Source organism: Pelobates fuscus, chromosome 7 (assembly GCF_036172605.1).
Source record: "Pelobates fuscus isolate aPelFus1 chromosome 7, aPelFus1.pri, whole genome shotgun sequence".
NCBI classification, from domain to species: Eukaryota; Metazoa; Chordata; class Amphibia; order Anura; family Pelobatidae; genus Pelobates; species Pelobates fuscus.
In genome coordinates this window covers 31,174,233-31,296,128 of record NC_086323.1, presented here as the reverse complement: position 1 = coordinate 31,296,128, position 121,896 = coordinate 31,174,233, and the positions used below count along the sequence as shown (strand labels likewise).

General features: G+C 42.6%; 2 protein-coding genes across 2 annotated transcripts; one reads left to right on the top strand and one right to left on the bottom strand.

Annotated features, from left to right (window-relative positions):
* Positions 1-328: 328 nt before the first annotated feature.
* Positions 329-92,964, bottom strand: LEPR (leptin receptor). Its single transcript, XM_063428029.1, has 19 exons — positions 92,720-92,964; positions 61,842-61,902; positions 58,101-58,427; positions 57,000-57,117; positions 46,686-46,861; positions 30,940-31,085; positions 27,718-27,862; positions 25,476-25,769; positions 20,693-20,810; positions 19,601-19,800; positions 15,647-15,795; positions 14,474-14,627; positions 14,286-14,368; positions 12,573-12,789; positions 8,627-8,809; positions 6,294-6,389; positions 3,401-3,506; positions 1,967-2,042; positions 329-1,253 (listed from the first exon to the last, which is right to left on the bottom strand). The coding sequence occupies exons 2-19, from the start codon at positions 61,900-61,902 to the stop codon at positions 462-464; spliced, it is 3,441 nt and encodes a 1,146-aa protein (XP_063284099.1). The 5' UTR covers positions 92,720-92,964; the 3' UTR covers positions 329-461.
* On the top strand, positions 47,566-52,016 carry LOC134569050 (zinc finger BED domain-containing protein 4-like). The gene is made up of 2 exons (XM_063427886.1): positions 47,566-47,636; positions 47,738-52,016. The coding sequence occupies exons 1-2, from the start codon at positions 47,607-47,609 to the stop codon at positions 50,210-50,212; spliced, it is 2,505 nt and encodes an 834-aa protein (XP_063283956.1). The 5' UTR covers positions 47,566-47,606; the 3' UTR covers positions 50,213-52,016.
* Positions 92,965-121,896: the final 28,932 nt, after the last annotated feature.

Genomic DNA, 121,896 nt, shown 5'->3' with positions numbered 1-121,896 from the left:
CCTACCTTCCAGTCCCAATATTTGTATCAGGTTTGAAATGTATCCTTGTCTGTTAAAGGTTAGCAGGCGATGCACTTCTTAACATGTTATTAATACTGCTGATCACGTACTTATCACATTTCCAACAGATATGATGCATGTCCGCAAAATATTGCTCTCTCTCATTGCTGCCCTGGATCAACCAGCACTGAAGACTCACCACACGGCAGCAATATTTAAGTATGTTTTGCTAATGAAAACATTATGACTATAACATGCAAATGATTTCACAGTTAAGAACGTAGACTTGTGCCTTTTTTTCACACTGGGAGATACTTTTTCCCACAAATGGCGTTCGATTCCTAGCCATCTGCCATTCGACACTTATGAAGGAACATAATCCTCTATGATGCAATTTAATGCATAATAACTTGGCAGCCATTGAGCTGGGATGTATTCTACAAGCCTAGATGATAAATATCTCATTCACTCATTCCTTGTAGCTTGGTAGGGTGCACTTGAAACTGCGGCATGTATGAGATGACATTCTTAACAGACCCTCTGTTATCATATGAGTTAGTGATGAACTCAGAAGATTTGTCTTTTATGAAGTCCATCTGTTTATAAGGAAGGTTTTCCTGGAAAGGATAGGTCTCCAAGGGATTTTCTGAAAAATAGTTTTCGGCCTCGCTTTGCTGTGACGAGTCAAGTCCGATGTAATAGAGGCTCCTCTCTATGGTGCAAAAATCGGCAAAACTTTCGTCGTGATCTGAAGGTTCCGAGAAGCCTTCAGATGATACAGTGGAGTTGGAAGACTGCTTGCTAGGCTGCTTTGGTTGTAATCCCGATAATATAATAAAAGATTGTTGCTCGTCTTCGAGATTTCCAATAACTAAAGTCTTGTTTTCCAAGAAACAGCCGTCAAAAGAACTAGCGCTCACTTTCCTCTCGTTAATAACGTTCTCTCTTTGCTGTGGATTATTAATTATTGATGCATACTTGACACTGGATTGGCATATGACACCAGTGTAGACGGTCTCCTCTCCACCATCTTCGTAAACACAACTGCTACTCGTGGCACAGGCCGAGTCGTGGTCAGGATCATCAATTACCGTGAACAGGCCATTAACTATTGATATGTCGTCTACATGTTCTTTCTGGAATGCTTTGTCAATACTCAAGTTCTCGAAGGACGTTTCTGGCTCTAAGAGATAGACAGAGCTGGGAGCCAGATGTTCATGGTGCTTAATGAATAGGTTTTCTAGAGTATCTGGCTGGACAAAACAGCAACAAATTATGCTTAGTAGGTTTGTTAGCGTCAGGAAGCGAATAGTTTAGATGTAAAAGTTGCACAATATACATATTACATATGCAGCAACTGCTGCAGTGAATTACAACTAATGAAGACACATAAGGCTATTTCATTCAACAGTAGCCATAACAGATCAAACTTATATGCAGGAGCTCAAATTATAAAGTAAAAATAGCGGGGACCGAGAAGCTTTGGTAGAGTATGTTGAAGACAAAGTGTGTTGCACTAAGGTTAGGTCTAAGCAATTTTTTCAAAAAAATGGCAGGAAATCATACTTTAGCAGAGCGAGTGAAGAGGACATTGCTAAATATTACTTCACCCTCAAGGAAATAAAGAAATTCTTTTGAGGCCAAATTTAGAGATGGAGGATTCTGAACCACAGGGATAACGTCAGAGAGTTCTGCCCTATATTTATTAACACAAAATATTTATCAGCAATAGCACAAAGAGTTATTCAATAAAATGTGAATTGTTGGAGGTGCAAAATGAATTTATACCAAAGTAGTGAAGTGAAGAGGTTCTAAAATCAGCCATACTTCCACTCTTACTATTTTGGCCTACAATTTTTAATTCACTTTTCTTTGAATTCTCAGCTCTTCCCACTTCGATGAATAATCCTGAGACGAAAACCATAAGCTAAACACAAATAAGAACAGGTTCTGTTTAGACGCTAACCTTTTGAAAATTCACTCCTTGAGCCCACGAGCAGTACTTGGGGTTCGGAACATCTTTCCAGAACATCTGTTTCATCCTGTAAGAAAGAAATGTAAAAAGCTGTTCATGTTTGCCTTCATATAACTCAGGCTAAGAACTGGCAAGCAATAAAACGGAAAGGAATTTCGAACATTTATCTTTTAAAGTAGAAAGAAAAATCTTAATGTTTCACAGCCTATACAACTAATTTGACCAGTTCGTTATAACCAACAGTCAAAGAAAGCACATGCTTTAGTTTTTTTTAATGAATCCAAGAGAAGAACAGTTAGGAGATTAAATATATATTTCACTAATAGAGAAATACGGAATACATAAAATTGAGTAGATAGTAAATAAAAATAGAACTAAAATTTTAATTAGCACCTTTTAAAGGACAGTCATTTATTTATAAAGTTATAAAAATATATACATGATTTAGTTCTACCAAGTGGTAAAACCAAATGTGTATTTAAAAAAATAAATACTATATATTTTTTATTTACTACATATAATTGATCTCACTTAAAATGATTAAAGACACAGTTCTCCAGGAAAACTCAAGCACCAATCGTTCTCTGTTAGCCTACAAACACGGCATGAATGATGGGAGCTGCACTTTAAAGGGACACTCCGAACACCTAAAACACTATAATTTTCTGAAATGCTCTATGTGTGAAGAATGTTTCCTCTGTCTTTCATTTTACAAAAAGTTTAAATTTCAATACAAATTGTCACTTTTATAATTAAACCTTGTTATGCCCACCTGGCTGTCAATCAGACAACAGGCCCTGTTACTTACTGGTTTGGTTAGCTCATTGGAGATAAACTCAAAAGCACCTGCCTTGGGTATACCTACTAAACAGTGATTTTTCTTCTTTGTATTTTGGTAGTGGAGTATCCCTACCCCTTAAGGACCAAACTTCTGGAATAAAAGGGAATCATGACATGTCACACATGTCATGTGTCCTTAAGGGGTTAAAAACAGCTGGGAGTGACCAATTCAACATCCATGAACATCACAAAAAATCATATAAATGTGTCCAGAGAAAGACAGCAAAAGAGGCAGACAGAGACAAATATAACGAGAGACACTGACAGAGAGACAGATGTGGGGAGACATGTATTCACAGGAAGAAAATGTATTGATAGAGATACAGGAAAAGATAGGGTGTTAAACATGAGAGAGGGATACAGACAGACATAAAGATTGCTAGAGAGACAGGGAGAAAGATTGTGATAGATTCAGACAGAGGCAGAGTTGACTGAGAAATAAAAAAGTGAAAGAGACATACAGATAGTGAAAGAGACAGACAGAAATAGAAAATGACAGAGGGATAGGGACACAGACAGGCAGTATAAGACATAATGTGATAGACAGACAGAGATAGTGAAAGAGACATACAGATTGAGGTGTACCTCTGATGTGATACCATTAATGTCCCAGCCAGGAGAAGAGATGATAAGATTATAATCGGTAAAATGACATATAATCCAGTATCATTCGGCGGTTCTGTTAAATCCACTGCATTAAACAGAGAGGATTATCACAATCAGGTTAAAACAACATATAGTTAATACGACATTAATATGACTGATTCATTTCAGGAGATTTACCTCTCTGCTTTGGGATAGATGACACATCCCCCATTAACACTACCTGACAGACGTAATTATTATCACAGAACGCATAATGTATGTCAACACCAGGACAACAAGGTACTCCGAGTATTTACCTCCTACTCCGATTGCTCCGAGTTACTTTGTCACTAAGCAGCAACATTAATATTTTCTTTGGGTGCGAATGCATTTAATATTGAGCATATGAAGTATAGCTTTTATATAGTTACATAGTTACATAGCTGAAAAGAGACTTGCGTCCATCAAGTTCAGCCTTCCTCACATATGCTTTTGCTGTTGATCCAAAAGAAGGCAAAAAACCCAGTCTGAAGCGCTTCCAATTTTGCAACAAACTAGGAAAAAATTCCTTCTTGACCCCAAAATAGCAGTCAGATGTCTCCTTGGATCAAGCAGCTATTACCCCACTAATTAGAAATTATATCCCTGTATGTTATATTTTTGCAAGTATTTATCCAATTGCAGTTTAAACATCTGTATGGACTCTGACAAAACCACCTCTTCAGGCAAAGAATTCCATGTCCTTATTGCTCTTACTGTAAAAAAACCTTTTCTTTGCCTTAGATGAAATCTCCTTTCTTCAAGCCTAAATGTGTGACCTCGTGTCCTATGTATAGCCCTGTTTATGAATAGATTTCCAGATAATGGTTTGTACTGGCCCCGGATATATTTGTATAATGTTATCATATCCCCTCTCTGGTGCCGATTTATCAAACTAAAGAGATTTACATTTTTAACCTTTCTTCATAACTAAAATGCTCCATTCCTTTTATCAATTTTTTAACTCGTCTCTGCACTTTTTCTAGTGCCATGATATCTTTCTTTAGAACAGGTGCCCAAAATTGCACATCATATTCAAGGTGTGGTCTTACCAGCGATTTATAAAGAGGCAAAATTATATTTTCATCTCGAGAATTTATGCCCCTATTTATACATGACAAAACCTTACTGGCCTTAGCAACGGCAGATTGACATTGCATATTGCTACCTAAATTGTTGTCTATAACAATTCCCAAATCCTTCTCGTGTGTGGTTATCCCTAGTTCACTACCATTTAGGGTGTAAATTGCTTGTGCATTCTTAACCCCAAAGTGCATAACTTTGCATTTTTCTACCTTAAATTTCAATTGCCATTTTAGTGCCCAGTCCCCCAATCTATCTAAATCCCTCTGCAGCAAGGCAATATCCTGCTCACATTTTATTACTTTACAAAGTTTTGTGTCATCTGCAAACACCGATACATGGCTTTCAATGCCCATTTCAAGATCATTTATAAATATGTTAAATAGAAGCGGTCCCAAAACAGAACCCTGAGGGACACCACTTACCACTTTTGTCCAGATTGAAAATTTACCATTTATGACAACTCGTTGTACTCTATCCTTAAGCCAATGTTCTACCCAAGAACAAGAATATTCATCTAGACCAATTTATTTTAGTTTGCAGACTAACCTATTGTGAGGAACCGTATCAAATGCCTTGGTAAAATCCAAGTAGATCACATCCACTGCAACACCCTGATCTATATTTCTACTTACTGGTTCGTAGAATGCAATTAGGTTAGTTTGACATGACCTATGTTTCATAAAACCATGCTTTTATAAGGACTTTTATAAGTCAGTCCTTATTTTATTAGTTCTTTCTACTCCTAATTATCTATCCATTGGTCTTTACTTACATTACCAAGGTAGACTGTCATTTTGAACTGATATGGGCACGTGAACATGTAGCAAATGAGATGCTTTGTATTGAAATTTTGTTCTAGAATCCTAAGAAGGGTGGATACTACAATAATTAAAGGGGCACTTACATCACCTTTGTAACAGCCTATTCTAGCACTAGTTATGATGATTTGAGGCTGTGCGTGCTCTCCCAGATCCAAAAAAAAAACAACTCCGTATTAAAAGGAGCACGTCTATCCACTTTGCACGGCAGTGCTTGGTCGATGTTCCAATTCAATGTATCTGGTTCAGTAAACAGTGTTTCCAACTGAAGAATACTGGTCGGATTATTTACTATAGCGAGAACTGTTGTGAATTTAAAGTGAATTTCAGATTTAAGGCCAAAGTAGCCACACTAGAACCATAGCTGGCTTGGAGAAATTTTTCCAGTTCGGCTACTTTGGCCTTAAATGGAAAATTAACTTTTAATTCACTACGATTTCCCCCAAATTCTCATGTTAGTAAATAACCCTGACACCAGTTCTCACAGAAAGAGGGTAACTCAGGAGAGTTACAGAATTCTGTTATTCACTTTCATGTAAGCATTATATAATAGCACCGTGCCTATATTATGTGCATTATTTTATTTTCCACGAATTGTTTTTAAAAATGACAAATTTCCATTATTTTTTTCTCAATTATAATGTCACCTTATAAGCAGAACTGAGTAACATAAGGACTATATAGAGATATTTCTCTCACTTTTCACTCGTTATTGATTTTGCCATTATGCCATCGATTTCATTTGTCTGAATCAGGATCTGAAAAATATTATTCTGTTGGAAACATTTCTTCAAATGATTTATTTACAGAAGTCATCATTGAAATGTAAGGGAGTTTTTCTTTTCAGATTCTGATTCAAACAAATAAAATCAAGGCCTGTGTTCTACAATAATTCCCGGGTCACGTAACAATAAATATCTGTATATTCACTGTACATCACACTGACTTACCGTTAGTAAATCTATAGGCAAACTTGGGGCTGCCGACTCCTTCGGCGAAGATGGGGTTCAGGCTGAACACATATTTCTCAATGATGAAAAAAACATCTGCAAAATGGAATCATAACAGAGAATAACAAAGAAACATCATTCGGTTGCAAGAATTAAGTGGTAATTGTGTTTGGTGTTTGTTTAAATATTGTTTTATGAGTAATTATTTAGCACGTATTAATATATCAACTTGCAATACAATTTTGTAGCCTACATTGTGCAATTCCTACTTAGGCCTCAATTTAATAAACTTTCCAGAATACGCAATACTGTTGGAAAAATTTCCAAATTATTTATCTACAGAAATTCCCATACACTTTAAAGGGACACTGTCGGCACCCAGATCACTTCAGCTCGTTGAAGCTCCACCTCTGTGTGGCTGTGTACCAGACAACGCTCTGCATGGGGACATGCAGCGTCAGCTAAAACGCCATATGCTTTCCTATGGGGCTGTCCTAATGCAATCGTCAAGCATGTGCATTAGGTCCCTGACGTCAACTGACGGCGAGGGACGAGAAAACGCAGAGCCTGACCCAGTGCCGAGGGACATTGGCTCTGGAATCAGGTAAGTCAATTAAAGTTTTTTTTAAAACCCTTTCAGCGGAGAGGGGGGGAGGAGGGTAGGCACGAGCGAAGGGGAGATATAGAGTACTATAGTGCTAGGAATAGAATTTTGTATTCCTGGCCTGTAGTTTCCCTTTAATGGTGACTTTGTGGATAAATTATTTGGAATATTTTTCAAGCAGATTGAATCATTTAAAAAAAAAAAAAAGCTTTTTAACCCCTTAAGGACCAAACTTCTGGAATAAAAGGGAATCATGACATGTCACACATGTCATGTGTCCTTAAGGGGTTAAATCGAGCTCTAAAATTCAGAGCTTAGTGAATTACCTAGTGTGATACATTTTCCCTAAGCAAGTTTTGACCCTGAAACAGCAATTCACTGCACTGAGAATTCAACGTGAATTTCAAATTTAAGGCCAAAATAGCTGAACAGTTCGGCTATTTTGCCCTTAAATTAAAAAATGTACTTTGAATCCTCACTTTAGTAAATAACCCTTTGAGCTGTTAGGGATTTTCTCCAGTCCAATCAGGAGCAGGTCACTTAGCCTTAAAGGACCACTATAGGGACCCAGACCATTTCAGCTTAATGAAGTGGTCTGGGTGCCTGGTCCATCTAGGATTAACCCTGCCTGCTGTAAACATAGGGTTAATCCAGCCTCTAGTGGACGTCTCATTGACAGCCGCTAGAGGTGCTTCCACGCTTCTCACTGTGATTTTCACAGTGAGAAGACGCCAGCGTCCATAGGAGAGATTGAGAATGCTTTCCTATAGACTGACTGAATGCGCATTCAGCCGATGACATCCAAAGGAGGAGGAGAGTCCCCAGCGCTGAGGGAGCCCGGCGCTGGAGAAAGGTAAGTGTTTAACCCCTTCCTCCCCCTTCAGCCCGGCGGGTCCCCCATTAATACTATAGTGCCAGGAAAACGAGTTTGTTTTCCTGGCACTATAGTGGTCCTTTAACTGCTTCATATTTCACACTTACTACATATGGTCTTCATGGACTGCGGCACATTTAATATTTTGAAAAATCTCTGAATTAGCCCATTTGTTTTAAGATATGACTGATGTTACCAGTGGTAGAATTATTCTGCAGGGCCAGACTTTGCGGTGTGAGTGGAAGCAACGACTTGTCTCTTTTTATAGGTCCACATGTGCCGTAAGGATTCTGCTATAAACGCAATACTTTTGTTTTTGCCCCCATTTTTCATAAGCTAAACTCAAAGATCTAAGACTTTAGGTGGATGGATTATCTCAGCAAAGGAGAAGTGCTCACTAACACAGATTTAAGCAGATTTCTGAATATTTGAGCGAAATAGGCCTTTTGTGTACATAGAAAAAATCTTAGTTCTTTGAGTTCAGCTCATGAAAAAGGGGGGCAAAAACAAAAGTGTTGTGTTTATAATTTTGTTCAATATATATATATATATATATATGTCTGTAGAGGCAAGCTACAACGCTGTCCTTGATTGCATGGTCAGAATAGAATATGTTAACGAATGCAACAAAATAATTGTTTATCTTAAACTTCAGGAATGCAACAATATTGACCAACCACACTGAGACAGATAGCAGTTGCTACTGATAAGTTTTCTCTCTTTTGATTAGTCCAGTCTTCCCTCCAGGGGACACTAAATCTTAGTGACCTTTCTGTGTGATTAATATTTTCATTGTGGGACACTGAGAGTAATAGAGCTTAAGGTGGAGAAAAAAGTTCCCAGAAATTGATTTACCTTCAATGTAATATCTGGTAACGTTCGCTGGGATAAACGTCCACCGCACATCATCTTCTTTACGAAGGTTTCTCCATTCAACTACGAATTCTGAAGGAGTGTAAAGGGATGGTAACAGCGTCCACATAGCGACCACACAACTGGAGTTTATCAGGTACACACTGAATGACCGAACGGCGCTTACTGCAAGAAAACCAATAATACAGGATGAAATGTCTTAAACGTCTGTAGTACAGCACAATATATTGTTTACATGCTACATTAGAACAATTCCTTAAAATACATACCAAAAACAAAGTCAATGTCTACTGCAACATTTGTAGCAATGGGACAAACATTTCATCTTGTTGTAACATTATATATATATCTTTAACTGCCCCTTAGCTAGATTACTGCAGTGTGTTGCTTAGTACTCAGTCATAGGTTGTCAATTACGGGTATCATAAAAGTGGGAATCTAATTCATATCCTGGATTTACAAAAAAAGCAATCTTTGAGTCCATCATCTCCTGAAGCAATGCTTCAGTATTGTGGAGTTAAGCCAGTAATGTAATTTAATGTAATCTCAATTTCTCTAAAGGGTACTTGTCACGACTATAACAACTAATGTTCTTTTTAAAGAGCAAAACATTCTATCTCTACATTGTGCTAGACGATTTGCTAGGAAATGTATCATTTGGGAGAGAACCCTATTAAAAAAAAAAAAAGGTCTTTCTCCCACCTGTCAGTCAATTATTCGGCATAGACGACGGACCTTCTGCCCTACGGACATAGCAACCACAGCGCATGCAAGGAAGCCAGCGTGTCAGAGTCACACAGGAGCTTTGCCCTGTTTAGGGAAGCGTCCTCAAGCAGGACAAATCACAGACAGAGCGAGGGATGGACCAAGGTGGGGGTTCCAAGAAGAGTAACACCCGCAAAGCTGAGGACATGGAGGCAGGGCCGGCCTTAGGGGTGTGCGGGCTGTGCGGCTGCACAGGGCGCCATGGAGCAGGGGGCGCCCTGCGGCCGACACAGCTCACACATGGTCGGCCGGAATTTAAAAAAATTAATAATAATAAAAAAAATGTGTGGCGTGGGCTGAGCTTACAGTGTGACGGGGCGGAGCTAAAAGCGCCGGATAACTGCTGCAGGGGAAGCAGGCACGAGTCCCTGCTTCCCCACCAGTCTCCAGGAGCTGCACTGCCTCCACAATGAACTCCACAGGTAACTGTGTGATTGTCAGTGTGAGTGTGACTGCCTGCCTGTGTGTCTGTGTCTCTGTGTGACTGTCTGCCTGTGTGTGTGTTTCTGTGTGTATGACTGCCTGTGTGTGTCTGTGTGTGTCTGTGTGTGTGACTGTCTGCGTGTGTGTGTGTGTGACTGTCTGCCTGTGTGTGCATGACTGCCTGTGTGTGTATGACTGCCTGTGTGTATGACTGCCTGCCTGTGTGTGTCTGTGTGTATGACGACCTGTGTGTGTCTGTGTGTATGACTGTCTGCCTGTGTGTATGTGTCTGTGTGTATGACTGTCTGCCTGTGTGTATGAGTCTGTGTGTGTGTGTGTGTGTGTGTGTCTGTGTGTATGACTGTCTGCCTGTGTGTGTGTATGTGTGTATAACTGTGTGTGTGTGTGTGTCTGTGTGTATGACTGTCTGCCTGTGTCTGTGTGTGTGCATGACTGCCTGTGTGTGTGTGTGTATGACTGTCTGCCTGTGTCTGTGTGTGTGCATGACTGCCTGTGTGTGTGTATGTGTGTATGACTGTCTGCCTGTGTGTGTATGTCTGTCTGCCTGTGTCTGTGTGTGTAACTGTCTGCATGTGTGTCTGTATGTATGTATGACTGTCTGCATGTGTGTGTGTGAGACTGTCTGCCTGTGTGTGTTTGTTTGGCTGTCTGTCTGTGTGTGTGACTGCCTATGTGTGTTTATGGCCGTCTGACTGTGTGTGTGTGGGGGGGGGGGCTGTCTGCATGTGTGTGGCTGTCTGTGTGTGTGTGGGGGGGGGCTGTCTGCATGTGTGTGGCTGTCTGTGTGTGTGGGGGGGGGCTGTCTGCATGTGTGTGGCTGTCTGTGTGTGTGTGTGTGGCTGTCTGCCTGTGTGTGTGTGAATGTGGCTGTCTGCCTGTGTATGTGTGGCTATCTGCATTTAAGTATGTGTGTGTAAGACTGTGTGTGTGTGTGTGTGTGTGTGTGTGTGTATGTGTGTGTAAAGCTGTATGTGTGGCTGCCTGTGTGTGTGTGTGTGTGTGTCTGTCTGTCTGTCTGTAATTGTGTGTGAGTGTGTTTATCTACCTGTAACTGTGTATGTGTGTTACTGCCTGTACCTGTGTGTTTCTGCATGATCATGTGTATGTGACTATCTGCCTGCGACTGTGTGCATGTGGTGGATTTGACAGTGTATATGTATAACTGTGTGCATCTGAATGTGTGTACATAACTCTGCAAAAATATACACCTGCATTCACACACAGGCGTAAATGCATGTTTTTATCTAAATTAAATAACCATCACACACAGCCAATAAACCCAGCACAAATATCATATACAACCAATACACGCATATCACACACTGTTAATACTCCCATTACAAATATCACACACAGCCAACACATAGCATACATATCACACACAGTCCTCACACCTACTATCACATACACATGCAACATAAACATTACATCCTACATGGATGACGGGGGCGCTGTGAAGATTTTTCGCACAGGGCGCCTAAAGCCGGCCTGGATCGGAGGAAAGTTGATTATATCTCAATATTTTACACTGAATACATTATGTATCTCTATGATATAGAATGTATTCAATATATTTTGCCGTGATTTAGGCAAACATTCTAAATACATGACAGGCCAGTATAAAGTGATGAGTTCTAAGAGGCTCCTTAAAGTGAACCTGTCGTCTCTCTGGGTCATCTTCGTTCCATAAATCTTTCTGCCGTGTTCCTTCTAACATAATTAGTGGCTCAACAGCTCATTTCACTCTCACACCTTTCCGTCACAATTCTTCACACTTCTATTAGTTTGCTATATATTGGCTGCATGTTCATTCATTGGCTACCTAGTGTTCTCACTCCCCCTCTTATTAATTCATCTGAATATCTCACTTACTCTGCATTATAAGCTCGTTCATTTCTCAACATTCTAAGTTTGGTAATATCTTCTACATTGTAGGCTTGTTAACCTCGTATCTATTTGAAGATTTGTAATAATTTGTCTTATTTGCTGTCACATAAACTTTGCAAAATTGTAAAGCACAATATGTTGGTAATGACACTATACACAGGCTAATAATAACAATAATGTCAACGCTAACTGTAATTATATTAGTATTTATTTGTCATTAGGATTTTTACTATATATATATTAAGGAGAACTGGATATTCATAAAACAATAATAAGTTATTGAGAGGATTAACTTAAAGCATTAAACGGTTTAAAATGCATTTGGTCTGTCCCCATTTCCTGGACAGACCAAACACAAATTCGTTTTTAAGGGGAAAAGTTACTCAACAACAACTGGCTCTCTGTGAAAAAAAAACATTGCCATTTAGATACTCAGAGTCTGCAATATTGCTGGTTTGCCTAAATTTTGCACAAAAACAAAAGATGGGTCAAAACACCTCCGTAGTGACATGAAGGACTGATCTGAAACTAAATGACACCGATCATTGCAGTTTTTACTTACTAATTTATTTATTTATTATTTATAAACATGGCATTATTTTTACTGCTCCAGTCTCGCTGAGACTGCCACTCCGCCCCTTGTGTATGATCATAATTAGAGATGACCTCAGCCAATCCAATGCCTCTACAAGGAAGCACTGGGGGACTCAATGCATCTCTATGGGTAGAGTTAAACTTCCTAAGAGTCAAAAGCCAAATAATCATTGTGATTATGGTCATTTGATGTCTGAAACAAAAACATGATGTCTTTATAAGCTATCACTCATATTACCTGCACTTATTTCATGGGAAAATGTTAAATTTCTGTTCATGGAAGAATGTCCAAGAGAGTTGATTGCAAGAACAGTCACCGTTTGCACTTCGTCCATCATGGTAAATGTGTATGTCGTGGTGTCTTCTATGTCCTCCGACCAGCTGACATTTTTAGGAGTCTGATGATAGACTTTGTATCTTCTGATGCTACATAATGAATATTCCTTTGCTAGTGGCTAAAATAATGAAAAAAAATGAACATATACATAAAAACATTACAGGTGTTCTAGAAAAAAAAAACAAAAAAAAAAACCAACTCTTCGCACCTCTCATAAACCTGTCTACTTGTTTGCTTACGATTTTGTGATTCAGAATGTATAAATAATAAGCTTCAGCAAACCTACCAATTAACTCATCGTAAATTTGGGCATAAGCTTTATCCTCAACCTAGTTCAAGCTTTTGACATCAGCTGTAAAAGAATTTGCAAGAGACTTAACAAGAAAATGAATATTCAACCAAGAGAGGGCTGAGGTTCATTTTGGGGAAAGTGCTATAAATAGATAAGGTATAAGCTAAAACATATTATAATATATTGAAAAAAAATGTTAACGCAAATTGTTGACAGCTTCAAGTAGAATAACGGTGCAAAATGTAGTTACTTTAATGGTTCAGGTTACTTTCCTTGATCTTTGATGAAGATCGCAAAATGTAATTGGAGATTGACGACCAACTAAACTTTCCACTTTCAATACGTTGATGTAATTGTTATTATTATTATCTAAAAACTGATATATATCAGCTGATATTACATAGGCGTATACTGTAAATAATGTATTACGCAAGCAAAATCTATTTCAGTGTTAATGTACTTATTACATTTTTATTAATATTGTCTAAGTAAATAAATAAATACATATATATGTTTGTCTAAATAAAAAATAAGTGGTTTTAGCATACACAGTACAATTCCGTATATTATTACATGCAAAGGCAAGCAGTACATAAGCATCAATGAACAATTACAAGTGAGAAGCACAATGATATAACATCCTATCAGTACACAACTAGAATAACATACTATGAAAATTAAAGTGGAACATAAAAAAAAAACGCAGATTGGAAAAATCAAATTAAGAACAGCCAGCAGACATAAACAGGGGTGTTGGTGTTGGTAAGCTACTTGGAAGGTGACAAAATAGGGATAAAAATTGTCCCTTAGCGGTCTCAGAGGGATACGACTATATCTTGGTTTGGAAACTAATCCAGGGGTTTAGACCTAGTTCAAATCCGTATAAGGGTCCAGAAGGGAGGATCTGTTTTCTTTTATGGAGCAGATAGTATCCACTCTAGAGAACCATTCTAACATAGAATGAGAATATGTTTGACGTCAATATTTTGTTATCAACGTTTTAGCAGTGGTAAGAAGAGGGAACTAGTTTCTTAGGCTTAGGTGATAGGTGACAAAAAGTTTCAGGAAATGTTTTTGGAGGGGGAATCTTCGTGATTTCCATCATGTAATATATGAGAGTTACCCCTTGCAGAGTAGGATTACCCATTAGGTGACCCTAGGCAGGTTTGGATAGGGGCTCCGGTACCATGAATTCGCTTGGCTCCATTAACCATCCCAATGTAAAGAATAAGGGGGGGGGGCCTTTCTATTCAATATTTGGATGTTAAATGTGGCATTAAATGGTTTAACATGCACGTTAAAACAAAATGAATCGATTTTACCTGCCATAGCAGAGTGACATTTTCTCCTTTTTGAATAGGATTATTCTGTAAAATTCTCCAAAAATCTGGTCCCTTTAAAGGAGCTGAAAAAGTATAGTTTTAATTTCCTTTAAAAAAAAAAAAAAAAAAAAACGCAGATTTTGAATAAATGCAAAGCTATCATACGAGAATTTGGCGTCATGTCATACCTCGAATGTCCTTTAATACAGTGTGAACAGGCCCGCTCCAGTCACTCCAATATCCACTGCCGTCTGATCTTCTACAGCGAATCTGAACGGTGTACGAAGCACAGATTTCCTTCACTTGTACAGTTATGGATTCATTTCTAGAAATATCAATCATCTAAAAAAAAGAGAAACTTTAGTTAGATCAGACTGAATGCTCGCTTAATAGACAACTAAAGGTCTTTAGTTTTACCCTTGCAGTTTTTAGTAGATATGGCATTGTTACAATTGCAGGATTAAAAACACACTTCTAGTGGCTTTCTTCAGCATATCTCTACTGTAACGATTAACCCAACACACAGTGTGAAAACCCACCTGTAGAAACAAAGACAGAGAGAAAGTCCCTAAACCAGTCCTTAGAGTGGCCGGGATATAGAAAGGCACTGTGCCTTGGGCAAACTGAGTTTTTATATGATTGGGGGCGTGGTTAGCATAACCATGCCCCCAAAAGGTGCGAGCGTGCTGAGCTCTATTGATTAGAACACTCATGACTTCATGACGTCGGCACACGTGCGCCACATCATAAAATGGGTCGGGGGCACAGCGGCCGGCGTTCAAGAGGCTGACTTAAGCCTCTGACAGCGTGGAAGCAGCAGCAGATCGGCGGACCACCAAGGTGAGTACCGGAGATCTTACATCTACTCTACATCTGTTTTAAATGAAATGTGATTTATCTGAATTTTGTGTAATCAGCCTTTCGTCCATAACCCCAAACTCTTAAACATTATACGAACAAAAACAAACAAAAAGTGGGCAACGGGCCTAACTCTTCTATTTGTTTTGTGGCGCCAAAAAATATTAATGAATATGGCAGAGCCACTAAATGTTTATTGTATTCAGAAATTAAATGAAAAGTGACCAACAGAGTTGACAAAACGGAGGAGCAGTGAAAAGATATTACACATTTATACATTATATATTTAGTATATACATATAGATTTTTTTATAGCTTCTTCTTTTCAGAGATAAGGTATGTGGGTGCTTGGGTTTGGGCAGAGGCCACAGAAGCATATCAGTTATTACATTTACGGATATTCTAAATTGTGTGCATCAATTGCTAGAGGATAACTAAAAACGTAAAAAAAAAATTTTTTAATTGTCAAATGCACTGGATGACAGATACATATTGGGACATACCTTCCACTGAGTTTCTTTTCCATGTACTCCATATTGTATTTGATATTGAAGCTCGTAGGCTGGGAGCGCCGGCCTTTTCCAGCTCACATACAAGTCTCCATTGCCCTCCATAATCAGAGCTTCAACTCTTGACGGAGCGAGAGGTTTAACTAAATATCAAGAAATAACAAAAGAAAGGTAAAGCCCTCAGATCACGTGTTCTCTACTTTGTTGTTTAATATTGTCACATGTCAAGATACGCTACGGAATCTGATGGCGCTATATAAATAATAAAATAATAATAATAATAATAATAATAATATCCAAGTCTATAGAACAGGTATACTACAAATCAATAATCTAGTCCAATACATAAGGAAGTATATTTCAAACAAGACTCGCTTTTATCTGTCACATGTTTTATTTTGCTTATGTGTTTGCTTTGATACTTTTATATAGGGGAGGGGAGAGAGCTAGAAGACAGAGAGAAAGATAAGGTCAAGTAGAAGTGATAAGGAGAAACAATGAACGACAAGTAGAAAAGGAAAGGGGTGAGAGGCAGGGAGAGAGGAAACAGAGGACGTGCGGAAAAGAGAGGGAGAGAAAATGCAGATACAGGGAGAAAAAAGAAAGAATGTGAGAAAAGACAGGTAGAAAGAGAAAAGACAGGTAGAGTGTGAACGCTGAAATGAAAGATAGAAAGATAAAGAAGGGCAGGTAAAAGAAGGATAGAGGGAGAGAGATATAGAGAGATAGGGGTAGCTAGAAGTTGGAGAAAGAGAGATCAGATGATAGAAGAGAGAGAGATAGAAGAGAGAGAGGCGATGAGACAGAGAAATGTCCTACTTTGCCTTACTTAATAAGCCCATAAAGGTTTATTAAAGGGACACTCCAGGCACCCAGACCACTTCTGCCCATTGGAGTGGTCTGGGTGCCAACTCCCACTACTCTTAACCCTGCAAGTGTAATTATTGCAGTTTTTTTTATAAACTGCAATAATTACCTTGCAGGGTTAACTCCACCTCTAGTGGCTGTCTACTAGACAGCTACTAGACAGCCACTAGAGGGAACTTCCTGGATTATAGCAAAGATTTCCTTTGCTAGAGCGTCGCTGGACATCCTCACGCTGTGTGAGGACCTCCAGCGTCGCTCATTTCCCCAAAGGAAAGCATTAAAATTATTTTTCAATGCTTTCCTATGGGGAGCGCTAATGCGCATGCGCGGCATTAGGTCTCCCCGGCCGGTGGGCGGGATTAGTCTTGCCCACTGGCCGACGGAGACAGTAGGAGGAGCGGCGCGGAGGAGGAGACAGCGACGAGGGACATCGTCGCTGCCTCAGGTAAGTGACTGAAGGGGTTTTCACCCCTTCAGTAACCGGGGATTGGGGGTGGAAGGGAGAGGGACCCTTTAATGTATCACCTCATCTGCCTAATAATAAATGTTATTTTGTGCACATTACGGAGGAGACTGTCACTGCATTCTAAATGCTTCTTTGAGAAATCTGATACTGGTGACTATTTACTCAAATTACTCGGAGCATCTTCTTTAATAGGAAACCAACCTCAACGTTCGCGTCTCCAAAATTGGCTCATTTTTCATCACAGAGTCCCAGAACATGTAATGAATTTGAGAACAGATCATTCTGGTGACAAATAATTCTAGAATGTACATGATTTCTTAGTTTTAAATTTGCAATCTGTACAAATATTCAAGGTCGTATCTGAAAGATAACATGGTTTACCATCCTGGCTTATACTCTGCAAACTCATTATTAGTTCAGAGGTATTAAAGGGAATCTCCAGTGCCAGGAAAACACTCTGTTAGCGCTCCCCATAGGAAAGCATTGAAAAAGAATTTCAATGCTTTCCTATAGGGGAAATAGCGACGCTGGAGTTCCTCACACAGCGTGAGGACGTCCAGCGACGCTCTAGCACAGGTTTCCTGTGCTATGAAGGAGGAAGTTCACTCTAGTGGCTGTCTAGTAGACAGCCACTAGAGGTGGAGTTAACCCTGCAAGGTAATTATTGCAGTTTATAAAAAACTGCAATAATTACACTTGCAGGGTTAGGAGTAATGGGGGTAGGCACCCAGTCCACTCCAATGGGCAGAAGTGGTCTGGGTGCCTGGAGTGTCCCTTTAATTGTTCCAAGCTGAATCCCCACTGACTTCAAGTAGGACACAGCCAGGCAACTGTCTTATATGTCTCCTCAACTGAACTACTAGGTCAAGCCGCTCAACTTTGCTTTCATGTTGACCTTAGATGGTCCAAAGGAACCCAGATTATCCAAGAGATATATCTTGAATGGACAATACTGACCAGCTAACATGGAATATAATGAATTTGCCCTGAAATTAAATATTTATTGGCAATTGTAAGTAATGATTATGATGCATTTTAATCATTAAGCATCAAACTACCACCTTTTGTTAATTTAAGAAAGTACTTTATTTGCCAGTTTTTCCCTAATATCTTAGAAAAAAGAGAAATACAATCAGTTACATAGTGTACTCGTTTTTGGTGTCTTTGAGAAGGTAAACAGCTGCTGTGTCGCCATCTACAGACTGATGCCATCATTACACATAGTTTTCAACAATTTCATGTCTTACAATTTACTAAAATGTCGAGAATAAAACCGTTTACAGAAAAATGCTACACGGAGAACAAATTTTTGTTCAAAATGTGCACACAAAAAAATAATCAGTATCCCTTTTATATTTACATTGTGCTATACAAACTTATATAACTATACGCAGTCATAGTTATCCACTAAGGGTTGTATTTGCAATTTCTTTGTCAATTTATGACTTATTGGGCTAGTTCACAAAAAATCTATAAAACTGAAATTCAAACAGCAAAAAGTAGGGAAAATAGACGATCAGGAAAAATATTCAGATATTGTCACAGCTTGCTTTGAAATACAGATTCCAGTTTCTAAGAAAAAAATCCTTGCATCATGAATTGACAAAGTAATTGCAAATCATAGACCAAAGTTGCTGAACTGAACATTTTCCTGACTTGGAGCCAAATTTTGATGGCCTAAGCCAGGGATAGGCAACCTTCGGCTCTCCAGATGTTGTGGACTACATCCCCCATAATGCTCTTACACACATAATGCTGGCAAAGCATCATGGGAGGTGTAGTCCAAAACATCTGGAGAGCCGAAGGTTGCCTATCCCTGGCCTAAGCCCTTATCTATGCCAAAAAAAAAAAAAAAAATGTAAGTTCATTGAACCCATAAAAAAAAAAAATCAGGCTCTGACAATAGACGAGTTAAAAGATGTTGCGTAGATATTGCCATTTGATTGTTGGCTCCAATGCAGTGAATAGCCCTGGGAAATATCAGCAAAATATATATGTATACCCAGGTTTCTTTCCGTGCAAAACAATGGAGGAAGGCAACAGAGGAAAGTGGGATAATATTATCCACACGAAAAGAAATTTGATAACACAATTTAATATTATCTACTTTTTGGAAATCTGACCTCCAAGAGCTATTTTTTTTTAATTATTTTATTATTAATGTAATCCAAGTGTAGCCTATATTAGTATATATTATTATTAATTTTTATTTATTAAATGTTTTCATTAATTAAATTCTAGACAACGGGGAAGGGGAAATAAACCATTTCTAATTTGTCCTTCTGATAATAGGGAAAAAAAAATCTAAAAAAGAATGGAAAAGAGGAGGGGACGGTAATTGTGGAGAGAAGAGAATCGGGGAAGACTAGTTGTGAACTCCTACACCAAGTGGGCAATAACGCACATAGCAGACTAAAACAATGTACCCTTTCTAATGTGACTAGATACAATGACAATCCAATAAATCATTGTATGACAGATCTAAACCGCATGGTCAAATACATGAGTCACGGGTACCATAATTCCAAACATTTAGCAGATCTTTCCTATAGAGAGGCAGTGAGTGTTTTCTTTAATAGTAATAGTATATACATTAATATGACTAGGTTACCTACCAACATCTATAGGCATAACACACACTGGTGGGGAATGAAGAATTCCAAGAGGATGCTTTATCTCAATCCACATGGTGTAGCCAGACAGAATATATACCGACTGGAAAATACATTCATAGAATCCGTCTCGCTGCAGCAGGCAGTCTGCCAAACTGGACGCGTTGGGATCTCGGTGTGTCTCTGAACAATACACTTTGTTCCTTTAAAACAGAAAGGGAGAGCATGATTAGTCGACCCTGGTAAACCAGTTACTGTAGGCCAGACATTTAGCTTACTTTTGCTAATCTCTGGCAAAAAAGTTTGGTGCTTTACATTTTAGGGAAACCGTTAGGAGGGGGTGAAAATATGGATGGACCGGAATATGGAGTTGAGTGTGGAGAGCATAGCGGTGGGAGTGTGAGTATGGTCATTAATTGTGGATGTAAGAGTGTTCTGTGAATGCAAAGGGTTTAATACGTTTATGGGTGTCAGGGTATGGCTGTTCAGGATGATATATCTATGGAGAGGTAGATATGTCTGTAATATGAGAATAATGACTCGGGCAGGGCGCCCATAGTATGGGAAGAATATAGCTTAGAAGGTTAAATCATTAAAGAAACGCTATAGCGTTAGGAATATAAAACTGTATTCCTAACGCTATAGTGCTATAGTGTTTCTCTGGAATTTACAATAGGTTTGCCACCCACCCAGTGATTTATTTACCTCTTTCCAGTGCTCAGGTAGTCGGCCCTGTCTTTGTCTCCTCCTTCTCCGTAACAGCGATGGGGCAAGTGCTGTGGCACATTAGGCCTTTGCCATAGGCAAGCATCGAATCAATGCTTTCCTATGGAGATTTTGAAGATGTTGGACATCCTCGTGAGAAGCGTGAAAACAATGTTGTTTCATGGAGTTAAGCTACGTGAAAATTCAGGAAGCACCTCTGGTAGACAGCCTCTAGAGGCAGTCTTAACCCTGCAATGTAACAATGAGTTGAAATGCTCTGGGTGCCTATAGCGTCCCTTTAAGGGATCCTCACTAATGTATAGTCATCAATACAATGGTTCCAGGGGCAAAGCTGGCTGGAATCAATTTATGAAGAACACACTGACTCACCGATAATATTTAAGCTCCAAAGAAATGTTATCTCGTATTGGAATTTGTTTAGCGTCCCAGCGGCAGGTCATGGCAGTTTGACGTCCCTCAGTTTGGCATGAAATGTTGATATTGGTATCTTAAAAAAAATAAAAAAAATATTTATCTAACACCAGACATTTCCAGTTATCATAACACTGTCTGAAACTAAATTCCATATTGGCTACCTTAGATGCACAAAATAAGCAAATAAAAAACAAAAAATATCATATATTATTACTGTCATTTACATTAATTTACAAATTACTAGTATTGATGGAACTCTTGTGGGAAGTGGGGGTTGAATTAGGTTTATGATGCAGTTAATAGCTGAATATTGTTTTATCTTGTGTTTGAGGTATAATCTGGTCAAACGATGCTAGCCCGGACACTACAGATGTTTGAGGAATACATTTCCCATGATTTTATGCCACTCTAAAACCTGGACCTTATGGGACATTTTACCCACAGTGCAGTGCAGTGCCAACTATCGCCACCCTTGAAATAAACTGTTGTAGAATATATTTTTGAAACAGAACTATAACACGTGTGGTTAGAGCATATTGCGATAGTTCAATATAAATTCATATTGTGCCTATTTATTTATTAAAGAACACCATTTAAGTTTGTATCAAAAAAGCTTCTGCGAAATTGCATGGAAGTCTTCACTGCAATTCTCTGCGTACCACGTTCGCACGGTTCCCAGTGTACAGCTTGCGTGTACGTTCACTCAAAGAATCATGGGAAAAGGACTCCAAGTGTTTGCATATTCAGCGGGCGACGGGTGAATATTGTAATTCACTGCGATTGGGTAATTCCGGTAATCTTTTGTAATGAAAGAAGTGCAATTATTTATTATTATTATTGATCACCTTACTGGCCCTGTACAAAGAGGGCACACCCGTCTGCATTACTGGCATGTCAGTCAAGCAGGCCAGCCCACTAAGGGCAAGGCATGCAGGGTACACTGCTTCAGCTCTCTCTGCAGGGTTTAGAGCCCAGAGTGTAGCGCAAGCGCATCTAATGATGAACACACACTATGCTTTTTTGGTACGGTAACCCGGTGTCCTCAAAAGTGGGATGGTGGGACAGGACTTGAAAATCAGGACTGTCCCGTCAAAATTGGGATAGTTGGGAGGTTTGTGCAAAAGCAATTTAACTGCAGAAGCTAAAAAAAAAAAAGTCCTTTTGTGGCGAAACCAACCTCACCACTATGAACTGGAGAAGCCTGGTTGCCTGCCTGCTGCCTTTGGACTATGGCCCTGGGAGATTGGGCCCTTTAAAAAATGTATTCAGCCCTAACAGAGTGCATGTCACTCATTCTGGCCCTTTAAATACAGTGGGGTCATTCGGTACTTGCCCTGTGTGAGCGGTGATACCCCAGATAGCTATGCCATGGAGCCTATTCATATAATGAAAGACTATGGGAAAGACTTTAGCTGCATGGCAATTGAACTGTGTGAATAGGATCGGAGCGCTATTCGGTAGTTTAGATCCCAGCTATCTGGGGATATGTGAAATGTCTGTGTGTTATGTGTAAAAGGTGACTTTATGTATTTTAAAGTGTTTTACTGTCTTTGTGTCCCCATGTGCATAATGGAGTCTTGTCCTGGGAGGTAATTGGATTACTTCTCCATTGTCTCCAGGAGAGAGGGCTCTGTAAAACCGGTCTGAGCCGGAAAGCCATGCTGGCAGGGTTTTTTTGTTTTTTTTAATTCTTTATTTTAGCGTGCATAAGGGTGACAAACATGTCGGCACTGCCACAACAGCAAGTACCGGCCATTAATCGACATAGGTTACATCTGCACATTTTTTGTTATAAGTGTCATGCTTAGGTCAGGGTAAACTGCAGCTTATGTCAGTATAATAGGCAACATAAAACATTGAAGATCTGGGTATATGCTGACATTAAGATTAGGTAATAAAACAATACTAGTACTGGAATGATCAGGCTAGCGTTCAGTGTTAAGATTAACAAGAGTGAGTTAAATGTGTAATTCGCTTAACGTAGACTGCACATATAGTATAAATGGTTGATACATTAGCAGGTAAAAGTATGTTTGCAGTGGCTTTCAGCTTTACCATATATGCGCCGGTGAATCTGCTTACAATTATATGCCTGTCTCTGTAGCTGGATCACCTGGCATGTGTAAATTTTGGGAAAAGACATTAGCTGGCAACATACTAGAGGTAGATGTCTGTCACTGTAACTGAATCGCCTGGCATGTGTGAGTTTTGGGAAAAGACATTAGCTGTTAACATATTAAAAGGTAAATGTCTGTCCCTGTAACTGGATCACCTGGCATGTGTAAATTTTGGAAAAATACATTAGCTGGCAACATGCTAGAGGTAAGTGCTTTCCAGCATGTTAACATGCAGGTAGACCAACAGCCACCTAGTGACTGGCAAGCACGCATAGGGTGCCATATTAGATTGAGTCAGCTAGCGTGTATAATAATGCTTATGGTTCACTTAGCAAGGGGTTAATGATCGCTTGAGAGATAATAACAAAAGGAAAATCATACTATAAAATTAAAAAGAAAAAAGTCAATGCGTGGTACTTAAGGAATATCGATTGTTCATCTAGTTGTCAGAGAGGTGGTTGGTCAGATGGCAGTCCCTAGGGAAAGTTCAGCCAACCCCTGTCAGCGGCAAAGCCGTTACCCCGCCGGGTATCACCTTGATGGCGTCTCCGCATTGGGAACTGGCTGTGTCCGTAGGTTGTGTGGTGTGGTCTTGTTTTGTGATCCGGCTGGAGGCTGTAATCCCACTGGGCATAGGTGCGCCTTGCTGGTGTCCGAGGCTTTGGTCCTGTGGGTTGCTTGTGCGTGTAGCTTGCTCTAGGCTCCAGCGTGTGTGGGTGTTCATATCTGAGCCTCCTGGCGCCATTTCTCGGTTTGTCGGTCTCTTGTCACTGAGAGGCTTGGAGATCGTTCTGGGGGCCTGCGGCCGGGGGTCGTAGTAGCGGCGCCGGGTGTCTGGGCGGATCAGCTTTGCCACCGCTCTCACCGCTTGGCTGTATGTCATTCCCTTGGAGCAGAGTGTCGTCCAGAAGCTTTGGCATATTTTATCAAACTGCTCCAGGCTCTGCGTGGGCGAATGGGCGTTTGGGTCGCTTGGTCTGGCTGGGCCTTTGCTGAGTCTGGCAGGGGGTTTTAAAAGATACTTTACTAACTTTTGAACCCCTGGTCTGATTCATGCCATTTTTTAATATGTTGTTCCCCTGAATTGATTGATCGTGGATATATATTTTTTATGTGAATGTGATGTATGGTTTTAGAGTTATGAAAGTTGGGTAGAAAGTATGTTTTAACTGTATGTGTAATTGAGTTTCCTCTCAGGATAAGGGGAGGGAATATGTGGGATGTAACTGTGATGTGATTGGTTGTTTTATACCTCCCTGTGGGCGGACCTGTATTTGCAACAACTGTAATAAAAAACAGGCTGGGTGTGCCAGCACCTCAGATTCTGCTTGACCCTCAAACCGATGTGTCGCTCGTTTTTGGGGGCATTGGATTGTATGCTGACTGCCAGGAGTGTAAGCGGATTGTATGCTTTTCCTGTTCGGCTGATTCCAGTGTTCGTGTGTTTCCAGTTCGGGAGTTGGTGAATTCGTACAGTTTGCAGTTCAGGAGTTTGGTGCTTGCAGTAGCTGCTGGTCTATGGGAAAGGGGATTATCACCTAAACGGGTTTTTATCCCCTTCTGAGCGAAACGGTCCGTTACACCTTTATTCTAGCTGGTCTCCAAAAAATAAAAATACAATGTCTAATACCATTGTCAAGGTTATTATAATGGGGGGTTAGAGGCTGTAATGGGGGATTGGAGCTGTACTGGATGGATATGGGCTGTAGTGGAGTGATATGGGCTGCAGTGGGGGTAGGGACTGAGGGGAAATTATTAAAAAATAGGGGATTTAGTGGTGAAATGGGGCTGTAGTGGATAGGCAAAGTTTCAAACGGGACAGAGGAGCTGCAATGTGGTAATAGGGGTTGTAGTGCTGGGGTAGGAGCTGCAGTGTGGGGGGTGTGGGGGGGGAGGGGGGGTGAGGGCTGTAATGAAAATCCAGAAAGCACCTCTTGTAGACAGCCACTAGAAACGTGCTGTCCTCTCTAGACTGTAAGCTTGTTTGAGCAGGGCACTCTTCAACCTATTGTTCCAGTAAGTTTTTGTAATCATCTCATTTATAGGTATATCTCCCGCTACTTTAATATTGTAAAGCGCTACAGAATATGCTGGCGCTATAAAAATACTACTACTAATAATAATAATAATAATAATAATGGGGCAAGAGGAGCTATAGTGCAGGAATCAGGGATGTAGTGTAGGAATAGGGGATGTAGTGGTGGTGTATGCCAATATCTGTCCTACTAAATTGAGCAGTTCTTGATTAAAGAGTCACTCCTAGCACCAATGTTGGTAGGTTTTGGCATCATAATACGTTTTGTTTTTGGTTTTTCCATGTTCAAATCTTTATAGTTTTTGCAGAAACAAATACATATCCATGACCCTAAAATGACAGATCTGCTTTAAGAATTTGTATGCATAGTCTGTTTACGCATTCGAGTTTGATTGAGGAGTAAAAAAAATTGTAAAAATGTGCAGCTTCCTCATCTATTCTTCACTGTATCCTATGCTTACATTATTAAGTGACATTAATTCAGTTCAATTATTTTTTTTAGCCATCCCCAACTTTAATAATCACCATTTAAATATGGATATTGCAAACTGCACCAGAACCAAAGGGTAGTTGCATATCATAGTACCTAGAACGTGAATTTCAGCGTACCGGTGATGGCATTTGTTACTCTGGATACAGCAATGTAACACGTCGTAGTTAAACTTCCCCTTTGGTTTTGTGGTGTTGAGGTTCGTTATTGATACTTTGCCGGCATATTCACTGACGACGGAATACTGGAGATCAGATATCTTCTCAGCTAAATTAAACCACCATCTAATCTCCTTCGATGGGACCGCTCTACCTCCGTCACAGTAAATACAATGGACCGATACATTGGATCCACTACTAGCCAGAACTTTCTGGGGGAAATAGAAAACATCTGTAAGAGAAAACAAGAAAGGGAGATAAGACGCACAAAAGGATTTCATGGATTCACGATCAGTATCTGGACTGTTATAATGAACAGGAAAACACGAGGACATATTAAAGCAAGGGTTTACAAGCCGTCTCCTTGAAGATGCTTATTAGACAGGGATTTGGAGGTAATAGACGTTAAAAGGTATGCTGTGCTTGGTGAAATAAAAAGCAAAATAGCATCCTATTAATTAGTGACATAACAGCGCAGGGATTTAATGCCTCTAACGTAGAATCTGTTAAGGATATCTCCACTTCATCATTAGAACATCTAAAAAAACAGAATTGGTAATTAAATGACACGATAACAAGCTGGCTATGATAATCCATCATTTAATAGATAAAAATATAGTAAGGAATGCTAATCTGGCCATGCTTTAGTTTATTGAATAGGTCACTTTTTCCCTTGTGTTAGTTTGTTCCCCCCTCCCAAGGTTTTTTCCGATTACACTGTGCCCAAGGGGATGTTAGCCAAAAACATAATGATTTGAGGAATAGTAAAACAGCATCTAAAACGCAATGTATTTTGTTTTTGGGAGGAAAAAGACACAAAAACAAACTTATAGGGAAAGTCTAACATGAAATATACAAACACGTCTTAATGCTAGAAATAGGTGTTTCTCCACCTCTCCCCTCTTCCCCCCCCCCCCCCCCGTCCGTAAATAAGATACACATGCATTTCAGCCCTTGTTACACCAGTCTTGCCCCAGCTGCCACGCCAGCCCTATCTGAGATAAGTAGTAGAGAATCAGTGAAGTGTCTATCGCGCATGCGTGGCAGTTGTTGTTTTGCACCAATTTGCATCTCGTCATAGAGATGGATTATACCATCTCTATGAGGAACATTCGGTGGTTTCATGCTGAGGATGCTGGAATTTTTTTATGCTAGTCACACGGCTGAATAAAGAGCCCAGTGGGCCTGCTGCTCACAATTATGATGGGCCTAATTACAGTATCTTATTGATAGAAAATACTAAAACAGCCGTCCTCCCAAGTGTCATGTATCTGGGGGAGGTGGTGCTGGAGGAAACTCACAGGATGCATATATAAGGATACCCATACCCTATGCTAATCTCTCGCTTTTATCTCTCGCCCAAACCCACTTTCCCCAACATCAGCATCCTGTGAAGCAGGACATTAGTAGGCAGGGTATAAGGAGGTGGGCCTGTGACGCGAATCACATCACTGGCACTGCCCAATTGCATGGACCACCGAGGAAGGGGGAATGCCTGCCAAAAAGAATTGGAACGTCAGCCTGACGTGGATGCATACCAGGGTGCCCGCCAATCACTCAGTTTGGACAACTAAGGGCGAACTATGCAAACAGCGCTGTTTCAACTTTCCATAAGCACGGGCCTCCAGTTAGAGCTCCATTAGCCTCTATATAAATCCAGCCCTGGCTAGTCCAATAATGTAAGTATTATTGCATAATGCAAGATTTGTTTATTTTTATTTGCATCAAGGTTTAGCACAGATATCTAAAGCTATGTGTCTCTCATAGATACTGATCAGCCTCAACATTAACACCATCTGCCGAATATTGTGTAGGTCCTCCTTGTGCTGCCAAAACAATGTGTCCAGGCATGGACTCCACAAGACCTCTGTATGTGTCCTGTGGTATCTGGCACCAAGACATTATCAGCAGACCCTTTAAGTCCTGCAAGTTGCGAAGTGGGGCCTCCATGAAGTGGATTTGATGTTCCAGCACATCCCACAGATGCTGAATGGGATTGAGAACTGGGGAATTTAGAGGAGAAGGGAATACCTTGAACTCTTTGCCATGTTCCTCAAACCAATCCTGAATAATTTTAGCAGTGTAGCAGGATTCATTCATTTATCCTGCTGAAAGAGGCTGTTGTGCTTCTAGCCTTCAAAAAAAGCTGAAAATAAGACAATACAGATTCAAGCACAAACCTTGTGGATTGAAGACAGCAGGACTGCTCCAGTCACTCCAAATGCTGGTGTTATGTAGGCTTTTACAACGCACCTCAACTAGATGCGTAGAACATGGCACAACGTTCTCAATGATCAACGATGTTTCATTAACAAGATGGAAAACCTAGAAAATAGTTTGGTTTCATGTTTACAATGTGATAAAATCCAGTCACACAAAAGCATGCATGCTACGTTATATGAAAGCGTGCATCCACAGAAAAATACCCTATACATTTTATTTTAAAAATGCTAATTTAAAAAAATGAGATTTGCACTAGTGAACAGGTTTGTCCTAAGACTGTAATTACATTTTATTTTTTTAAGAGACCTGGCTGGGTTTGAACTCACAGCTTCAGCATCCTAGTCAGGTTCTCTGCAATGACATCCACCAGGATTTCAAGCTCTCCTAAGCTCACTTGAAAATGCAGACGGGGCTATAAGAGGGACAATGAGGTCGATTTAGCCTTGCTTTAGAGTGTTCCTGGGAACACCCAGATAAGAACAATTCGGCCCATCTAGTCTGTCCAATTTTCTAAATACTCTCATTAGTCCCTGGCCTTATCTTATAGCTAGGTTAGCCTCATGCCTATCCCACGCGTGCTTAGACTCCTTCACTGTATTAACCTCAACCACTTCAGCTGGAAGGCTATTCCATGCATCCACTACCCTCTCAGTAAAGTAATACTTCCTGATATTATTTTTAAACCTTTGCCCCTCTAATTTAAGACTATGTCCTCTTGTTGTGGTAGTTTTTCTTCTTTTAAATATAGTCTCCTCCTTTACTGTGTTGATTCCCTTTATGTATTTAAATGTTTCTATCATTTCTCTCCTGTCTTGTCTTTCCTCCAAGCTATACATGTTAAGATCCTTTCCTGGTAAGTTTTATCCTGCAATCCATGAACCAGTTTAGTAGCCCTTCTTTGAACTCTCTCTAAGGTATCAATATCCTTCTGAAGATAGGGTCTCCAGTACTGCGTAAAATACTCCAAGTGTGGTCTCACCAGTGTTCTGTACAATGGCATGAGCACTTCCATCTTTCTACTGCTAATACCTCTCCCTATACAACCCAGCATTCTGCTAGCATTTCCTGCTGCTCTATTACATTGTCAGCCTACCTTTAAGTCCTCAGAAATCCCCAAATCCTTTTCCTCAGATGTTGAGGTTAGGACTCTGCCCTTGGGTTTATACGTTTAAGATGCATTATCTTGCACTTATCCACATTAAATGTCAGTTGCCACAACTCTGACCATTTTTCTAGTTTACCTAAATCATTTGCCATTTGGCTTATCCCTCCTGGAACATCAACCCTGTTACATATCTTAGTATCATCCGCAAAAAGACACACCTTACCATCAAGACCTTCTGCAATATCACTAATAAAAATATTAAAGAGAATGGGTCCAAGTGCAGATCCCTGAGGTACCCCACTGGTGACAAGCCCAAGCTTCGAATATACTCCATTGACTACAACCCTCTGTTGCCTGTCACTCAGCCACTGCCTCACCCATTCAACAATATTGGAATCCAAACTCAAAGATTGCAGTTTATTGATAAGCCTTCTATGTGCAACAGTGTCAAAAGCCTTAGTGAAATCTAGGTAAGCAATGTCTACTGCACCACCCTGATCTATAATTTTAGTTACCCAATCAAAGAAAACTAGAATAAAAAAAACTAGAAATCAATAAAATAATGATTTGCTATCTTGGCCTAATATTTGAAGTTCCTCTGACAATTCATGGAAATTTGGATAATTTATGGTCATTTGTGGTTTAATGAATAACTATTTGGTGTTATTTACTAGAAAATGAAAAAAGATGAATTGAAATTTAGGCCAAAGTGTCAATTGTAAAAACCTTTTAGAGAATATATCCAATTAAGTGGACAGAATGTATACATTCTAGCCTATATTTTTGCAGTTACATTTGCAATTTAACTGCATTCCTAATGCTATATTGTTACTTTTAGAAATCTTTGGTCTGACCAAAAACTCTGCATGTCATAGTACAGAGTGAGTGCACAGTCATGAATCCTGCCATCATAAGGCATTGGGCATCTCAAACATGTGCTCTGAGACAGTTTGGCATGTGTTGCTCCTGGTCCATAGTAAATTGTGCTTTCTACCAAAGACCAGTTAAAGATGCCACCCCCGCAGAGCAAGGTTAGCGTGGAGATGCTCTAATGTAAATGTACGCATTGCAAAATGAACAGAGATGGCTAGTATCACATGAAGTACAATTGTCTTTGTTTTGTTTTGTTTTTTAAATATTTTTAGAACAGCTTTTGTTTACTTCAAAGTGATGGTTGTGCCGCTGAGCAGTCATTTTTGCTGTAAATTCAAACCGCTGTACAATGGAAAAGACATCTATCTGAAATGGTGACTTTCCGTGTCTGTGTAAATTCAGTTAACCACTATACGTGTAGGACTAGTAAGGCTAATTAATATATATATATATTAGCCTTACTAGTCCTACACGTAAAAATGACTGCTCAGCGGCACAACCATCACTTTGAAGTAATTAATAATATAATAATATAAAGAGACTGGCATGGCGATGGATTAAAGGGGCTTGTAACCTAAATAGTTAGGTAAACACTATAGTGACAGGAATACGTGTTTGTTATCCTGACACTATAGTGTTCCTTCAAGCAAATTTCATGACTGACTGAATTCATTGATTCCTGGTCAAAGAAGAGTTCACTGGAGAAGATGCAAGCCTGGGCATTTGCAACAAATTAAGGCACATAAAATATAAGTTTTATTTTGTAATATTTGAAATCTATTATTTTTGCATATTAATATTTAATCCAGTAACTGTTTAATACACTCAGTACGGAAAGCGTTAATTGACTCCAACCTTTTTGTCCTTTTTAACTACTTTTACAGAAAATGTCAACATTTCAACATCATTAAAATGATAAAAACAAAAATAATGTGTTCTTTCATCTTTCTTTTCCTTACCGTGTGTGTTGCCATATTTAATTAGTACAATTTAACAGTGAGCATAATCGTACATGTTACCGAGGGCCTGGGTAATTGCGCTGCCATGCGTCATAGACAATGCCCCTTATCGTACAGCGGCACACAGTTTGAAACGAGTCCACTGATTAGCAGGTCATTTTCAGACACAGATTAACGGTCTCAATTAAATATTTTCGTAAGCTTGTAATGGATCGTCATTAGAGCGTGAAAGACTGCCTTACCTGGGTCCTGTTTGCCGATGTATTCGTGTAATGTTTCACTAGATATTGAAGGTCAGTCGGTGAAAACTTCGGCTTTGACCAGAGAACCTTTAATGTTCCTTGTTCTGTGATTTCCATTTTCAAATCATCTGGTGGATTGGGTTTGACTGTAGAAGAAAAAAAAACATTCTGAGATGTTAAACTCATTTGGGCAGTGCTCTCTTCGCCTACTCTTCCAGCATGTCATACATGTTTAATTTTAATTATATTTAGTGGGAGAATTTAGAAGTATTGTAAGGTATACCTTGTACCTGTAGGACTTAAATGATCTGCAGCTATGTTCAGATATCATAGGACGCATTCAGAGGTCTTGTGAAGTTCATGCCTCGACTGCAGCATGAGAAGGACCTACACAATATTAGGCATGTAGTTTTATTGTTGTGGTTGATCAGTCTATCTATCTATATTTATACAGTGTCGATTGGAATAGCTGTATTAGTCCAGTAGGCAAGATGCCAAATACCAGAGTATTGCAGTATTGCAATGATAAAAATTTTATTGGACTAACATAATATTTCAAAGACAAACTTTCAATAGTTTTCCTCTCTTCCTCAGGTCTGGAGCAATACTGATCAATGTGATTGAGGTTAACACTTAAAACAACAGAGGAGAGTCAATAAGCTAGTTTAAATTTTTTTTTTAAATAAATAAATTTAAAAACAGCAGAGCAGGACATGCAAATATATGTATGTATATACACTGCTCAAAAAAATAAAGGGAACACTTAAACAACACAATGTAACTCCAAGTCAATCGCACTTCTGTGAAATCAAACTGTCCATTTAGGAAGCAACACTGAGTGACAATCAATTTCACATGCTGTTGTGCAAATGGGATAGACAACAGGTGGAAATTATAGGCAATTAGCAAGACACCCCCAATAAAGGAGTGGTTCTGCAGGTGGTGACCACAGACCACTAGTGTTGTCGCGAACCCGGAATTTTCGGTTCGCGAACGGCGAACGCGAACTTCCGCAAATGTTCGCGAACCGGCGAACCGCCATTGACTTCAATGGGCAGGCGAATTTTAAAAACAACAGGGACTCTTTCTGGCCACAATAGTGATGGAAAAGTTGTTTCAAGGGGACTAACACCTGGACTGTGGCATGCCAGAGGGGGATCCATGGCAAAACTCCCATGGAAAATTGCACAATTGATGCAGAGTCTGCTTTTAATCCATAAAGGGCAGACATCACCTAACATTGACACCTGTCCTCAAAGCCCAGCCCTGATACACACTGACACAGAGCAGAATAGAGACTGTTCCCCCTACATAGGGTCACTTGGCAGATATGGATTGACACCTGTCCTCAAAACCCCTGATACACACTGACACAGAGCAGAATAGAGACTGTTCCCCCTACATAGGGTCACTTGGCAGATATGGATTGACACCTGTCCTCAAAACCCCTGATACACACTGACACAGAGCAGAATAGAGACTGTTCCTTGTCCACAGAGACCATGATACACACTGACACAGAGCAGAATAGGGACTGTTCCCCCTACATAGGGTCACTTGGCAGATATGGATTGACACCTATCCTAATGATCCCTGATACACACTGACACAGAGCAGAATAGAGACTGTTCCCCCTACATAGGGTCACTTGGCAGATATGGATTGACACCTATCCTAATGATCCCTGATACACACTGACACAGAGCAGAATAGGGACTGTTCCTCCTACATAGGGTCACTTGGCAGATATGCATTGACACCTATCCTAATGATCCCTGATACACACTGACGCAGAGCAGAATAGAGACTGTTCCCCCTACATAGGGTCACTTGGCAGATATGGATTGACACCTGTCCTAATGATCCCTGATACACACTGACACAGAGCAGAATAGGGACTGTTCCTCCTACATAGGGTCACTTGGCAGATATGGATTGACACCTGTCCTAATGATCCCTGATACACACTGACACAGAGCAGAATAGAGACTGTTCCCCCTACATAGGGTCACTTGGCAGATATGGATTGACACCTGTCCTAATGATCCCTGATACACACTGACACAGAGCAGAATAGGGACTGTTCCTCCTACATAGGGTCACTTGGCAGATATGGATTGACACCTGTCCTAATGATCCCTGATACACACTGACACAGAGCAGAATAGAGACTGTTCCTCCTACATAGGGTCACTTGGCAGATATGGATTGACACCTGTCCTAATGATCCCTGATACACACTGACACAGAGCAGAATAGAGACTGTTCCTCCTACATAGGGTCACTTGGCAGATATGGATTGACACCTGTCCTCAAAACCCCTGATACACACTGACACAGAGCAGAATAGAGACTGTCCCTTGTCCACAGAGACCATGATACACACTGACACAGAGCAGAATAGGGACTGTTCCCCCTACATAGGGTCACTTGGCAGATATGGATTGACAAATCCCTGACAAACAGCTACCACATGCAAGGAAGGCAGCAGGGGCGCAAATGACCCACTCTCGACGCGGGAAGGTAGTGACGACAAATAACAATACAGGACTCTTTAGAGGCCCTGTGATTGTAATCAGTCCACTTGAAATCCTTTTACTTTGATCAATTGGAGGGAAGTCTGGTGCAGAGCCACTGACCCATGCACAGGGCCAGCCTTAGGCCTTTGGGCGCCCTGTGCAAGAAATCTTCCCGACGCGGGAAGGTAGTGACGACAAATAACAATACAGTACTCTTTAGAGGCCCTGTGATTGTAATCAGTCCACTTGAAATCCTTTAACTTTGATCAATTGGAGGGAAGTCTGGTGCAGAGCCACTGACCCATGCGCAGGGCCAGCCTTAGGCCTTTGGGCGCCCTGTGCAAGAAATCTTCCCGACGCGGGAAGGTAGTGACGACAAATAACAATACAGGACTCTTTAGAGGCCCTGTGATTGTAATCAGTCCACTTGAAATCCTTTAACTTTGATCAATTGGAGGGAAGTCTGGTGCAGAGCCACTGACCCATGCGCAGGGCCAGCCTTAGGCCTTTGGGCGCCCTGTGCAAGAAATCTTCCCGACGCGGGAAGGTAGTGACGACAAATAACAATACAGGACTCTTTAGAGGCCCTGTGATTGTAATCAGTCCACTTGAAATCCTTTAACTTTGATCAATTGGAGGGAAGTCTGGTGCAGAGCCACTGACCCATGCGCAGGGCCAGCCTTAAGCCTTTGGGCGCCCTGTGCAAGAAATCTTCCCGACGCGGGAAGGTAGTGACGACAAATAACAATACAGGACTCTTTAGATTTTCCAGACCCTGGGGTTGACATTAGTCCAGATTTACATCTTGTGACCCATGAGGATGTTCCAGGCACTACTTGTGAAATAAAGACAGATAATAAAGTGAATGATCCTTCTCCTTGGGACTTGCACCCTGTCGTTGAAGGTGGAGTAGGCAATGGCAAGAGCATGCTGTGGGTAGTCAGTGCAAACACTCTCTTCCCGGTGAATAATGAGGAGACTAACTATGATGACGTTATTTGCGTTGAAAGTAATGATGCCAGAGATCTTTTGAAACCATATGGAAGGAACGAATTGGTTAAAAGAAAGGCAAGAGACCACCTGCATATAGACAAGAATACGCATAAGAGAAAGAAGAGAACAGGTGAAAAAGAGAAGCTGCAGACTGCCTATCTGCAAATAGTTGAGTTATGTCCTGAAGATGTCCGTGTTACCACAGTGCAGACTCTGTTTGATACACTACTGAGGAGAGTCAGAGAAACCCCAGATCTTCACGTATTGGATGAGTCGGTGCGTGGAGTTGCAGAGAACGTAGAACAAGAAATATTTAAACTTTTCCTGTGTACTGACAGCAGATATACATAGGGTCACTTGGCAGATATGGATTGACACCTGTCCTCAAAACCCCTGATACACACTGACACAGAGCAGAATAGAGACTGTTCCTTGTCCACAGAGACCATGATACACACTGACACAGAGCAGAATAGGGACTGTTACCCCTACATAGGGTCACTTGGCAGATATGGATTGACAAATCCCTGACAAACAGCTACCACATGCAAGGAAGGCAGCAGGGGCGCAAATGACCCACTCCCGACGCGGGAAGGTAGTGACGACAAATAACAATACAGGACTCTTTAGAGGCCCTGTAATTGTAATCAGTCCACTTGCACCAGTGGGCCTAAAAAATAGGCATGTACACATGCCTGAAAAATTTGGTATTGTTGCAGCCGCTGCTGTAGCAGCGTCCAGAAAAATTGATGTTTGTTTCACAGGCAGAAAGTGCCCTAAAACATGGCGGCTTGAACCCTAGTTGGTGGCGGATAAGTCACGCAAGTCAAACGTCATTCAGAGCTAAAATACAGCAGCGTGTGGACAATTTTTAGCCCAAGGCAGCTCATCTCATCAGGCCTTTTTTAATCGAATGTATCGCCCAGTGTCAGTCCCTTCGGGATCCATCCCTCATTCATCTTAATAAAGGTGAGGTAATCTAGACATTTTTTGACCTAGGCGACTTCTCTTCTCAGTGACAATACCTCCTGCTGCACTGAAGGTCCTTTCTGACAGGACACTTGAAGCGGGGCAGGCCAGAAGTTCTATCGCAAATTGGGATAGCTCAGGCCACAGGTCAAGCCTGCACACCCAGTAGTCAAGTGGTTCATCGCTCCTCAGAGTGTCGATATCTGCAGTTAAGGTGAGGTAGTCTGCTACCTGTCGGTCGAGTCGCTCTCTGAGGGTGGATCCCGATGGGCTGTGGCGATGCATAGGACTTAAAAAGGTCCGCATGTCCTCCATCAACAACACGTCTTTAAAGCGTCCTGTCCTTGCCGGCGTGGTCGTGGGAGGAGGAGGAGGAGGATGACTTCCACCTCTCCCCCTGTTAGATTCCCGTTGTGCTGTGACATCACCCTTATACGCTGTGTAAAGCATACTTTTTAATTTATTTTGCAAATGCTGCATCCTTTCCGACTTGTTGTAATTCGGTAACATTTCCGCCACTTTCTGCTTATACCGGGGGTCTAGTAGCGTGGACACCCAGTACAGGTCGTTCTCCTTCAGCCTTTTTATACGAGGGTCCCTCAACAGGCAGGACAGCATGAAAGACCCCATTTGCACAAGGTTGGATGCCGAGCTACTCATTTCCCGTTCCTCCTCCTCACTGATGTCATTGAAGGTATGTTCTTCCCCCCAGCCACGTACAACACCACGGGTACCAGATAGGTGACAACGAGCACCCTGGGATGCCTGTTGTGTTTGGTCTTGCTCCTCCTCCTCCTCCTCAAAGCTACAATCCTCCTCTGACTCCTCTTCCTCACAATCCTCTTCCAGCGTTGCGGCAGGTCCAGCAAGCGATGCTGATAAGGCTGTTTCTGGTGGTGATGGTGACCACAACTCTTCCTCTTCCTCTTCACGCTCATCTACAGCCTGATCCAGCACTCTTCGCAGGGCACGCTCCATGAAGAAAACAAATGGTATGATGTCGCTGATGGTGCCTTCGGTGCGACTGACTAGGTTTGTCACCTCCTCAAAAGGACGCATGAGCCTACAGGCATTGCGCATGAGCGTCCAGTAACGTGGCAAAAAAATTCCCAGCTCCCCAGAGGCTGTCCTAGCACCCCGGTCATACAAATATTCATTAACAGCTTTTTCTTGTTGGAGCAGGCGGTCGAACATTAGGAGTGTTGAATTCCAACGTGTAGGGCTGTCGCAAATCAAGCGCCTCACTGGCATGTTGTTTCGCCGCTGGATATCGGCAAAGTGAGCCATGGCCGTGTAGGAACGCCTGAAATGGCCACACACCTTCCTGGCCTGCTTCAGGACGTCCTGTAAGCCTGTGTACTTATGCACAAAGCGTTGTACGATCAGATTACACACATGTGCCATGCACGGCACATGTGTCAACTTGCCCAACTTCAATGCCGCTATCAAATTTTTTCCGTTGTCACACACCACTTTGCCGATATCCAGTTGCTGCGGAGTCAGCCACTTTTCCACCTGTGCGTTCAGGGCGGACAGGAGTGCTTGTCCGGTGTGACTCTCTGCTTTCAAGCAAGTCAAACCCAAGACGGCGTGACACTGCCGTATCCGGGATTTGGAATAGTACCTGGGGAGCTGGGGGGGTGCCGTTGATGTGGAGCAAGACGCAGCAGCACAAGAGGACTCAGCCAAGGAGGTTATGGAAGAGGATGGAGTAGGAGGAGTAGAGGAGGTGGCAGCAGGACTGCCTGCAATTCGTGGCGGTGTCACCAACTCCTCTGCAATGCCACGCATTCCTTGCTTGTCAGCCGTCAGCAGGTTTACCCAATGCGCAGTGTAGGTGATATACCTGCCCTGACCATACTTTGCAGACCAGGTATCAGTGGTCAGATGGACCCTTGCCCCAACACTGTGTGCCAGACATGCCATGACTTCCTTTTGCACAATCGAGTTCAAGTTGGGGATTGCCTTTTGTGAAAAGAAATTCCGGCCGGGTGCCTTCCACTGCGGTGTCCCAATAGCTACAAATTTTTTGAACGCCTCAGACTCAACCAGATTGTATGGTAAAAGCTGGCGGGCTAATAGTTCGGACAAGCCAGCTGTCAGACGCTGGGCAAGGGGGTGACTTGGTGACATTGGCTTCTTACGTTCAAACATGTCCTTGACAGACACATGACTGTGGGCAGATGAGCGGGAACTGCTCAAGGCGGGAGACGGAGTGGCGGATGGTTGAGAGGGGGCAAGAAGGACAGCAGTGGTTGACGTGGCTAAAGATGCTGGACCAGGAGGAGGATGGCGGCTTAGAGTAGGCGTGCTGCTTGTACTCATGTGTTGATCCCATAGGCGTTTGTGATGTGAGATCATGTGCCTACGCAAAGCAGTTGTACCTAGGTGGGTGTTGGACCTCCCACGACTCAGTTTCCTTTGGCACAGGTTGCAAATGGCATCGCTGTTGTCAGAGGCAGACACACAAAAAAAATGCCACACTGCTGAGCTCTGCAATGACGGCATTCTGGTGGTGGACACAGCATGCGTTGATTGGCGTGCTGTCGGGCTGACCCCGGGTGCCGATGCATGCTGTCTGACTGTGCCACTAGCTCCTTGCGACGACCCCCCCTGCTTCCAACTCGTCTCCTCCTCCTCCTCTCTGTCTCCCCATCTGAACTTTCGCCCTGTTCTTCTTCTCTTCTAGCGGGCACCCACGTGACATCCATGGACGCATCGTCATCATCAACCGCTTCGCTTGTATCTGACAATTCAGAAAAGGAAGCAGCAGCGGGTACAACATCATCATCATCACACCGTACCTCCATGTGTTTAATGTTGCCTGCCTGAGACATATCCCTGTTATCTACATCCTCTAGCAATAATGGTTGCGCATCACTCATTTCTTCAAACGGGTGTGTGAATAACTCCTCTGACATACCAAGTAAAGCGGCTGTGGTGCTAGTTTTGGTGGTGGCGGCAGGCGGGTGAGTGCTATCTTGAGAGGTGCCTGAAGCTAAGCTGGAGGAGGATGGTGCGTCAAGGTTCCGAGCGGAGGCTGTACAAGATTGGGTGTCCTGTGTTAGCCAGTCAACTATGTCCTCAGAACTTTTCAAGTTCAGGGTACGTGGCTTCTGAAAACTGGGCATTATTCTAGGGCAAAAGGGAATCACAGCACCACGACCACGACGGCCCCTGCGGGGTGGCCTGCCTCTGTCTGTCATTTTTTGGGGGATTAGTGGTACTATGCGTGCAAGCTACTGTGAGACCAGATATGATTGGCAATGTGAACTGTAACAGTTCTGCAGAGCACACACTGTAGGCCTGAGACACCCGCTTGAAGACAAGTAACTGCTATTCAATCTATAACAGTGAAAAACAAATTTTGGTTGTAAAAGCACGCTATAGAGACACAAGATATGAGTGGCAACTGTCAAAGCACACTGGCACAGGTCTGCAGAGCACACGCTGAAGTAGGCCTGAGACACCCGCTTGAAGACAAGTAACTGCTATTCAATCTATAACAGTGAAAAACAAATTTTGTTTTTAAAAGCACGCTATAGAGACACCAGATATGATTGGCAATGTGCACTGGAACAGTGCTGCAGAGCACACGCTGAAGTAGGCCTGACAGAGCCGCTTGAAGGACACTGACTGGCTGCTATTAACTTACACTGGAAACCTTTTTTCTTTGTAAAAGCACGCTAAAGAGACACCAGATATGATTGGCAACTGTCAAAGCACGCTGGCAGTGTTGTGCAGGGCACACGCTGAAGGAAGGCCTGACAGAGCCGCTTGAAGGACACTGACTGGCTGCTATTAGCTTACACTGGAAACCTTTTTTCTTTGTAAAAGCACACTAAAGAGACACCAGATATGATTGGCAACTGTCAAAGCACGCTGGCAGTGTTGTGCAGGGCACACGCTGAAGGAAGGCCTGACAGAGCCGCTTGAAGGACACTGACTGGCTGCTATTAGCTTACACTGGAAACCTTTTTTCTTTGTAAAAGCACGCTAAAGAGACACCAGATATGATTGCCAACTGTCAAAGCACGCTGGCAGTGTTGTGCAGGGCACACGCTGAAGGAAGGCCTGACAGAGCCGCTTGAAGGACACTGACTGGCTGCTATTAGCTTACACTGGAAACCTTTTTTCTTTGTAAAAGCACGCTAAAGAGACAGCAGATATGATTGGCAACTGTCAAAGCACGCTGGCAGGGTTGTGCAGGGCACACGCTGAAGGAAGGCCTGACAGAGCCGCTTGAAGGACACTGACTGGCTGCTATTAGCTTACACTGGAAACCTTTTTTCTTTGTAAAAGCACGCTAAAGAGACACCAGATATGATTGCCAACTGTCAAAGCACGCTGGCACAGGTCTGCAGAGCACACGCTGAAGTAGGCCTGACACCCAGACGCTTGCAGACAACTAACTGCTCTTTTATTACAGTGAAAAAAATTATTTATTTAAAATCTAAAGCTTAAGCTATTGTAAAAACAGATATGAGTGGTGGCACTGGGCAAGAGGGCACAGTATCCACTGTGAAACTCACACAGAAGCTGGCAGGCAGGCAACTGCTCTTCTATTACAGTGGAAACAAAGTTTTGGTTTTAAAAGCACGCTATAGAGACACCAGATATGAGTGGCAACTGTCAAAGTACGCTGGCAGGGTTGTGCAGGGCACACGCTGAAGGAAGGCCTGACAGAGCCGCTTGAAGGACACTGACTGGCTGCTATTAGCTTACACTGGAAACCTTTTTTCTTTGTAAAAGCACGCTAAAGAGACACCAGATATGATTGGCAACTGTCAAAGCACGCTGGCAGTGTTGTGCAGGGCACACGCTGAAGGAAGGCCTGACAGAGCCGCTTGAAGGACACTGACTGGCTGCTATTAGCTTACACTGGAAACCTTTTTTCTTTGTAAAAGCATGCTAAAGAGACACCAGATATGATTGGCAACTGTCAAAGCACGCTGGCAGGGTTGTGCAGGGCACACGCTGAAGGAAGGCCTGACAGAGCCGCTTGAAGGACACTGACTGGCTGCTATTAGCTTACACTGGAAACCTTTTTTCTTTGTAAAAGCACGCTAAAGAGACACCAGATATGATTGGCAACTGTCAAAGCACGCTGGCAGGGTTGTGCAGGGCACACGCTGAAGGAAGGCCTGACAGAGCCGCTTGAAGGACACTGACTGGCTGCTATTAGCTTACACTGGAAACCTTTTTTCTTTGTAAAAGCACGCTAAAGAGACACCAGATATGATTGGCAACTGTCAAATCACGCTGGCAGGGTTGTGCAGGGCACACGCTGAAGGAAGGCCTGACAGAGCCGCTTGAAGGACACTGACTGGCTGCTATTAGCTTACACTGGAAACCTTTTTTCTTTGTAAAAGCACGCTAAAGAGACACCAGATATGATTGGCAACTGTCAAAGCACGCTGGCAGGGTTGTGCAGGGCACACGCTGAAGGAAGGCCTGACAGAGCCGCTTGAAGGACACTGACTGGCTGCTATTAGCTTACACTGGAAACCTTTTTTCTTTGTAAAAGCACGCTAAAGAGACACCAGATATGATTGGCAACTGTCAAAGCACGCTGGCAGGGTTGTGCAGGGCACACGCTGAAGGAAGGCCTGACAGAGCCACTTGAAGGACACTGACTGGCTGCTATTAGCTTACACTGGAAACCTTTTTTCTTTGTAAAAGCACGCTAAAGAGACACCAGATATGATTGGCAACTGTCAAAGCACGCTGGCAGTGTTGTGCAGGGCACACGCTGAAGGAAGGCCTGACAGAGCCGCTTGAAGGACACTGACTGGCTGCTATTAGCTTACACTGGAAACCTTTTTTCTTTGTAAAAGCACGCTATAGAGACACCAGATATGATTGGCAACTGTCAAAGTACGCTGGCAGGGTTGTGCAGGGCACACGCTGAAGGAAGGCCTGACAGAGCCGCTTGAAGGACACTGACTGGCTGCTATTAGCTTACACTGGAAACCTTTTTTCTTTGTAAAAGCACGCTAAAGAGACAGCAGATATGATTGGCAACTGTCAAAGCACGCTGGCAGGGTTGTGCAGGGCACACGCTGAAGTAGGCCTGACACCCAGATGCTTGCAGACAACTAACTGCTCTTCTATTACAGTGAAAAAAAAATATTTATTTTAAATCTAAAGCTTATCCGATTGTTAAAACAGATATGAGTGGTGGCACTGACTGTGCAAATGGGCAAGGCATCCAACCTCACACAGAAGCTGGCAGGCAGGCAACTGCTCTTCTATTACAGTGAAAAAAAAATATTTATTTTAAATGTAAAGCTTAACCGATTGTTAAAACAGATATGAGTGGTGGCACTGGGCAAGTGGGCACAGTATATGCTGTGAGCCTGACACACAGGCTGGCAGGCACCTGCAATTACATTACACAGGAAAAAAAAAAAAAAAAAAAAGCAGCCTGATGTTCTAGCCCTAAAAAGGGCTTTTTGGGGTGCTGTCCTTACAGCAGAGATCAGATGAGTCCTTCAGGATTGTAGTGGACACTGAATACCCTAGCCTAGCTATCAATTTCCCTATGTAATCAGCAGCAGCTAAACTTTCCCTCCTCTCACTAAGCATGCATCTTCCGAATGAATCGAAAATGGATGCTGGGAGGGAGGTTGGAGGGTGTGGAAGGGAGGGAGTGCTGCTGATTGGCTGTAATGTGTCTGCTGACCGAGAGGCACAGGGTCAAAGTTTGCCCAATGATGACGAATAGGGGGCGGATCGAACTGCGCATGTGTCCGCCCGCCGCGGCGAACGCGAACAAGCTAATTTCGCCGGGAACTGTCCGCCGGCGGACAGTTCGGTACATCACTACAGACCACTTCTCAGTTCCTATGCTTCCTGGCTGATGTTTTGGTCACTTTTGAATGCTGGCGGTGCTTTGACTCTAGTGGTAGCATGAGACGGAGTCTACAACCCACACAAGTGGCTCAGGTAGTGCAGCTCATCCAGGATGGCACATCAATGCGAGCTGTGGCAAGAAGGTTTGCTGTGTCTGTCAGCGTAGTGTCCAGAGCATGGAGGCGCTACCAGGACACTGGCCAGTACATCAGGGGACATGGAAGAGGCCGTAGGAGGGCCACAACCCAGCAGCAGGACCGCTACCTCCGCCTTTGTGCAAGGAGGAACAGGAGGAGCACTGCCAGAGCCCTGCAAAATGACCTCCAGCAGACCACAAATGTGCATGTGTCAGAAATGGTCAGAAACAGACTCCATGAGGGTGGTATGAGGGCCTGACATCCACAGGTGGGGGTTGTGCTTACAGCCCAACACCGTGCAGGACGTTTGGCATTTGCCAGAGAACACCAAGATTGGCAAATTCGGCACTGGCGCTCTGTGCTCTTCACAGATGAAAGCAGGTTCACAGTCATTGATGCTATGGACTGGCCCGCCCGTTCCCCAGACCTGAATCCAATTGAGCACATCTGGGAGATCATGTCTCACTCCATCCACCAACGTCTCGTTGCACCACAGACTGTCCAGGAGTTGGCAGATGCTTTAGTTCAGGTGTGGGAGGAGATCCCTCAGGAGACCATCTGCCACCTTATCAGGAGCATGCACAGGTGTTGTAGGGAGGTCATACAGGCACGTGGAGGCCACACACACTACTGAGCCTCATTTTGACTTGTTTTAAGGACATTACATCAAAGCTGGATCAGCCTGCAGTGTGTTTTTCCACTTTAATTGTGAGTGTGACTCCAAATCCAGACCTCCATGGGTTGAAAAAAGAACAAAGTATTTCAGAAGAATATTTAATTCATTCAGATCTAGGATGTTATTTTTGTGTTCCCTTTATCTTTTTTAGCGGTGTATAATATATATATCTTAATGATAGGAACACCACACAAATTGTATTTCTCGTAAATGGAATATTTTTTTTATTTTTATTATTTTATTAAGAGGTCTGGCAATTTAAACAAAAAGAAAACAAAAAGAAAAGTCTTGCCCTTCTGAGCGCTAACTCACAGTTTTTCCTCTAACTGCTGTTGGGCGGCTTACCTGCTTCCAACAATACAAAAACACACATTTGAGCACAGACCTTTTGCAAATAAATGTTCCCTTTCGCCTTTAGAACATGAAGGCTCTTGTAGCCAGATGTGCAGTCTCACACACTGCTTGTCCTGCTCCCTGTGAATCCCTGACAGGGAAATTTTATAGCAGTCCTGTGCTAATCATTGCCAACAGGTGAGCACCTACCTGGGTAATCCAGAACTCCTGGACTGGATAGCTCACCTGCTGTGCTGTATGTAAACGTTCCCTCCCTTCACTCCAAATGCTGCACCCCAGGAACCCATATTGAATTGCAAAATAGCTCTGATTAAAACAGACTGACCTTCTTCCTGGGGCTATTAATTCACATATTCCAATACTTTTGGAGAAATATACACTCCATCCATAACAATGCATTGCACTATGTCACAATATATACTGAAATGTGGTCTTCCCCAGTCTGTTGGTGCCTGGGCACTTACTCCCCCTTACCCCCCTCCCAATCAATGTATATGGCTAGCTAGTCAGCTGGTGATCAGCTGTGTCTGTGTGTCTGTGAATTTCTTTTAACCCTTTCAGGCACTTCAGGCTGCAGCTCAATTGTGAGTCTGCAGTCAAAACAACAGAACTATTTGCATCCACAGACCTCACAGAGACATTCAAAATACCACCATATATCAGGATGTTACAATATATCAAATATATGAGACGATATTTTCTATATAGCAGTACCTCTTTATAATCGTATACCTTTCTCCTTTTAATTTTCGCTACGGAAAATTAACTCAGAAAAACTTGTGTTAACCTTTTTTCACAAGGCGCTCTGCTTTCTTTTTTTTTTTTTTTTAATTCTTTATTTTGGTTGTGCAGGTGGTTACAGATAATTAACAGCGCCACAACAGCGTATTGCAAGGTTACAGTAGTTATGCAGTGGCAGAGAAATTGCACATTTTTTTTTTTATGTGATGGATAGCAAGATGTAGGACGAAACGTGGTCAACTGTGTCCGTGTAGCTATAACAGCCGTAACAGACGTATTCTTGTGGAACATATTAAAACATTTTCATGGCATAAGTTAGCTTAGTACGTTTTTGCTATTTAGCGAACAGAAAAGACAATCTTAAGCGGCGTACAGGTCAACACATGTGTGAGCAAAGGTGTGTAAGTGGCTAAGTGGCATGTTGGTGTACGCCTTATGTGCCGTATACAGTATTGCATTTTGGCAGTAGTTGTGGGTGTCGGTGCTTATGTATCGCTCGGGGCCTATGTACTAAGCAGTAGCGTAAAGATATTGCGCAAAACAAAGCCGTCTAAAGTATAACATTGGCAAAATTTTGGGCTGATCTTGTGTGTATAAGTAAATATTAAGCCGGATCAGACGTTAGCTGAGGTATATGTTAGGGCTCCTACCTAGCTGATCGTATGGAGCTCCAGCAAGATGTGTGGGTATGGGAGAATATATTTCGCCTAGGGCCTATCCGCTAAGCAGCTGCTTATAAACATGGCAAAGCTAAATTTTCTTTAGGTATATAGGTAGCTTAAATCCTGGCTAATCTTAGGTAGTTTACTCATATTTTACAATTGAACAACTTTTTAGATAAGGAGGGCCTGGGTCTCCAAAATACGGGCAAAAGGAAAATTGTGTAACTGCAACATATAAACAATAAGAATTAACGATTGGGTATAGGTAGGATAACGTTCCTTGCTGCATAGTTACATGCTAAGTCCCTTGGATATAGTGGGTGTCCCTGGGGTCATCGTAGTGGGGACTGCTTAGCCAATGCCCGCCTGATGGTGCACAGAGTCCCGTGGCCATGTGGCATACAGCAGGCTGGCCCATCCTGTGGTGGATCGGCAGGTAGGAGTCTCCTCTGGGGTTCTCCGCAGCACCGTCGGTAAGTCCTGTCGGCTTGCCCCGTTGGTAGGAGTGGGAGGTTGTGCTGCATCCGAGCGCCCCATGGTGTCTCCGCCGGCTGGCCCGCCTTCTTGTGGAGTTGTGGAGGTCGGAGTTAGGGGTGGTAGTGTGCGGTTTTGGCTGGGCCCACTTCCCGGTCTGCAGGCCAGAGCAGGTCCTTTGCGGCTGCTTTGTGCCTGTGAGCAGCGTTGTGGTTCTTGACCCTGTCTTCCGGGTGCTTTGGGTAAGTGAGGTCGGTCCTTGCCGGGTAGTCGTCTGGTTGGGAGGGCTCGATTGCGTTGTCGTCCTGCTTGGGCGGTCCTGGGTGTTACGTGTTGGCGCGGACACCGGGATGCTTGAGGGGGTTCGCTAGGCAGTGCATGCTTCGAGGAACCAGGGGACCAAGATAGGGCAGATCGGTTTAGCCTACTCTCCAGCTTCCTCCAGAATTCCTCGAAGTGATGGTCGAGTCGCGTGAGTATATCTGGTTTGGTGTCTGTCGATTCAACGGCATATGTCTCGCCCGCCATTTTAGGTGGGCCTCCGCTTGTTTGTGTGGGCGATTTGCCGCTTCTCAGCCTGTCCGAGGTAGTCCTCCTTGGGTGGACCGGGATCACCCCCACCGGTCCAGGGGGGGGGTAGCAGGGCTTGCTTGCGTGGCTTGTGGCTCCAGGGCGCCCCCAGCTCAGGGGAGCGGCCGCCTCCCCCGCCCGGCGGGCACTAGGCCGCAACGCCGTTCTAGGTTCCATCTGGTCCCAGTCAGGTAGCGAGTCGTTCCGCTGTGGGCCCCTGGTATTGGGTGGCCAGTGAGTGTTCGGAACTGATGGCTGTGTGACCTTTTTGGGCCGAATTTCGCCTGATTTGCCGAGATTGTGCTGGAGCTCGTGGAGAATGCGTCTCTCCGCCATGATGGTCAGGCCCCGCCCCGCGCTCTGCTTTCTTTTAAATGTATAAAGATTTAGGAATTTACATTAGAATCCAGTAAAGACAAGACAAAGTCGTTAGACATCGCAAATAAAGAGGAGAAATGGACACATTGTTTAATTGTCTCTTCTTATTGTCTCTGTATGGTGCACAGAACAGAGCTTATACCGAAGATTGACAGGGAGCTAAGATGCAGGATAACAAAGTATGGATTCTATATTTAACCTTAATTTTCGCGCTTACAACTACATATTTGCTAAATATAGGGATTTGTAAACATCATATTAAAACACTTGGGTAGTGACAGTCCCCATTTAAAATTGTATTTATTGTAAAAGGCAAATAATTATCAATTAATAAAAATGCACATTTCTGAAATAAAATTAGATTAATAGAGGTAAATTTTGGTTAAACTGACAAATCAATTTTTGACGGATAACTCACCCATATTGGAAGGAGAGACAGCAATTCCGGGAGACACGAACTCTGTGGTGTCATTAAAAATATGCAGCCATAGGACATAGCCTTCACTGGCATTCACAAACGGCAGAAAACACACACATCTGGGGTAACTAAGGCAATTACACGGAACAGATTCTCTGCTGTCATTCTGTGCCAATCTGTATTGTGACAAAAAAACAAAAACCCTCAGTAATACATACAGCGAGTGACTAGAACACAATCACAATGTATATTATTTGCACAGACTAATTTCATATCAGATTATTTGTTATCGAACAATTTTAGAAAAAAAATACATTATGAGCAATGTACAACATATAATAGAACACATAGCATAATAGTAAATAAAAACAATAAAAATTAAATTAAACAAAAGGTAAAAGGGAAAGGGGGTCACATCCACAAATCATAATATTTGATGCAGACTAATTTCTAAGCACATTTATTGTAGCTTAATATTACTGTATCATTGCTGTGGAGCTGTGTTGTACACTCAGACACACCAACAATCTGGAATTCTCGTATGTCAAACATGTTTTGTTAGAATTGTTTGTCTTTTTTATACCTATTGTACAGCACTACAGAATATGTTGGCGCTATATAAATAATTTTTATTGATATTTTAGTTTCTAGAAAAGATATTTGTACACAAAATTGGGACTGTCCCTCCTAATTAGGGATTCTTGGGAGGCATGCATTTATTGTTGCAGCGTTTGTTCAGTGGGGAGGGGACTTTGTGTACGCTGACAGTCACCCCCAGGAGAGCTATGCACAATGTGTAGTTTGACCTCAATCAGCTCCTGTAGTAAGACATGCTGGGATAGGCACACCTCCAGATTCCCTCCCTCTTCCCAGTGTGTGTATGAGATTCAGCCATGTTAGGTGGACGCTGCAGGGACGTGGATGTTAGAATTGGAAACAAACATGCCTAAGGTTTGAGCTGTGAATAATAATTCTTTGCTGATTAAGGGACTGTATTGTCCTGTAACCCAGCTATCATCAGGCACAATAATAAATGTTTTTTTCTGACCTAGGAGGAACTCGACTATGAACTAATGGAATTAAAAGAGGAGAGGAGAGAGAGCTGTCCACTGTTTTATCCGGCTAGTGATCCCTCTGCTCCTGTATCTTCACCATCTTCTCAAAGTCCATCTCTGTCGGCCTATGAGTTGCCTCAGTTCATGGAAACACTTGGAGCATCATCTAGTGCCAGGAGTGGCTCGTCCGGCGAAATCATGATTATTAACCCCACCACCTCCCTTCCCATTAGCATCAGTCAGCCGAGCGCTAGTGTGGAAGCTAGTGTTGCGCCGGTTTCGACTGCCACCAATGAAAAAACACCCGCATCCTCAGCAGCCGCAAGGCGAAGGATCGAGGCTAACATGCTGCGCCGAGGCAAAGTTTGGGACCACTTTAAGTGCCTCCACGAAGGGCGAATTGCAAAGTGCAAATTATGCGGCAAGGAAGTGAGTAGGGGGAGAGTGGTGGGTCATTTCACTAGTGCCGGTATGAACCTACATCTGAAAAGACACCACAAGTCTATATTTCTCAAGGATGAAGCAGAAAAAGAAAGTAATAGGGCAGGCAACAAGTCCACGGGTACTGTAACAGATTCTGCGCAGTTCTCACCGCCTTCCAGCAGCGTCACCACTACCACCGCTAGGCAGAACAGGGGGAATGTGGAGAACATTGCCTATAGTCGTCAGAGGCAGGGGAGACAGGGACGTGTGCACCAGCCTAGTCTTAGTAATTTAGTTGGATTTCATTTCAGGGACATGTCAAAACAGCAGTCTAACAAAATTACCCACCTGATTGCTCAGTTGATCGCTGTAGGGGGAGTTTCTTTTTCCACGATAGAAGGGGAGCCCTTTAAGCATCTGATACAGGCCCTTGTTCCGCAATATGTCATTCCCACGCGATCTAATTTCAGCAGGATCATAATCCCATCACTATACCGTTCCTATGTGGTAATAGTGAAGATGGAGCTGGCTAAGGCAGTAGGTCAGACGATACACTTCACCACAGATTTATGGAGTGCTCCATCTATCCAATATGCCTTCCTCTCCTTGACGGCACACTGGTGGCAACCCTCGGTACCTGGGTATGGGGGTAGTGGAGTAAATCCATCTTTAGCAGCATGCCAGGCTGGGAGTGGATCTGTAGGAAAGCAGGGCTATCGATCTCTCCTGCTACATGCTGAAGTCATGGATGAAGACCACAGCTCAGAAAACATCTTGCAGGCAGTCAGACGAATGGTAGCAAATTGGTTGGGAGAGCAGGAAGGCATCAATGTGCACATTGGGTTCATGGTCAACAACGGAGCTCATAACATGGTCAAAGCTCTGCAAGATGGTTCCTTTGTAGATGTGCGCTGTTCTGCACACATTCTACATCTTGTAGTGAAGGGTGCAATTCCTGATGGCAACACAAGAGTGGCAACAATACTTGATCGTTGCAGGAGGATAGCCGGGCATTTCCACCGTAGTGTGAAGGATAGCCAACTATTGAGGCATGAACAAGAAAAAACAGGGCTTCCTACACACTGTCTGCGACAGGATGTCAGCACGCAGTGGAACTCCATTTTAGACATGCTGGAAAGAATTTTGGAACAGCAGATGGTAATCCATAGTCTATCTTCTGACCAGTACATTGGTATTGAGTCCCCACTGGGGCGTGAGGATTGGACAATAATAGGACAGTTAGTGGCAGTCCTGAAACCATTTAGGGATGTCACAGATAATTTGTGCCACAGTACTGCTAGTTTAGGACAGGTCATCCCCATGTTCACCCACCTCATGAACAAGATGGATGCTCTCCTGGAAAACAATGAACTTGTTGCTGGTGACACACTCCAGTCCGATGTAGCAGCAGTAGTCAGGAGGCTGAAAGTTCTCCTCAAAGCTCGTCTGAGCGAACGAGTTGCCAATTGCCCTGAACTGATGCTAGCTTCCCTTTGTGATCCTAGGATTAAGGGGAAACTGGCACTCCAATCCAACAGTCTGACGTACTGGAAGGACAGACTTATTGACAGGATTCGTGATTTACAACGAGAGAGAGGCATGCTGGATGAGGGAGATATGAAGATTGAACCTGAAGTGTCTGACACTCCAAGCTGTACAAACCCAGAACAGCAGAGTGGGGCATCTGCGTTTTGGGCAGAGGCTCTTGGCAGTTTGGTGGGAGCAAGTGAAGCACTGAGCAACCAAAAGGAGAGTAGTGCCTCCGAAATGGTAAGAGCGTACCTGTATGAACATCCTTTGCCCCATACTGCGGACCCTCTGAGCTACTGGGATGAGAAGAAGAGTGTGTGGCCAGCGCTCTGTCTGGTTGCCCAGCAGCTATTATCATGTCCACCAGCCACTGTCCAAAATGAACAAGTATTTTCTGTTACAGGGAACATTCTGAATCCACAAGGCTTACAAATGTCCCCACAACTGATGGAGCAAATAGCCTTTCTCAAGTACAACCTCCCCAAGTTAGGTTACCCTGCTCTTCAGTTTAATAATTAAGGTGTCATCAATTTCTGAAAAGTTGATAAAATCCAATTACCCACATACTTCTCCATTCAAAAATGTTTCAAAATTTGTAAAAGTATTCTAAAATTTAGTAGGGAATTTTTTTTACAAAATAATTTTTTTTCCCCAAGTAAAATTCCTGCCGCTGCCTTACATTTGTTTAAAAATGCCTTTTATTGTAGTGGTTTCACAAGGCCTGGCTGAACCTTGCGGTGGGACTACGCCTGTTACCTGCAGATGCAGTTGGTATAAGCTGACAGGGCACCTTTTTTCCCCGCTCTGATAGACGGTCATTCACACTACAGATAAAATGTGTGGGAAAGCTTTGGGTATCTTATGGTGGAAAGGGGTGAATTAGTTGTCAATTGCTCATGCATGTTTTCCTTTTTTTTTTTATTCTAAAAATCACCTCTCTTTCAAATTCGCATTTTGTAAATGACTTCCATTGTAGTGGTTTGGCCCTACCTGGCTGATACTTGCAGTGTGACTCTGACTGCTATCTCCACAGACGCAGTCGGTGTTAACTGAAAGGCACTGTTTTCCATGCTGAAGGATGCTCACTTATTTTTCTTAGGAAAAAGTAAGTGGACAATCGATCAACCACTCATCCTTTCAGCTCTCAAGAAGAATCAAGGTGTCCCACAAATCCAGTCTGTAGTGTGAGTGACCATCCTTACGTTAGGAAAGAACAGTGCCTATCATCTTATACCAACTCCTTCTTCCGTGGTAGCAGCCACTACAAAGGAAGGCATTTAAAAACTGGATGAGCATCAGGAGGAGTAATTTAATTTAAAAAAAGGAGATTTTTCTGAATTTGAATGAAAAAAGCGAGTGGGCAATCGACTCAACAAATGTTCACCACACAACCAGTCTGTAGCATGAGTGACTGACTGTCCTTCCTTGTGCAACAAAAAAATCAGTTCCCCGTCAACTTATACGTTCCAATTGAAATCCTATCTCTAAATTTCTAGAAGTGTTCTACAATGTGGTGGTGGTGCTGGTTGTAATGCTTCCAAATGCCTTTCAATATAGTGGTTTCCCAATGCCTTGCCATGTGACTACACCTGCTACATCCTCAGGCACAGTTGGTAGAAGTAGATTGGGCACATTTGTCTTCACACTAGGATGGTCACTCGCGCTACTAACTGAATATTTGGGAAAGTAATGTTTCTCTCAGGATGGAAGGGGTGGATCTTAAATTGCCAACTCAGTTTTTTCCTTTTATTTTATTTTTTAAATCACCTTTTTTTCAACTTCAAATTACCCCTGCGGCTGCCGATTCCCATTTTTAATATACGGTATTTGTTTTGAATATAGATGTAATAATATAAATTTGGCATTTTCAAATTGGCATTGCAAACATGCTTGCTATTGCGTAGGCTAGGCAACATTGAAGCCATTTTTGCATTGCAGAACTCTAATAAGTTTTGGACAAACCACATTTTTTTTGCTGTAAGCAAGTTTACTAAACAGCAAGTTGTGGTAACAGACAATTTAAAAATGTAGATTATAATAACCAGCTTGGAATAAAAAACTAAATCACTAGCACATCTTAGCTACCTCGTGCTAACTTTTGACAGCCTGTTCCTACCTCCCTTCACTGTTTAGTAGATGAACCCCTATGTGTTAAGAATGTACAGTCCATAGTAGGTTTTGTGTGGGGAGTTCTGTTGTGGTTGTTAGCCAGTCTGCTACACATATGTTCTTGCAGAGGACATGCTGGCCCTGTGGAGGGATTTTTCTTGGAAAAGCGTGTTTGATGTTTTTTGAGGACCATATTAAAGTTTATTTCCTAAAACATTGTGTCAGCTCTCATGTTCTTTTCTCATTCTTTCTCAATCCTAACATCGAACAAGAAAGTTAAGTTTGGCTTCCCCTCTATTTTCTCTTGATATATTTCACATATTGAAGCAATTTTATTCATGGCTCAACTCTGTCATCATAAAAAAAAATGAATATTCATTGATTTTAGACCATCGTTCTATGTTCTCTTTCTACTGGGAAATAAATCATTTGCAATTTTTGTTTAGTTTTCTCAAACTGATAATATTTCTATACCAGCACAGAGGCGCATCTAGGTTATTTGGCACATGGGGTGGGACAATATGATGGCAAGCCCCCCTTGAATTTTAAAACAATTTCGGTATTGAGCACTCCCTGTTCTCTGTGTCTGCATCCTGTTGCCTCTTTGTGTGCGTCTCCTGACCTCTCTTACTCTGTTGTATTTCTCTCCTTACCCCTAGTGTATATATTATTCTCCTTAACCTATTGCAACCTCAAAAATGCCCTCTTATCTCCTTATCCCATAATGTGTTTCCTAACCCCTCTTACCTTATTGTGTCTTTTAACCCTCAACCTATGGTGCCTTATGGTGTACAACTTAACCCCTCTCTTTACCCCTTGTGTTGTGTGACCCTTGCCCCCATTTTTCCCTTGTGTACATCCTAACCCCACTTGCACTGTGTATATCATCCTCCTATTTCATGCCCTAGGTGCCTATTGCCATCCTTTTTGCCCCTTCTGTGTATCTTAACCCCTGATGTGCCTATTAATCTCCTTTTATTACCCTATGTGTGCTTCTTAATCCCCCATTTTCATCCCTTGTTTGACTCCTAATCCTCCTTTTACCCCATTGTGTGTCGCTTATCCCCTCTTTTACCCTTTATGCAGTGGTGGGATTAAGCCGGTTTGCGCAAACCTGGTGAGGAGGCAGAGGACAATCCATGCCCTTGCCATTTAATGCGTCTTCCGTTTAATGCGGATTCACGATCAGTATTGGGTGCAGGTTTGGTGTCAAACAATTCACCTGGGTGTCCCTGACTTATCTATTGCCCTCTAGAGGGTGGACGCGCAGATTTTCCGGGGTTTTCCCTGTGAATGTGCGACATTTGTCAGGCACTTATTCTCGGCACATTCATTCAGCCTGGAAGCTAGACCCCGCCCCCCTAAATTCCATTTTATTTGCACAAATTATTATTAGTAAGTCACGTAAAATTGTTAGACAGCATCGCCCCTGGCCACTTCCTTAAAATAAAAGTGTTCCTATCTCTCTGTTACAATAAGTAAGAAAGCCTCATCTATGTATTTAGCAAAAATAACCTCCTTTGTGTCTGAAGCAGCCAACACGCCTTCACATATTCCACAACATCATTATCAGGACTGTTTGTTTATCTAGACTGCTTGTTAACTGATTTGTTTACAGGGCCGCCATCAGGGGGTGACAACCGTGACAGTTGTCACGGGCCCGGCGGCCCTGGGGGGCCCGGACTGCTCTGGCAGTCCTGGGCCCCACTTTCCCTCCCTGCACACATAGATAGCGAATATCGCTATCTATGTGTGCAGCCCCGGGCCCCCGGCTTCCCAGTTACCGCTGAGGGGGCCCAGGCAGCACACAGCCTCTTCTCTTCTCCTCCCTGCTAATAACTCTCGCGAGACCCGGTTGCCATGGCAACGCTCCGCGGGTCTCGCGAGAGTTATTGGAGGAGAAAAGAGGAGAGGCTGTGTGCTGCCTGGGCCCCATCAGCGGTAACTGGGAAGCCGGGGGGCCCCACCATGCCACCGGACCACCAGGGATGGAATCTCCCCCCTCCCTAGACACAGGTAAGCAGGGAGGGGGGAGAAACAATTTAATTAATTACATTATTATTATTTTTTTTAATAATGTTAAAATGCCCCCCCCCTCCCCCTCCTCATTGGACATTTACACACACACACACTACATACACTGACACAACACACACACACACACTACATACACTGACACAACACACACACACACACACTACATACACTGACACAACACACACACTATATACACTAACACAACACACACACACACTACATACACTGACAAAACACATACACTGACACAACACACACACACACTACATACACTAACACAACACACACACACACACTACATACACTGACAAAACACACACACTACATACACTGACAAAACACACACACTGCATACACTGACACAAAACACACACACACTACACACACTGACACAACACACACTACATACACTGACACAACACACACACACACACTGCATACACTGACACAACACACACACACTACATACACTGACACAACACACACACACTACATACACTAACACAACACACACTGCATATACCAACACAACACACACTGCATACACTAACACAACACACACTCTGCATACACTGACACAACACACTCTGCATACACTGACACAACACACTCTGCATACACTGACACAACACGCACACTGCATACACTAACACAACACGCACACTGCATACACTAACACAACACACACTCTGCATACACTAACACAACACACACTCTGCATACACTGACACAACACACACACTGCATACACTAACACAACACACACACACTGCATACACTAACACAACACACACACACTGCATACACTAACACAACACACACACACTGCATACACTAACACACACAGTGCATACACTAATACAATACACACACTGCATTCACTAATACAACATGCACTCTGCATACACTACACACTAACACACTCACTGCATCCACTATACTGTTACACACTCTGCATTCGCTACACATTACCACACTCTGCATTCACTACACTAACACACACTCTGCATCCGCTACACACTAACACACTCTGCATTCACTACACTAACACACACTCTGCATCCGCTACACACTAACACACTCTCTGCATTCACTACACTAACACAGACTCTGCATCCGCTACACACTAACACACTCTCTGCATTCACTACACATTAACACACTCTCTGCATTCACTACACTAACACACTCTCTGCATTCACTACACTAAGACACTCTCTGCATTCACTACACATTGACACACTCTCTGCATTCACTACACATTAACACACACTCTACATTCACTACAAATTTACACACACACTACATTCATTACACTGACACACTCTGCATTCACTACACCCTAACACACACTCTGCATTTATTACACACTAACACACACTCTGCATTCACTAAACTATGCACACACTCTGGATTCACTATACTGACACACACTCTGCATTCACTACACTAACATACACTCTGCATCACCTGTACACACAGCATCCACTACACAAACATCCTCTATTCACAGTACACACACTACATCCACCACAAATTGAAACATTCTGCATTCACTATACACATACACTGTGTCTAATACACACACTACATCCACTACAGACACTGCATCCACTAAACACATTTCATCTAGTACATACAAACACTACATTCACTACACAAACACACACTACATCACTGTACACACACTACATCCACTACTCAAACACTCTCTGCATTCACTACACATTAACACTCTGCATTCACTACACTAACACACACTCTGCATCCGCTACACACTAACACACCCTCTGCATTCACTACACATTAACACACCCTCTGCATTCACTACACATTTACAAACACTCTGCATTCACTGCACTAACACACACACTACATTCATTACACTGACACACTCTGCATTCACTACACACTAACACACTCTGCATTCATTACACTATGCACACACTCTGGATTCACTATACTGACACACACTCTGCATTAACTGTACACACAGCATCCACTACACAAACATCCTGTATTCACAGTACACACACTACATCCACCACAAATTGAAACACTCTGCATTCCCTATACACAGACACTGCGTCAAATACACACACTACATAAACTACAGACACTGCATCCACTAAACACATTTCATCTAGTACATACAAACACTACATCCACTACACAAACACACACTACATCACTGTACACACACTACATCCACTACTCAAACACACTCTGCGTTCACTATACACACTGCATCCGCTACACTAACACACTCTGCATTCACTGCACAAACAGTATCTAATACACACAAACACTACATCCATTACACACATTCTAATTCACTTCCACTATACACACCACATTCAGTCCCGCATCATTGTCAGCGGACTAGGTAGGGCGTGGGCGGGCCCGGGAGGGAGGGGTCGGGGGGGGGGGGGCAGACCTTGTGCTTTGTCAGGGGCCCCAAAATTTCTGATGGCAGCCCTGTTTGTTTATGTTCCATTTTAGTTTAGTGCTAAGTTGTAGTATTTAGTATAATTTGCACTATTTCATTTAGATATTGGCTCCCACCCATTTGTAGCCTCAGCTGCTAATTTGTCTTCAGATGCCAATAACATAACTATCAGGACTGTGTGTGTTTGTCTGAACTGTTTGAAAAAGTTACTCCAACCAAAAATTTAACCCTTAGTATATGGTTCCCATCAAAACCTTCAAACCTTGTTCCAGTGCTGAGACCAAGTTCTCCCTGCAGCCAGATCTTCCTCTGCTAACTTCACTTACCCTCCATGGAAGGGGAGAAATGTCAGGGAGGGTGGGCTTAGGGGAGAACATGGACAGGGGGGCTAAACGCTGCCTGGTGCCAACATTGTGTGTGTTGGCATCAGACACCAATTTGTCACAGAATTCACATTAGCTACCAGGAACTTGTGTACTTGGTTGGCTACGGACGTCTGGAAGACACTGCAGAAGTTGGATTTACACTTCAAACTGCAGAGTAGACTCTAGAGTTTCACAGTGTGGAAGCAGAATATACTTAATAAGGTGTACTGTGCAATGCAAGGATCATGCTCCAATGAAGAGGTTGTATTAGTTACATCAGGATGATACACTGAGTTTCACCATTGCTTTAGGGCTGTGACACAGTGAATAGTTCATCCACACTTACAGTGAATAATGAAGTTCATACATCTTTGGCACAGGAGTTGTAGTTGATAATAGTGTTATCTCACAAGTAAGTTGGTCTGTTGCCGCTTGGGTCCAGCATTGTATTTTCCAGATACCACCTGAAAAAGAAGTCAAATTTACACAGTCAGCAGAAGGTCATCCATACATGTCCAGTTTATATACACAAATATTTGTCAACCCCTCTTGGTCTTCAGATTCAAACATAACGATACCTTTCCGTTATCCCAATCCCCAATGTAATCTTTTAAAATACAGAGGTTTTAGTATATTACTGGCCACAAAATGTCAGCTCAACTGACAACATCAAATTTGTGAAGACAACCCTCTTAATGAATTGTTTGCTAAAACATCACCTCACTGCTTTCAATTTAAAGGCAATGGGTATTCCTATAAAACTCTACAAACAAACTACCCCTAAATAGGAAACCTATGAGTGTTGGCGTTAAAAAACGATAAAGACCACACTGGTCGAAATGTTGTTTTGCACATTCTGGTGACAATAAATTGCTTGAAATTGAACCATTGGAGTGCCCTTATCCTTTCGTTTGAAGTATTACATTTGGGATTTGGTGCTGAACCCGGATCTGGTTGCACCCTGGTTCTAAGGTTGGAAGATTGAGTGCAGTTCTTGTGTTACATTCAAGATATTTGTTACGTCATAATGGGAACCTCCACTGATTTAGATTTTATGAGATATCCAATTCTGCAGAAAAGTGTTTGATAATGATAAAAATGAATCATAGGTTTCAGATCCTCTAGATCAGGCATATTCAACCTTCGGCACTGCAGATGTTTTGAACTACACCTCCCATGATGCTTTGCCAGCATTATGTGTGTTAGAACATTATGGGGGATGTAATCCACAACATCTGGAGTGCCAAAGGTTGCCTATCCCTGCTCTAGATTATTCCTTTCTCTACACATCCATTTGGCCTTTAGAGGTAAAAATGAGAATATTTGTATTCAATTTAATGGCAGTACAATAACACAGGAAATCGTAAGAATAGGTTGCGGACATAGTAAATGCCCTAGAAATCCCAGTGATTTTATTAGTATGTTTAGGTATATAGAGATCACACACCCAGGAGCTGTATATCTGAAGAAAAATCTGCCACAATGTTATCTTTTGTTCTGTCAAATTCATTATCTCTGGAGTAATCGGAGTAAATATCATCCCACACGCAGCAGGAGAAATGTTCTTGTGTATTCACATTCGGAATGTCTTGACAGCGAAAAGTCCAACTGGAATTTAGAAAATCATAGTGCGCAGAGATATGGGTAGCATTTTGTGAAAATCTCCCCAGAGTCGAGTTGTTATACGATGTATTTGTCAACATGCAAGTCATGATCAAGCCTGAGGGAGGAAGGCGATAGATCTCGGTGTGCAATGCTGCTATTCGAATGAATTCTGAAATTAAAAAACAAATACTTTATAATATTATTATTATTATTTTATTATTTATATAGCGCCAGCAAATTCTGTAGCGTTGTACTATTGATAGTGAATGGTGAAAATGAAGAACTATTTCAAGATAAGAGCTTTCCGGGTTTGGAAATCCGAAAAGTTACAATGTCGTATAGAATTTGTTCTGTAGGACAGGCTGCAAACACATACAACACCTGAGGCAGCTATCCCACATATGCAAACACTCTTTACTAGTCCTGTCTCATTTTGTCCTCTGTCATTCCACTTGTAGGCACACCAGAGAAAGTTTCTAGCAAACGTAGAGCAATTCAATTCACTTGCGCTGTGCAGAACAATCACAGTGGATTTTACCCGTCCAAGAGTACTTAAGTAGGGCTCTGCGCATGCGGTAACTATTTTTCCCTTAATTCTCTTGAAATCGGTATAACTGTTGAGTATGAGCACTTATCTCTTGACCAGTTGAGCTCTGAAATCTTAAACAGGTCTTGTCCTAAAACATCCTTCTTCACGCTCTCACCGCCCCTGTTATTGTAAGACGTAACTCCCGAGCCACCAGTGCCAGCCGTAGCCATTTGTAATAATAAAATAAAGATTGATTGCAATGTTAACTGCAGAATATTATAGAAACAACTTTCTTAATTGTATTAGTACTTGCTTGTCCACAAAAACAAACAAACAGTTTAGTAGGTAAAAATGGTGAGCATTGGTGATTTAAATTTCAATAAACGTACCCCTTAACAGTGCAGACTATTACAGTAAATAGGTATCTATCTAATAATTATAAAGAAAAAAGAAACCTTTGCTCTTCCCAAATCCCTATGCATATATAAATAAATGAAGGCTGGCCATTAGGTGTAAGCCCACCTGCCACGTCAAGGCAAACCTCTTAGGTGGGTCCTACACTGACTATTTACCTTGCTTCCTTGAGCTTCAGGCAAAGATATCTCTAATGAGACAGAAAGGGGTATTTTTCTAAACCCCTTCATACTTATTAACCCATAATAGGAAACACGTGGGGTGGGAGGCAGCATTGTAACAATGCTGTGTGATACAAAAGTGAATAGAAATACATAAAATAAGTCCAGTGCTCAAACTCCAACTACTCTTGAGCAGCAGCAACGACCATAGTACACATCAGCCCCCCACCCCATTTGTTCCCTTTTATGGGTTAATAAGTATGTAGGGGTTTATAAAAAAAAAATACCCCTCTCTGTCTCATTAGAGATATCTTTGCCTGAAGCTCAAGGAAGCAAGGTAAATAGTCAGTGTAGGACCCACCTAAGATGTTTGCCTTGACGTGGCTGGTGGCATCCCTCTCATGGCCATTGGAGTAACTAAATAAACTCAATTTATTTAAACATGCATAGGGATTTGGGAAGAGCGCAGGTAACTTTTTTCTTTGGTTTTTACAGTATGTATTGGGGCTGATGTGTACTGTGGCCGTTGCTGCTGCCCAAGAGTAGTGGGAGTTTGAGCGCAGGACTTATTTTTGTGTATCTAATAATTCAAGTTTAGGGAGCAAGATCCTAAAAAAAAGAATGTTGCAAACTTTCGGAACCGTCCACGACTAATGACTGCCTTTGGGAAACCTGTCTCTGTTAATGACTTGCTTGAAAAATCACACGGCATGAATCTATTAAATAGACTGGCGCAGTTAAGATGATCCCTTGTAAATTCTCCTTGTCCAAGTAAAATATATATTATTAGCCGTTTCAAAGTTTGATAGATCTTTACTGATAGATCACTTGATTAGTTGTGGGGGCGACGGAGATAAATGTAGAAAGAAATCAATCTATAGCTTAGCGGAGAAAAGATCAGCAGAATCTAACTCTCATTCTTTATTGTCATAATTACACACTAATAGGTCTGATAAAGTGCCCACACCAAGGCCAGCCAAGTACATGTATGACGAGTGGATGAAAAATATACGTAATTGGAAGCGAGCATTGGGAAATAGAGATTAAAATGAAAGAGTTTTTTATTACAAAACCTGGAAGCCAGACTTAGTGGGAAGAAGACTGTCCTTTGTACTGGAATGTGTTCACCAGCGCTAAACATTACCACATTATGCTGGAATAGGTCCCAAAATGTGCTTCTCTGATTCTCTTATTTCTCCCTGTGAAACATTGAGTGATAATGATAATCTCACACAGGAGGCTGCTGGCAGTGGGTAAGGAAGTTGTGTGATTGCCAACAAGGGGAGGTGTGGTTAAGGCTGCAGACATAATGGGGCGAGACTTCAGGGGCATACTCTATGTATCAAAACCACTTAGACCATCCTTAAAGCACACTTTACTTTCTTATTTTTGTTCAACAGTTCGGCAATAGTACATGCCCCCATTGCATTTAATATTTTAACAAGCAACACTTTATTATAACTGACACGAAGGGCCTGATTTACTTTTTGTAAAGTCATTTTCTAATCTAATATCCCTGTGTCCAGAAAGTGCTGAATTGTTTAAGTTGACTTGAGGCTTTTCACATTCTCAGATGTGTGAGGATAACGTGTCATTTTCATGGAAAAATAATCAAGTTATAAAAATGCACTCTACTGGAGTGCAATAGAGCATGCATACCAATGTCACTCTGTGGATTTTCCACTATGACATGCTCTAAAAGTGTTCCACAAATGACTCAACATAGCAGTTTAAATACAAAGAAAAGTATCTGTCATTTGCAGAAAATTGCTGTGGCGTTTTCTGGTGCATTAACATGCTTACCAACCATCCCAATTTAAGCGGGACCGTCCAGAGGGACTTATCCTCAATAGGTGTAGAGCAAGCGCATCATTAGACACGCTCACACTGTACTCAGGACACTGGGACCCTGCAGAGAACACTGCTCCCTACATGTCCTGTTCTCAGTGGGTCAGCCTGGATGATTGACAGACATCCTTGCATTAATTTTCAGCAGGCTGACTTGCCAGTAATTCGGGCAGACAGACTCCATTTCAGGATGGTCTACCACCCTTTAGGAGGAGCCAGTAATGGAATCGCATTACTGGCCCCGTCCCCTTTACCCACTAGCGTCCCGCCAGTGATGAGGGATATGCACTAACTGTGGATTTTATTTCTATGGAGCTCTGAGGGTCTTATATGTATTGAAGATTAACTGTGGTTTGTTTTATTGCTGTTAGACTCAGAGACATTCATACGTAGTGCACAAGAATCACATATCCTGCTTTAGAGTTCTGTGCTACATTCACACACACCATCTCTCTGTGAGTTTTACTGCTGTGGAGCTCTGTGATAGCACGTGGCCTGCTAAGCTTGTTAATTATACACTAACATACTGAACAGAAAAGTAGGACAGGAGGATTATACTATATTGGAGAGGGGTCAGTATGTCCTAAATAGTCTACATTCAGGTTGGTAGATAAACAGTAATGGTACTTACCCCATTGCAGGAAGGCTGACAATAGCTTGTTCCAAAACATGTCTTCTATCAAACTGCGCATCTGAAAATGAAAAGACCATGTTGACACATCAGTCTTTTAATTCATTAATATTTCTGGCATTCTATATCTAACTTATATGATAGAAAGTGTTAGATAACAGGAAGAGAATGAAGTACAAAAGACTGTTATTATAAATCGACAATTTTTAATTACCGTATTATTAAAATTGTTTTTTTTAAAGAAACACTGTAGCTAAAGAAACCAACGCTATAGTTTTTGGGAAGTAAGAGCCTCTAGTGGCGGTCAGTGACAGTCACAAGAGGTTGTGCATTTACAGTTCTGCTTTTTCTGCCTCAGTTTTGCAATTTCCTGGTAAATAACTGAAAACTCACCACTTAGTGAATATCTCTTAATTTTCTATCACATTGACTTGCCTGAGCGTAAAGAAATAGCTCACTTCCGGATTATTCACTAGAGTCAAATAAAATCCAGATTAGCAGAATTTGCTTAAAATATGTAGATCGCGGGTGAATTTGCAATCCTTATATTTATTAAAGGCCAATCCAGTTTAAATAAGATTGTAACAACCATTAGAGCGTCCTATTAAGACCAATCTAGTTTCTGCTTTAAAATCAGTGATTCTCACAAGTGATAATATGTCTTTAACATTATTTGTTTATAGCAGACACTCTTTGTTAAATATCCGCACTGTATAATTGTAAAGAACTTCAGAAATGTTAGCACTATATAAATTCTAACAATTATAATAATTCTAATAATAATAATAATATTAATGCAAAATATAGGATTCACATATTTCCCAGACATCAAATTTCAATGGGATTTGCGTTGAATAGAACCAATAGAAAGGCAAATGTGCACACACAAAAAAAATGTATAGTGTTTGTTTAATAAAATTATATAATAAAGTATCTAAAAATAATAATGCAAGCTGATTAGCTGGAATAAATATCTTTTCGCTATTGGGATATATTGTACCTATTCATTTGACCTTTTCTTCCACAAAGTTAAATATCAAAAAGTTATTGTTGACAGCTCTATGCAATTATAACTACGGTTAGATATGCCAGGTATCTGCATGCAAATTCACTCCAACTGAATTGTAGAGGTTTGGTTGGCTCAAGTTGCCTGATGGATTTTTACTTGAGCTGCCGCAGACTGAAATGCTGGGGATCGTGTGCACAGAGTGTAGCCAAGGACCACAGATATCTTCCATGGCTGGTCTGGCATCATGGGACGCACCTTACATGAATCCTAAACTGCAAAAGGTATCTGTATATTTAAAGGCATTGTATATTTTAATCTGTATCTGATCTGTGTCCTGGTTAACTGGATAGGTACAAATATGCACTATGCTCAGTGTACGTAGGAGTGACCTGCCTCCTCTCCACATGTATTGCACACAAACCTTCTAATGACCTATTACCTGTAGGATGGATTCGCTGTGCCCCATGACCCATAGGATGCATTCCAGGTGCCCCATTACCCATAAGATATATTGTCTGTCCCCCATTACTCATAGGATGGATTCCCTGTGCCCCATTACCTATAGGATGGATTCCCTGTGCCCCATTACTCATAGGATGGATTCCCTGAGCCCCATTACTAATAGGATAGATTCATTGTGTCCCATTATCCATAGGATGGATTCCCTGTGCCCCATTACCCATAGGATGGATTCCCTGTGCCTCATTACCCATAGGATGGATTCTCTGTGCCCCATGACCATAGGACATATTGCCTGTGCCCCATGACCATAGGATGGATTCCCTATGTCCCATTACTAATAGAATAGATTGCCTGTGCCCCATTGCCCATAGGATAGATTGCCTGTGCCCCATTGCCCATAGGATAGATTGCCTGTGCCCCATTACCCATAGGATGGATTCACATTTCGGATTTAAACCCAGCATAATTTTTTTAATTCCATTGAAATTGGCATGTCCATCAATTTGGCATTATCAGGGTTACTCAGTAAAGTGAGAATTGCCAGGAATTTAAAGTGAATTTCAGTTTAAAGGCCACAGTAACCTCACTGAACGCATAGATGGCTTTTCTTTTACCATAAATTTAAAATTCATTTTGAGTTCACTTTGAAATCCCAGCAATTTTCACGTAAGTGAATACCCCTGTATGAATGGACTCATGCTTCCATTCACTTACACAAGCGTTACTTCATTCCTATCCAAATGAAAAGAGCAGCGAGAGAGACATCACTGCACACCCATGCAGATCTCCCCAGACTTTCAGAGAGAGAAACTTATCTTTAGACTTTTGTCTCAGGGTAGTGGTTTTTGAGAAAAGTGTGTTCATTTGTTCAAGTACTAGGCATTGTGCACCTTAAAGGGACACTCCACTGTCCAAATCCAAAAATAAATAAAAATTCAAGGATTTTACTATTACCATGACGTAAAGTCATGATTTTATTAATGACACGGAGGCGAGTATTATGCTGCACTCTTTCTTTATTTCCCTCAGCAGCAAAGAAAAAACTTTATAAATATAACAGTAGTAACATTAACAGTCTTAGGTGTATTCTTCCTAGTAACAGGAACAGCCAATCAGGAACAGTCAATCAGGAACAGCCAATCAGGTTCCACTTCTCCAGCATAATAGGCTCTGTCAGCCAATCCTGTTCCTCTTTATTTGCAGTCCCGAAGTAGTAAAGTGTCCAACCGACCATGAAACTATACAGGAAGGAGTTGTCCCTTTCGATGTAGATTAGATTAGGCTGTAAAAGAGGAGAAATATGGTAATACCTTAGCATCAAACTGGGTGTATGCATAATCATAGGTATTTGGGCTAGTGTTTGGTCAATGTTAGTCCAAGGGGATATTATTTAATCTGTACCTACTGGTGAATGTATAGACAAAGACTATCATAGTGAAGATTCATCTGGTTGCAAGTATAACTGTAATTAATAGTCTGTTAAAATGACTTACCGTAGGTCAACTTACCCAACTCCCGTCTACCTTTCCACCGTCGCCGGGTGGGAGGGAGGGATAATACTCGCCTCCGTGTCATTAATAAAATCATGACTTTACGTCATGGTAATAGTAAAATCCTTGAATTTTATTAAGACACGGAGGCTCCTATTATGCTGGTTTAAAGCTGAGAAACTACCGTTCCTGCGAAGTGTTGTATTGGTTTGAAGTAGAAATCACGGAAGGTGGTTTCTGAGGACCAGTCGGCCGCTTTCAAAATGTCTTCCAGGCGACAACCCATGGAAGAGGCCTTGGAAGCCATTGCTCCTCTTATGGAGTGAGGAGAAAATATGGAGGTGTCAATTCCTGCTGTAGTCATGATCCATTTGACCCAGCGGGCCAGGGTTGTGGTAGACACCGGTAGGTGTGGTTTTTGGAAAGAGATGAAGAGTTCATGTTTATTTGGGTCCCGCAACGTCATGGTGCGCATTTCGTAGAGTTGTAGGCATTTAACCGGGCATAAGAGAGGCTTGTCAGGAAAGGCTGGGTATGTCACTCTCTTTGTCGAGCTTTTTGTTCTCCGTGATATATCAAAAGTGACCCCTTCTGGCGTGTAGGACCGTGCGGTGATGTCTAACGCTCTAACATCTGAGACCCTTTTGCAGGATATGAGGCATAGGAGCATGACCAGTTTTGCCGACAGTTGTTTCAACGATAGTGATGCATTATCCGGCCAAGATTCGAGGAAAAGGAGGATAGTGGAGACGTCCCATAGCACTGAATAGCGTGGTAGCGGGGGTCGTGCAAATCTGATGCCGCGTATGAGACGGCATACCAATGGGTGGCGTCCTATCGGTGCGCCATTGATGCCCTGGTGTGCGGCCGAAATGGCCGATCTGTAGAGGTTCACCGTACGGTATGCTTTGCCGTTTTCAAATAATGCAGTTAAGAACTGCAGGATCGAATTCAGAGGAGCCGATATGGGATCCAGGTTCCGTTCCATGCTCCAATTGTGCCATTTGCTCCAAGCAGATTTATAAGCTTGTCTCGTGCCAGGTGCCCATGCGCTCTCGAGAAGTTGGAGAGTTGATTCCGAAACCCCGTCGATTGAGTAGGGTTCCCGGAAACCAGCCATGCCGTGAGATGCAGTAGTTCCTGTTGAATCAGGGGGTGAGGGGACCCGTCCGGGTCTTGGAGAAGATAGTTGAAGTGTGGGAGCGTGCGGGGTATGTCTACCGCCATTTCCAACAGAGAAGGAAACCATGGTTGAGACGGCCATAATGGTGCCACGAGCACTGTCGTTCCCATCTGTTGCCGTAGGTGTATTAGGCATCGGGGGATCAACGCAAAGGGAGGAAACGCGTAGTTCCTTGTGTAGGACCAGTCTTGGGTAAATGCATCTGTTGCCAGTGCTTCTGGGTCTGGTTTCCAACTGAAAAATCTGGGGAGTTGTTTGTTCAAACGGGAGGCGAACAAGTCCTTGTCCAGAGGGCCCCATAGGGATTGGATGTCTTGAAAGACCCTGGGATCCAATTGCCAATCGCTGGAATCCCTGAGGTGTCTTGAGTACCAATCCGCCGTTGTGTTGCAGAGGCCCGGGATGTACTCCGCTGTGACCGAGATGCCCTGTGCCAGGCAGAACTGCCAAAAGTCTCGTGCCAGATTCGCCAGGACCTTGGATTTCGTCCCGCCCAAGTGATTTATATAACGGACTGCCGATATGTTGTCCATTTTCAATAAGATGGCACATCGGGCTTGAGTCGGTGAGAAACTGCGGATTGCAAAAGAACCGGCCAGGAGTTCCAGGCAATTGATGTGAAGCGTAGATTCCATTTCGGACCATCTGCCACCTGTAGAGATATTGCCACAGCGCGCACCCCAACCGTGCAAGCTCGCATCGGATTCTATTACTATGTCTGGTGTGGTGCCGAAAATGGCCCGGCCATTCCATGCTTCCATATGGGAGAGCCACCATCTGAGTTCTGTTTTTGCCTCTGTGTCCAGAGAGATCATGTCCGCGTAAGAGGACCCGTCTCTCAGATGAGAGGCTTGTAGGCGCTGTAGCGCTCGATAGTGTAGAGGGCCCGGGAAGATGGCCTGGATGGAGGCCGCCAAGAGACCAATCACTCTCGCCAATTGTTTTAGGGAGATCAGGGGAATCTTCAGAGTGCGTCTGATTTCTTTCTTTATGGTGGCCAGTTTCGCAGTCGGCAAGTGTAGTGTCTGTAGAGTAGAGTCCACTACGAGGCCCAAGAACTCTATGCGTTGTGTAGGGGACAGGATGGACTTTTTCCCATTGATAAGGAAACCCAGGTTCTGCAAGAGATTCTGAGTCCACGTCAGATGGGTCTTGATAATGTGGTTGGATTGACCCATGATGAGGATGTCGTCTAAGTAGATTATTAGACGAACCCCTCGACTTCGAAGTAGAGCCACCACTGGTTTCAGGAGCTTTGTGAAGCACCATGGGGCTGAGGATAGACCGAATGGGAGGCAGGCGAATCTCCATTTTCTTCCTTGCCATATGAATTGGAGGAAGTTTTGGTGTTGACGTGCGATTGGTATAGTGAGGTAGGCGTCCTGTAGGTCTAACTTGACCATCCAGTCTGATGGTTGGAGGAGATCTCGGAGGCAGTGTATGCCTTCCATTTTGAAATGGTTGTAGGCAATAAAAGTGTTGAGCTGTTTCAAGTTTATCACTGGGCGGACGCCGCCGCCTTTCTTGGCAACTAAGAATAGGTTGCTCACATAGCCTGGGGTAGTCATAGGGATCTCTAAGATGGCTTGTTTGTGTGCCAATTCTGAGACCTCCTTGGAAACAAGAGAGGCGTCTTGTTGGGAGAATAACATTCCCCGTGGCGGGGAGATTTGTACTGGGAGTGACAGGAACTCTAAGGAATACCCTCTTACTGTGTTCAATACCCAGGCATCTGAAGAAATGTGTGACCATACATGGGAAAAATGTCGGAGTCTGCCCCCCACTGCCCCTAGGGAAGAAGGAAGTAGGAGATGACTTACCATAAGGTCGTCTGCTTGGTCTGGTGCCACGTGATCCACGAGCAACCCATGGCCGCCCACGTTGTGGGAAGAAGGCCGGGGTGTTGCGGTGCTCCGTGAAGGAGGTTTGTCCAGTGTAGGAGCCTCGGTTCTGTCGGAATGAACCCCTGTTAACACGGCCGGACAGACGGCTCCTGGCTCTTCCGGCCCCACCAAAAACCTTAGGGTGGAAAACTCTGCGCATGTTTGATTGCGCCTTGTCTAGGGCAGTAAAAGTATGTACAAAGGAGCCAAGCTCCTTGACAAAATTGTCTCCGAACAGGAGACCACGGGCCTGGGTGCCCGGCTCGGTAATAGCCATATTTACCAATTTTGGCTCTATCTTTAATAAGATCGCTTTGCGACGCTCTGTGGCTATCGCACAGTTGGCATTGCCGATCAGGCATATTACTCTTTGAATCCAACCACTTATGGCGGTACGATCTAAGTCTTGGTCGTTTTCGACCATATCAAAAATTTTGGTTGCTGGGCCCAATATATCCAGTAATTTATCCTGGCAATTGCGCAGGGAGAAATCCAGGCCCTTATTAGGCTTCCAGCCAGTCTTGCCCAGGAATTGGACGATTTTTGGGTCTACTGCAGGTGTTCTGCAGGCCTCGTCCAGGACAGTAGGGCGTGGGCATTCTGCCCTTAGCTTATTGCGTGTTGCCTTATTTAAAGGCTTGCGAGTCCTTGATGCAACGTATTTGGCCACATGGGCCGAAGGGGACCAGTCTGCTGACCTTGGATGACGTAGGTCATCGGGGTCGAACAGGGGTTCCCCATAGGGGTCAACTAATTTGTTTGCATCGTCTGGGACCTTAAGCTCCATGTCAAACGATTCAGATGGAGGCGTATTATGCTCTCTGAGGCCATGGTCCTCGACCATATCGGATTCGGGATCTGATAGATCCTCAGTATCCATGCAGTTTTCCTCTTCAATCTCGCTGAGATCTGACTCAGAATCTAGTTGGGCTTTTGCCCGTTTCCATAACCTAGCCGATTTTGCCCGGCTAGTGGCTCTTTTGCGCGGTGGTATATTAGGCGCGCCATCTGTGACAGGTTTGTAGCTGTCCATCTGTGAGATTGAAGAGTGTTTGGTTTTTGCAGTGGCCTTACGGCCAGTGTGAGGGTGTGAAGGGACCACTACTGGCAAGGCCTGGGTAACGGTCGGCTGAGCCGATTTCTGTGCCTCAAGCAGAGCCTGCGTAAGAGTCTGCGAGAAAGATTCAGACATCAATCCCATGGCCGATGTGAGGGCCTTAGTCATAACGTGAGACATAGTGTCGTCAATCATAGACTGCATATCAGCAGTGGGAGTAAAATCAGCGGGGTTAGCCGCTCCAATTTCAGATACCCCTGAGGGTGTTGTAACACTCCCTGGTTTGGTGACAAGGGACCCAGAAGGGGTGGGTAAATCTTTCTCACCAGGCATGCTTAGTATGACACTGGTAGTACTAATAATATCTAGAGCTGAAACTAAAATGGGTTGATTAACCCAAAGGAAACAATATCTAAGAACAAAAAATGAATTACTCACATAGACTTTAAACTGTTTGACCAAATAGAAGATTCACAGGTAATAAGTAGGAAATAGCAAGGAGGGAGCAAAGAGCCGTCCGACCGCCACTACAGCTTTAACCCAACTCCGAGGTCCGGACGTTGGGGGTGGAGCTGTGTGTGAGCGCGGGAAGGCAAAGAAAATGGCCGCCGCGGGCGGCAGAAATGGAAAAAATAGGGGGATTTAGCCGGTAAGTTGTGCTCGCGGCGTATGTGTGATCACTATAAAGTGTACACACTCCAGCGCCGAGCAGGGAACCGGCATTTGAGCTCTGTGAGCTCCGCGGATGGCGGCCACTCACGGCGCCAGTAATGACAGGGAGGGGCGCGAAGCGCCGAATGCGGTTCCAGCCGGCGTCCCCGAGCCGCTCGTTAAATTAGGCTCTGGGAACGGGCTGGACCGCGGAAAGGATTAAAGGCAAGAAAATATAGCGAAATTAGAATGAATCAATCAATGAATTCAAAAAACAGTAAAATACAATAACGGTATAATACTAATAGTAGTAATAAGAATAATAGTAATAAATAATAATAATTAATAATAAAATGATAATAATAATAATAATATAATAATGATATAATAATCCCACAGTTAAGGAGCTGAGGGATCAGGTATACTTAACTGAGGGAGCAGCAAAGAAAGAGGAACAGGATTGGCTGACAGAGCCTATTATGCTGGAGAAGTGGAACCTGATTGGCTGTTCCTGATTGACTGTTCCTGATTGGCTGTTCCTGTTACTAGGAAGAATACACCTAAGACTGTTAATGTTACTACTGTTATATTTATAAAGTTTTTTCTTTGCTGCTGAGGGAAATAAAGAAAGAGTGCAGCATAATAGGAGCCTCCGTGTCTTAATAAAATCACTACTTCCACCGAAAACATTCATGTATTTAATTATGCTTTTTGTCATTGCGAGGAGGGTATATCTAAAAACAGCTAGCAAAAGCTGTAGATCTCTTGTCTGCAGCCTTTGCAAGCCCTCCCCTTCTAACCCCGCCCAGACTTTCTGTGGCTGTCCAATCACAGACTCCCCACTGCAGCTCAATGAAAAGTCTTTACAAGGCAGGTGCTCTGGGCAATTGCTGCCTCATGAGTTTAGCTCAACTGAGCAAAACAAACTAGGAAGTAACAGGACCGTTAGTCTGATTGACAGCCGGGGGAGCATAACAAACTTAAATTTCTATAGAAATCTGCAGTTTTTCTAGACTTAAAAAAGGAGACACACTCTTCACACATAAAGCACCTCAGCACACTGAAGTGGTTTAGGGGTCTGTGCTGCAGGTAAAAGTGCCTGCAATATCTCTTTAAAATTGATCTATCAGGTGTTAATGAGAAAATATATATAAATATATTTTTCAGTATCAGTAACAGTTTAAGCATTTTAAAGTCGAAAGAAGTCTTTGTTTCTCTACAATATTCTCTAAGAACAAATCCTACATTTGAGGCAGCAAATTGAAATAGTATACACATATAAGCCTGCTGAACAAATGAAACACGTATTTTTGTTTAATTTATTTCTCTCCTACCCGGTATACATGCAAGGCAAAACCTGATCTGAATGCACGGGCACATATTATTTAACTAAGCTTGTCCTGAGTTAATTACAAAGACCCCAGCGATGGCATGGAGTGTGGGAGTGAGGCTATTATACTGTCAGTGAGGTCATGTCAAACTGATGATGGATAATAATAAAACTTAACCCTTTGGCTGCGATTTCTCAAGTATTGTAATTACACAGCATCATTTTAACAATACCAAAAAAGGTTTATTAATTAAACAACTAACCGTACTGAAATGAAAAGTGTACTGCTACATTCTGTGCAACAAAATTGGAAAGACTTCTCCAACTCAACTACAGTCAGTCACAGCTTGGCTACATGAATATTGCCCTTTGGTTTTTAATTTTTTATAATTCACTGTTTAGGTAGTGAACATACCCCAAAGGTTTGTCCGTTTAACGATGGATACAGTTTATTTTAGACATTAGGTGATATAAGATGATTCAGACGGTGATTAAATCATTGCACTATCCCCAGAGAGCTCCACGCACACAGATCTTGCATGGAGATGAAAGCACGGGGCTGGGAAATAAAGTGACAGATAATTGCATTAGGAATCAGGTCAGGTTTCAAGACCCCAAGGAAAGGTGTCTCCAGGATAAAGATGATAATCACTTATATGATGAAATTTGGAGACAGAAGCAAACTGAGGCCATCACTGCATGAGTTTAACCCATTCTACAGAGAGGACCTGTGATAATAAACAATAATATGGTGATCTTCCTTCTGATGTGATGTTTTAAATCGTCACAATATTATATATATAATGGAAAACAGAAATCGGTTAACAAAAAAGAGGGGGAATGGGGAGTTAAACTGGTTCATGGATTGCAGGATAAAACTTACCAGGAAAGGTTAAAGTATCTTAACATGTATAGCTTGGAGGAAAGATGAGACAGGGGGGATATGATAGAAACATTTAAATACATAACGGGAATAAACACAGTAAAGGAGGAGACTATATTTAAAAGAAGAACAACTACCACAACAAGAATACATAGTCTTACATTAGAGGGGCAAAGGTTTAAAAATAATATCAGGAAGTTTCACTTTACAGAGAGGGTAGTGGATGCATGGAATAGCCTTCCAGCTGAAGTGGTAGAGGTTAACACAGTGAACAAATCTAGATTTATCAGAAATCTAAGAGATCACAGCCAACATGACTACCCAACTACCCAACCGTGCAGCATTCAATGCCATTTGCATGACTCCGCACTTTGGAGACCTTTTTTCAGTTTCAGAGTGACTAAGCCCCAGCGCACATTGTGTTGTCTATACAGAAATTGGTGAGATCATAGCCCTGAACTCAATTATTGTCTGAACGGAACTATGACCTCAACTCTTTGCTTGTAGAATGCATTGGGATGTGAACAGCAAGCCAGCCCTAATACCTAACTTCAGCGCCTGAACTCTCTACGGCTTCTATTGCTACATAGAACTATATTACTATAGCGGAAACACTCTCCTGACGAGCAGAGCCAGTTACATCAAGGCATGATAAAATTTCATGGAATCTAGGAGCCAGGTAAAAAAAATATATAATTTTTTTTTTTTTTAACTAACAGTTTCATTTTCAACAACAAAAATACAATTCTTAAAGGGACACTATAGTCACCAGAACCAGAACAGCTTAATGTAGTGGTTCTGGTGTCTATAGCCTGTCCCTGCAGGCGTTTCAATGTAAAGAAAAACCCTTAACACACAAAGTGCAAGTTAAGTGAGGTGTCCCAGATAGCTCCCTTACAAGTGCGACTTCCCCAGTGTTTACAAAACCACTTAAAAACACAAGCACAACACTAAAACAAAATACAGACAGGGGGCGCTCTAAAATAAAAGTGAAAGCAAAGAGCGATAGCAAAATAAATACTTATTTGCACTCTTTTTCATGATTTGTATGCTCCACCTAAATTAAAAAAACAGTAGCACATAGCATAATACTGTATAATTTATATATTCTTCAGAAATGATTTAAGAATTGCCAACTCACAATCTCCAGAGCCACATATAGTAGGCTCTGACTGTAATAGCGTATTCAATTGCCTCTCAAAATGCACACCAACTCCTCTCCTTGATGCAAACGCCCAACTGGTACCAGGAATCAGCGGGAAAATAATTTGCAGGTCAGGAGTACTTTCAGTGCTTAAAATTATGTTTAATCAAAATATAATATAAAATAAATCATTATCTCAATATATAAAGAAAATAAAAACACGCGTTTTGACCCGATGGTCTTTCTCAGAGTTATATTTTAGAGCGCCCCCTATCTGTATTTTGTTTTATGCTTTTCAATGTAAACACTGCCTTTTCAGAGAAAATCACTAGAAGTGACTCCTAGTCCGAAAAGTGGAGGCGTCATGACGTGGGGGCGTGAGTGCGTGCGTTCGCCGTGATGACGGAGTAGGAGGGGAGCCCGCTATGCCTCGCCGAGGTAGCCGCGCCTGAAAACTCTCCCGCGCTGTGCAAGAGATCGATCAAACAACCTGTATATTTTCCCCTCAAGGAGTGTCCCTACGCTGGCCTTTGGTGTCGGAACGGAAGCAGAACCGAACAATAGCGCCAACGGTAACCGCCGAAAACTGTGTGTCATCAGCCTCAGCTCTAGACCCGGAGTGCTGTCTCTCTAAAACATACTTCGTTTTGTGTCCACTTGGTTGGCGTTCTGAAGTCTTGCTGGAAGTAAACTATGTATCCCTATTGTACATACGCTGGAATAATACGGTGAAGTAGAACTTTATATACTTGAAACCTTTTAAACTGTTTCTGCACTCGGTCGCAGCGAGTATAAACGCATACTTTAATTGCCTGATATTGAGTGTAAACCCAAAAATGCTGACAGTTATACCTTGAGCTCTCTACATTCTGAGCTTAATCCAGCTCAATAAGTAAAAAAGGCAAAAGGAAAAATACGGGAAAAAACAAAAAAAAAAGGAAAAATATATAAAAAATAGAAAAAAAAAAGGGAAAAAATATATATAATAAAAAAAAAAAAAAAATATATAAATAAAAAACAAGAGAGACACGATATCGCTATAAGCACACAGGTTTTGTATTTTTTTTTTATTTTTTTTTTTTTCTTTCTCTTTTTGGCTGTGGCTGAGGCACCAATCATCGTGCAATAAGAGGCAAAGGCTGAAACAACCCTGACCACAGTATAGATATCAGGCAAATTCGACAATTTATTTTAAAAGACTCTTAAAGAAAGGACGAGAGGAGGAGAGCAGTGCTGGAAGGGGGGGGGAAAAAAAAAGGAAAAAAAAAAGGAAAAAGAAAAACTTCACAGAAGGCTGCACGTAGCAGGGAGGAAGAGAAAGTAAGAGAAAGTAAAAGACAAGCAAAAGAAAAACTAAAAGAAAACGGAAAAGACTTAAGGAAGATCTAAGCAAGTCCGACCAAAGACTGAATAAAGATTGATTGGTGGGCCTGTTCGCTCCATAAGCTGTGAATTGCTATAACATGGCTACGAAAAAAACACATGAAACCAAACTCTCTTCTAGGAAAGACAAAAAAGACCTCTCCCAAGATAAATCTCAGGATAAATCACTCACAACATATTTTTCCCCCCAGCAACATAAGAACTCCAAACATAGATTAAATGAGATGGATGTGACCTTGGAAACTTTGGATCCAGGACCAATAAGTAATCCTGATAAAGAGTTAATAACCATTTCCTTGCTCCAAACTAGTTTAAAGACCAACCTGGATGAGTTCAAAACGGAATTGGCTTCAACTGCCGCAGAAATCAAACTGGATATTAAAACTGAAATAAAAGTTCTCGTAGCAAAAATGGAAACTTTTGAAGACCATCTTAAACAACTAGACTCCCAAGTAAAAAATTTAACAGAAGATCACGATAAAACTCAGCGGGTTATTCTAAATCTTCAAAACAAATTATCTGAATTAGAAGATCGCTCTAGACGGAAAAATCTACGCTTTAGAGATATCCCAGAAAAAGGCAGTCAAGAGGATGTTAAGCAATCCGTGACGGAGTACTTAATTATATTGGGTGTCCCCTTTAAATCTTCAGATTTGATAATAGAAAGATGCCATAGGACATTCAAACCACAAGTTATTCAAAATGATTCTCCTCGAGACATTATAGCATGTTTTTTTTCATTTGACTTCAAAGAAACCATCCTGAAACTTGCAAGAACCAACCCAGTCTCTGAAGGTCCTTTTCAGAAAGTCAAAGTATTTCAGGACTTATCCTTCGAAACTAGAACAAAACGAAAAACATTCAGCTTTGCCACTCGATCTCTGAGAAACCACAATATAAAATACAAGTGGCTTTTCCCTTTAAAACTCAGCCTTTCTTTTGAAGGCAAGAGAGAAATATTTGAGACCAATGCATCTCTAATAGATTGGCTCAAAAACAATAAATTATTGCTGTAGATTTATAATCGTATAATATAGGGGGATAAACGCCCTTGGGTGGTTAGAAAGTGGATTAAGAGAAATGGGATGAGAGAGAGAGAGGGAAGGGAGGGTATTTGAAAATTATATTAATTATATTAATTATGGTAATTTTTTTTTTTTTTTTTTTTACAAGTTAACATATGAAAAAGCAACATTCACTTGTTTTCATTGGGCCTCTATAAATATACTAATTATCTTACTCTTTGAAAATGTAGACACTGCCTGGGCGTCCCCCACTAGATGGATATCCATGTGTAAATAACTCCAATATTATTTTACATGTACTAAAGTAAATCTTATTTGATTTAATTAATATGTCAAAAAAGGGGGTAACAAAAGGCAAAAAAAAAGGGAAAGAAAAGAAAAAAAAAGAGAAAGGGACAGGTAATGCTGTTCTCAATGCCCTAGGCGGTGGTATATGGTACATATTTGTGAATGTATATATAAATGTAACACATTATATAGCAATTGCAAGAACAAATTAGACATATATTATAGGCATTGAGATTAAGGTATTGATAGATAAAAGAATGCTCTGCCTTTTTTTTTTTTTTTTTTTTTTTTTTTTTTTTTTTTTTTATTTGCCCTTATTCTATATTCGTGGGCAAAACCACCCGGAAGGGGGAAGGAAGAGAGAAGGGGAAGAAAAAGGGAAAGAAAAGGGGGAAATAACATAGGATATCACTTTTTGTGCTCACATATTGCATAATGTATTAATGTATTAAAAATATAAATTAGTCACCATAGGTATCCTATAGGTGTTGTATTAGTAGAAGGATACCCATGTCTAACTAAACTCACTATCACTCTATAGGTCTTATGTAAAACTGCTGCTAAACAATTAACACTTTAAAAGCTAACACTAGGGAGTTGTCCCAAGTGGGATAATTCACCACAAATTCACTAATTTCTCCACAAGCTTAAGTCACTAGCAATTAACGTTTACACACAAAATATTCTTATTGTGTGCACTATGTATAAATAATGATAGACTAATTAAGATATTTATAAATTAAATAAAAATTTGGGGATATTTTTTTTTTTTTTTTTTTTTTTTTTTTTTTTTTTCTCTCTCTCTTTCCCTCTCATTGTCTCCCTCCCCCTGCTATATAATGGGAGAGAAGCAACACAACAAAGGGAGGGCAATTCAGGGGCTGGTTTTTAACTCAGGCATGGTTCAGGGTTCCCCTCTTGTGTAGCTATGCTACTCGATTTTCATTGTACCTATATGGCTTTCAATGACTACAATAGCATTAGGTTTTTACCTAAACGGTTGAATGTAGATGGGGGGCTTATTCAGTGCCCTCCATCTGATGGTATACATGTTGGGTGTCGTATTTTCTTTTTTTATTTTAATGATAGTGTGACAAGTTATTTTTGGTTTTGTTTTTTTCAGGAAGTTAAAAAATATTGTCTATATGTATTTCTATGTTGAACTTTTTATCCCTGAATGTCCAGGGGCTTAATACAAATAAGAAAAGGCACAGACTGTATGATTCGTTGATGAAACTAAACATACAGGTAGCGTTTCTACAAGAAACGCACTGGCTTAAAGACACTAAACAAACTTGGGGTGGAGAAAATTTTGCAACGGTGATTCAGGCCTCACTAACAGAAAAAAAAAAAAGAGGTGTGGCAATTATATTCAGAAAAGATATTAACTTGGATATTCTCCATATTGAATTGGATTTAGAAGCGAGGTTCATTATTCTATTATGTAAGATTGATGATAGAGTTTTTACTCTGGTTAATGTCTATTTACCTAATGTCGACCCAATGACCAAATTTTCCCTGATAATGGACAAAGTTGATAAAATCTGCAGGGGACATTTGATCATTGCCGGGGACTTTAACTGTGTTAGTGATCCAGCTATGGATAGAACTTTTTTATCTCCCTTATCAAACAACAAAGGAGCTATTAAACAAGCAAAAAAATTGAATAATATTTGTAAACAATATAATCTATACGATATGTGGAGACTATTACACCCTTCTGAAAAAGATTTTTCCCATCTATCCGGGGTGTATGGTACTTACTCCCGGATAGATTTTTGCTTAACAAATGCCAACACCATCCCGCTCTTTAACCATATTAATCTAAGGGAAAACACTTGGTCAGACCATAGTTTCGTCCTATTTGATCTCGGGGATTCTCCCCCTCTACATCGTAATACTTGGAGACTAAATGATAACATTTTAAAAGACCCTAGTAATAGGGAGGACCTCACCAAATTATTGAAATATTTTTGGGCAGAAAACAACCCGGGAGATACCTCTCCGTTAATAAATTGGTGCACGCATAAATCGGTAATGAGGGGCTATCTAATTAAAATAGACCACTTCCTTAAGAAAAAGAACGGCACAATACTGCCTGACTTATATATTGAATTCTACTCATGCTCTAAAAAGAATAAATTAAAATCTTCTCCGGAGTTGAGAACCCAATTAAAAATTTTACAAACTCAAATTAACTTAAAAGAAGAGGAAAAAATTAAGCAAAATATATATAAACTAAAATTAAATCATTACGTCTCGGGTAACAGAGCGAGTAAAGGTCTAACTAGGAGATTACGCTACCAACAAGCAAAAAACAGGGTAGAAAAGCTGGTGGTTGACCACATTGTATACTCCACTCCATCTGAGATTGGACAAAAGTTTAACCAGTTTTACCAAGACCTTTACAATCTAAGGTTATCCCCAGAAACCAAAGACATCAAGGAATATTTATTAAATTCCCAATTGCCGAGAATTTCTTCCCAGGATTTGACCAATTTAAATAGAAAGATTTCAACCGAAGAAGTACAATTTCAAATTGAGAGATTAGCTACAAATAAAACCCCAGGCCCTGATGGTTTTTCAAACTTATATTACAAATATATGAAATCCTATCTTTTAAAACCTCTTATGGAAATGTTTAATCAACTTGCAGAAAATGAGGCCATACCTAAGGAATTATTACAATCAAATATCGTCCCAATTTTAAAATCTGGTAAAGATAGTAGGGACCCAAGAAACTACAGACCGATCGCATTAATCAATGTAGATATGAAAATATATTCCGCCATTATTGCTGAGAGATTGAAATCGGTCATTACAAAACTGATCCACCCAGATCAAATAGGGTTTATCCCCGGAAGATGGGCATCAAATAATACTCGAAAGCTTATAGATGTTATCGGTTCAGCAAAAGACCATAAGGAGCCCCTCCTGGCCCTGTCTCTGGATGCAGAAAAAGCGTTTGACAGGGTCGGGTGGGACTACCTCAGAGAACTCCTTAAGGCATACGGCTTTAAAGGCTGGATATATACTGCAATTATGGTACTGTACTCTTCCCCCTCGGCCAGAACTGTAGGTCCCAATATTACTTCGTCCTGGTTCGATCTTAAAAACGGTACAAGACAGGGGTGTCCCCTGTCACCGATTTTATATATTCTTTCTCTCGAACCTTTTGCGGTTAACATTAGAAACAACCATTTAATTAAGGGGGTCCCCACTAAAACTCAGGAGATAAAGATTGCACTATACGCGGACGACGCCCTGGTTATTCTTATATCTCCGGAGGAATCATTAGCCGCACTCATGAAAGAAATAGATACATTTTCTAATATTTCTAATTTCAAGTTAAATGTATCTAAATCCACAGCTTTAACCATCAATTTATCTTCGACACAGGTTGAAACACTATCCCAAAAATACCAGTTTATTTGGACTGACACAGAAATTAATTATCTGGGTCTTAGTTTTCCAGCAAATGCCTCGCACATAATGGAGAGGAATGTAATGTACTTAATGAAAGATATGAATCAAAATTTAAAAAAATGGAAAAACCTCGAGACCTTATGGACAGGTAGAATCAATATTATTAACTCCTATATTTTACCGAAATGGCTGTATCTGTTTTCAATGGTCCCTCTCAAAATCCCTAAAAGTTGGCTTTTAATGATCCAATCGGCTATTAATAAATTCATCTGGAACAATAAAAAGCCTAGAATAAGTCAAAAAAATATTTCAAGAAAACTGTCCCAGGGAGGGCTAAACTTCCCAAATATCATAAATCTTTATCATGCGAACATTATACGACACATTTACATTTTACAAGAACCACAATTTTTTACTGAACCCTGGTATAAAATGGAATCCGAAGCTATACACGCTTCTAGTCTTTATTCCTATATTTGGTCAGATACTGGTAAGCTCTCGAGAGTGCTACCGTACTCCCCAATATCGCTGGCCCACACTTTGGAAATATGGACAGAAATCAAGAAAATCTTGGGTTTAACCAACCGAATCCTTAGAACCTGCAAACTAAATATATTAGAAGCTAATGTAGAAGATTTATCATTGAGACACTGGCCTAATAAGGACACTTTAACCATAGCGGATATTATGCAGGGTGATAATATTTTACCCTTTCAACAGTTGGTAGACAATCTGCATATTCCACCTAAAGAAATATTTACTTACTTTCGTATCAAACACTATATCCAGAAACATGTTGTTCAATCTACATTCCCATGTGTTAAAGAGCTGCAAACTCTATTCTCTTTTCAAACTGTACCCAAGATTATCTCGGTTGCCAACTCGCTACTTAAAGGCTTAGATCCCTTCCCGCATAGACTGGTTAAAATATGGGAAAAGGAACTTAATCTAGCGATCTCCCCAAACGACTGGTTCTCCTCCTTAATTTGGGTAAACAAATTTGTTCATGGATTGAACCTGACTGAGTGCCACTTTAAGCTTTTATATAGGTGGTATTATACTCCAACAAGGTTGGCTAAAATGTATACTTCTCAAGACTCAACTTGCTGGAGATGTGGCACCTATTCAGGCACATACATTCATATTTGGTGGTATTGCCCAGCACTTAAGCCATTATGGGCCTGGACCTTCAATATCTTCTCGGAAATATCAATGAATGAGGCTTCGTTTAATGATATAAACAAAAATCCAGCCTCGGCCCTCCTGCATTTGAATTGGCCTTTCAAATCAAGTAAATACAGATGTTTAGCTACTCACTGCTTTATTGCAGCCAAAGTTACCATTGCAAGACAATGGAAATCTTCCGAGCCTTTCCAGAAGGCCTCTCTAATTAAACAAGTTAAACTTCAATTAACAATGGAAAATGATATTCTTAATACCTGGTCACTGGCCTCAAAAAAAAGAGACTGGTATTCATCTTGGTTAAACACCTGTTCCCTACTATATGGCAACTTATAAATTTTTCATGTGTTGGGGGAGGGGACGGGGGTCTGAAGGAGTTGCCCAAATCACTCAGTAGATATACTTGTATGGACAATAGCTTTTTTAGTCTGTGGTCATCTTCTAGGGATATACTCCCTGTCATATTTCCACAGACTTTGGGTATATAACATAATAACGACTTCCTCAGTTAATTTTTTTTTTTTTTTTTTTTTTTTTTTTTTTGTGTCTATGTGGGGGATGGCTTGTTGCTCCTTAATGAATGCATTCTTTTTATATAGTAGGATCTATTTACAGCATTTGGGGCAATATGCAATATGTATGTGTATAATGTATGTTTCGAATTGTATTGTAATATAAAATGTGAAAACTTTTTTGAATAAAGAAATATTAAGAAAAAAAAAAAAAGAAGTGACTCCTAGTCCAGTGATGCACAGTGTGCAGCGCCTACATTCAGTGTCTCCCCACTCTGCATGGATGCACTGAATGTTCCCCATACAGATGCATTGATTCATGCATCCCTTTGAGGAAATGCTGACTGGCGCATCATTTCCCATGGGAAAGCATTGGATTTGCTGAGATCATCAAGACTGAGTATTTCAGCCATGGAGGCGGGTCACCTAAGCACACACACACTGACTGACAGACAGACACACACTCACTGACAGACGCACACATTCACTGACAGACACACACACTCAATGGCACACATTCTTGCTCTGCTCCCTCACTGACGTCAAATTCCGGCACCCAGCATCATTGCAGGACATGCGAGGGAGCAGAGCAAGAACAGTACTGCTCCCTTGCTTGTCCGTCTACATTCTCCCTGGGCCAGCCCACCGTCTCCATGCATTCTTGGACAGACGGACGCCTCAGCTGTACGGTAACAGGCTGACAAAGCCCAGGTGCCAGGTCAAAATTCCTAGGCACCATGATAACCGGGCGCCTGGGATTTGTCGATCCCTGAAATTATATAGTAAGTATAGCAGAAGTGTGAATAACATGTACTTACATCTTCCAAATGAACCAACTGAACTGTACTGATTTTTTTCACAATACTTATATTTTCTTAAATGGACACCCCATATTACAAAGGCACTTCAGCTTGCTCAAGTGCTTTATGTGGGCATAGGGTGTCCACTTTTATCATTTAAAAAAATAAAGTGTAAATTCCCATAGAAATCAGCAGTATTCTTTGTTACACCCCCCTGGCTGTCAATCAGACAGCAGGTCCTGTTACTTCCTGGTTGTTTAGTTCAGTGGAGCTAAATTCAAGCGGCAGCAATTGCTCAGAGCACTTGCCTTGCAAAAACCTCTCATTGAGCTACATTGGGAAGTCTGTGATTGGATAGACATAGAAAGTATGGGGTTAGAAGGGAAGGGCTTGCCAAGGCAGCAGACAAGAGAACTGCAGTTTTTGCAATCTGTTTTTCGATATTCTCCCAATGATAAAATGCATGAATAGGTGCATGCATGTTTTCATTGGAGATATAGCTACTACAATTTAAATATAACAAAACAATATTATATTAAAGGACCACTATAGGCACCCAGACCACTTCAGCTTAATGAAGTGGTCTGGGTGCCTGGTCCAGCGAGGATTAACCCTTTTTTTCTGAAAATCACAGTGAGAAGACGCCAGCGTCCATAGGAAAGCATTGTAAATGCTTTCCTATGAGACTGGCTGAATGCGCGTGGCTCTTGCCACGCAGGCGCATTCAGCTGAGGAGGCGGATAGAAGGAGGAGAGCTCCCTGCCCGGCGCTGGAGAAAGAGGTAAGTTTAACTCCTTCCTCCCCCTAGAGCCCGGCAGGAGGAGGACCCTGAGGGTGGGGGCACCCTCAGGGCACTATAGTGCCAGAAAAAATAGTATGTTTTCCTGGCGCTATAGTGGTCCTTTAAAAATAAAACTTTTATGAAGTTATAGTTTATGGGGTTTTTTATGCGCCATCAACAGCAGTGCACAATGAACACACACCAAATAACGATCCTCCAGGCAATTCCGAATGCTTTGGAAAAATCGTTACACCGCCATATGCAAACAATTGCCATGATCACACAAACTAACAAAATGTACTTTTCTTATTGCAACCTTATACGGTAAAGCTGTACATGATAGACTCCATCATTCGCGGTAGTGACACATCATAATGAAGGATGTAACAGAGTAGATGCAGCAGGCACTGTTACATTATTTTTCTCTAATTAATGTCTAGAAAGCCCAGGTCTGTAACAGTGTTGTGCTTTTTAATATTGATGTTCCAGTTCTGTAAAGACTTGCAACTATTGAACTGACAGTCGTGCTGGAATGAAAGCCTGTTTCAAACTGAATGATGTGACCTTGACACTTAAGTGTATGTCTCCATTCACAAATGAAGTGTTTCCATCAAGGCAAATGCTTTTTCTTGCTGTGTGGGTGTAGACCGAGCTATTATATTATAGAACGTATCTCAACCAAAGCCTTTAAAACAAACCCTTTTACAATACGTGCTTCATTTCTGGGTGAAATGTGTTTGGTTTCAAATTATTCAGCCTATAAAATCATCCTTCTAGTTCAGAGAGAGCCTTTCAATATGGGCCTGGACTTGTGGTTGAAACATTTTCTTGGAAAGACGACACACAGGTAGAACAAGGTATGTTCTTGGTGGCTGATAATAAGGTGGAAAGGATAGATTATACCCTACAATCTCGATTAATTGAAATGTGCGGGTTTGGATATTAGGAATACTAATTAGGTGTACTATCATGAACTTTCTGTATAATGTGATAAGACAAGTAATATTGTGCAAGAGGACTGCAAAAGAAGGGCATGCATGTATCTAGTCTTGATAGCCTTCCAGGAAGTTTGATTTAAAGACCATGTCTACTACAATACATACAGAACATTCATCTCCAACTCCTCTGATCTGGGTGACTAGAACGTAGCCAGATCTGGGCGAAATGATCAGGGACAATAAGGTAACCTAAAAGAGCTGTGAAACCACAAACGGCACTGACCCAAAAGTGACAGTGGTTTAAATAGGACCAAACCCTTGCGTCACTGTTTGCACCATTTTTGCGGAGTGACACCATCACAAACAATATAAAACCAAAAGGTTGCGGCTCGAGTCATTTTCGTTTTGATTGATGACAGAATCATGCGATTGTGAACGAGAAAAAAAAAAAACTACTGCATTGAAACTGTTGAGACCACAACTGATTGACGTGGATGTGTCAAAATGGGTAAGTGACCTAACAGCAGGTAGGTTGTTCTCAAAGGGTTTATTTTCTATAATGCGGTGCTATTGCAAGAGCAAGAGTCTAAACATAATTCCATTTTGATGTTTTGTACTTAAAACTGACTTTTTAACAATTTTTGGACACATATGTATGTCACAAGTGCATTGTTCTTCAAAGCCGTGCATAGATTTCTCTTGTAAAACATGCTAATAAACAGTTAAAATAGACACTAATCAGATCAAGCCATCTTTGCAGTTGACTTCAGGTGGGGTAAATGGTACAACACTTTCTCAAAACAGAGAAATTGTAGTAAATATTGAACTCAGATCATGATTTTTGTATAGTTTTATTTCCTGGGATTTAATTTATTACAATAATACTAGTCTGGCTATCGTTCCAAGGGGCCCACATGCTCTCTGTATCCTTCAGAATTCTTCCTTGGAGATCTAACATGAGGAAGAAGTAAGATCTCTGTACTCATGATTTGTTTGCAATCCCAGTCAGTCTATGCTGAAATAACATATATACATGTTTTCAAAAGTTTGGGGTCACTTAGGAATGTTCTTGTTTTTGAACGAAAAGCAGATTTGTTTGTTCATTAAAATAACATGAAATCGGGCAGAGCCGGAGCTCTGAGCTGATCGGACGTGTGCTGCGTGAGCTCCCGCTCAGCAGATTGTTTCACGGAGAAATATTCCGGCTACACTGAAGCGACAGCAGCAACCCCATCTGATACCTCTCACGGGAGTTTTCGGTGCCAGGGGGCCACGGCAGCACACTGAGGCCTGCAGACGGCTAGGCAGGAGAAGGGCGGCCGACTTTCCCGCTGACCAGCAAGACAAGTGAACCTACTCTGCTCCTAACCCTTCCCTTGGACCAGTGGGGGTTATCCCGGTCCCCACTGACCTGCTGGAAACGGCAATAATAAAAAAACTATCTATATTGTGATACAGAAGCCCATTATCAGCAGCAACCATCTTTTCCTGTGTTCCAATGGCACGTTGAGTTTCCTAATCCAAGATTATTATTTAAAAAGGCTAACTTATCATTAGAAAACCATTTCGCAATTATGTTAGTGCAGCTGAAAACTGATGTGCTGATTAAAGAAGCAATAAAACAGGCCTTCCTTTAGACCAGTTGAGTATCTGGAGCATCAACAATCGTGGGCTTGTTTACAGGCTAAATTTCTTCTGAAACCTGTCAGTCTATTCTTGTTCTGAAAAATGAAGGCTATCTCATGTGAGAAATTGCCAAAGAATGTAAGATCTTGAACAATGCCAATGTACTATTCTCTTCACAGAACAATGCAAACTGTCTCTAACCAGAATAAAAAGAAGAAATCGGAGGCCCTGGTCCACAACTATGCAAGAGCACAAATACAATAAAATGTCTAGTTTGAGAAACACCTCAAAGGTCCTCAACTGGCAGCTCCATCAAATAGTCTCAACGTCAACAATGGAAGGGTAATTCAGCGATGTTGGCTTTCTAGGCAGAGTTTCCAACAAAGTTCCACATCTCACGCTGGCCAATAAAAAGAATAGATTAAGATGGGAAAATGTACACAGTCACTGGACAGTGGAAGATTGGGAAAAAAAGTGTTATGGACAGAATAATCTAAGTTTGAGGTATCAACATTTGAGGAGACTTTTACAGGGTGATAGGAACTTTGAAGAAGGAAGGCTATCAATCCATTTTGCAACTTCATGCCGTACACTGGGGACGGCACTTCATTGGAGCCAACATCCTCCTACAACAGGACAATGAGACATAGCACAGCTTCAAACTGTGCGAGAACTATTTAGGAAAGATGTAGTATTTTGGCTTTAATGGAGTGACCAGATGTCAACGCTACTGAGCTGTTTTGGGAGCATCTTGACCATATGGTACTTAAGATCCAACTTGTGGGAAGTGCTTCAGGATGTACGGGGTAAAATCCCTTCACATTATATCAACAGTTGACAATTAGAATGCCAAATGTCTGCAACGCTGCAATTCCTGCACACTGAGGATTCTTTGACGAAAGCAAAGATTGAAGGACACAATTATTATTTCACTTTTCACTATTTCTAACCTTGTCAATTAATATATTTAATATTCAAACCTATTCATTTCATATAGGTTTTCTAAAAAAAAAAAAAAAAAAAAAAAAGGCTTTTCTGAGTGATCCCAACCTTTTGAACATCAATATATATATATACAAGAGATCTCTGACTTTAAAGCGGTTTTGCCTGGTGCCAGGTAACAGATTTGATGTACGTAGAAATAAAATATATTGATGTTCAAAAGGTTGGGGTCACTCAGAAATCTCCTTGTTTTTTTATGGAAACATATATGAAATTCATGCGTTTGGATGTGAAATATAGCCATTGACAAGGTTTGAAATAATGAAAAGTGAAATAATAATTGTGTCCTTCAACTCCTGCACTTAGCAATACTTTCCCAAACTGCACCCCCTCCGCTGTTCTATGCCTATTGCATTCACTACAACGGAAGAGCTTTCTGTCCTGCTCCGGTCCTCCCGCCCCACCACCTGTTCCCTCAATCCAATTCCCTCGTGTCTCATATGCACTCTGTCTCCTTCTCTTGCTCTGCCCCTCATTAAAATTTTTAATGTCTCCCTCTCCTGGCATTATTCCTTCACCCTTCAAACATGCAACTCTCACCTCGATTCTGAAAATGCCAAACCTTGACCCTAACTCCACCGCTCTCTCGCTACTTCCACGTGCCTACAAGATCCTTGAGAGAGTTGTGTATGTGAGATTGACAGACTTCCTCGAATCGAACTCTCTGCTTGAACCGCTTCAGTCTGGAATCCGTGCTTGTCACACTGTCAAAACAGCTGTGACCAAAGTATCCAATGGTCTAAATCGCTGCAAAATCCCGTGGCCACTACCCTATCCTAATTCTCCTTGACCTTTATGCTGCTTTTGACACTGTTCATCATGAACAGCTTCTTCACATTCTCCGCAATCTTCATCTATGAGATACTGCTCTCTCCTGGTGCTTCTTCTACCTCTCCCAGCGCTCTTTCACAGAATCTTTCTCTGGCTCTCCTCCCCAACCTCTCTCTGTTAGTGTTCCCCAAGGCTCTACCCTTGGTCCCCTACTGTTCTCGATCTATACTCAGGGTCGGTGCAAAGATTTTTGCTGCCCTAGAAAAAAAAAAAAAAAAAACATTCGTCCCATTCGCTCCATCCACTCATATAGACTGGCACACGCTGACCCAAGCAGACTGACTCACACACACCCATGCAGATTGACACACACTGACACATGCTGACAGATTCACACACACTGACCCATGCAGTCTGACGCACACACACACTGACCTGTGCAGACGCACACATACAGGCATACAAACTGACCAATGCAGACACACACTGATCCATACAGACACAGATAGATCCATACAGACACACACTAACCCACACAGACACACACTGACCCCATACAGACATTAACAGATCCGTACAGACACACAATGACCCATACAGACACACACTGACTCAGACAGACACACACAATGACCCATACAAACACACACTGACCCATACAGACACACACTGACCCAGACAGACACACACTGACACATAGAGACACACACTGACCCATACAGACACACAGACTCAAACAGACACACACACTGACCCAGAAAGACACACAATGACCCATACAGACACACACAATGACCCAGACAGACACACAATGACCCATACAGACACACACAATGACCCAGACAGACACACAATGACCCATACAGACACACATTCTCTGAAACACATACATTAACCCTCTTACCTTAATTTCACATATTAGTGCTGTTCATGTGTTCCAGGCATCTTCAGTGCGCCTAGTTGCCTGGCGGAGGATCATTCTCCCTGTCAGCCCCACTGCTATGCTCCCTCCCATTTCCCCTCACTTACAGGGCAAGCTGCTGGAGCACGCTAATAATGCGCCCTTGCGCTGCCGCCGCAATGCATGTCTGGGAGGGGACCAGGCATTGCGAGCTGTGGTAAATAATGTCTGTCAGTCCACCAATTATACAGCGCTGCGGAATCTGTTGGTGCTTTATAAATAGTAATAATAAATCTTTATTTCAATATTGTCAAAAAATCTACGTTTCAGTTCCCTACTGGAACTATCATCAGGATAATTCTCCTGATATAAGTTCTATTAGGGAACTGTAATATTGCTTTTTTTTTTACAATATTAAAATAAAGATTTATAAAGGAAGACCGAGAGTGCCAACACAACAGTTCATATATACCGTATATATATATATATATATATATATATATATATGTTAAAAGGCCTGAACTTGTGGAGGCCTGAATTTGTGGGAGGAGTAAGTCCCCTACTTAAACTCCCAGCCCCTACTCACCTCTGCCTTTCAGCTGATTGTTCCCACCCACCTACACCCTGTTATAATTACATTCTCCTTGGTGGGCCCTCTTTTATTTACAGGCCCACTCGTACGTTGGTTTCGGCACACCACAACCAACTTTGCTCACAGTTACTATCCATTACGTATTTAAATTCCGAGCACAAATATATATATAGGCATGTTATTATAAATGTTTTGCTTTCAACAGTGGGTGACAAAAGGGTGGAGCTTAGCTTTTGTTTTGTTTTTTGTTAACACAAAAAAAATGCATCTGGCATCACAGAAAAAAAAAATCTAAATTAAATTTTCATGATAATCTACCAGAGTAATTATTGGACCACAATAGCCTGAGTAGTTATTTTAATTACCCAGAGAAAACAGTGGATGCAACGGACATAATTATTCAACAAAGGTCGAACTGTTAGAAATACTCAGTGATTTTACACACATTAGGCCGAAGTAGACAAACTCAAAACATTTGTTACTTGGGGAATGTTTACAGTTCACTTATTTGGCCTTAAATGTAAAATTCACTTTGAATTAAATTACAATTCCCAACATTTTCAACTTTGGTGAATAACCCTGTTAATTAAATTAATTGCTATGCACCCAGTTGTTGCCATAGCTACCTTCAGATTTATATGTAATTTCCTCGTCAACTGATCAAACATTATAAATCAAAGTAAGATTTATTGGCCATGTTCTCTGTGGAGCTGCGAATTTTCTGTAATATGTTCGGTGTTACGAGCCATATAGCTCTGCATTGCTGCTTTACATTCCTCGTTTTATGACTTTTCCCCTTGAAGCCGTAAGCCCAGGCTGGAAGTCATTATCTGTTTAGAAATTCTGAGTAATTGGAGCAGGTGCCTAGCTGAGACAATGCAATCTGTGTCACCATCTCAGGACATTAAGTTATCAGTCAGTAATCGGAAAATTTGGGAAAATCTTGTGTAGTGGCTGAGTCAGTTATTTCTAGACAAACTAGTCTACAATAAATTCATTTTTAATCAAAGCAGCTGGAATTCACATTTATTAAAGGGACACTATAGTCACCTAATAAATCAACAATGAAGCAGTTTTGATGCATAGATACAGTCTCACTGCTCAATTATTTGCCATTTAGGGGTTAAATCACTTTGTTTACAAAGCCCTAGCCGCACCTTTCTACATGTGACTTGCACATCCTTCCTAAACACTTCCTGTAAAGTGAGATCTAACGTTTAAACTTCTTTTATTGCAAATTGTAAATTCTGTATTATGTACAAATGTATTATCTCCTGCCTCTTGTGTGTAATTGAAGTTCAATGTTATAGAGCAAGCTAAAGTTGTTTTGGTGACTATAGTGTCCCTTTAATTGTGGCAGGTCAATCGTTACTTGTATGTATATTTTTTCTTCCTTAAATGTAACACAGTTTGCAATAACTCACCCATTGACAAGACAATCAACGCACACACCTGCTAACTAAAGGATTAAGATAAGATAGAAAAACTGCATTTATTTACTTTAAAAAGGGTGACTCAGAAGGCATAAGACAACATTATACAAATGCATAAAGGGCCAGTATACATAGTTCTCCTGCACACTGTTCATTTACAGGAATGTACAAAGAAACTTGATGAAAGGAGATTTTACCTAAAACTATTATTTTTTAGAATGCCAAAGGATATAACAGTTAATATGTGACAACAGATGTTAATGATGCAATAATTAATCTGATTACCATTTTTTTAGACTCGAGAAGAAATATAGTCTCTTCTTGTGGTAACTTTGGAAATCACGGTGAATTAGAGCATTTGCCTTCTTTTGGACCAACAGCAGAAACAGATACATGAAAGATTGATCTTGATGGGCTTGATTGTTTATTATAACAGAGTTACAGAATAATGATACATTATCAATGGAAATTCATGAAGGTCTTTCTGAATTTCAGGTGTAACTAAAAGTGACGCTAAATTATTGAGCTAGATAATTTAGAGGTGAAGGTAAAGGAGGGCAGAGAGGGCTTGGGATTTAATTTTTTTGTGCTAGATCCCAAGCCAATACTTCCTAAAACAGTTTCTAAAAAATCTGTCTATAATCTCTCTGTAATCAACTACATCTCCCAAAACTCTCTGCAAGTCCTTTTCTGCCAAATAGTGTTGAATTGTAACGGCAGTCTCAAGCACAGGCTCACGTTAATCTATATGCACAATTAATAGTCAAATATACCGTCAGTCCAACTACCTTTACACTATAAACATATACTTAACTGAGACTGCTGAAGTATTTAATAAAAGTATTAATTGCCAAAAGATTTTGAAAACAATAAAACAGAGGTCCAAAAAAAAATAAAAAATCAAAGGTATCTCCTTTTGTTGCAATACCCACCGCCACCAGTAGAGGGTCGCCTTGAGAAAATACAACTTTTTTTTAAAGAGGCCTGGAACAGACTACCGGTGGAGATGGCAGTGGGAATACTGTTAGACAGCCTGGGTATGTAATTACTATGATTATTTTATTAATTTATATAGCACCAGCAAAATTCCCGTAGCGCTGTACAATGCATTGTACAGGAGGACATACAGTAAAAGAGATTTTTAGATAACAAATGGCGAGCGACATCATGTCTGCCATCGCACGCAATGTTTCTCAGTTAATCTTAGAAATAAATCAATATAACACATTAATAACAAGATAAATGGAGTTTACTTACTATACACTAAATTGCAGTAACTTAAAGGGACACTATAGTCACCAAAACAACTTTAGCTTAATGAAACTGTATTGGTGTATAGATCATTTTCCTGCAGTCTCACTGCTCAATTCTCTGCCATTTAGGAGTTAAATCACTTTGTTTATGAACCCTAGTCACACCTCCCTGCATGTGACTTGCACAGCCTTCCTAAACACTTCCTTTAAAAAGTCATCTAATGTTTATCCTTCCCTTATTGCAAGTTCTGTTTAACGTAGATTTTCTTATCCCCTGCTATTTAAATAGCTTGCTAGACCCTGCAAGAGCCTCCTATATGTTATTAAAGTTCAATTTACAGAGAAGGAGATACAATTATTTAAGGTAAATTACATCTGTTTGAAAGTGAAACCAGTTTTGTTTTTTTCATGCAGACTCTGTCAATCATAGCCAGGGGAGGTGTGGCAAGGGCTGCATACACAGAATCAAAGTGATTTAACTCCTAAATGACAGTGAATTGAGCAGTAAAACCTGAGGGGCATGATCTATACACTAAAACTGCTTCATTAAGCTAAAGTTGTTTAGGTGACTATAGTGTTCCTTTAAGTGAATTAAAAAAAATAAAAAAAACAGATAACAACTCAGTTATAATCACAACTTGAGACTGATATTTTTTAATGCTGAACATTTCACAGTTTAGTGAATAATGCAATGTGTTTATGTAAATTATAAAAGTGAATTCCAGTAATCAAGAACATACAATGGCAGCAAGTACAATACACTCCTGCTTGTCATAAAAAAACATAACCTGTGTTAACTCAATGATCTAATGAGAGGTCTTGGCTTCTTTGGGGGTTTTTTAACCTTAACTTCTTACCTCTAACTTACAGTTCCCCAAAAAAGAAGACAGAAAGAGTGCACCCCAAGATTTACCAAAGATATGATATGGTGATATAATAAATGACAGGTAATAAATGCACACTTTGAAAATGCAGTGGATACAGAGATGGCTCCGGATCACTGTCTAGATTCTGTTGATCCCAACCCTGATTTATTTTGTCCTAATCAGTATGATCGATCGCTCTCCTATTGAATTACAACTTTTAGGATGAATTAGACTTTGCTAAATCTTGTTGTTATAGTCCAATCTCCCCTTTGATACCCATACGGTTACACATACCATTCCCACAAATAGTCTGTGTCATTATTTTGGGAATATTATTGGAAATATTACCTCTAGGTAAAGTGTACTGAAATTAAAACATTCGTCAGCATTGTGCAAACTATCGCATTGTAACTCACAAAATCTCTTATGTATAAAGATAAGAGAGAGAGAGACGGGAGAGAGAGAGAGTTGGTGTGTGTGTGTGTTTGTGTGTCATACAAGTAAACAAATGAGTAACACAATTAATCGAGTGCTTCAATTCCACTAATACTCTAATTTATAATAATCTTTAGCGGCAGCTAATTATAATGATTATACAGTTCATTCTATTTATTTAACAATTCCCATAGAAGTGAGAAAGTTGTAATAGAGTCAGTGAGTTCTGGCATATTATAGAACATTATAAATGATAGCACACAGGTAAAAGTACATTATAGAACATTATTATTGAGAGCACACAGGTAACATTATTATTATTATTATATTATTATTATTATTATTATTATTGGTATTTATATAGCGTCAGCTTTTTCCGGAGCTTTACAATAAAACACATTATAGAACATTATAATTGAGAGCACGCAGGTCACAGTACATTACAGAACATTAAGTACATTCAGAACAATTTATTTTATTATTCCCCCCCACCTCCCCTCACTACCCCCCTCAGTCTGTTCTATGAACCATTGGAGCCCCGCAGTGCTTAGAGTGGATACACTGTAACTTACCGTGTCTGGAGGAGCACTGTTGGGTCTCAGAGCCTGGCTTTCTCTCTCTTAGTGTGAGGGCTGCAGTGGATCAGCTTGCTGTGTGTATTTGAGACAGCCCAGCACAATCACAGGGGAGGGCACAGGGCTGCATGATGTGAATCACAATGTGCTGTGTGCTGAGGGGTGTGAGTGGGCAGATAGGACAATCAGTGTGGATAGACCCTGCCATTCAATTCATCAATAAATCCACACAGCCAATAACACGAAACTAACTATCAGTATGTATTCTCCCTGCAGCTGGGACACAGCTACAACCATCCAGCTACTCAGGGGAATCCATTTAATCTGCAGGAAGTTTTTTATCAATGGAGCAAATTAAATGTCAGATGTCAGTACTGAATCTCTGCAGGATTCCTACACTATCTATCCATCTGTCTGTCATTTCTGTTTGTATGCATCTATCGATCGATCGATCTGTCTGTCTGTCTGTCTGTCTGTCTGTCTATCTTTATATCTACCTATTTCGATGGATCATATTATTATATATTATAGATTTACCTTCTTAAAAGGCGCAGCAAAGGCATTACATGCAAATCAACGTATATTTCCCATGAGTCTTAGCACCACCTCCCATAATAAGTTTTTTTGAAGTCATCATGAATTAGTGTTCCTGAGAAGACCTGAGTTTCAAGGAAGGGAGAAATTTTGGAGGAAATATAGGATACTCATATCATATATCCATAACGAGTGTGTAAATATGAACATTCGTTATTTAAAATGAAGGAGGTTGTTGGTTCAGTGGTAAAAAATATAATATAGCCTCATAATATACAGCTCAGGTACCATTTGAAATAGCCATATCTGCGAATATTGTTTAGGGAACTCTGCACTACAACATACCATGGAAAATATCATAAACAGAAATGCCATAATTACTTTTTCACCATAACCAAAAATCCCCAACTTATTAGTCTAGCTGCAAAATTCTTCTAATGGACTAAGGTCCTTATATTAATCTTGCTATGATGCTCCATTTTGTGCAGCTGATAATATAGTTCAGTGGGTTAATGCACCTACTGTAATAATTTATGTAAAACTTGAAAGACTAAGGTTGGAATCATAGAGATTTTGTTCTGCTCGATACAATCTGTACACAGCATGAAGGAAGAACAAAATACAACTTTCAAATTGCGTTAGATCTTGCATCTGGTCTGAAAAACTTGCAATCTATGCACAGCCCTCCATGTGCTCGCCAGAGGTAGCCTGACTGCCATTAGGTACCAAGATGAGATCCTCAGACCCCTTGTGAGACCATATGCTGGTGCAGTTGACCCTGGGTTCCTCCTCCCAAGACAATGCTAGACCTCATGTGGCTGGAGTGTGTCAGCAGTTCCTGCAAGACGAAGGCATTGATGCTATGCACTGGCCCGCCCATTCCCCAGACCTGAATCCAATTGAGCACATATGGGACATCATGTCTCACTCCATCCACCAACGCCACGTTGCACCACAGACTGTCCAGGAGTTGGCCGATGGTTTAGTCCAGGTCTGGAAGGAGATCCCTCAGGAGACCATCCGCCACCTCTTCAGGAGCATGCACAGGCGTTGTAGGGAGGTCATACAGGCACGTGGAGGCCACACACACTACTGAGACTTATTTTGACTTGTTTTAAGGACATTACATCAAAGTTGGATCAGCCTGTAGTGTGTTTTTCCACTTTAATTTTGAGTGTGACTCCAAATCCAGACCTCCATGGGTTGAAAAATGTGATTTCCATTTTTGAATTTTTGTGTGATTTTGTTGTCAGCACATTTAACTAAGGCCCTGGGGAGATAGCGCAGCTAAGCGGACAAGGGCACATGTAGGAGTGTGGGGATAGATGCAGGGGAGGGTCTTTGATAGTGGGTGTATGGTGTGGGTGGGGGTTAGGGCTATGTGAGCTAGCAGGGGGGAGGTCTTACCTCAGTGCCACTTGGGATTCGGGCCAGTGAACAGCTTCCTGTCTCTTGCTCCTGTTTGCCTGGGCCTTTAGTCTCCACAGCTTGAGGGATGGATGTTGAGGCGATTCTGTCGTCCCTCAGGGCTGCTGCTGCGCTGGATGGTGGCCGGCAACTGAGGGAGCAATTTGCCAGCATTACTGTAGGTATGGCTAGCGGTGTGGGCACCCCCCGTGGCCTACCCTCCCCTGGGGTATCCTCTGTGGTCCCCCCTGCTGCTCCTTCTGTGGTCCCTGCCCCTGGGGGCCGCACCAGCACTGGCAGGCGTTCCCGGCCGCCTGCCAGGCTCTCCCCTGATCCTACTCCTCGGGCCCGGTTGAGGACTGGGAGCCCGGGCCCGAGTCTTCGCCAGAACCGCGTGTCTGGGGCTCCAGACACGCGGCCTACTGCTAGGAGGTGTAATTTGCGGCTTTCTGCGGCCGCGCGCGTGGCACGGCCTTCAGACACGGGGCCTGCCACTGCCGCGCGGCCAGCCGCCTCTACTGCCGCACGGCCTTCCAACTCGAGGCCGGGGACGCGGCCTACGTCTGCCGCGCGGCCTGCGGCCTCCGCGGCCGCGCGGCCTATCACTACCAGGCCGGGGTTGCGGCCTGCTTCCGCCGCGCGGCCCCCTGGTGCGGGTGCCGCGCGGCCTACTCGTGGATCCCCCTCTACGCCGTCCGCCCCGGCCGGTGGGCGGCGGTGGGCGGCGGAATGTGCCATCCGGGCGGCAGGCGGCCGCCCGGCAACGATCCAGGTCCCCCCGCGGCCGGCGGGGCAATAGGGCGGATACTGCTGCACTTCATGGATCCGTCCAGCAGGTGGCGTCTGGATCCCAGCTGACGTCTTCAGTGGATGCTGGAACTGCAGTTTCCTTGCCTCAGCCTTCTGTGAGCGCAGTACCGGGCTTGGATCGCCAGTCTGCGACCGGTGAGTACCTTATTCCTTCCGTTTCTGGCGCTGCGGGTCCCGGGTTGGGGGGGTTCCTCGTAGGTCTTAGGGTTTTTTTGGATCAGTGGGAGAAGGGGGTGGCGGTTAGCGGTAATGCCATTGATGGTCAGCTCCGGTCAGCGTGGTCCCCTGCCCTGCTCCCTCCTCAGGTTCAGTCTTCTCCTACTACTGGGCCCCTTCCCGGGTCGGGTGGCGGTGCGGTGCCTCTGGGTTCCCCGGCGCCCACGGTGGCCAGTGTTGGTTCCGCCGCAGACGATGCTTGTCTCGCGGTCGCGGACGTGGCGCGGGGCGCTGCTTACATGTGCTGGTCTGGCCCCCTGGGCTTGCACTTGAAGCAGGAGACTAAGGAAAAAATTTGGAAGGGGGAGTTTGTAGAAATATTTTCCCTTCTGCCGCTGGAGGAGGCTCCTCCCGTGGCGGACAAGGACAGCAAGGAGTCAGAAAAGGATAGGGACAAGTACCGTTATCGCAAAATTCCCAAAAACTTTGGGAACTGGATTCGGGCTTTCTCTATTTTGGCCAGCGTGGTGGGGGAGAAGTATCCCCAGAAGTGTTCCGCTCTGTTCTGTTATCAGGACACGATTTGGAACGCTTGTCGCACCTATGGGGGATTAGGTTGGTGGAGGTACGACGAGCAGTTTCGACAGCGGCTGGCAGTGCGTCCCTCGCTGTCGTGGGACCAGATGGATATCGGTCTATGGCTCTCCATCATGACTCGTCCTGCCCCTCAACAGGGTGCTTTTTCGTCTTTTCTCGGGGGGGCCGGTGGGGGCGCATCCTCCTCCTCATCGGCCTCCAGTCCGAGGTCCGGCTGTTGTTGGAAATTTAACGACAGTCTCTGTAAGTGGGGGTCCTCGTGCCGGTTTAAGCACGAATGCTCCGGCTGCGGTGGGGCCCACCCGGCCTCCCGCTGTTTCAAGCGGGGCAAAACGGGGGAGAAAGGGGACATGGGGGCAAAGGGCGACGACGCCGGTCCTTGAAAACGCGATGCGCCCATGGCTCGACCTTTATGAGAATCGGGCTGCAGCGCGTATCTTAGTGGAGGGGTTTGAACAGGGGTTTTGGATCCCGTTCGCAGAGCTCCCTCCTATGCTCTCCGTCCGGAACCTCAAGTCCGTGCGGGCTTTTCCCCATGTGGTGCGGGAGAAATTGGATAAAGAGGTTTCCTTGGGTAGGATGGCCGGCCCTTTCTCCGCCCCACCGATGGCGAATTTGCGGGTTTCTCCCTTGGGTGTGGTGCCCAAGAAGGACCCAGGGAAATATCGTTTGATTCACCATTTGTCATACCCTCGTGGTGGATCGGTGAATGACGACATTTCCACGGAACTCTGCAGGGTTTCCTACGCATCCTTTGATGCGGCAGTTCGCATGGTGAGAGCAGCGGGCCCGGGGGCGCTGCTAGCTAAGGCGGATGTGGAATCCGCTTTCCGGCTGCTCCCGGTGCATCCGGATTGCCATCATCTTTTGGGGTGTGCCTTTGAGGGCCAGTTTTTTGTGGACATGTGCCTCCCCATGGGTTGCTCGCTATCCTGTTTTTATTTTGAGTGCTTTAGCACTTTTCTGGAATGGGTGGTGCGGAGGGAAGCAGGGGTCACTTCCCTCCTGCACTACCTGGATGATTTCCTGTGTGTAGGCCCGGCGGAGTCGCACGTCTGTGCTCTCCTGCTGCGGGTTCTCGGGGAGGTGTTTCAGCGCTTCGGGGTCCCGCTGGCGCACGACAAGACGGTGGGTCCGGTCACGTGCTTGAGCTTTCTGGGCATCGAAATTGATTCGATGTCTGGGGAATGTCGGCTGCCGCCCGATAAGGTCTTGGATCTGCGCCTTGCGGTGTCCCGTGCACTGGGCCGGCGTAAGATCCAGCTGCGCTGCCTGCAGTCTTTGTTGGCAAAATTTAATTTTGCCTGTCGGATGTTGCCAATGGGGCGGATCTTTAATAGGCGCCTGGCGGCGGCGACATCGGGGGTCGCTCATCCGCTACATTTTTTTTTTTTTTTTTTTTTTTTTTTTTTTTTTTTTTTTTTTTTTTACAGCACAGGTTTTTGTTTTTTTTTATATAACGAGAGAAGTCAGGCTAAATAGAACTGTCTATAACCTTAGATTCATCCAGGCTGGTAATTACGTGAAATAAAATAGACATGTCTAGTAATATCAGGAACATTTAAAAACTAAGCATAGTCTACGCCTGCGGGAGTAGCGATGCCCCCAGGGCTTATTAATGGTATGAGCGTTGCTACGGTGGGTATGACAGTTGCCCTGTGCCGTGTGTGGCAGTAGAGATTATCTGGGGGGTTAAGTGGCTTCAAAGCAGAAAGCTTGATGTAGGTTGGCTGCATGCATAGACAGTGTGAGTGATATGTGATTAAGTATAAATGTTGAACTGCCACTGGGTGTTTAAATGAGGCAGGGACAATACGGGTGCAGGAAATGATTGAAAAACAGTCCCAGTAATAGAGAGCAAAACAATAATAGATGGTAATAGATGGTATGCAGCAGGTACATAACGGCCAGACTAACGTTTCTTGTGGTGCTGCTTCCTATTCCTCTATATGTACTTATAAGTATTGCTTATCACACGGGTGAGACATAGAGAGCATGCAATAGGGGGCACAATAGGTAATTTGAGAGAGGTGTACTCATGGCTGTTGGGTATGCTGGAAATTAGTATCACCTCGAAAGTCAGGGGGAATAAGAAGCAGGAAAGCGTCCGGTTTGTATGTGGACTGTATGCCAAATCCCCCTCTTTTGTGGGTAAGGTGGACGGTCATTAAGTCCTTGCGGTTCAGGCATTTTCAACCTATGCCCGTCTGAGGGTGTATAGAGTCCCGTAGCCAGGGTGGGCGCTGCCTGCTGCACCCAGTTTTTGAGGATCGCCAGGTATGGGCTTTCGCTGGTAGGGTTCCCCACTGTACCTTGATTGTGTTGTGCATCCTGGCGGGATCCAGCCGCTGTCGTGGCTGTCTTGTGCTGTCTTGTTTTCTAGTCTTTGCTCCATGTGGTCGAATATCCGTCAGGAGGAGTCGTTTTTTCCGGCATCGCCTGCCCGCCAGCACTTTTCGGCTTGGGGGTTGCTTGCCAGTGTCAGGTGGTGGTTCTGCTGGTACGGTTACCTTTGCTACGTGGGGCTGAGCTTGCTTCAGCCTGTGAGCCATTTTCAGCCAAAAGGCTGCAAATGTGCGTTCCAGACGTGCTGTGATATCCAGTTCCTCTTCACCCTTGCTTAGTGTACACGTGGCAGTCGCCATTATGTTCCGCTCTGTCATTGCAGGTTGTCCGTGTGGGTTTGACGTTTGCTGATTAGCTGGGTTCTCACCCAGGTTTGGACCGGGATTACCCCCGCCGGTCCGGGGGGGGGGGCGGAGTGTCATGTCCCCTGAGCCGCCAGCTGAAGGACGGGGAAAGCGGCCGTCTCTCCCCAGTGCCAACGCCCGCAGGCCTCGGTCGGACATCTCAGGCTTTCTCGTACCGTTTTGCACGAGAGAGGTGTCAAAAGTTTCCTTAGGGCACGCTGGGCTAAAGTAGGGTAGCCTCATGTAGGTAATTTTGTTGCAGGGACGATTATTTGCGATTAGTCGAGGTAGACTGTGGGAGCCCAGAAAGCACGCGTCTTGTCGGGAAGCCAGTCAGGCTCCGCCCCCTCATCCGCTACATTTTATCCGGCTTACCCGGCCCTTACGGGCCGATTTGGCTGTCTGGGACTCCTTTTTGGCCTCCTATAATGGCAGGTCTTACTGGCAGGCCCCGGAGGTCTCTAATGCGGACCTCCATTTGTTTACCGATGCGGCGGGTTCTGCCGGCTTTGGAGCCATTCTAGGGGCTAGGTGGTGCGCTGACTCGTGGCCGGAGTCCTGGTATGCGGCGGGGCTCACTCGGAATCTGGCGTTTCTGGAGCTCTTCCCAATCTTGGTAGCATTGGAGGTATGGGGTTCCCTGCTGGTGGATAGGCGGGTGGTTTTCCATTGTGACAACTTGGGTGTAGTCCAGGCTATCAACCAGCTGTCTGCATCTTCCCCCCCCCCCGTGGTTCGCTTGCTCCGGCGCCTAGTGCTGCGCTGTCTGGAGCTGAATGTGTATTGTAGGGCTGTGCACATCCCGGGTGTGCGTAATGTGATGGCCGATGCTCTCTCTCGTTCACAGTGGGACGTGTTTCGGGCCGTGGCTCCACAGGCCGAACTGGAGCGTGTCCCGTGTCCGGCAGAGATGTGGTCCTTGGGTCTGGCAGACTGATGGAGCTGGTCCGTGGGTCGGTCACTGCGGCAACATGGGACCGCTATAATAAGGTTTGGCGGGAATGGGAAGGGTGGGAGGGAGCCCACGGGGGCTTCCAGGACTCATCCTCTCGTCTGCAGGGTTTGGTTCGGCTCTTGGGGGATTGGGAGGCCGCAGGACTGTCGCCCTCGGCCATTTCGGCTCGCTTGTCAGGACTCAGCTTCCTGTTTAAGTTACGGGGTTGGGAGGACGCTACTAAGGCGTTCATTGTGCGGCAGGCACTAAAAGGCTTGAGACGGGGGAGGGTGTCTGTGCCGGACTCAAGGCGTCCTGTCTCGGGCACGCTCCTGACTGCTTTGTGTGAGGCGTTGCACGGGGTTTGCCATTTGGATTTCGAGGTTCGGCTGTTTCGCCTTGCCTTTTCCCTGGCATTCTTCGGCGCCATGCGGATTGGGGAGCTAGTATGCCCCAGCCGGCGGCAGGTAGGGGGGGTGCTATTTGGTGACGTTTCGTGCGTCACTGATCGGATCTCGTTCCGAATCCGCCGCTCTAAGACGGATGTCTTGGGGAAGGGTAAGTGGGTCCGTTTGGGGGCTGTGCCGGGTTCCGGCATTTGTCCCGTGTGGTCCTTTGGGGAATATTGTGCTGTGCGCTCTTCTCCTGCGCTGCCTCTCCTGGTGCATGGGGATGGTAGTTTCCTTTCCCATTTCCAGTTTGTTAGGGTGTTTCGTTTGGGGCTTGAAGCAATGGGGTTGGATAGCAGGGAGTTCGGGGGCCATTCCTTCCGTATTGGGGCGGCGACCGAGGCCTCTCGGCTAGGCATGCCAGCGCAGGTGGTTCAGAGGATTGGTAGGTGGGACTCAGGGCGCTATATTTCCTATGTTCGTCCGGCCGGTTTATTGACGTGATTTCTTTCCACAGTTTCTGTTCCCCCCAGGATCTGGATCGTCGGACACTCTTATGTTTACTGGGCTGGGCAGCGGGCGGCGGTTCGGCCTGGAGGTTCGAGGTTGGGTTTCTCGCCTTCCGAAGCGGAAGTTCGATGGCTCGGGGCGCGGGGTATGAGGTGGTCACGGCTCCTTCCCGAGTTGGTACGGCTGTCTATGCTCCTGGGTGCGCCGAGTGTCCTGGTTATCCACCTGGGGGGGAATGATCTGGGTTCGGTGCCCATTTGGGATTTGATCTCGGAAGTGAAGCGGGACTTGGCCCGCATCTTGGTTTTGTTCCCGGGTCGTGCGCTTAATCTGGTCTGAAGTTGTCGCCCGCAACTATTGGCGTGGCGCCAGGAGTCAAAGTGCCATGGAGCGTTGCCGGCGCAAGCTGAACAGGCGGGTTTCCCAGTTCGTTTTGGGGGCTCATGGACTCCCGGTCCGTCATAGGGTTTTTGAACGGGAGGCGGCTCATTTTTTTTGTAGGGACGGTGTACATCTCACGGAGGTCGGGCTCGACCTTTTTAATCTCGCCCTACAGGAGGCGGGGGGAGCAGGCCATGGCTGGTTTTGGTGGGGTTCCCCGCTGATTTAGGGGTAAAACAGCGGGTCTGGTGGCGGGGGTATGTCCTTGCCAATTAAGTGTGGTTATGTTAAGGATGGAATAAGTTCCTCATGTTTACAGGTCTCAGCCTCCCCTGCTTCAAAAGGTTTAACTTTAGGTTGCCTGAGGTCTCGTGCCCATCGAGCGTGGATAAGGTCGGCTGATGGCAGGCATTGGATTATGTTTTTTATGACGGGGGGGGAGGTGAGAGGCAGTGGTGTTTAGGAGCCACTGCAGGTTTTTATTGGCAAGGACGGGGGCTTCTCTGTATAGCACTGTATGTTGAGTTGTTATTTATATATATATGTTATTTATGTTTTGTTGCTAACAATTTCGTTACAGAAAGAAGAGTTTAATATATGGAGTTATGGGTGTGTTATACAGTAATTTATTTATGTTATAATAAATGCTGTGGCCTGTTCATCCATACCACGTTGTCTGTCGTTATTGGGGGGAGGTTGAATGGGGTTAATAATGTTTATGCTTCATCGTAATTCCCCACTACGTACATACAAGGCCCTGGGGAGATAGCGCAGCTAAGCGGACAAGGGCACATGTAGGAGTGTGGGGATAGATGCAGGGGAGGGTCTTTGATAGTGGGTGTATGGTGTGGGTGGGGGTTAAGGCTATGTGAGCTAGCAGGGGGGAGGTCTTACCTCAGTGCCACTTGGGATTCGGGCCAGTGAACAGCTTCCCGCCCGCCCACCCCGCGTAGGTTTAGTTAGTCACAGCGAGTCGGGGGTATGTCCTTGCCAATTAAGTGTGGTTATGTTAAGGATGGAATAAGTTCCTCATGTTTACAGGTCTCAGCCTCCCCTGCTTCAAAAGGTTTAACTTTAGGTTGCCTGAGGTCTCGTGCCCATCGAGCGTGGATAAGGTCGGCTGATGGCAGGCATTGGATTATGTTTTTTATGACGGGGGGGGGGGGTGAGAGGCAGTGGTGTTTAGGAGCCACTGCAGGTTTTTATTGGCAAGGACGGGGGCTTCTCTGTATAGTTACCAAAACAGCGCGCTAAAATAATCTGCAAATATAAAATACAAATAATAGTGCAGACTGTCTGAATACACTCCTATATATTAAGAGAAATCTTAGGGAAAAAAACTCACATGTCCCAGAGCCCTATCACCCCTGGCTCTGGGTTTGCAAGGCTCTTTAGGAGAGGGGATATCCCCACACCGCTGAATCCTTCAAAGGATATGTTCACTGCCGATCCCTGCTGTGCTGTGTGTGAAAACAGAAGGGGAGGACCTCCAATTGAATAATATCTTAAGTAAGTTTATTACATAAAAAAATTAAAACCCTTACTTGGGATGTGGTGGGTATAGACTCGCAGAGTCACCCACATAAAAGCATGAACAAATATTGTAAAAACGCTTCCTGATTGCAGTCCGATCAGTCCGATCACGTGACCGTTTCCGGGTCCGCCCCTCCAGTGACGTTTGTGTGACGCGTTTCGCCCGCCTCCACAGGCTTCATCCGACGACGTCAGAGAGTTCCAGACAGTCTTTTAAGTCCACAGAGCCTCCCCCTTCTCCTCCCATTGGCCAGGGGGCGTGAATTTTGGTCATGTTTACTGGGCAATCAATTCTGCATATGCGGACTTAAATTATTTAAATTATTTAAATTATTCAAATTATTTAAATTATTCTAACTAGCTGAACTCCTTTTATCAACCAAAAAAGGTGTTGATTCTATTTAAACACACAGTCAAAAAGCAACATCTGATCATTAGAATGCAATACTATTACTCAGTATGTTCCTATACACAATGGGTGTCTTATAAGCTTTATCAGATTTAAATAGATATTTGCACAGGATCGATTGCTCTTGAGCATAAGTATACACATAAACATAAAACATAAACATAAAAACAATAGCATCCTCTTCATTTGTTATTACAATCGTATTTAAACCAACTGGTATAGATCTTTCAGTTCTTATTGAGAACACATCTATCTTTGAAACCTACTTCAGAACAGGAGAGAAATTGCAAAATAATTCAAAGTATAATTTAAAGGGAGAGATACAGAAATCATTTCATAAGGGATGGTTACCTCACAAGGGAAAATAGACTATACATTCACATACCAAATGATTATCGTATAGGGTTAGATAAATTGAATTGCTCCTAAATTTAAAGGGATAGCATTTACTTAATTCATTATTGTGATCAACCCAAAAAATAGACAATATAGATTTTCTTAGAAAAGATACAATTTATCCAGGAGCTTTTACAATAAAAAGAAGAGAATGCCTTATAGTTACACAATAAAATTCTAATTTCTAAAAATGAGGAAATTCTTAAAATGCAAATGTGTGTACTCAGGCAGACAAAGTTATACTCAGTATAAAATCACAGCATTATGTTTCATAGCAGCAAATAGTCCAAGTATAAATATATAAGTCCCAAATTGGATGAATAATATATACCAGTCTTTTAGAGTGTGTATCATAAACCACCTTTGATCTGCTGGATGAAATAGCAAGATCAACTGGGGTATTTATGAATTTATATACTTTCAATACAAGAAAGATCGAGTGCAAAAGTAGAAAATTAGTGATAATTAAAAAAAATAGATCCAAAATGTCAGTAAATAAACCAAAACATAAAAATGGAAATGGAAATAAAATAAGGGCTAATTAGTATTGCTGACTAACAGCCAAAATGCTTAGTCTCTCACCGAAAAAAATCTGGGCTGACAGCCTGAAAGTGATAATTGTGGCTGTAGCAATCAAAGATAAAAAATATATTGTGTTAAAGTCGTGACAGGATCCGTGTATAATCCGTGTAATGCCAATAAAAGATAAAAACTTGTAGGTGAAAAATAGAGTGTTATTTTATTTAATTAAAAAAGGTAAATCATCTAAATATAGGTGAATAAAATATTATAGAACTGCTCCAAAAAAGAAGAAAGCAAAATTGGCTAAATAACCTGACTGATGATACTGGATGGCTGTGGATGATATTCGTCTTCTACCAAGTGGGTGTTGCAGCAACCGGTGAGGACGGCGTCCGCAGTCTTGGTTAGTCCACCTCCGACCTCACATCGATAGGTGAGCCATCTCGGTGATGTTAGGCAGAAACAGTAGATAGCCAACAGATGCTTTCTCCAAACAGGCCTTAGTTCTCAAACCTTTCCAATGTGGATTGTAGCCTTACGCGTTTCAAAGGGTATTGCCCAATTTCATCAGAGGCATATCAGTACCTTGCTTAATACCAGTATATATATCTACAAACCTACAAGTCAGTAATTGGCAATTTGCAAATCAGACATTTCAATCAAATGCGGAAAAAAAACATACATAGATGAAATAAAGAAATAGCAATTTGCAAATAAGACATTTCAATCAAATGCGGAAAAAAACATACATAGATGAAATAAAGAAATAAAGAAATTTAAATTTAGATATAACATAAAATAAAATAAAAATAAAAAGTATTAGGCATAAATAAATAAGAATAGAAATCAAAAATACATGATCAGCTTATAATAAGCCATAAACAGTGCAGGGATGCGATATATGTCATTTTATCACTAAGTGTAAATCACATATAAATATAATAGTGCAATGTAACACATCCCTGTGGCTCAGGAGAATAACATCAAAAGGACCTAGATGGAAACTTAATACTTATCTTCACTTCTTCTCTAATTAAACAGAATGAAAATAACATTCATATTATAATAATAATAATAATTAAGCATACCTTTTGGGGAACATCAAACTTAATAAATGGAATATAACATACATATTATGATAATATTAATTTAGACAGACCATATTAAAAAGACCATATTAAAAAGACCATATTAGAAAGACCATATTAGAAAGACCATATTAGAAAGACCATATTACAAAGACCATATTAAAAGGACAAATATCGGGAGAAAATTGGCTGGTTAAGAAATACACACACTTAGGAGGTGCTGATTAGAGCTATTAAACTCATTAGACTGAGACCATTACATTAGCAACAATGTAATAACTGAATGACCAACCGGCACCCTTAACTTAAAGAATATACTCGGCACATATAAGGTCATTCAAAATAAAAATAGAAATAAGAATAAGAATAAAAATAAATAAAAATAAATATAGAGATAGAAATAGAAAAATAAGATGAAATAGAATAGATAATAGACACTTAATGGATTATTATGGGACACTCTCCATGGGAAGAGAGCCATACATGCTAAAGGGAGAATAAAGTGTTATCAAAACCCTCTAAAATTGGAACATATCTACCAAGACTAGAGTTAGAGCTAAAAACAGGATATATTAAAATAGCAAATATACCTAAAAAAAAATAAAAAAGTTTTTAAAATTTTTTATAAAAAAGCATTAAGCTCGAAGTCAATATTAAGACCGTTGGGTACTAGGGAGTTCAGAGTAAAGATCCATTTAGCTTCTTTTTGGTCTAAACTTTTTTCCAGATCACCTCCCCTCCAATTGGTCTCTACCTTCTCGATAGCCATAAAACTTAAACCTGCTGGATTTCCCCCATGAGCTTCTTTGAAGTGTCTGGATAGATTATGTGTGGATAAACCTTTTTTCACATTCCGGATATGTTCTGAAATTCGTGTTTTAAGTTTCCTTTTTGTCCTCCCGACATATTGCTTAAGACATGGACATGTAATTAGATAAATTACTCCAGTGGTGTCACAATCCATGTTTGACATCACTTTAAAATCCTTTCCATCAATTGCTGAAGTGAAAGTCGTTCTCATTTTCTCTTGTTGGGGGTTATTTTTACACCCTTGGCATTTATTACATCTTGAAAAACCTTTATTTTGAATTTCTTTACGCTTGTGTGTCGTGGATTTTAATGTTGGTGCCAGCATTAATTTCAAGTTGGGTGCTTTTGTATAGATGATCTGGGGATTGTCTGATATAATATCGGACAAACTGGGATCACTTTTCAGGATATCCCAGTGCCTTCTCAAAATTTCTTGTACCGTAGATGCTTGATTGTTGAACTGTGTAATAAATGCTGGTGCTTGATCTTGTTTTCTTTGAATGTTTACCTTTTTCTGTAAGGTCTCCTCTCTTGTGATATTTTGCATCTTTGTGAGGGCTTTGTCCAAAAGTGGAGTCGGATAACCTTTAGTTAGAAACCTTTGTTTCATTTCTTTCATTTGTACATTGCATACTTCCGGCTGCGAACAATTTCTTTTAATTCTTCTAAACTGGCTCTGAGGAATGTTTTTGAGCCATGTTGGTTTATGATGACTGTGGTACGGTATAAAACTGTTGCAGTCTACATTCTTTTTAAAAGTTTTTGTATGTAGTTTTCCTTCCTCAATGTAGATACTTAAATCCAAGAACTCAACTTTTTCTTTTGAATACGAAAAGGTGAATAAAAGATTATACGGATTGTGATTAAGATAAGACATAAAACTTTCTAATGATTCCAGGTCTCCCTTCCAGATAAAAAAACAATCATCGATGTATCTTCTGTATAGATTTTCTGGTTCTCATTCAATATATATTCATCTGAGAAACCTACTCAAAAAGGAGAAAGATTGCAGAGAAGGTTAAAAGGGGAGGGAGTACAGAAATCAAATTATAAAGGATAATTGTTTCATAAAAAATGACAAACTTCAAATTCCCCATTCATGCCCCTAGGGAACAGCGATTTTAATTTGAACACCCACCTCATCTCTTGTTTTGCCAATTTATTATCCAGGTTTTCACCCCTCCAGTCTCTACTCACTCTTTCTATCCCGATGAATTTTAATTTAGTGACATCGCCCTGATGTTTCTGAATGAAATGGGAAGAGAGGGGATGTTCTTTAAAGCCTTTCTTTATATTACGTATATGCTCCTCAATGCGAATATGCACTTGTCTGGTGGTCTTTCCGACATAGTGCATATTGCATGGGCATGTAAGAACGTATATACAATAGGTAGTGTGGCAAGTGATCAACTGTTTGACACAATATGCTTGTTCCGTATTCCCACCCATCAATTCCTTTTTCACACACTTCGGGGCTGCCGTGGTCCTGCAAGCCAAGCAGTATCCACACTGAAAAAAGCCCACATCCTGATTAAGGAAGTTCCTACTTGAGCTTTCCTGCTTCAGACTACTTTTTACCAGATGACTTTTAATGCTTGGTACCCCTCTGTAGACAATCTTGGGGTTTTTTGAAACTATTTTTTCTGACAGGGGGTCTTCTTTTAGGATGAACCAATACTTATTAATTATACTTTTTATTTCCCTGTTTTTCCCTGAGTAGTTGAAAATCAGAGAAACTTCATTATTTTTATTCTCCCCTTTGTTCCTTGTCTTTTTATTATTTTTATCAAGTAGCTCCTTCCTATTAATCTTTCCTATTTCTTTATGGGCCTTGTCTAGTAGGGTCTTAGGATAATGTTTAGCTGTAAGTTGGTCCATTAGTTGATTAATCTGGACCTCACATGTTTCCTCCCTCGTGCAGTTCCTCTTGAGTCTTAGCATCTGCCCCTTGGGAATATTATTCAACCAGGGGCCATAGTGACAGCTGTCGTAAAAAATAAAACTATTAACGTCTACCTTCTTGAAGAAGGTCTCTGTGTGTATTTGATGTTGAGAAATAAAAATACGTAAGTCCAAAAAATTCACCTGGCTATCACTATGGTCCATGGTGAGCTGGATTCCCCAGGAGTTCGAATTAAGGTAGGCCAAAAAAGTAATCAGATCTTCCGTAGTGCCTCTCCAGATCCAAAACAGATCGTCAATGTAACGGCGATAGGTGACCAGGCTCTGCACCCAGCCATGGTTCCCATATATAAAGGATTCCTCCCAATAGGACATAAATAGGTTCGCATAGCTGGGTGCCAACCTAGTCCCCATCGCCGTCCCGAGGATCTGTAGATAAAATGAATCCAAAAAATGAAAATAATTGTTAGTCAGGATAAGGTGGATACCTTCCAAAATAAAAGCTTGGTGGTCCGGAGATAAGTTGGATGAGGCCAAGAAAAATTCAACGGCCTCTATACCCTTTTCGTGTGGAATAATTGAGTAAAGTGAGGACACATCCGCAGTTACGAGGATGTCCCCATCCTTCCACTCAACCCCCTCCAGTATTTGCAAGATCTGACTAGTGTCTCGCAAATAGGCCTTCGTTTTCTTAACCAAAGGCTGTAAACACAGATCGATATATTCCGACAAGGGGGCTGACACCGAGCCTATCCCGGAGATAATAGGTCTCCCTGGTGGCCTAGTCTCATGCTTATGGATTTTTGGCAAAAAATAGTATACAGGTATCCTTGGGTGCATCACAGCTAGATAGTCATATTCTGTTTTGGAGATAACCTCCATTAGTAGGCCTTTATTCAAAAAGTCCAAAAACATATCTTTTTTCTCTTTAGTAGGATCTCCTTTTAGTTTTCTATATGTGATCCCATCATTAAGCTGTCTTAATGACTCCTCTACATAATACTCCCTATCCATAAGGACGATGCCCCCCCCCTTGTCGGCTGGTTTGATTATAACCTCCGTATTCTCTCTTAATTCAGCCAGGGCCTGTTGTTCTTCCTTATTTAAGTTCATCTTATGTCTATTTATCCTCTTGATTCGTTCTACCTCTCGCATCACTAGTTCCTCAAAGGCATCCATTGATTTTGTCTTACAGTTTTTCGGAAAGAAGGTAGACTTCTTTTTAAGTGAGGTAAAATTATGCTTTTGTTCATCTCCTCTCGGTTCATCTACATTATTTTCCTTCTCTAGAAAAAAACGTTTTAGGCATAATTTCCTAACAAATTTTTTAAGGTCTATATACACAGAAAAATGATCCACATTAGCTGTTGGGCAGAATTTTATCCCCCTAGCTAGTACTCTACTTTGCATAGTATTCAATGTGAACTTTGAAAGATTGTATATTCCCTTTATCTCTATATCCTTCCCCTTTTTCCTTCTCTGTATCTTATTTCCCCCTCTTGTTCCTCTCTTTCCATTCTTCTTTTTAATGGGGAACTTGGAAGGTTTAATTTTATTCTTTCCCTTCTTTTGTGTTCCCAGTCTAAAAAATCTTTTTTCGGGTGCCCTCCTTGTTTCTGGGTTGTGTATCTAGTCTCGTGTCCATTAGACTCTATAGAGTCTGTTGGCTTACGTTTCGCTCCAGGGGAGACCGGTTTCCATACATTGGATTCTAACCTGGGTTCTAGATCTTTTCCTTTTTTATTCTCCTCTTTTTGGGTTATACTCTTAGTGGCTCTATTCTCAACCTGTCTTTCAGATCCCTTAATTGGGGTATCACTACCCTGAAAATTGGTCCGCCATTGTTGATTGTGATTATACTTCCTTCGATTTTGTCTATTGCCACTGAGTGATCTCCTCCTTCTTCTATACTGGTACCCATCTCCATTGTACTGTCTACGCCCCTGTTGGTACTGCTTTCTGAACCCCTCATATTTCCTCTCTGGGTATTCTGTCCTTGGAACATGATTTTGGGATTCTAGCCTTCCCCTTCTATTTTCAAAATTCCCCCTATGGAAAGCATGTACTTTATTCTCCCTATAATCTTGTTTATCTCGATGGTATTTCTTCTTTTTGATGAGAATAACTTCCCTTTCTGTTTTATTCATATCCTCCATAATCTCTCCTGAACATTTTTCCATTTCTCTAGATTCCAAAAAAGGTTGTAAAAATTCCTTAATAGCTTTTATCTTCACATCTAATTCCCTAAGATTAAGCTGTCGTCTCTTAATTATAATTTTTAAGAGGCCTATGGATATCACATTCAAATATTGATCCCATTCTTCCATGAACTCTTCACTGTCCCTATCAAAGGTGGGTGTTTTATTGAATCGTAGCCCCCTTGGTACCATTTCTTCCTTAATATATTGTTCCAATGTGGCGATTTCCCACTTTATTTTTAATTCTTTTGTGAGTAATTTTTGTAAATCTTTACAGAGTTCAGGTATTGTTTTAGGGATATTGGGGGTATCACAGACTATCTCCTCCCCAAAAATATTGTCCAAATTGGAACAATATTTGCCTCTTGCCTCAAATATAGACATAGTGATTTTCCCAGCAAGCTCACAGAAAAACACAATATAAGCACCAGGCTAATATAGTGAACTTAAAACACAAAATCAAACCAGTATGTGAGCGCTATAGAAACACCGTACAGATATAATGGCAGCACTTAAAATACAATACACCAAAAATGTGCAAAAGATAGACAATAGTTACCAAAACAGCGCGCTAAAATAATCTGCAAATATAAAATACAAATAATAGTGCAGACTGTCTGAATACACTCCTATATATTAAGAGAAATCTTAGGGAAAAAAACTCACATGTCCCAGAGCCCTATCACCCCTGGCTCTGGGTTTGCAAGGCTCTTTAGGAGAGGGGATATCCCCACACCGCTGAATCCTTCAAAGGATATGTTCACTGCCGATCCCTGCTGTGCTGTGTGTGAAAACAGAAGGGGAGGACCTCCAATTGAATAATATCTTAAGTAAGTTTATTACATAAAAAAATTAAAATAATTAAAACCCTTACTTGGGATGTGGTGGGTATAGACTCGCAGAGTCACCCACATAAAAGCATGAACAAATATTGTAAAAACGCTTCCTGATTGCAGTCCGATCAGTCCGATCACGTGACCGTTTCCGGGTCCGCCCCTCCAGTGACGTTCGTGTGACGCGTTTCGCCCGCCTCCACAGGCTTCATCCGACGACGTCAGAGAGTTCCAGACAGTCTTTTAAGTCCACAGCACTGTATGTTGAGTTGTTATTTATATATATATATGTTATTTATGTTTTGTTGCTAACAATTTCGTTACAGAAAGAAGAGTTTAATATATGGAGTTATGGGTGTGTTATACAGTAATTTATTTATGTTATAATAAATGCTGTGGCCTGTTCATCCATACCACGTTGTCTGTCGTTATTGGGGGGAGGTTGAATGGGGTTAATAATGTTTATGCTTCATCGTAATTCCCCACTACGTACATACATGTAAAGAACAAAGTATTTCAGAAGAATATTTAATTCATTCAGATCTAGGATGTGTTATTTTTGTGTTCCCTTTATTTTTTTGAGCAGTGTATATCGACCCACTCTGACATTTCTAGATATGTAGATTATGCAAGATTAATAATGAAAAGTGAAGTAACAACCATTAAGCAAAATAACATTTATAACTTGGTGAGCATAATCACGTGTTGTGGTGACGGAGTTTGTGGCATCCTGAAGGATGTGTAAGCGTCGGTTCAGTATAAGTCCCTCAGGCTGTTTCACCCGCTGGCAGAGTGCATTGAGACGATCTGGGTATAAACTCCTACTTACTGTAGAGGTGTCTAGCTGGGTCAGAGTTGCAGTGGTCTCTGTTCGTGGAGCCGCAAGGCCCAACCGGCCCACGTCTGAGTCTAGTTCTTGTGGGCTCCTTGCCCGGTAGGTAGTCTTTTGGCAGGTAAAGGTGATGAGACGCAGCACTCCCCAGCGATATTGGATACTTTTGGATCTCAGGTGTTGTAGGCTCGGTTAAAGCGATTTTCGCTAGCTGAGTGTGCTCCTGTCAGGATCGGGTCAGGGATCCAACACGCAGAGTACAAAGAGTAGCAGATACGTATACCGGTCCTTAGAATGGCCGGACTTAACGTATAACTACTATAGAATGGTCAGAGACAAGCCGAGGTCGAGGGAACGAGAAGACAGGTAAGCGAGAGACAAGCCGGGTCAAGGATAACAGAAAGACAGGAGAGTAAATATCAAAGCCGGGTCGAAACCAAAAGACAAGAGAATAACAAAGCACTGTGTGACTAGGCGGACTAGAACCACGACAGGGCAATGAGTGAATGAGATAGCCACTGTTAAGTATGCTGGTTAGGGAGAGAAGACACGCCTCCGGCGAGTCCTGATTCGTCTCCACTGATTTGAGTGACAGGGTGTTCCGGGTTGGCGTCATGACGTCGGCCTCTGAGCCTCCTGCTATAAAAGGAAGTGGCTCCCTCGCGGCCGGCGTTTGCAAGACCGGGTGAACCGCGAGGAACCGAGGAGACATGCCGTCCGGACGGATAAACTTCTAAGTCTCTACCTCTCTTAGAGGTAGAGGCTTCAGGTACCCTGACAGTACCCCCCCTCTCAGATACGCCCACCGGGCGGAAGGAGCCGGGGCGAGATGGAAAGCGAGAGTGAAATGCCCTGCGAAGGTGAGGAGCATGAACATCCTCTTGTGGTACCCAACTCCTCTCCTCAGGACCATAACCCCTCCAGTTAACCAAATATTGTACTCTCCCCCGGGAGACACGAGAATCAATAATGGAGTTAACCTCATACTCCTCCTGACCCTCCACCTGAACAGGGCGCGGAGGGGCGATTGTGGAGGAGAATCTGTTACAGATTAGAGGTTTCAGCAATGACACGTGAAAGGAGTTTGGGATGCGTAAAGCGGCTGGGAGAGCTAGACGATACGCCACTGGATTAATTCGAGTCAAGATCCTGTAGGGGCCAATATAACGAGGAGCGAATTTCATGGAAGGAACTTTAAGGCGAATATTCCTAGTACTCAACCAAACTCTATCGCCTGGAACAAAATTCGGAGCCGCCCTTCTACGTTTGTCAGCATGTTTCTTAACCAGCATAGAATTGTGTAGAAGAATCTGTCGAGTCTGATCCCACAACTTCCTCAAATTGGCCACATGGACATCAACCGACGGCACTCCTTGGGAAGGAGAAACCGAGGGAAGAATAGGTGGGTGAAAGCCATAGTTCATGAAGAAGGGGCTTGAATGCGTAGAGTCACAAACGAGATTGTTGTGCGCAAACTCCGCCCAAGGAATCAAACCGACCCAATCGTCCTGGTGTTCGGAAACAAAACAACGTAGGTATTGCTCAATCTTCTGGTTGGTACGCTCGGCAGCTCCGTTAGACTGAGGATGATAGGCGGAGGAAAAATTCAATTTGATGCCTAATTGAGAACAGAATGATCTCCAGAAGCGTGAAACAAATTGGGAACCTCTATCAGAAGTGATCTCCGAGGGAATCCCATGCAAGCAAAAAATTTCTTTAGCAAAGATTTCCGCCAATTCAGGAGAAGTCGGGAGTTTAGGCAACGGTACGAAATGTGCCATCTTGGTAAACCTATCGACTACGGTGAGGATAACAGTGTGCTTTTTAGAAACAGGCAAATCCACAATAAAGTCCATTGCCACACAGGACCAAGGTTTGCCAGGAATTTCCAGAGGCTGCAGGAGACCACAAGGAAGCGAATGCGGTAATTTAGTTTTAGTACAGACCACACAAACTCCGATAAAATCCTTAATATCCTTCCGTAGCGAAGGCCACCAGAAATCTTTGGAGATCAAAGAATACGTCTTGCGAACACCCGGATGACCGGCCACCTTACTCTCGTGAAGACACTGTAAGAGCTCCAATTGGAGTTCAGGAGGAACGAAAAGTCTGGAAGCCGGAGTCAGTCTAGGTGCCAGATGCTGCAAGCTCCTTATCTGATCAAGTAGCGGAGAATGGACTTTGAGAGTAGTGTTAGCAATAATGTTACACTTGGGTACTATAGAGGACAAAACCGGCTCAGATACGGCAGCAGGTTCATACTGGCGAGATAAGGCGTCGGCTTTAGAATTCTTAGAACCTGGCCTATATGTGAGTACGTAGTTGAAGTGAGTGAGAAATATGGACCAACGAGCCTGTCTAGATGATAGTCGTTTAGCCTCTCCAATATAAGATAAGTTTTTATGATCTGTCAAAATAGTAACAGGATGCAAAGTACCCTCCAATAAATGTCTCCACTCCTTCAAGGCCATTATAACCGCTAGTAGTTCCCTGTCACCAATGTCATATCTGCTTTCAGTACCTGACAACTTTTTGGAAAAGTATCCACAAGGATGTAATGGTTTATCTACACCCAACCTTTGGGACAGAACAGCACCTATACCTGTCTCAGAAGCGTCAACTTCGAGTAGGAAAGGTAGTGTAGTATCAGGGTGAACTAAAATTGGTGCGGAAGCAAACAGCTCCTTGAGTGTCTTAAAAGCCAGAAGTGCTTCAGTAGACCAATTCTTAGTGTCAGCCCCTTGTTTGGTCATATTGGTGATGGGAGCAATGATAGAGGAGTATCCCTTAATGAAACGTCTGTAGTAATTGGAGAAACCAATAAATCTCTGGATAGCCTTGAGACCCTTAGGTAAAGGCCAATCTAATATGGATTGGAGCTTCTCCGGGTCCATTTCAAACCCTTCCCCAGAAATCACATAACCAAGAAAGGTAGTTTGTGATTGGTCAAAGCTGCATTTCTCTAGTTTGCAGTATAAGCCATGCTGAAGGAGTTTGTGTAAAACCCTTCTGACTTGTCCGTGGTGAGTCTCAATATCCCTGGAATGTATAAGTATATCATCAAGGTATACAATCACACAGTCATCTTGAAACTCCCTAAGAACCTCATTAATAAGGTCCTGAAATACCGCCGGGGCATTGCAGAGACCAAAAGGCATTACAGTATACTCATAGTGCCCATATCGAGTATTGAATGCAGTTTTCCACTCGTCACCGTCGTGAATTCTCACCAAATTATAAGCACCTCTAAGGTCGAACTTAGTGAAAATTTTAGAACTTTTTAATCGATCAAAAAGCTCGGTGATCAAGGGAATCGGATATACATTTCTGATGGTTATCTTGTTAAGACCTCGGTAGTCAATGCAGGGTCTTAAAGAACCATCCTTCTTTTTAACAAAAAAAAAATCCAGCCCCAGCAGGAGAGGAGGATCTTCTAATGAACCCCTTGTCTAGGTTCTCACGAATATACTCCTCTAGAACTAAGTTTTCATTCGTAGACAAAGGATATACATGACCCCTGGGGGGCATGGTACCAGAAAGTAAATTAATTTTGCAATCAAAAGGCCTATGTGGTGGTAAGGTATCAGCCTTTCCTTTGTCAAATACTGCCTTTAAATCTTGATACAGGAACGGTATCTGTACCTTGGTAGAGTCGGTAGCGTTATTAAGTGAGTTGACACTACAAAGAGGTGACACTTTCTTTAAACAATTCTCTTGACAATCCTGACCCCACGAAACTATCTCCCCTGATCTCCAATCTATAACGGGGTTATGTCTCTTAAGCCAGGAGTATCCCAGGACTATGGGAACAGAAGGAGATGAAATGAGTAGTAGGGATATTTCCTCCTTGTGTAGAATACCAGTAGTTAAGTAAAGAGGTATGGTCTCCCGGAAAATCACAGGCTCAACTAAAGGTCTACCATCAATGGCTTCAACAGCCAAGGGTGTCTTCCTTAACTGGGATGGGATAGTGTGTTTGGTGAGAAACTCTTGGTCGATAAAACTCTCAGCAGCGCCGGAGTCTATCAATGCCATAGTCTCTAAAGTTCCCTTCTCCCAAGTTAAAGAGACCGGTAATAGGAGTCTATGTTCTTTGTAGTTATGAGTAGAGGACAAAATCGAAACACCCAAGGTCTGTCCTCTAGAGAAACTTAGGTGCGAGCGTTTCCCGGACGACTGGGACAGCTCAAACGTACATGACCTCTGGCCCCACAATACATACACAGTCCCTCCCTTCTCCTGTACTGTCTCTCCTCCTCTGATAGACGAGTAAGGCCTAACTGCATAGGTTCTGAAACCTGTGGATTTTTGGTTTCAGAAATTTGAAATGATGGTGCTAGTGTAAAGGAAGATTTACCGGTTCTATCTCGAGTATTTTGTCTCTCCCTTAGACGTTCGTCAATACGAGAGATAAAGGAAATTAAGTCCTCCAGATTCTCGGGAAGCTCTCTTGTCGCTACCTCATCAAGTATTACATCAGATAATCCATTTAAGAATACGTCTATATAGGCCTGTTCATTCCATTTTACCTCTGCCGCCAAAGACCTGAACTCTAGTGCGTAATCCACAAGTGTTTGGTTGTCTTGTCTAAGGCGCAACAGTAATCTGGCTGCATTGACCCTCCTGCCAGGGGGATCAAAAGTTCTTTTAAAAGCAGCTACAAAGGCATTATAGTTATAGACTAATGGATTATCATTCTCCCACAACGGATTAGCCCATCTCAGAGCTTTCTCAATGAGTAAGGTAATAATAAATCCCACTTTTGCCCTATCAGTAGGGTATGAACGAGGCTGTAGTTCGAAATGAATACTAATCTGGTTCAAAAAGCCACGACACCTTTCAGGGGAACCAGCATAACGTACAGGTGGGGTAACTCGGGAAGAAGCACCTACAGTAGCTACCTCTAGCCCTGAACCCACAGAAGAAGCAGACATATTACGCATCTCTTCAGGTGGATTAATAGGACGAGACAGCAGCGCCTGTAGTGCTAGAGCCATCTGATCCATCCTATGATCCATGGCGTCAAACCTAGGATCAGGAGAACCAAGCTGACAATTTGTACCTGCAGGATCCATGGCCCTGTCGTAATGTCAGGATCGGGTCAGGGATCCAACACGCAGAGTACAAAGAGTAGCAGATACGTATACCGGTCCTTAGAATGGCCGGACTTAACGTATAACTACTATAGAATGGTCAGAGACAAGCCGAGGTCGAGGGAACGAGAAGACAGGTAAGCGAGAGACAAGCCGGGTCAAGGATAACAGAAAGACAGGAGAGTAAATATCAAAGCCGGGTCGAAACCAAAAGACAAGAGAATAACAAAGCACTGTGTGACTAGGCGGACTAGAACCACGACAGGGCAATGAGTGAATGAGATAGCCACTGTTAAGTATGCTGGTTAGGGAGAGAAGACACGCCTCCGGCGAGTCCTGATTCGTCTCCACTGATTTGAGTGACAGGGTGTTCCGGGTTGGCGTCATGACGTCGGCCTCTGAGCCTCCTGCTATAAAAGGAAGTGGCTCCCTCGCGGCCGGCGTTTGCAAGACCGGGTGAACCGCGAGGAACCGAGGAGACATGCCGTCCGGACGGATAAACTTCTAAGTCTCTACCTCTCTTAGAGGTAGAGGCTTCAGGTACCCTGACAGCTCCTCGTTAAAACAGGGAAGAGCGAGATGTGAGAGTCCTCGAATGACAGAGGGGTTCTCCCTCGGGCCACTGCTAACAGTGTGGCCTTGTCTTGAAGGGATTGAAACCTCATAATAAGATCTGCTGTAGCGGTTGGGGGTGCTTTGGCCGGTTTAGGCAGGCAGAACATTCCATCTATCTTCACGAGTTTTGCCTGTTTAGGTTGTAGCAGTGTTGCCAGTAAGCGCCTAACATAATGTGGGAGGTCAGCAAGTTCTATGGCATCAGGCACCCCTCTGATCTTTAAGTTATGTTTTTGTCTGTGGTTCTCCAGGGCCTCTACCTTCTCGGCTGTGTCAAGTTGTTGTTTGTAGAGATCTGCTCCAGTAGGGATAGGCGGATGTCTTAGGAGCTTGCAGAGGCAGAGCCTCATGGTTGCCCCTTCAATTGCCTCCTTAAAGGATGTTCTGTCGGCAGCTTAGTCCTGCAAGAGTTCTGCAAAATTTTTGTCAATAAGGCGGCAGTGACCGGTCTTATGCTGAAGGTGGCTTGAGGCGCCTTCTCCCAGGTGGGTAGGCTTCATCTGAGCAGTTGGAAAATCCATCTTCCCCCAGCGCCATTATCTCCCATGTGGCCTTCTGTAAGTTCCGCAGTAGTTTGCCGATGTCGCAGCTGTTAGGTGTTTTGTCCTATCTCGTTTTTTTGTTTTTCCTGCCCATCATTGCCTCCCCGACTGGTAGACAAAGTATGGGTAGACAGAGGTAGGTGCCCAATTTCCGCCGGTAAATCAGGTAGCTTTCGGAGCTTTCCAAGATGCGTCTGTTCTGGTCTGCAGCTAGCTCTGCCCCCTGTTATAATACTTTTTGACATAATGTATTTAGTTTTTATTTTGAGTGCAAGAATAAAACGTATCTGCCCCAGGCTAGAATTATTTTAATATTTTGCACCTTGAAGTTGCCAGTATGTTTGTAAAAACATAACAAATAGGGGGGGCGTGGCCGAGAGGATGCATACCTGGAAGGCTCCAGCATATCGGGGCTCTAAAAGCGTGAAAAATACCCTAAAAAGTCACTGAATCGGCAACAAAAGGCCTCCTGGCGAAAGGGAGAACCAGGGCACACAAGACGATACCCACTAAACAACACACGCTCCGGTATGTACCGACCACCCGGGAGAGGCCTACCAACACGGTGGGCGCGGGAGAGACGGCCGCTCTCCTGCCGCCAGGCACAGACGACATCTCGCCCCACAACTCACTCCCCCCCCCCTCCCCCCCGGCCCGGCGGGGGTCATCCCGGGCAACCCCCACATGATTCCCACAATAAGTGACAGCCAAGCAATTTGTTTATCGGGCCCAGAGGGGAACAGGGCAGATTACAAAATGGCAGATGACACCCACGCCGCATCCATAGCCACAGCATGGAAAGTTACAAAGCTGCGACTTGACCATATATTCAACTCCTTCTGGGAGAAACTAAAGGCCCTCACATGGCCCACAGAGCAAGCACCCCCACAGGGAAACACATCACAGTTCCCACTGTGGGACGACTCAGAGCAGGGCGCAGCAAACCTACGGCACTCTTAACCGAAGCCGAGCAGGCAAGTGAGACGACTCACTTCGATGGCAGGGGCCGGGCACAACATTAAGAACGGGTGTAGCCTACACACAGTAAGCAAAGTCCAAGTGTCACCCAGAACAAGATGCCCCAAACCACCTCGCCTACAAACAAAGCTCCAGCATACACCCGGGACTAGTGCAGCACACAGAGCAATATTGAAAAAGCGGCGCCCCAGAGGTCCCACATGAACAGCAGCGACAGATCACCCATGCCTACAAAGCAACATCCTGAGAATGCACTGACCAGAGCCGTCTATAATATTAATTGGACCCTGGGCAAATAATTTTCTTGGGCCCCCTATACTCTGACCCCTTTCCCCCCACCAGCCCCCACTCCCTGGCGGGCAATCACACATTTCACCATGACACAGTGGGGGAACTAAAGTAGAGAGGTACAAGACATACTTACACAAACATATACACTGACATACTGATACGTACACACAAACATACTGACATACATATATTCACTGACAGATATATTGACACACACATACAGACAGACATACGGACACAAACAGACATACGGACACACACATATACTGACAGACATGCTGACACACACTGTAACAGACATACTGACACATACTGACAGACATATTGACACACACAGAAACATCCACTGGCTGCGTTAGTGATGGACATACACACAAACTGACAGACATACTGACACACACTGACAAATACTAACACACACACACTGACACACACACACACTGACAGACATACTGACACACGCACACACTGACAAATACTAACACACCCACACTGACAGACTGACAGACATACTGACATACTGACACACTGACAAATACTAACACACACACACACACACACTGACAGACATACTGACACACACTGACAAATACTAACACACACACACTGACAGACATACTGACACACATTCACATGCACAAAATACACTTTTAACATACCTTCTGTTTCCAACCTTGAAGGGTGCCTTCCATGGTGTCCAGAGTGGTGGCTGAGGCTGTTGTGAGTTAGGGGCTGGCTTGCCCAGCCCCCCTCCTCACTGCCTCCTTGATCTCTCCCGCGCGGCTCTATGTTTTCATTGGGAGGAAGTGACGCGCGGCCGTCACTTCCTCCCAGTGCTGCCGAAAAGCATGGGGCAGGTCGCGCTGTTAAAGGGACACAGCGTGCGACCGGACTCCTGCTTACAAAGCCCCACCAGGTGGCCGTCAGTGCATGGGCCACCCGGTGAGCCTTCTTAGTGTACTGGGGGGAAAAAATTAAAATAGTAGAGGGCAGCAGGGCCCACGGGGCAGCTGCTTTGGGCCCCCCTGAGTAACTGGGCCCGGGGCAACTGCCCCGTTTGCCCCACGTTAAAGACGGCCCTGGCACCGACCGAAGAGACACTCACATGAGTCTGCACCCTGCCTGCCGAACGGCCCACATACTTACTTGGGAACCTCACACCATAACATTTCTGTTCCACAGAGGACGAAGATGGCGACTCGGAGCTCCCGCTCACCAGTGGGGCGGCAGGAGTTGAGACGAACAGCACTGGGAGAAAGAACTCAGCCCCAACGGGGCATCGGCTGACTCTAGAGTGACTGCGGCACACTGCCGGGCAAAGTACCCTATGCCACCTGATCTCCATATGTCGCTATTGGACTCTCACAAGTATAATTTTTGATTACTCTTCCTTTATTTTGTTCTAGATTCTTAATTTTAGCACATGCAGGGGATCTCAGTGGGTCACACCTGCAGCTCACTCGCTCACTTATCATTAATCTGAATCTACTCATGCCTTAATGCTATGTTGAGCACTTTACTGTCAGGCTAGACGCACCCAGTTCCTAGTATGTTTTACCATATAGAATCTTATGGCAGGATCTTCAGACTGATGCCATCTAACATTAGCGAGTCCACTTGTACTCACGTAGCCAAGCACTACTTTAACCCCTTAAGCAAGTAATCAGTAAGCCGAATCGAATAAGCCTACTACATGTTTACTATACACCAGACAGCAACCACCTCTTTTATGAATATAATCTTAGTCGACCATAAGCACTGTCTAGTTTATTATAGCAAAGCGCAGCCTTATATGTCACGTAATGCTTAATCTACAACTGTTATGCATTAACCCCTTGGGGACACATGACAGAACTATTCCGTCATGATTCCCTTTTATTCCAGAAGTTGTGTCCTTGAGGGGTTAAGAGTTCTCATTTGTTTTATTTACTTTTACTCCAACAATATAATCGTCTAAATTAAGCTGGTTAGAATTATAAAAAATGTGCGTATTCTCATGCCACTATCTAACGTGCGGTAATCTTGCAATATGCTGTTCTGGCATTTGTTGATATCTTGTACCCACCTGCACAACAAAAATAAAGAATAAAAAAAAAAAAAAAAACATAACAAATAGATTATCCCATACGCAATGTATCACAATGTGCTCCACTGTTGCAAAAAATATAAGAAACTTGTTCTTCTTGGTTTTCAAAATAACAATATTTTGTAGAAATTATGTTTATTGTCAATTTCCAAAGACTAGACTGACTTTGAATTGGATTTGGAATATGACCATCTCACATTCCATTTACAGTCTCAGTTCTGTTTATTGGGAATTTCTTCATCCTCCCTCTGATCTAAACAACCTTTTATTACAAGTTTTTCAAGAAAGACTGATGAGGAACTACTGGCTTTGATGTTGACAATATTGATATATTGATGAGTTTGGTGTAGTCCTTAGTCATCTCTATTCTTGATGGCCTGGTAGAATAGTGATGCACTTTAGGGAGCCTGATTAAGATACAAAACACTTGTATGATCTTGTATAAGATAAAAGCCAACTTAATGGCTTGATGAGGAAATATTCACTTGAATGCCCCTAGTTGACAAAATTGCCACCTTGGTGAGCTTGGCGGATTCACCGATCATCATATTGGCCTGGTGGAGGACCTAGCCAGTTTGACGGCCTAGAATAAGACAAATAGTCATTGTCGGGGTGGAACATTTAACCACATTGACAGT

Bases quoted from the DNA above. Each gene is read 5' to 3' on its own strand.
- LOC134569050 (XM_063427886.1), top strand. From the start codon at position 47,607: ATGTTAGAATTGGAAACAAACATGCCTAAG. The intron at 47,637-47,737 runs GTTTGAGCTGTG...TTTCTGACCTAG, and splicing joins TGGAAACAAACATGCCTAAG to GAGGAACTCGACTATGAACT.
- LEPR (XM_063428029.1), bottom strand. From the start codon at position 61,902: ATGCGCAGTTTGATAGAAGACATGTTTTGGAACAAGCTATTGTCAGCC. The intron at 2,043-3,400 runs GTACACCTCAAT...TCTTTCTTACAG, and splicing joins TTAATGGTATCACATCAGAG to GATGAAACAGATGTTCTGGA. The intron at 1,254-1,966 runs GTTAGCGTCTAA...TGTTTTGTCCAG, and splicing joins AAGGAGTGAATTTTCAAAAG to CCAGATACTCTAGAAAACCT.